The sequence below is a fragment of the Chionomys nivalis genome, chromosome 10 (assembly GCF_950005125.1).
Source record: "Chionomys nivalis chromosome 10, mChiNiv1.1, whole genome shotgun sequence".
Classification (NCBI taxonomy): Eukaryota; Metazoa; Chordata; class Mammalia; order Rodentia; family Cricetidae; genus Chionomys; species Chionomys nivalis.
Window position 1 is genome coordinate 54625401 of NC_080095.1, and position 142949 is coordinate 54768349.

At 42.4% G+C, this 142949-nt stretch overlaps 4 protein-coding genes across 6 annotated transcripts in view; 2 read left to right on the forward strand and 2 right to left on the reverse strand.

Moving 5' to 3' along the window:
• Nucleotides 1-6197: 6197 nt before the first annotated feature.
• Nemf (nuclear export mediator factor) lies at nucleotides 6198-59362 on the forward strand. 2 transcript variants are annotated; one of them, XM_057782111.1, is made up of 33 exons: nucleotides 6198-6320; nucleotides 6955-7023; nucleotides 7166-7268; nucleotides 9735-9860; nucleotides 12122-12270; nucleotides 14072-14139; nucleotides 17438-17524; nucleotides 20059-20132; nucleotides 21585-21655; nucleotides 21734-21809; nucleotides 22262-22324; nucleotides 26593-26670; nucleotides 26757-26965; nucleotides 27159-27344; nucleotides 28449-28512; nucleotides 30729-30817; nucleotides 35709-35812; nucleotides 36558-36620; nucleotides 41881-41993; nucleotides 44035-44092; nucleotides 44545-44603; nucleotides 44678-44798; nucleotides 46366-46636; nucleotides 48181-48223; nucleotides 48345-48394; nucleotides 51779-51932; nucleotides 53003-53080; nucleotides 53556-53753; nucleotides 56673-56705; nucleotides 58599-58699; nucleotides 58818-58861; nucleotides 58941-59020; nucleotides 59226-59362. In XM_057782111.1, the coding sequence occupies exons 1-33, from the start codon at nucleotides 6262-6264 to the stop codon at nucleotides 59301-59303; spliced, it is 3219 nt and encodes a 1072-aa protein (XP_057638094.1). In that variant the 5' UTR covers nucleotides 6198-6261; the 3' UTR covers nucleotides 59304-59362. The 2 variants fall into 2 exon arrangements, with proteins under 2 accessions (XP_057638094.1, XP_057638095.1); XM_057782112.1 differs by having other exon boundaries at nucleotides 14072-14103.
• Nucleotides 59363-59725: 363 nt separating this feature from the next.
• On the reverse strand, nucleotides 59726-73425 carry Klhdc2 (kelch domain containing 2). Its single transcript, XM_057782113.1, has 13 exons — nucleotides 73021-73425; nucleotides 70011-70090; nucleotides 67533-67650; nucleotides 65566-65681; nucleotides 65206-65287; nucleotides 64716-64799; nucleotides 63958-64038; nucleotides 63824-63882; nucleotides 62584-62693; nucleotides 62165-62237; nucleotides 61148-61235; nucleotides 60398-60450; nucleotides 59726-60286 (listed from the first exon to the last, which is right to left on the reverse strand). Exons 1-13 carry the CDS (start codon nucleotides 73171-73173, stop codon nucleotides 60163-60165), a joined length of 1221 nt encoding a protein of 406 aa, XP_057638096.1. The 5' UTR covers nucleotides 73174-73425; the 3' UTR covers nucleotides 59726-60162.
• A 9648-nt stretch (nucleotides 73426-83073) lies between these two features.
• On the reverse strand, nucleotides 83074-113740 carry Klhdc1 (kelch domain containing 1). Of its 2 annotated transcripts, XM_057782664.1 has the most exons (13): nucleotides 113617-113740; nucleotides 103124-103194; nucleotides 102499-102616; nucleotides 101945-102063; nucleotides 100082-100160; nucleotides 98696-98779; nucleotides 96831-96914; nucleotides 96302-96360; nucleotides 92516-92628; nucleotides 89888-89960; nucleotides 88354-88438; nucleotides 85760-85812; nucleotides 83074-84459 (listed from the first exon to the last, which is right to left on the reverse strand). In XM_057782664.1, exons 1-13 carry the CDS (start codon nucleotides 113710-113712, stop codon nucleotides 84273-84275), a joined length of 1221 nt encoding a protein of 406 aa, XP_057638647.1. In that variant the 5' UTR covers nucleotides 113713-113740; the 3' UTR covers nucleotides 83074-84272. The 2 variants fall into 2 exon arrangements, with proteins under 2 accessions (XP_057638647.1, XP_057638648.1); XM_057782665.1 differs by lacking the exon at nucleotides 96831-96914.
• An 8006-nt stretch (nucleotides 113741-121746) lies between these two features.
• The window catches only part of Pole2 (DNA polymerase epsilon 2, accessory subunit), a 29252-nt gene continuing 8049 nt past the window's right edge, over nucleotides 121747-142949 (forward strand). Inside the window, exons 1-16 of the mRNA XM_057782466.1 lie at nucleotides 121747-121814; nucleotides 123445-123545; nucleotides 125324-125399; nucleotides 125956-126033; nucleotides 126449-126542; nucleotides 131517-131591; nucleotides 134825-134908; nucleotides 135463-135519; nucleotides 136963-137011; nucleotides 137590-137662; nucleotides 138757-138929; nucleotides 139560-139649; nucleotides 139985-140039; nucleotides 141321-141380; nucleotides 141473-141550; nucleotides 142832-142940. Coding sequence (XP_057638449.1) covers nucleotides 121747-121814; nucleotides 123445-123545; nucleotides 125324-125399; nucleotides 125956-126033; nucleotides 126449-126542; nucleotides 131517-131591; nucleotides 134825-134908; nucleotides 135463-135519; nucleotides 136963-137011; nucleotides 137590-137662; nucleotides 138757-138929; nucleotides 139560-139649; nucleotides 139985-140039; nucleotides 141321-141380; nucleotides 141473-141550; nucleotides 142832-142940 — 1320 coding nt within the window. The remainder of the gene's footprint in view (nucleotides 121815-123444; nucleotides 123546-125323; nucleotides 125400-125955; nucleotides 126034-126448; nucleotides 126543-131516; nucleotides 131592-134824; nucleotides 134909-135462; nucleotides 135520-136962; nucleotides 137012-137589; nucleotides 137663-138756; nucleotides 138930-139559; nucleotides 139650-139984; nucleotides 140040-141320; nucleotides 141381-141472; nucleotides 141551-142831; nucleotides 142941-142949) is intronic.

The window sequence follows — 142949 nt, forward strand, 5'->3', positions numbered from 1 at the left end:
GGTCTACATTCCATTTGCGGCGAGAGTGTTATCTACAATGTTCAGCGCCCAGGATTCCCCAGGATAACAGGTTACATTTCAAAAATCCCGTCCTGCTGTTCCCGGGCAGCAACAGCAGCCGAATCTCCGTGAGTTCGTGACCTTCATAGGAAGTTCCCGGAGCATAGTGATACTCCATTTCATTAAAAAGTTAATTAATTAATTAATTAATCCGCGTGCCTCTGCCTCCCTAGTGCTAGGATTAAAGGTGTGCACCACCACTGCCCGGCTAGTTCTTCACCTTTCTAAATTCTAGTTATCTAGGGTTTTTTTCCTGTGAATGCCCCTCTATCAGTTATAGCAACAGGGGTCACATATTAGATATCCTGCATATCAGAAATTTACATTATAACAGTAGCAAAATTACAGTTATGAAATAGCAACAATATACATCGTTGGGGGCCACCAAACATGAGCAACTGTATTAAAGGGTTGCAGCATTCAGAAGGTTTAGAACCACTGAGATAGAGAATACTGTGATGATACAGAGGGCCCCAAATATAGTGATTTAAAAGCCGGAACTGGCGGAGTGCCTCAACGTTACTCATATTTAGACCCTGGTTTCTTTCTTCCTAAGGCTGTCCCATGTCCCTCTTTCTGATTTGCAGGCTAGGTTAAAGCTGGGGCATTGCATCTAGTCTTCATTGGCGCCCTCCAGCGCTGGAGCAAAGCAAATGGACAGAAGGGTTTTTTGAGACGCGCCTCAAATTCCGTGTGGCTGAAGAGGGCTTTTAACTCTTGACCTTCGAAGTCGCATACTTAGCGCAGGGATTCCAGGAGTGTGCCACCCTGGAATTTTTATTTTTAAAAATGTTACAAATCACACCACTTTTCATTCATGTGCCACTGGCGAGAACGCGAAATGTTAGGAAATTGGTTTGGGATATCAAATCAAAATGTATTAATGTAATAAATAATAGGGACAAGAGATTTTGGGTACAACCAACCTTCAGCAACACCCTCGTTTTTATTTAATTCCTTAAGAGGAGCCCTTTAGTTTACACTGGGTCTCTGTTGCTCTCAATCAAAATCACTGCACCCTCCTCCTTCAGGTCCCAGCTTTTGTTTTACGTTGGAAAGAGGCGTGAAGGGAATAATTGTTTTAAAGTGAAATCTCAGGATGGAGTGGGAGAAAGGACAGGGGGGAAGGAGATAGAAACATTTGGTGAAGGAGTTTTTACTGAGTTCAGAGACCACGAAGGGTTTATCTTCCAGGAAGGTCTAAAGCTTAGACTTAGAGGAGGCGGGGAATGGGAAAGGGTTAGAAGACTTCTTCCTTCTAAAAGGCCAAAAAGTGAAGTTATCTGCTGCAAGGACGGGGAGGGGGCGGGGGAGGGGCCTCAGGAGAAACTCAGAAGGGGTCTGCTGCAAGCCCATCTATGGTCGGAATTTTTTCTCTCCCCTTAAATGCCTTCTTAACCCAAGCTTGTTCTAAAACACTGCAAAACTCAACTCAACTGCAAGGAATCCACGCCCACCCCAGTCTACTCATTATCTTTCCTCCAACAGAGAAACCCAAAACCAGGTTTCATTCCTTCCTGCTGAGACTGGGCTAGTCTTGGCACCTTAGCACGCCCCTAACCTCTGCCACTAGGGGTCGTGCTATACAGTATTTAGGTGCCTCGCTTGTAAATAGCATCTCCCAAAAGAAGTAGCAGGCACTTCAGACCTGAGAAGCAACGCGATTCAGAGCAACAGGATTGGGGCTCTCCCTTCCCCTCTTGCGGCGTATACAGCTACGGGCAAGAAAACACAGGGCAATTTTTGAATTAAACACACGGTTTGGAACAAAACGCAAGGCTCTAGCGGAAGAAGGCGGGGTTAGGTGACATCACGCGGCCTCAGCCTCTAGACAGCCCGGCGCTGGGCGTGTCTGAACGTTGCCTCCCGTGACGTCACTGCAGGCAAACCTCTAGTATCTTCCCGGCCGCGCTGCCGATCGCCGGGCGCGGTGGCGCACGCCTGTAGTCCCAGCTACTCGGGAGGCTGAGACAGGAGGATCGCTTGAGTCCAGGAGTTCTGGGCTGTAGTGCGCTATGCCGATCGGGTGTCCGCACTAAGTTCGGCATCAATATGGTGACCTCCCGGGAGCGGGGGACCACCAGGTTGCCTAAGGAGGGGTGAACCGGCCCAGGTCGGAAACGGAGCAGGTCAAAACTCCCGTGCTGATCAGTAGTGGGATCGCGCCTGTGAATAGCCGCTGCACTCCAGCCTGGGCAACATAGCGAGACCCCGTCTCTTTTTAGTGCCTACCACTGCGTCTTTTAAACAGCGTCTCGCTAGAGAAAATTTATTTTTAAGATTTATTTCAAAGGAGTTGGCCAACACGGGGGTTAAAACGTAAGAGGTTTGCTCAAGATATTTAAGGACTGTAGTGCCTCACTACTGACTCCTACCGGAGAATAACCAAAACATACCACAAAAAAAGATGTTATTATCCAAGGAACCAGCAGGGACTGCTAGTTTCATTAAAAGCCCTTGGAGAAAAACTGCCGGCTCATAAAACGTACTTTCTCAAGTAACTTGTGCCGCTAAGTGGCAACTGATAAGTTTAGCTATGTCTGTGTTCCTAACTTCAGTCCTTAGCTGGAGATTTTTCTGTCATTTCTGTAATGTCTTTCTAGCTTTTTTTTTTTAAATACATGCCTCTGTATTCTTTTGTGTTAAGTCTTATTGCAGATGTATACAGAACACCCTTTAAAAACTTGGAAGCCACGCCAAATCCTTACCAAAAGGACAGAAGAAATTTAAGTCATACATATTTACTAGATGGAAACAGCAGATGCTAAGTATTTAAAAAACAACAAACTTACCCTCTCCCTACTACAAAAATAAAGACAAACAATTTTAGTATATCTCATTCCATTTTTTTCTCCTCTTCTAAGTAGATCCCTGAATTTGATCCACAGCAGCTTAGCTGTGCCTGTAAGCACTACATCAGAGTAGCTAGCTACCTTCTTAGTCCTGGCATTATAGAACCTATAGAACTTTTCAGCTTTATGGAACCTAACCATGAGAGATGGCATAATTCTTCTCTCCTCGAAAGATGTCAGTATTCCAACATTTGACACTGTAGGGGAAAAAGAAGACTTCAAAGATTCCGTTAACTTTGGGGTCATGAGGTAGGAAGGTTATTCAGATGGGCCAAATATAATCCAAAGGTCCTTATAAAAAGATAAGAGCGCTAGGATTATGGAAGGAGATACAGCCTGGAAGCAGAGAGCAGAACCATTCAGGATCACCGATGAAGGAATATGGCTACTTTGGGAGCTGTGAGGGACAATGCAAGACATTTTCTGGAGACAGCCCCCCCCCCCAACACAGACATATACACGTAGAGGAATGCAGCTCTGCAGATTCCTTTATGACTTCTGACCCTCAGAACGCTAAGAGAATAAACCTGTCTAATAGGAGCAGAGAAAGCCCTCACGTGAGTATGTGTTGCTGATATAGGCACGGCCATAGCAAGGACTCCAAGGATGCCCACTGAGACCCACGAAGGAATGGCAAAGCCTTCCCCCTAGGACGAGGTTCAGAGGCATGGCATCTTCCTCTGGTCCAAGTATGGATGTTGATAATGTGTACAGAAATGTCCACCATGTCTTTCTCCCCCGCTGGATGTTTACAGCCTAAAGACAGCTCCCAGACAAAAACTGCTCCTACTGAGATGAGCTAAACCTGTCTCCTTGATCCAGCTCTATACCATAAACTCAGCCTCCCTGTTCAACTGGATGTAGTAACCCTACCTCTCTGTTCAACTCTGAATAAAAATAAATAAATAGGTAAACATGCTGAGCTCAAGGCAGGGGCTTCAGTTTCTCCATCTGATGCCAGCTTTCTGTCTTCATGTCTGTCTTCTCAACCCCTACTGCCCTAGTCAGATCCATCCCTGGATGCTGTGCATGCTCACGGCATTACATTCTTTACATCTCTACACTTGTGGCTGGTGTAGCTGCAACAGAAGCCATTTACAGAGGAAGTAAAACTTCATGGGTGATGCAGAAAAACTGAGAGCTGAGCAGATTCGTGTCTGTTCGTCTTCTTCCACATGCCTGTATTTTATTTTAAATATTCTGTGTTGGTCACTTTTTATGTCAGTTCTTTCCCCTGCGTCTATACCTCTACATGTGTTTTGGCTATACACTTAACCTTCTAATTGTATTTAGGACAGAAATTATTTTTGTTGTTTTTTCGAGACGGTGGTTTCTCTGTGTAGATTTGGAGCCTGTCCTGGAACTCGCTCTGTAGACCAGGCTGCCCTTGACCTCACAGAGATTCACCTGCCTCTGTCCCCTGAGTGCTGGGATTAAAGGCGTACACCACCACTGTCAAGCTCAGAAAAAAAAATTGATGCTCACTACAGAACGCTGTGATATGGATACAGTTTGAGCACTGGAAAATTGATGCCCCATGGAGTCGTGTGGAGGTGACAGAATCTTTAACAGTTGAGGCTTAGATGTTACCAGGTAGGAGGTTAGAAAACTGGGAATTCTGTGTCTCAGAATCAGTACTATTCTTGGGAGAAAACAGTTTCACTCCCATGAGAGAAAACTGTTAAAAGATGCCTGGCCAGACAGTGGTACACAGGCCTTTAATCTCAGCACTCAAGAGGCAGAGAGGCAGATCTCTGAGTATGAGGCCAGCCTGGTCTACAGAGTGAGTTCCAGGACAGCCAGGAGTACAGAGAAACCCTGTTTTTTGTTTTTTGTTTTTTTTAAAAAAAAATAAAAAAAAGAGGAGGAGGAGGAGAGAGAAGCAGCAGCAGCAGCAGCCTGGCCTCTGGTCCCTGCAGCTCCCTTCTCACCTGCCCCTGTCCTCGCCCTGTCACGGTGATGTCGCTTGTGACAGCCCTCCTTAAATTTGAAACAGGCAAGACCACTTAGTCTCAGGTTTCCAGCACTCAAAACTGTGGAGTAAGTGAGCTTTATCATGTAACCTTTGGCATTTTGTTCCAGCAACAGAAAACAGATGAAGACATTTGCCAGTGTTAAGGTTTATGATCTGGGCATGGCAGTTTGTACCTTTGATACCGAGGAGACTGGGACAGAGGGAGGCAGAGGCCACTCTGGGTTATATGGTCTAGAGCAGTCTTGATTATACAACATACTCTGTCTCAAAAAACCCAAAACAGCAATTACAAAAATCCTTATGTCTTTATAGATTCCTTAATCCTTTCCTGATTTTGGTGTTTTGTTCAGATGGGTTTCATTTGAATGCTTATGACTTTTAACTTCTAAGTACATATATCACTAGTGTAAAATTTGTTCACTTTGTTAAGTGTGTTGGTAATTTCAGTTGAGGCAAAAGAAGAGAGAATTCTAAGGCAGCCTGGGCTACATAGCAAGAGCCCATCTCAAAAACAACCACACACACCCTTCCACTGTCCAAAACTAATAATTTTTATAGATTTTTGTTCTTAGTTTTAACTTTATTACTAATACTAGAACTTTTAAAAAAAGAAAAAAATAGACTAGCTTATATTTGAACCCGGAATAATTCATGAATCGCAGAATCAAAAGTTCAGAGAAGGCTGGGATGTGGGCAAGGAGTAATTATTCTCGTTCTCCCACGGGAACTCTCGCTTTATTTTTATCTGACATCTTAGCGAAATTCTTGAATATCTGAGGTGCCAGGAATTTATGAAACCCAGGCTGTATGGCACCCACCACATTCAAAGTGAATGAGACTCTAACAGTACGCTTCAGAAGCCTACTTCGGATCCAGCCAACCAAATAGGAGCCCCTCTCTAGGGCTCTTCTGGATGCGGACACGCCAACCGTTCGGTTTTCTCTGGGCTCAAATTCGCGTTCGGAAAGCGCCCTTGCTCTTCCACCGGGAGCGCCAGCGTCCTCCTGGGGAAATTCTCGTCAACTCGCTTCAAAATGTCACTGATCACCAGGGCCGCTGTGGTGGCCGACATGTATCCAGCCCCAAACGCAAGGAGACAAGGAGGCGGTACTAATCCTATTGGTGTCCAAGGAAGGGACGCAGATTCGAGAAGGTAGTTGGCCCTATTTCGAGTTGTTTTGATATAGTGAGAAAAAACCGGAGGGGACCCTGATTTCACAAAATGTTTCAGTTACAGGACGCGCTCTCGCTTCAAGAAATATTGGGTCGTCCGGGATGCCGTAGCGACGAGCTGAGCGCGCGTGCGCAGGAGCCAAGCGGCCGGGCGTCGGGTCAGCAGCTGAGACGACTGCAGTAGCGACGCGTCCACTAGCCATGAAGAGCCGCTTCAGCACCGTTGATCTCCGCGCGGTGCTCGCCGAGCTGAATGCGAGGTATGGTGGTGCGGGTGAGCAGGCTCTCGCCAGGAGGCCGAGCAGCGGGCGGCCGCGAACCGGGCCCGGGATCCCCACGCTCGTCCCGGTGCCCCGGGGATTGGTGGGGCCTGGAGGCCGACCTCGGAGCCGGTGCCCTCGGGGTGCCCCCGGGGACGCGTGCCCGCGTGCGGTCGTTCCCGGGCGCTGGTCCGTCGGCTTCCTGCCGGGGCGGCCTGAGTCCCCAAGCGAAGGTTTGGCTTCTCCGGAGCTCCCATCCTTCAATCCCAAGGAGAGGGAGCAGTGCCATTCGGTTGTGGTTTGCAGACCGGGACCTGGATTCTGAACTTGGCTCTTCCTCAGCTGTGGGAGCTCTGGCGTATTTTCGTGGGGCCCGGCCATTCCCGCCCCTCGTAATAAATCAGTTAGATTCAGTTTTACTGTGTTTCCTCCAAAGCCCTGGGCCGGTTCAATTGAAGGAAGCTGTCTGGTGTTTCTGTTGCTTAAATGGCTATGTTAATTGGGGGAGGGGGTAACCTTAATGGGCGGTCCTGATACCCAGTTGAAGAGTTCCCGGTCCTCGACCTTAAGTGATGGAAAGTTTTGATTCAAACAAGAGCATGATTTTGTTACATGTTTCTTTTTATCTTTACAGCTTGCTAGGAATGAGAGTAAACAACGTTTATGATGTGGATAACAAGACATATCTTATTCGGCTTCAAAAGTAAGAATGTTTTATAGGCTTATTTTTGGTAAATAGATATGACATTGTTGTTGTTTTTTAACCTGCGTTTTAGGTTTTTTTTTTCCCCAGAAAGTGAACTTTGGCAAATCTCTAAAGAAAAATTTGGTTTTCTCTTGAACAGACCTGATTTTAAAGCTACATTGTTACTTGAATCTGGTATACGTATTCACACAACAGAATTCGAGTGGCCTAAGAACATGATGCCATCTAGTTTTGCCATGAAGGTAAATTTTAAGTTTGAAGCTAATTTTTAAAACTACGTCATTCATTCATTCATTTCATTACATTAATGTGGGAGTGTGTGTGTGTAGGTGGAACCAACAGACAGGCACAAGTTGGGGCTCTCAAGTGAATGTCAGGACAACCTGTGGGGAGTCAGTTCTCCCGCTATAAGATGAGGGGTAGGGGCAACGATCCAACTCAGATCCTCAGACTTGGTGTATGTACCTTAACGTGCTGGTATAGTTACTCTTTCTCTGTCCTGCCTACCAAATAACTGCACAGAGACTTCGTACTATGAAAGCTTGGCCGATAGCTTAGGCTTGTTCCTAACTAGCTCTTTTTTTTTTGACAGTTTTTTTTAATTTATTTCTTTATTAAAGATTTCTGCCTCCTCCCCGCCACCACCTCCCATTTCCCTTCCCCTCCCCCAACCAAGTCCCCCTCCCTCCTCAGCAATCAGGGTTCCCTGCCCTGTGGGAAGTCCAAGGACCCACCTCCATCCAGGTCTAGTAAGGTGAGCATCCAAACTGCCTAGGCTCCCACAAAGCCAGTACGTGCAGTAGGATCAAAAACCCATTGCCATTGTTCTTGAGTTCTCAGTAGTCCTCTGTCGACCACCTTGGCGAGTTACTCTGTCTAGGGTCTGTAATCCACCTGGCTGGTCAGTTATTCCAGGGTCACGGAGAGGTACCACCTGAAAGACATGGGCTGATGAGAGGAAGGAGGCTAGGCAGATTTGTCAAAGCCTCCGTTTATTAGAGTCATGGTTGCAGCTTATACAGCCCCTGGATGAGGAGCTTGGGGGGCTGGGGCATGGGATCTTGCCACGTGGTCCACGCCGGTCACGTAGTCCAAGAGGTTACGATCGGTCAGGTCACGATTCCTCTGCCAGGAGTTCACAAGTTGACACACCTAGTTCTCTAGATAGAGTGTGAGGCGGGTTCCGCTAACAGATAGCTCTCTATTAACAGACAATTTGGGTGTGGGATAGGCTTTGTCAATAAAACAATTCTCAATACAATTGGGAAGTGGAGCCCTCTGCAAACTTCGCAGGGCAATGATCCCTATAGTAATTTTGGGGGGGACATGGCTCCTGACAGTCCTCATTGTCCTCTATGTTCAGCGAGTCCGGTTTTATCCCATGCTTTTTCAGACCCAGGCCAGCTGGCCTTGGTGAGTTCCCGATAGAACATCCCCATTGTCTCAGTGTGTGGGTGCACCCCTCGCGGTCCTGAGTTCCTTGCTCGTGCTCTCTCTCCTTCTGCTCCTGACTTGGACCTTGAGATTTCAGTCCGCCTAACTAGCTCTTATAACTTAAATTAACCCATATTTTTATTAAATCTGTGTTCTACTACATGGCTTTTACCTCTGTACCATTTTATGCGATCCAGTCATTTGACATCTGCCTGGCTTCTACATCTTCCTTCCCAGCATTCTCTCTGCCCTGAAAATCCTGCCTAGTTTTTGGCTGTTTAGTTTTTATTTAAACCAATCACAGTGACATATCTTCACACAGTGTCAAAGGAATATTCCACAACATTTTGACCTGGAACTTTACTCCTTTTTATTGTTGTTGTCCAGGCAGGGTTTCTTTGTGTAAACCAGATGGTCTCAAACTCAGAGAGCCACCTGCCTCGCCTCCCTTACCTCCCGAGTGCTGGAACCAAACGCATGTGGCTCCATTCCCAGCTTGGAATTTGTTATCTAGACCAGACTGACCTCAAATTTGGGATACTCTTTCTTCCTGTGCTAGGATTACAGGAGTTTGCCATCATGTGTCACTCTAACAGAATGCTCGGGTTTGGTAGTCTGAGCTACTGAGTGACATTTGCCTCAAAAAAGAGAAAGCAATAGCAAACTCTTAGCACTCTTATGAGTTAAGTTTATTTGTCTATTTAAATAATAAGTTGTGGTTTTTTTGTTTTTTTGTTTTTTTTTTTTTTTTTTTTTTGCAGTAGAGCAGAAGGTATTTTAAATAAATAAGGAGCTCCTGGTGTATGAAATAAGCAGGGCAGTGCCCAGTACATGGTAAATCAATGGTTTCCCTGGTTCTCATCATTATTCTAAAACATAGAATACAATACAACTGTTTCAGTTAGAAGTTATTAGAATAAAGGCTTAGGGATTTTCCCACCCACTGGGGACTGCCAGGATGACTCAGTGGACAAAAACTACAAGGCTAATGACCTGAGTTTGATTCCTGGAGTACAGAGAGAACCTATTCATGCAAGTTATTTACAGACCTTCATATGCACACTGTGGCATGCATATGTTACCACTCATACCCCAAATAAATACGTAAAAAAATTTCTTCTGATTATCATTTGTCAGCTTTTGTTTTATGACCATACTGTTTTATTTACCACTTAAATATTCTTGATGACATAGCAATTTTCATAAACTAGTACCAAGTGGTTAAGAATTTACTTTTATTGCATAAGTGCTTTTTTTCTTCTGTTTCTTGCTAGTGTCGAAAACATTTGAAGAGTCGGAGATTAGTCAGTGCAAAACAACTTGGTGTGGATAGAATCGTGGATTTCCAATTTGGAAGTGACGAAGCCGCTTATCATTTAATCATTGAGCTCTATGATAGGGTAAGTTAAATTGAGAGGAGCAAAGGAATAGAATAATACGCCCTATTTGTTTTTCACTTTCATTCGGTGGTATGTTTAAGGTGCTCATCCTGTTCAACACTATTGTTTTAATTTGATGATGTTAAGCGTTATTTTAATTCTACATTTTTGCTAATACTTTTCTATCTCTTTTTTTTAGTTTTTTTCAAGACTGGGTTTCTTTGTGTAGCTCTGACTGTCTTAGAACTCACTCTGTAGACCTGACTGGCTTCAAACTCAAAGAAAACCCAGTTAGTGATGACTTTGGGGTGAATACTAAGAATTTATATATGAGAGTGTGCATTTGGACTTTTGTTTAGTCATTGTGGTATCTGTAAGAGGTAGTTGTTGATAATTAAGAATATATTTAAATAAATATATTTAAATATTTGAATCTATTTAAATAAATTTAAAAATGCTCTTTCCTTCTGTGTACCAGAATTTGACCTTCTAGCTTTCCTGTCTGAAATTTTGAGGATTGATGCATTTAGGGTTGATTAGACTGTCTGTAAAGAGGATTACTGTAATTCAAGATCAACTTAAGAAACTGAAAAATACAAATTTACAATAAATTTGGACCAGTGAGATGGCTCAGCAGCTAAAAGTGCTTGCCATGAAGCCTGAAGACCTGAGTTCATTCCCTGGAACCCATATAAAAGTGGAAGGAGAGAACCAACTCCACAAACCTTTACACATACACTGTGACACATTCATATGCTACTTCCACCACTACGCACACAATACACACACACATACATACATGCATACGTACATATATATGTGTATATGCGTACATACACACAGAATAATAAAATTTAAAACCTTTTTTTTTTTCCTAGTTTAGTAGGAACAGCTCTGAGAAAAGTAACGTAAGATCAGAAAACAGCATAGCAGGGGAGGGATTATTTAACTAGTGCTTTAAATTTTGTAAAAAAAAAAAAAAAAAAGGATTTTCATTAGCAGGGCAGTGATGGCACACGCCTTTAATCCCAGCACTCAAGAGGCAGAGGCAGGAGAATCTCTGTGAGTTGGAGGCCAGCCTGCTCTACAGAGTGAGTTTCAGAACAGTGAGGGCTATAAAGAGAAACCATGTCTTTAAAAAAAAAAAAAAAAAAAAAAAGACCCTTTGCCTAGTTGCTGCAGAGGTCAAAAGAAGGCACCAAATTTCTTGGAGCTGGAGTTACAAATGGTTGTTAGCCACCATGTGGGTATTGGGAATTGAACCCTAGTCCTCTGAAAGACTAACAAGTTCTCTTAAACTGCTGAGCCATTTCTCTAGCCCCCTAATTTTTTTAAATGGATCTTCTAAAAAGATATTTTTTTCATTTTTAATTGTGTGTATTTGGACATGTGCAAATACATGCATGCATTTGAATGTAAATGCTCACAGAGGGAAAAAATCCTCAGATTCCCTTGGAACTGAAGTAAGAGGCCGTGGTAAGTTGCCTGCCATGGGTTCTGGAAACTGAACTCAGGTCCTATGCAATAGCAGTGTGTACTCTTAAGCACTGAGCAATTTCCCCAGCTTGCTTTCAATTTATTTGTTTATTTATTTTCAAAAAGAGTGCTCCCTATGTATCCTAGGCTGGCCTGGAATCTGGAATCTTCCTCAACCTTCTGAGTGTTGAGATTATAGTTTTGCCCCACCACTGCTGGCTACACTGTTGTCATTTTTCAGACATACTACACTATTTCATAATTCCATGCATTTGCATTTCATGTTTTCTTCACCGGAATATTTTGAAACTTGGAACTTTTGTTGTTGATTTGTGAGACAGACTCACATACTTGAGTCTGAACTCAAATTGCTCTATAGGCAGGAGTTACTTTGCATTCATTGATCTACCAATTTCTAAGTGCTGGGATTATAGGCGTGTGCCATCATGCCTAGCTTTGGCACACTTATTAAAGGCACTCAACTGTTAGGTTTTCATAATGAAAACTTCAGTTAACTTGTGCAGTACCCAGACAAAGAACATAAAGTTGCTCTAGGTTGTGCAGTACCCAGACAAAGAACATAAAGTTGCTCTAGGTTAGCTCTAGGTTGCTTCCATCTTGGCGCTCTTAGAATTTATTTCACAACCTATTGGATCAGTGCAAGGAGCCCTTCTTAGATGTGCCTACTGCTTTCTGTTTTGCGGCTTCATTTCTGTAACTATACATGGGTCTTCTGAGACATCTGTTTTTAAGATGTTTCAAGACTGTTTTGGAAAAACATTAAATCATATTTTACTCTATTGCAGGGGAACATTGTTCTCACAGATTATGAGTACCTAATTTTAAATATTCTAAGGTTTCGAACTGACGAAGCAGATGATGTTAAGTTTGCTGTTCGTGAACGCTATCCCATTGATCATGCTAGAGCTGCTGAACCTTTGTTGACTTTAGAAAGGTAAGCGTTTATATAATCATATATTGTACTAAAAAGTAAGCTAGATGATGTTTCAGAATTAGAAAAATTCAATTAGCCGGGCGGTGGTGGCGCACGCCTTTAATCCCAGCACTTGGGAGGCAGAGGCAGGCGGATCTCTGTGAGTTTGAGACCAGCCTGGTCTACAAGAGCTAGTTCCAGGACAGGCTCCAAAACCACAGAGAAACCCTGTCTCGAAAAACCAAAAAAAAAAAAAACTTACAAAAGAAAAATTCAATTAAAAATGTTTAGTTGTATAACTAACACTGGACTGTATAAACATTTATATAAGCAATTAATTTTATTTGTGGATAGCAAATATCTCCCTCTACCCATTCTCTTCCCTCCCTCTCGCTCTTTCTTTTTAAGGCAAGGTCTTATTGTGCAGCTCTGGCTGGCTTAGAGCTCTGTATGTAAACCAGGCTGGCCTTGAACTCACAAAGATCCCCCTGCTTTGCCTCCAGATGGCTGGGATTAAGGCATACGCCCCCATGCCCAGCCCTCAAGTGTATGTCTTTTTATACTACAGTTTGAGTTACTTAATGCTTCTGATTTCTTGGCAAAGTGAGCTGCTGACTTCACTGCTCTGTGAAAAGACAGATACACTAGGCAGACAGAATACAGCATGGGGTAGACATTCTGGTTTATTTAGGAAAAAACGAAAGGACAAGGTAATGATTAATTAATTATATAACATCTCTAACTATCAGACTTTGCTACCTAGTAGTCTACTTGGTGGTCTTCGAAGCTCAACATTCCTCAGAATTCAGGGTTTGCTGAACTGTATGTAAGCTGCTCCACCTTTATCGTTTCAGTAGAGTCAAGAGGGTGCATTTATTTATAACAGGTTCTCTAGTTTGGGGGCTGCATCAAAACAAACAGAATCCTTAAGAGTTCTTAGTAAATCTTTTTTTGTTGTTGTTTTTGTTTTGTTTGTTTATTTTTGGTTTTTCAAGACAGGGTTTCTCTGTAGCTTGGAGCCTGTATTGGAACTTGCTCTGTAGGCCAGGCTGGCATTGAACTCACAGAGATCCACCTGTCTCTGCCCGAGTGCTGGGAGTGTGCACCACCACAGCCCGGCTAGAGTTCTTAGCAAATCTTTAATTAGGTCTTACTATTGCAGATGTTCAGATATGGTATGTAGATTTACAAACAACATGTAACTTTTACATAGAAATGCATTTTTCATGTTACAGTGATGGTAGACAATTCATGACTTTGTTGAAAAGTACTGATTTCTTATAGGAAACCTGGATTTAAGTCTCATGTTACCATTCAAGAACCTTCTAATTGTTGATAAATTATGAGCATGTGGTGTATGTGTGTGTTGATACTGGGTCTGTGTAGCCTAGTCTGGCCTTGAACTCAGGGTGTTCCATCTATCTCCGACTCAAATTTGTAAGCATATATATCACCACACCCAGCTCTAGCTTTAAAAAAAAATTCTTTCAAAATGTGTGTGTCTATGTGTATCTGTGCCACAGAGCCTAGAAGAGGGCATTAGATCCCCTGGAGCTGGAATTAAGATGGTTGTGGTCTACCAGTTGTCTGGGTACTGAACTCTGGTCCTCTGCAAGAGCAAGTGTTCTTAACCTCTGAGCCATCTCTAGTCCCATGGATAAATTACTTTCTGAACGAGTTTTTCGTATTTACAAGAACAATTTCTGTTACATTTCAGACTCTTGTAAAGATTAAATAAGTTGATATAAAGGTAATATGAATGTGAATGATGCTATAAGGTTTATTAAATATAAGATAAAAAGTCTGCCGATTTTGTCCACAGATTAACTGAAGTAATAACTGGTGCTCCTAAAGGTGAGCTGCTGAAGAGAGTTCTTAATCCATTACTTCGTGAGTACACTCCTGCATTTTATGTAAGATGTTTGTGTATAACACTTTCATGAATATATTTAAAAAAATTTTCCCCTTTCAAAAAATTGAAGAGGGAGAGGAGAGGGAGAGGAAGTGGGGGATGGGGGAGTGGGAGGAGGTGGAAAATTTTAATAATAATAATAATAAAAATAAAAATAAAAAATTGAAGAGGGACTGGAAAGATACTTAAGTTGAGGTCACAGCACCATTCCCAATGGTTCACAGCCCTTATGACTCCAGCTCCAGGATCTGACGCCCTCTGCTGGCTCTCATGGGTATCATGAGGCATACATTTACACACGTGAACATATAAATAAAAAGAAAGCATTATGATTATTTTTTGAGCAAGAAGTTAAAAGGGATCTTCTAGTCATTTAGTCTAGAAGATTGAGTGTGTGTGTGCGCGCGCTTGTGTGTGTTTTTAGGAATTTGTCCCATATAGGGTCTTATCTCCTCTGAGAATAAAGCTACTTTTTCTGTTTTAATCTGAATGCTTTTGAATAATTAGATCTTTTAAAAAATAATTTATGTGTATGGGTATTTCAACTGCATGTGTGTCTGCTAAGATTTTTTTATATACTTTATGTATATGGGTGCTTTGTCCACAAACAAGAAAAAGGCATCAGATTCCCACTATAAATGGTTGTGAGCCACCATGTACGTGCTGGGAATTGAACTTAAGCTCTCTGAAAGTGTGCTCTTGACCACTGAGCCATCTCTCCAGCCCCAGTTAATTCTATTTTGTTACACTAGCTGTGATCTCTAGTACAATGCTGAATAGCTATGGTAAAAACGAATAAATAGCCTTATCTTTTACCTCATCTGAGAGAGAATATATTTAGTGTTTTATTAGTAAGTATGGTATACTATAGGTTTTTTTTTAATTGATATTCATTGACAGATGGAAATGGTTCCTTTGTTGAGTGTTTTTGTTTGTCTATTTTTTATTTTATTTTATTTTATTTTTTTTAAGACAGGATATCACTGTAGCTTTGGAGCCTGTCCTGGAACTCCCGCTGTAGACCAGGCTGGCCTCAAACTCACAGAGATCCATGTGTGTCTGCCTCCTGAGTGCTGGGATTAAAGGTGTGCACCACCACCGCCTGGCTTATCGAGTGTTTTTTTAAATAGGAATTGGTGGTGGGCTTTTCTGCATCTCCATAATATATGGTTCTGTGAATATGACTGTGTTCTGGGAATATGCTTTATCTTATTGGCCAATTGTTTGTTTTAATTTACCCCCCCCCAAGTTGTTTGATATTGATCAAAACTTCCATCTTACACCAAGCTATATCCTGGGCTCTCTCTTTTTTTAATTTTATGCCTCAGTGTTTTGCGTGTGTGTGAATGTGTGTGCGTGATGCTTATGGAGTCAGAAAAGAGCACCGAATCCCTTGGAAGTGGACTTACAGATGGTTGTAAACTACCCTGTGGGTTCTGGGAGCTGTACCTAGGTTCTCCTCAAGAGCAGTAAGGGCTGTCTTAACCACTGAGCCATCTCTGTTTAGCCTCCCACACATCCGCTTTTAAATTTTTGACGTGTCTCTACTGTGTAGCACAGGCTGATTCTAACTTGGGATCTTGCTGTTTCAGCCTTTTGGGATAGCAAGCATGTTTCAACATGCCCAACATTTTTTAAAATCTAGTATCTAATAAAAATTGTATGTATTATTAGAGTAATAAGATTTTAGTATACATGTACAACATTTTTACTTACCTTTAAATATTTGTCATTTCTCTGGAGTAAAAACTTTCTAAATACTTTCTTTTTTTTTTTTTTTCTTTTTCCTTTTTTTCGAGACAGGGTTTCTCTGTGGTTTTGGAGCCTGTCCTGGAACTAGCTCTTGTAGACCAGGCTGGTCTCGAACTCACAGAGATCCGCCTGCCTCTGCCTCCCGAGTGCTGGGATTAAAGGCGTGCGCCACCACCGCCCGGCCTTTTTTTTGTTTTGTTTTGTTTTGTTTTGTTTGTTTTTCGAGACAGGGTTTCTCTGTGGTTTTTTGGAGCCTGTCCTGGAACTAGTTCTGTAGACCAGGCTGGTCTCGAACTCACAGAGATCCGCCTGCCTCTGCCTCCCGAGTGCTGGGATTAAAGGCGTGCGCCACCACCGCCCAGCTCTAAATACTTTCTGCTAGCTTTTTCAAATGTACAATACATTAGTGTTATATTTAGTCACCCTACTGTGCGGTAATATACCAGAACTTTATATTCTAACGCAGTACCCACTGATCAACTTTTCTCTAACCTGTGATGCCTAGTCCCTTGATAACCACTCTAGGTTTCTGAGGTTTACTTTTTTAGATTTTATATACTGTGAAATCATGTAGTTCTTGTGTTTCTATGCCTAGCTTATTTCACTTAACATAATAATGTACAGTTTCATTCTTACTGCAAATGACAACTTGACAGGATTTCATTCTTTTTAATAGACAAATAGCATTCCATTCAATGTGTGTTTATAAGTACACACACACACACACATATATATATATTTGTATTTGAGACAGTCTCTCTAGTGCTGGTTGTCTTATGTAACTCATTTTATAGGGTGATACTTCATTATTGTTTTGGTGTGCATTTTGTGGAAAATCAGTGATCTTGTACAACTTTATTTTATTTTATGTGTGGGTATGTGAATATATGTGCCATTGCCTGTAGAGCTCAGAGGCGTCAGATCCTCCTGGAACAGTTAAGTTCAGTTGTGAGTTGCCTGATGTGGGTGCTGGGAATCATACTTGGGCCTTAACTGCTGAACTATTTCTCCAACCTGTGTAGAACATGTTTTTCATAACTTTTGGACATTTGTGTATCTTTTGAAAAGTGTCTAAGTATTGCACACTTGCTAATTGGAACACTTTAGTCAATTTTTAGAAACAATTCAACCTTGAATTGCAGTGATAAATCTCTCCTGGTCATAGTTTATAATTTTCCTTATGATTTCTTTGTGGTATTCAGGATCAAGCCTAGGGTTTTTTTGTTTGTTTTGTGTGCTCAGCAAGTACTTTGCCGCTGAACTACATTTCTAGTTAATCTTATATATGTGTTTCTTAATGCTGTTAAATACCTGTAACATGCACCAATTCTCTGCTTATTGTAATTTCAGACTCCTTTTTATTACTTCAGGTCTTTCTTAATTCTCAAACCATTTGAAAAGAACTAAAATTACTTTCACTGGCTGTTTATATTGAGTAGGTTATTCATACTGAGCTATAAATTTATAGTGTTTTAAATGTGAAGTTTTATAGGAAAGTAGTAACAATACTCTTTGCTTTTATAGCCTATGGACCAGCTCTCATTGAACACTGTCTTATAGAAAATGGGTTCGCTGGTAATATCAAAGTGGATGAAAAATTTGAAAGCAAAGGTATGTCTGTATGGTTCAGATTTTGTTCAGATTTAATTTGTTTCCTTTTTCCTTTGGTCCTTTTTCTTTGAAGTTTCATTGTGCTGGAAACTGAACCTAAAACCCCATAAGTGCTAGAAAAATGTACTGATAAACACTTTGTTTATTTTCTTTATTTGATTTGATTTTTTTGGAAATGTTTCTCTTACCTTGTAGCGCAGGGTCATCTTGCATTCTGAGTCTTCCTGCCCCAGCCTCTTGGATGCTGAGGTTACATGTGTGTGCTAACATACCTAGTCATCCTTCCCTCTTCTATTCTTTCCTTTTGAACATGTATGAGTGTTTTGCTTCCTTGTGTATCTGTTTGTTGCATGCTTGCCTGGTGCCCTGGAAGGCCAGAAGAAGGTGTTAGATCTCCTGGGACTGGCGTTACAACCCATGTGAGCCAACATGTTGGGTGCTGGGGATTGAACTTGTGTCCTCTGGAAGAATAGCCAGTGCTCTTAACTGCTGAGCCATCTCTCTAGCCTTTGGCCCTTGGTTTTTTGGGGTTTTGTTTTTTTCTAGAAATAATTTAACAGTCTGGACTACATAGTGAGTCCGTCTTAAAAAAACAGCAACAAAACAAAAAACAAACAGTGAACAAAAATTTGACCAGAGTATCCTGCACATACGGGTTTTCCTCCATTCTTCCTTCATTGTGAACATTTATCCCTGTTAATAAGCACTTTGGTCTTTATACCTTTGGACTTTCTAACACTTTTCTTTTCATACCCCTAGTTTTTACTAGCTTGGGATAATAGGCGTCTTGATTAGCTGGATTACTAGCCTTCTGACTTACAGTACCGGGTGCATCTAGAAATAACATCCATCACACATTTGAATTTCTACAGTTCTGTAGAGTGGCTGCATGATGAAATTAGGTTCTTCTAACTACTTATAGAAGCTCACTTTTCAGAATAAGATGAGTAAGGAAGGGTCGGTGAGATGGCCCAGTGGAAGGGTACCTGCTCCCAAACCTGATGACCTGAGTTTGATCCCAGGATCCCAAGATCACACTGACTCCTGCAAGCTGTCCACTAATCTCCACATGCACAAACACAATAAATCAATAAAAATAATAAATTCTTTAAAGCTGTTATTTAAAAAGTAAAGGAAATGTAAGGAAGATTTGTTCTTGGAAAAACTTTAACTTGTCTAACCTTGTGTGATGTTTGAAACATCAGTAGTGTTTGTGTTTGAGGGTTATTGATCATTTCCTAAGGTATTGCAGTAATTTTCATTTTAGAAATAAAATGTTATTTGTTTAAAAATACAAAGCAATGCCAGGCAGTGAAGGTGTATGTCTTAATCCCAACACTCAGGAAGCAGAGGTAGCTGGGTTTCTGTGAGTTCATGGTCAACCTGGTCTACAAAACAAGTTCTAGGACAGCCAGAAATGTTATTCAGAGAAACCCTGTCTCAAAAAACAAACAAAATACAAATCAAATATTTTCTGAAATAAACTAATGCCATGTATTCTCTTTGTCTTTAGTGACAACATATGGTAGTGTTTTTTTGTTTTTTTAAATGAACAAGATACTCATGGAACAGAAGCATGGGGAAATGCTTGGGACAACTCTGGTTACTTAATGTTAGATATATAACCTTTCCACAAGTTACAGTATATTATGAGACTGTAGTAATTAAATAGTAACTTTTTAGATAAATTTACAAAGAACCCAGGAACAAGTATATATGGAAATTAGGTTTATGTATAAAGAATCCTTTTGTAAGAAAGGTGGATAATTTAGAATATGCTAACCAAAATATAATCATAAATATATATAATACACACATATATATATGCCCAATCATACAAATGAAACAATGATCTCATTTTATTAAGCATTTACATTATCTCATAAATACTTTTCCTTTTTCTTTTCAATTTTTAAAAATTTGTGTGTATCTGTGTGCCTGATATGTGGGGAGGCAAGACATATGCCATAGCTTATGTGTGGAGATTTCAGACCAACTTTGTGGAATCTATTCTCTTTCCACATTTATTTTGGGTTCTTGAGATTGAATTCATGTCTCTAGGCTTGTGTAGCAAGCACTTTTACTGAACTATCTCATTGGCCTGTTTTTTTGTGTTTTTTTTTTAATTATTACTACATTTAGTGAGTGTGTGTGTGTGTGTGTGTGTGTGTGTGTTCAGAGGACAACTTGTTAGGAGTTGGTCTTCTTTCCACTTCCTGGAGACTTGACAGCATCCCAGTTTTTTGTCTTTTTGAGATTGGGTCTTACTGTACATACAGCCCAAGCTGGCCTTGAACTCATGATGATTGTCCTGCCTCAGCCTCCCTAGTACTAGCATTAGAGGCCTGTACTACCATACTCAGCTACCTTTCTGCTATTTTTTTTTTAATAAATATATTGAGCCAGGTGTGGTGGCGCTGCATAGTGAGACCCTCCTCAATAAAACAAAAATAAATAAATAATGTATAATTACTTAATAGTGGTTAATCAACTTGATTGGCATTCCTTTTCCCCTTGTTTTATTTCTCTATTAGATATTGAAAAAGTACTGGTTTGTGTTCAGAAGGCAGAAGACTATATGAAAAAAACATCCAGCTTCAGTGGAAAGGTAGCAGCAGCATATGAATACTTACTGTGTTGTTGTTTACAATGTATCTGTTTACTGCGGAAGGTACCATAGCATTCAGAAGGTTAGACAACCTGTAGGAGGTGACTATTTCTCTTTCCTTTTATTGTGTGGGTCCTAGATCAAACTAAGGCTTGTCAGGCATGGTGACAGACATCTTTACTCATTGATCAGTCTCACCAGCCTTGTATTATTTTGATCTTATTTGGATTTCCAGAAATAAAATATCTTTTATCTGTTTATTGTTCTAACTTATAGTTTTGTTTTGTTTTATGTGAGTCTTGAGCCATACACATTCATACTGTACTATTGGACTATACACCTAGTTCTGGGGTAGTCTCTTTGCTTTTGTATTGCTTCTTGTAAATTTTTTTCTATACTTTATCTTTTATAGGAAATACTGTGTGTGACTCAAAAAACTCAGTTGATAAAAGTCTTGACTAGAGTTCACGTGGCCCAAGGTTTGGTCCCCAGAACTGCATAAATTAGGCACTATTAGGGAGTGCCTATAATCTCAGCATTTGAGAGGTAGAGGCAGGAAGATCAGAAGTTCAAGGTCATTCTTGTCTGCGTGGCAAGTTCAAAGCCAACCAGAGCTAAACAAGACTCCACCTACAAAACAAAGAAACAAAACCCACAAAAGACAATAAAAGTTGAGGAATTTTTGTAAAAGGAAAAAAAGTGACTTTAAAGAAGATTTTTAAATTATGTTTATGTGCATATGTGAGTGCATGCCACAGTGTGTGGGTACTGTTGGAGACCAAAAGAAGGTGCCAATCTCTTGAAACTAGAGTTACAGGCAATCGTGAGCCTCCTATTGTGGGTGCTGGGAACCAGACCCGGGTCCTCTCGAAAAGCAGCAGTCAGTCTTAACTGCTAAACTCTTACTCCAGCCAGTGTTTCTTTCTTTGATACAAGGTCTTGCTATGGAGTCCAGGATGGCCTTAGTACTTAAGATTTTCTACATCAGCCTCCCGAGTGCTGGGTTTATAGGCAGTATCACTATATCTAGCTAAAACGTTCCATCTTCAATTGATTTTAGAGAAGCATTCTTTTATTTATTTATTATGTGTACAACATTCTGCCTCCATGTATGCCTGCACACTAGATCTCATTACAGGTAGTTGTGAGACACCATGTGGTTGCTGGGAGTTGAACTCAGGACCTCTGGAAGAGCAGCCAGTGCTCTTAACCTCTGAGCCATCCCTCCAGCCCCTAGAGAAGCATTCTTTAATTTACCAGTACTTAGAAGAAGAAGAAAAAAAAAAAACACGGTGGCTTATCATCTTCTCATAGTTTAACAGTTGGAAAATTACCTCATTTTAATGTTTATCTTATGTATCTTTAATTAGGAAAAGCAACAGTCAATATGTCAATCTCTTGTTAATTATAAATATAGATGAGTCTAATATTAGTTGCTTTTTGTTTTTGTAGGGCTATATAATTCAGAAAAGAGAGGTAAAACCAAGCCTGGATGCAGATAAACCAGCTGAAGACATACTTACGTGAGTCTGTAGCCATGGGTCAGTTTGCTTTGTATGCTAATTAATATTCTTAATTGTGATATAATAAATGTTTTACAGGTATGAAGAATTTCATCCTTTCTTGTTTTCTCAACATTTACAATGTCCATATATAGAATTTGAATCATTTGACAAGGTTGGTTTTCTGGTTCTGTTGTTTCACAAGTTAACATGACATGAGCTGTAAGAATTGTTTATGCTGTCTTGGGGTTGGGAGTGTAGCCCAGTGTGAGCGCATGCACAAAACCCTGGATTTAATCCTCACTGCAGACAAAAATAAGAAAGAAAAGAAACTCAGAACATATTCTTGTCTTGTAGTCAGTGTGAATCTGGGGATTGATTAAAAATCAATACAGTTACACATACAACTATTAGAAACAGTTGTTGCCATTTTTATTTCTAAACAAGACTAAATACCTGACCTTAGTTTTATTCCTGACATTGTTAGCTGTATCATTGGAAATGTGGTCAGGTCCGATGAGGACACTATGGTATAAAATGGGCTAACATTGTGTGTGCACAAGGTGAAGTAGAGACCATGCTTTTTTTTTCCTTACAGCCAATTGTGTTTTGTTTTGTTTTAATAAGGCCGTGGATGAATTTTATTCCAAGATAGAAGGTCAGAAAATTGATTTAAAAGCTTTACAACAGGTATAGTATAATTTAAAGCATTTATATTAGACTAGCTAGTCAGAGTGATTTGGAAGTAAATGTGCTTTCATTTAAGAATAAGTTGCTTTCTAGAAGAATGGGATGTCGTATGGGAGTTCTCAGCTCAGCCCACTGGAACTGGAGTTAAAGATAGTTATAAACCATTATGTGGATGCTGAGAAAGGAATAGTCCTGGAAGAGCACTGAGCGTCTCTAGCCCAAGTGTTATGTTTTTGAGATAGGAACTCATTGCAATTCTGGCTACTCTTGACACTTGATATTTAGACCAAGTTGGCCTCAAACTTTGAAATCTGGGATTGAAGGCATGTGCTACCATGACTTGCCCTTCTCTTAGTTTATGATAAAAGCCCAGAGGAGTCTTATTGAGAAGTATGACCTCATTCCATCCTCCCACTTTTATTCCATATTCAGATCTTTCTAAAGGGAGTGAGATCTAGTGGGAACATTCGCCTGTTATATATCCCAGTATGACTTAGTGTATTTAAAGCAAACTTGAACATTATGAGACTACATTATAAGGAACATGTTACTTGGGCCAGAGGATAAACTGCATTTTCTTTACTGTGTCTTTATTGTAAACGTTGTGTTGTTTTTTGTAAGCGGTTTTAAAACTAGGTCCTTGTCTGTTCTGTGTGATGATTCTGCAATGAGAATTTTACATGCACTATTTTTGCTGCATTTGACCATATTTTTAGAGCATTGCTGTACATCTGTTTCTTTTTCCTTTTTAATTTTTATCTATTCTCTCATACAATATATCCCAAAGTCACTTTTAATTTGGAAGAGATTTGATTTTTTTAAAAAAATATTAGCCGCCGGGCGGTGGTGGCGCACGCCTTTAATGCCAGCACTCGGGAGGCAGAGGCAGGCGGATCTCTGTGAGTTCGAGACCAGCCTGGTCTACAAGAGCTAGTTCCAGGACAGGCTCCACAACCACAGAGAAACCCTGTCTCGAAAAACCAAAAAAAAAAAAAAAAAATACTAGCCATAGGGCCTCAACCCCAGACAAAGAATTAATTATGGCAGCTATGGAATGCTGAGAATGCTCCCAGGTCTTCCCCAGGAACGGTCCCTGAATTGGTTGTCCAATACCAGGTGGGCACACTGAAATCGTAAACATACTGGTAGTGTTATGTGGACTGAGCAGGTTGTGTTTTGTATTTGGCATGGTGGTGTAGGGGGAGTGTGTGTAACAATGGTTGAAGAAAGGCTGTGAGTTTGGGAAAGAGTCAAGGTACATGGGAGGGGTTGAAAGGAAAGGGGAAATGATGTAGTTTCAAAAAATAAAAAGTCGAGATAGCTCAGAGGTCTTCCAGAGTTCCTAAGTTCAAATTCCAGCAACTACTTGGTGGCTCACAACCATTTATAATGAGATCGGCGCCCTCTTCTGGCCTGCAGGCATACACACAGGCAGAACACTGTATACATAATTAACTAACTAACTAAATAAATCTTTAAAAAGAGTTAAGCATAATAAAAGCAGTGGAAAATTTCAAGTTATATGAATGCTATACGCTCTTCCCTTTTATTTTAAAATGGTACAATTTCCAAGCATGTAGTTAAATAAATTGCACTATGATTTTCACATGATAGCAGCACTTTGGTGAACAGATGTTTAGCAAGAATACTCATTATTAATATATTTTTATTTTTTTTTTGAGACATGACTGTCCTGAAACTCACAGAAATTGCTCTGTCTCTGCCCCCTAAGTACTGGGATTAAAGGCATGCACAATGTTACTCATTTTCTTTATTTAATAATTTTTTAAATTTAGATTATTTTACAGGTATGAATATTTTGCCTGTGTATATATACATATGTATGCCTAATCCCACTCCATAGGTCACCAGTGCAATTTTATATGCAGTTATATCAACACAGTGATACTGAAGGGTTTCAGGTACTTATATTAATATACTATAGTGTGTATGCCAGTATTCCAAAATCTAAAACAACTCCAGCATATGAAATACTTCTTGTACCAAACACCTGTTTAAGGATACTCGAACTACACCAATAACTTTTTGTGGTAATCACTTTTAATAGTCACCATTCTTATAAATTAAATCTTTTAGCTATTTTGTCCAACATTTAAATAATAATTAATTTGGCAATGTTATAAAGCATGAAAAAATATTCCTAAAATCAGTAATTTTGAAATGTAAGTCAAGCATGGTGGTGTATGTATGCCTGTAATCCCTGCTGATAAGTGGAGGCAAGAAGATCAGGAGTTAAGCTAGTGAGTTTGAGACCAGACTTGTCTGCTACCTATCCCAAAAAACAAATTCTGAAGCATGAATTATGTCTGATAAAATGTTATATAGGAGGTCAGATTATTATGTGAGTGAAAGATGTGGAAAATACTGGAATATAATTCTGAGGGAACTAAATGTAAATAAGACAATAATGTGTGCCTTTCAAAAGTTGATTTTAGAGGGGTAAGGGGGTTCTTGCGCACGCCTTTAATCCTAGCACTGAGGAAGCAGAGGCAGGCAGATCTCTGTGAGTTCAAGGCCAGCCTGGTCTAGAGAGTGAGTTTCAGGACAGCCAAGGGCTACGTAGTAAGACCCTGGCTTGAAGAAAGAAAAAAAAGTTGATTTTAGATGTATTTATTTTATGTGTATAAGTGTTTTGCCTACATGTATGTATACTACATGTGTCCCCACTGTCCATGAAAGTTAAAAAGAGAGTGTCAAATTCCATGGAACTGGAGTTACAGATGGTTGTGAGTCACCATGTAGATTCAGGGAACCAGACCTGGGTCCTCTGCAAGAATAGCATGTATTCTTAATCACTAAGCCATCTCTCCAGCTCCTAGCTTGTACTTTTAAAGAACTTACTGGGAGGCTAGAGAGATGGCTCAATGAGTAAGAATACATAATGTGCTTCCAGAAGACCCAGGTTCAGTTCCTCGCACCCATGCCAAGAGGCTCACAACTGCCTGTAACTTCAGCACTAGGGAATTTGAGCCCTTTTCTGAACTTCATAGGATCTGCGCTCACATACAGAAATCCACACATATACACACATAAATGAAAATGAAATCTTTTTTATTTAATTTATTTATTTTTATGTGCATTGGTGTTTTGCCTGCATGTATGTTTGTGTGAAGGTGTCAGATCTTGGAGTTACAGGCAGTTGTGGGCTGCCATGAAGGTACTGGGTCTCCTGGATCCTCTGGAAGAGCAGCCAGTACTCTTAACCACTGAGCCATCTCTCCAGCCCTGAAAATGGAATCCTTTTTTTTTTTTTTTTTTTTTTTTTTTTTTTTTTTTTTTTTTTTTTTTTTTTTTGGTTTTTTCGAGACAGGGTTTCTCTGTGGCTTTGGAGCCTGTCCTGGAATTAGCTCTGTAGACCAGGCTGATCTCGAACTCACAGAGATCCGCCTGCCTCTGCCTCCCGAGTGCTGGGATTAAAGGCGTGCGCCACCATCGCCCGGCCTGAAAATGGAATCTTTAAGTATGTATTTTACACAAGAATTTATGGAGGTGTGGAGAGAGCTCAGCTGCAAAAAGCACATACTATACTTGGAGAAGACACAAATTTAGTTCCTAGGACCCACATTGGGCTGTTCAGAATCACCTCTGACCTCACGACCAGGGGATCCAGTGTCCTCTCTGGTCTCCATGGGCACCCGTAAGCAAGTACTCATTCATACACACGTAACTAAAACAAATTTAAAAAAAATTTTATTTGGAGCTACTGATGTAATTCAGTGGTAGAGTGCTTTCTTTGTATGTGTGAGACCCTGGGTTTGATCTCTAATGCTGCCTGAGAAAGAAAAACTTATATGCATAAGAAATCTTTGTTTGTTTCAGTAATGTTGAGAGATTGGGGCCACACTTCATATATAATTTACTTGTAACCAAAACACACAGTCTACACAGGGACTGGGGAGGTAGAGGTAATATTTCAGCATGACATTTTTAAGAGGGTAAGACTTGAGGGAGTGAACTCTGGGGAGACTTTTTGTCTTTTTGGTTTTTCAAGACACAGTTTATCTGTGTAGTGTTGGCTGTCCTGGAACTCAGAGATCTGCTGCCTCTGCTTCCAAGTGTTGGGATTCAAGCAGATGATGTTGTGTGCCACCATCACCTGACTTGTGGGCAAACTTTTTAAGCTGCCTAAGTGACACCATTGACAAGCAGAGGAAGCATTAGGACAATAAGCTTTAGGAATTGAGAGGTAGAAGTGCTGTGTATTGAAAGAAGCCTAACTTTTGAAAAATCTGTTTTGTTACTGAAAGGAAAAACAAGCACTGAAGAAACTAGATAATGTTCGAAAGGATCATGAAACCAGATTAGAAGCTCTTCAGCAGGCTCAGGTATTATCCCTAGCTTTTCCAATTCTTTTCAGAATATGATTATCTCAACTGGCATTATAGTAAATATATTTGGTTTGCTTCTTAAGGAAATAGACAAACTGAAAGGAGAGCTCATAGAGATGAACCTGCAGATAGTTGACAGAGCCATTCAGGTAGTCCGAAGTGCATTAGCCAACCAGATAGACTGGACGGAAATTGGCCTGATTGTGAAAGAAGCACAAGCTCAAGGAGACCCTGTTGCAAGTGCAATCAAAGAACTAAAACTCCAAACAAACCATGTTACAATGCTGCTGCGGTGAGTGCCCCTTATCACTTAGTGCTTGCTTTTATTTTGTTAATTGTTTATTGTATTCTTGTAAATTGTTTTCTTTGGGAATTCTCAGAAATAGAAAATATATAATTAAATAATTTCTAATTTTATTGAGAAAATTTGAAATGCAAAGTGATGTCATTGACATTAGTGAAATACTATTGAATATTTTTAATAGAAATCCATACTTGTTATCAGAGGAGGAAGATGATGATTGTGATGCCAGTGTTGAGAACAATGATGCTGAACCACCAAAAGGGAAAAAGAAAAAGCAAAAGAACAAGCAGCTGCAGAAGCCTCAGAAAAACAAGCCGCTGCTTGTCGATGTGGATCTCAGCCTATCAGCCTATGCCAATGCCAAAAAGTAAGCCATTTAACCATTGATTCTTTGAGCTTTCACTTCATAGGTATTTTACTTGCATGTAATAAATATATGCACCAGTGTGCCTGGTGCCCGAGTAAGCCAGAAAAGGGCATCAGGTCCCCTGGAACTGGAGTTACAGATGGTTGTGAGCAGCAGTATGGGTAGCAGGAACCAAACCAAGGGTCTCTAGAAGAATAGCCAGTACTCCTAACTGATGAGTTATATCTTCACTCAAATTATAAATTCTTGGTAAAATATCACCTATGTTAAATCAGTAGGATGTTAGTAACAGGTGTCATTTTGCCTGTTGAATGATAGAATGTTTCATCTGGGAAGATGAAACATCACACACACATGTACTCATATATGTCTGTTCACCCTAGAAAGGGAATCCACGACAGATCAAAGTCTAAGTTGGCAAACCACTGAGTTGTTACTGGAGTTACTAACTGAAGTGTGAGTGAGGGCTGACTTATAGGAGCAAGGATAACGCAGAAACAGCTGCATCTCTGAAAAAGACCACTTCAGCATGGGTGATGCCTCAGGAAATCTGTTTATCTAGAGCCCTGTGCTCAAGTTAGAAACACCTCAACAAATCCAAGGGATCTCTTGCAGTCCAGCTGGCCATCTCCTCAAGCAGTTGTTTTTTTTTTTTTTTTTTTTTTTTTTTGGTTTTTCGAGACAGGGTTTCTCTGTTGTTTTGGAGCCTGTCCTGGAACTAGCTCTTGTAGACCAGGCTGGTCTCGAACTCACAGAGATCCGCCTGCCTCTGCCTCCCAAGTGCTGGGATTAAAGGCGTGCGCCGCCACCACCCGGCCGTCAAGCAGTTGTTTACTGCATCTCTAACCCAAAGGGACCCTGATGAAACTTAGTGCAGGCTACAGCTTTCTCAGACATGGGAGGTGTGCTCACTTCCTGGGTCTCCTAGCACCCCCTCCTCGGAGGGAGTATTTCAATTTGTAGGAAAAGTTTATATACTTCTTTTGGTAAAAATTAATTTTGTGCTCTATACAACTTGGTACAATATGATCTAGGATTGTAAAATTGAAAATAAAAACTAAGGAAAGATTTTACTTAATATTTAAAATAGATTTATTTTTCTAGATATTATGATCATAAGAGGTATGCTGCTAAAAAAACACAGAGGACTGTTGAAGCTGCTGAGAAGGTAACTTGATAAAATGATGTACATTGTTTCTGCAGCTTACTGTTGTTTTCTGTTTAAGTGAGGTTTTCTAGTTTAGAAATCTTTCATTTTTAATTTTGCTTTAAATATGCATATTTCTTGTGTTTACTTTCTTTCCTAAACTTTCTCCTTTTTTCATCATCTCAGCAAATAGCATTTTCATTGTTATCTACTTAAATGTCAGAGATGCCCAGAATTCTTTTCTCGTATCCAAATCTGTCATTTACTGTTGCTAGTATGTATGTACATATATATGTGCACATACCAGAGGAAGCGTGTAGACTGGAGGACAGTTTTGTAGAAATTGCTTCTCTCCTACTTTTATGTGGGCTCCAGAGATCAAGCTCAAGTTATCAGACTTTGGATCAAGTGTTTGACTCCATGAGCCATCTTGCCAGTCCCACATTCTTTTTTTTCTCAATTTAATGTATAACCAGAACCTGCTGGATACTGTGTCACTTGGCTGTAATTTTAGGACTTGGGACGTGGACACAGAATGATGATGAGTTCGAGGTCATCCTAAACTGTATAGTGAATTTTTTTTTTTTTTTTTTGGTTTTTTTGAGACAGGGTTTCTCTGTGGTTTTGGATCCTGTCCTGGAACTAGCTCTTGTAGACCAGGCTGGTCTCGAACTCACAGAGATCCGCCTGCCTCTGCCTCCCGTGTGCTGGGATTAAAGGCATGCGCCACCACTGCCCGGCTGTATAGTGAATTTGAGAGCAGCCTTTGTCACATCACATCACACCACACACACACTATATATATATATATATAATATATATATATAATTTTTTTTGACCATGTTTTGTTATTCATTTGGTTTAGGCCTTGGTTATCTATATTCACATAAGTAGACATTTTCTCCTACTGCAGACTGTTTTCAATTTAGCAGCCATAGTGATACTTTTAAACCACAAGCAAACTCCATCATTCTTTCCTTCACTCAAAAGCATCCAGTTTCGTTCCATCTTAGTACAATTCAGAGCTGCTTTCCTGGCCTCTAGAGCCCTGTATGATGTTTCCTCTTTTCCTCATCGCCTGCCTTTTCCTTCTACATACTCTTTCTGGCTGCACTGGAATCCCACCTGTTGCTGAAACCATAGTGCACTATGGATCTTTGCACTTGCTAGTCTTCCTACCTGAAATGATCTGCCCTCGGATTTTCAAGGTTTTTTCTCTCCATTTGTTAATTTACATATCTGCCCAAGTGAGACATCAGAGACGTCTTTGTTGACCATTTCTACTAAAAATAATGCTACCCTTAATCTACTCTGCTTTGCTTTTTTTCTTAATTCCTCAATTGATATAAAACTATTTGAATATTTGTCTGTTTATCCTTTAGAATGTAAGTCCATAAAAGTATCATTGTTGACAGGTGTAGTGGCACACACTTTTAATTCTAGCAATTAGGAGGCAGAGGCAGGTGGATCTCTGTGAGTTCAAAGCCACCCTGGTCTACATAGTGAGTTGTACATAAGGAGTTCCAGACTAGTCAGAGCTACATACTAAAAATAACACAAAACAAAAATACCACCACCAACAAAAATTATCATGGCTGATTTGTTCATTGTTGCATTCTGGTCTCTAAAGATTGTCTAGAACAAAGTAAAGGCTTTAATTTCTATTAATGAATAACCTTCTTGATCTAGGCTCTATAATCAAGACTGGCCTCATTCTTGTATATCAGGCCAGCCTCAAATTCAAGATCATTTTGCCTCTGTTTCTCATGTACTGGGGTTATAGGAGTACACTACCATTCCCAGCAACAAGAAAGTTCTTAATTTGTAGGTCTTAAAATTTTGCATGCAGTAAATATTTAATTCATTTTACTTCTTAAGGTAAATATCTTTTATTTTTGTTATATATGTACTTGTGTGTATAAATCAAGACACTTATGACAAAATCTTTTTTCTGTTTTATCTTTTGCACATAGTACATATGTGTAGATTAGAGGACAATTTTTGAGCACAGGGATCAAACTCAGTCAGCAGGCTCATGAGTCACAACAACTGTTTATTAACCTGGGTGTGATGGCGTGTTCCTATAGTCCATGAGGCTGAGGCAGAAGGATCTTTGTGAGTTAGAGGCCAGCTGGGCAATATAGTGAAAGCTGTCTAAAGCAGTTTGTTATGCCATTGTGTACATTGATGTTATGTAACTACATTCTAAAATAACAAAGACAAATTTTTATAAATAGGCATTTAAATCAGCAGAAAAGAAAACAAAGCAAACCTTAAAAGAAGTACAAACAGTTACTTCTATCCAGAAGGCAAGAAAAGTATATTGGTAAGTATTCTGTTCTTTTTTATGTTTAGTTTTTCTTTGTATTGGAATACAGCGCTAGCTCTAAAACCAGTAGTCCTATTATTCTTCTCCTTATCTCATTGCATACTCTCCCAAGGAAACTACTCTTTAGTTTTAGCTCTTTGTATTTATTTACTTATTCAATTATTTATTGTGTTGTATGTGGGTGTATGAATGGGGAAACGTGCCATAGAGCACATGAGGAGGTCAGAGGACGGCTTTCATCATATAGGTACTGGGAATTGAACTCAAGTTTGACGACAAGTACATTTACCCACTGAGCCATCTCTTCAGTTGCTACTTTTAGCTCTTCTAGGTCAGACTTTTTTTTTTTTTTTTTTTTTTTTGGTTTTTCGAGACAGGGTTTCTCTGTGGCTTTGGAGCCTGTCCTGGAACTAGCTCTTGTAGACCAGGCTGGTCTCGAACTCACAGAGATCCGCCTGCCTCTGCCTCCCGAGTGCTGGGATTAAAGGTGTGCGCCACCATCGCCCAGCCTAGGTCAGACTTTTATATACTCTTGCTCTTCTCTGTAATTGCTTGTATTACTACTTCATGGGGGTTTCTTAGGGAGCAGGATTGTGAGGGGAAAGTTGGTAGGTTTTTTTGTTTCTGTTGTTTTATTTTTTTGAGACAGGGTCTCTCTGTACTTTTGGCTGTCCTAGAACTTGCTCTGTATGTAGACCAGGCTGATCTTGAACTCATAGAGATCCCCTGCCTCTGCCTCCCAAGTGCTGGGATTAAAGGTGGGTGCCACCACTGCCTGGCTCTACTTTATGGTTTTTGTTCTATAACTTTTCATTGACCTCATTTTACCTTATGGAAAATGAGAATTTCAGTTTCTTTCCATTTGTGTTATGTTAGATACAGACATAATTTTGTCAAGATTAATAATCAGCTTTAACTTTTTGTTATTGTTGTTTGTGTCTTTTCGAGACAGGATTTTTCTATGTAACAGTCCTAGCTGTCCTAGAACTAGCTCTGTAGACCGGACTGGCCTCGAACTCACAGAGATCTGCCTGCCTCTGCCTCCCGAGTGCTGGGATTAAAGATGTGCACCACTATACCTGGCCTCTCTGACATACTTTTTGAGACAGGGTCACTCACTGAATCTGGACTTCCGCATTTTGACTAGACCAGCTGCCCATCAAGCCTCCAGATCTCTCTTCCTTTACCCTCTCTCCACATTGGTGTTACAGATGTGTGCTGCTTCTCCCAGCTGTTTACGTGGGTACTGGGATCCAAACTAAGGGTCTTTACAGTACTTTACTGGCCGAGCAGTCTCCTTAACCTCCTGTCATGTTTTCAAGAGCTAATTAGTTGGTAGGTTTCTCCAAGTACTTGCTGTAGAAGCTTTGATTTAGTTATTACTGTTTGCATAAGCTTTTGCTTACAGAGGTTACTGTCCCTCCTGGTCCCATAGCCATTCAGTCCCAAAGAAACACAAAGAGGTCTACATTATTTATAAACTGGTTGGCCTATTATCTTGGGCTTCTTATTTACTAACTCTTACATCTTACATTAACCCATAGGTTCTTGTCTGTGTTAGCCATGTGGCTTGGTGCCTTTTTTCAGTGAGCATTCTCATCTTGCTTCCTCTGTGTCTGAGTGATGACTGCAGACTGAGTCTTTCCTATTCCCAAAATTCTCCTGTTCTGGTTGCCCCGCCTATACTTCCTGCCTGACTTCTGGCCAATCAGTGTTTTATTAAACTAATACAAGTGACAAATCTTTACAATGTACAAGGCAATTGTCCCACAGTAAGCTTTCTAAAACTCATTAGCTAGACCAGGCTGTACTGTAACTTAGAGACTCTTCCTACCTCCGGTGGGAGTCAATCCCTAACTCTCTATTACTTTTTTCCCCCATCAATTATATCTTCTCCAAGTTGTTATATTTTATTTTAGTACTTTAAAGTATACAACATGAAGTTTTCATATATTATAGGCACAGTGAAATGATTATCACACTCAAGCATATTGTAGGCTGGGTGGTGCATGCTTGTAATCCCAGCAGTTGGGAAACTGAGGCTGGAGATTTGTCATGAGTTCATGAACCAAACTGGGCTAAAGAACAAGTACTAGGCCAGCCAAGACTTCAAAGCAAGATCCTGGCTCAAAACACAGGGACTGGTGAGATGGCTGGGTGGGTGTAAGGGTGCTTGCTGCCAAGCCTGATAGTCTGAGCTTAAGCTCCAGGAGCCCTTATACATGGTCCAAGAGGAGAGCTCTTACAAGTTGTCCTCTGACCGTCACTTGTGACCACATATACACACAGAAACAGAGACCAGTTATATTCATGTAATTTTAGAAAAGGTTTAAAAAGCAAATTTCTACCTATCATGTTCCCATGAATACCCATTTTGTCGTTGATTGGTCACCAGTGTATGATAAGTTAATTTTTTCTTCTCCTTTTTCTATTCTCTGTCTCTCTGTCTTGATAGGGTCTCTGTACAGCCATGCTATCCTAGAACTCCCTGAGGTCCATCTACCTCTGCCTCCCAGGTGCTAGGATTAAGGATGTGCACCACCACACCTGGCTTTACAATTACAGTTCTCATGTTGTACTGTTGGTCTACAGATTTGTTCAGCCATCATAACTCTGTAACCTTAGAATAATATTTGCCTTATGACCTTGTTTACCTACCTCTATTTTTCTGGACTCTCCAGCTTTCGTAGTAGAGACAGTCATTAGTATCTGATGCCCTTTGTTTGCCGCTCATATTTCAGAGTAGGATATTAAAGTGCTAATGAGATGTTCTCTCGATGGCTGGACTTGTGACATGATCTGTGTTACCTCTTTGTGTAGAACTCTTTAGTTTTTTTTTTTTCTTTTTATCTAGTCTCATCTTGCAAAACTTTTTTTTCCCTGTCCTACTTGTAAAGTGAAGGCTTAGCTGTCACAATCTCAGGTCCCAGTGGGAACCATACATGGTAGAGGGTGGTAGCATCCATTATGTTAGACCTCTATTGTTTCTGTTTTATTTCTGTTTAATGTGTGCTATGTGTTACCTCACCTTCTGTTGGCATGAGAAAAGGGGACTACAAACATATTTAGAACTGGAAAGAAGATAGAAAACTATTTGAGCGGCTTTTAGCCAGTCCTGTTTTTAACCCCATCTTAAAACTAGTTCTTTAAACTGCCATCTTTTGTTTGTTTTGAGGCAGGGTTTCTCTGTGTAACCCAGACTAGCCCTGAACTTGTGATCCTTTTGACTCAGCTTTCAAAAATTTGTGCTACCACATCTTACTTATGTTGACATTTTGAGTTTTATATTGTAAAAGAAGTTGTTTTCCTGGGTTCTGGTGTCATTTCAGCTTCCTGAGTCTAATATGATTGATTGTTTCCCATTTATCAAGTTTTTGTTGAATTTTTTGGTTTCCTTTTCTTTCGACTTAATTTGGTTACATTTGACATCTCTATTGATCAGCTTGACTATAATTTTTATTTTTATATATTGTAGTGATTTTTTTTTCTTGTAGTGTTTTTATCAGGTAGTCATATCAAGGTTGTAGTGCCCCCATAAAACAAGCTAGAGATGTTCTTTTTTGAGTTGTCTTTAAATGTGGATCAAATTTACCTATAAAATGGAGTGAATAGTCCTAAAATTTTTCTTATAGGAAAGTGTTTCAAAAGCCTGGTATGGTGGTACACACCTTTAATCCCAGCACTCAGGTGGATCTGTGAGTTCGAGCCAGGCCAACATAGAGAAACCTTGGAAGGGAAGTGAGGAAGTGCTTACAAATTTGAGTCAATCTTTCTTTTCTTTTCTTTCTTTCTTTCTTTCTTTCTTTCTTTCTTTCTTTCTTTCTTTCTTTCTTTCTTTCTTCCTTCCTTCCTTCCTTCCTTCCTTCCTTCCTTCCTTCCTTCTTTCCTTCCTTCCTTCCTTCCTTCCTTCTTTTTTTTTTTTTCTTTTTTAAGACAAGGACAGTCTTGTGTGTCTTTGGTTGATCTAGAACTCACTGTGTAGGGCAGGCTGGTTGAACTTGCAAATTTCCTGCTGCAACCTCCAAAATACCTTAGATTATAGGCCTACATCACCCCACTATACTTGGCTTGTTTTATGGACAGCCAGGGAGGTTACACAAAGCAAGCCTGTCTCGAAAAACAAAAAAGAAAAAGCAAAGAAAGAAACCCTGTCTTAAAAACCAAAAGAAGAATTAAATGGAAATAGCTTGGGTTTGTGGGTTGTTGTTTGTTCTGATAGCCTAAGCTAGCCTTAAATCCAACTCATAGCTGTGGCTAGCCTTGAAAAACTCTTTGGTTTTTTGAGACAGGGTTTCTCTGTGGTTTTTTGGATCTTGTCCTGGAACTAGCTCTTGTAGACCAGGCTGGTCTCGAACTCACAGAGATCCGCCTGCCTCTGCCTCCCAAGTTCTGGGATTAAAGGCGTGCGCCACCACCGCCCGGCTTGGAAAAACTCTTGATTCTCTCCTGAGTGCTAGGAGCATAGGTGTGTCTCACCCACCACACCTAGTGAGATAACTTTGCCGTGAAATTTAGTTCCTCTTCCTCTTCCCCAGCGTGTCCTCATCCACCCCGACCCCAGAGACTGTATCACCTTTACCTCTGCCTTCCCAGTACTGGCATGTGCCACTGTGTCCTGACAGAATTTAGTTTCTTCTAAAACTGCTGTAAAAATTACATTACAGGTTTTTGTTTGTTTGTTTTTTAATTTTTAAAAATTTTTTGCTTGGTTCTTGAAGAGTAATTGTATCATTGATTGTTTATATCTTATTCTATACAGGCATGACAGCTTCCTGCTTTTTTTTTTTTTGAGACAGAGTTTCTCTGTTATTTTTTGTTTTAAAAAGGGTATGAATTCAGGCAGCTATAAATAAGAAAATGTTAACTTTATTTTCTTTCAATTTGATAGGTTTGAGAAATTCCTGTGGTTCATTAGCTCAGAGAACTATCTAATTATAGGTGGTCGAGATCAGCAACAGAATGAGATCATTGTGAAAAGATACTTGACACCAGGTAAGACTAAAATCTATGAAATTTTCTCTTAAATGATTTATTATTTCACCAATAGGCACTGGTTTTCATCTTATACTCTTGTTTGACAGAATTCAGTAGAAATTCAATGCTCTACGTCTTACAGTTTGTTAGGAAAGTCTTTACCCCTTGTTGCTGAGTGGGTATTGCAAAAGGAGTATTGATGAGCTGTTCTGTGCTGTTGGACTTTTGATCTGCTGTATTTACAAAATAGCTTCCAGTTCTCCAAGTAACAAAAGATCCAAGTTTTTAAAGCTTAGTGTTTAAGTGCTAAAGTCTGAACATTTGTCCAGTTTACAGGCGGGTGTGTAGTGCACGCCTGTAGTTGTAGTTGCTGGAGAGGCTAAATCAAGAGGGCCACTTTAACCCAGAAGTTCCAGATAAACTAAGTAACCTTAAGAGATCCTGTTTCAAAAACAGGAAAGAAGCAGGCTGGAGAGATTGCTCAGCACTTAAGAGCATTTGCATCCCTTGCAGCTAACCTGAGTTCAGTTCCCAGCAATCACATGGTGGCTCAAAACCACCTGTAACTACAGTTCCAGAGGATCTGATGCCCTTTTCTCCCTTCTGTGGACACCACATGCAGGTAGTTCACTTACATACATGCAGTAGAACAATCGTGAACATAAAATTTTTAAGTAAAGTAAAATTTTAGGAGAAAACAAAACAAAAACAGGTAACAAAAAACAGGATCTAAAGTATCACTTCACATTTGTCTTTCTTTAAGGAGATATTTATGTACATGCTGATCTTCATGGAGCTACCAGCTGTGTGATTAAGAATCCAACAGGTAATATAATTCCATTATCTGGAGTTTTCTTAACATTTTTAAAAAATGTTTCAGTTATGTATGTGTGTGGATCCATGCATGTGAATGTGCACATGTGATCTATGCAGGTGCCCATTGTGTCCAGAAGAGAGTATTTAATACCTTGGGGTTCACAGTCATAGAGACATAAGCCAGTTGGGCTCTCGGGGCTGGCTTCAGGTCCTCTGCCAGAGCAGTCTTAACTGCTAAGCCATCTCTTTGGCCTCCTGAAAACATTTTTAATGTTACTGATATACAAGAATTAATATTCAGCTCCCAGTATTGCCAACAACAACAAAAAGATAAAGGAAGATTATAATGATGTGAGAACGTTGCATGAACGTAAGAGTCATACATGTCTGTCAATTGTGTTCTATAATGCAAGAAGGAATATAGTAATGGGGTGGGTAGACACAGGTACATTCAGTAATATTTAGAAATGTCAATATCGAAGATGAATAGAATAATGAAGCAGTAGATGAACAAGGAAGTAGAAGACTTGAGCAGATTGATGACTAAACCTAACAGTATCTCCAGAACACTGTCTAACAAGCAAGTATACTGGGAACATTCTCTACATAGATCAGATGATAGAAATAGAAAATTGAAAGAAATTCATAACAAGTAAAGAGATTGAAACACTTCATAAAGAAAATTCCAGCTAGTGCCCACCTTTAATTCTGTCAATTAGGAGGCAGGGGCAGGCAGATTTCTATGAGTTCAAGGCCAGCCTGGTCTACAAAGCAAGTTCCACGATGATCAAGGCTACACAGAGAAACCTGTGTTGAAAAAACAAATGGGCTGGAGAGATGGCTCAGGTTACACTGTCTGCTCCTCCAGAGGTCCTAAGTTCATTTCCCAGCAACTGTCCGGTGTCTCACAACCATCTGTAATGAGATTCGTGCCCTCTTCTGGGCAGGTAAACATGCAGACAGAACATTGTATACATAATAAATAAAATCTTTAAAAAAAAAGAAAAAAAAATAAAACACAGCCAAACAATAAAACAGAAGAAAATCCTAAACTCAAATATCTTCGATGAATTATAGTAATCTTTTATTTAAAAAAACAAAAACAAAAAGACTAGTGCTTCAAAAATTCTTCTTCCCAAATAAGAGGGTGGGGATAGCCCTGGGCTGGTAGCCCTTGTTGCTGTAAGAAAGCAGGCTGAGCAAGCCAATAAACAGAACTCCGTGGCCTCTGCATCATCTCCTGCCTTCAGGTTCCTACCGTGTTTGAGTTCCTGCTTTGGCTTCTTTCAGTGGACTATGACACTGGATATATAAGCCAAATAAACCCTTTGCTCCCCAAGTTGCTTTTTTTTTTTTTTTTTTTTTTGGTCATGGTGTTTTATTATAGTAGTAAAAGTAGAAACCCAAACTAGTGCAGCAATAAAATGAAATTTAAAATACTCAAATTGACAAGAAGTTAAAAATAAAAACTCTTGTACCCAGACTATCTTTATAAATATTGTTTGTTTGGTGTGTGTGTGTTTGGTTTTGGTTTTTGGAGACAGGGTCTCTATATATGGAGACTTACTATGTAGACCAGGCTAGCCACAAACTGTCAGATATCCACCTGCCTGTGCCTCCTGAGTGCTTAGAATAAAGGTGTTTGCCTCCAAGCCCATCCTTGTCTTTATATTTAAAAAACAGAGCAAAACAACAACAAAAAACCTCAGGAAGTCCCCAGAATGTTTAGAGCTATAATAAACAAAGAGCAGTGTTCACACAGCCCGAGATGAGTACAAAACAAGTTGTAGCTAAGCATGGCGGCACAGGACTGTGACTCTAGCAGCTGTGAAGAAGAGGCAGGAGAACCAGCCTGGGCTATGTGAAACTCTATCAGAAAAGAAAAGAAAAGAAGAAAAGATGCTGTATTTATGTATACTAGTGTCTTAGTTACTTCTCTATATTGTGATTAAAACAGCATGGCCAAAGCAACTTACTAAGGAGTTTAATGCAGACTTACATTTCCAGCCACAACCTGAGAGTCAAGTATTCAAATGCCTGAGATTTGTGGGAGAGGAGGCATCTCATTGAAACCACCACAACTAGCAGAGAATAAACTGATAATACAGGCATAGTAAAATAAAAAAGAATAAAAAGGTATGGGGATGTAGTCAATTAGTAGGGTGTTATCCTAACATCTATTAATCGCCAGTACCACATAGACAGGCATGATGGTGCAAGCCTATAATCCCAGCATTCAAGAAGCAGAGGTGAAAGGGTCAGAAATTCAAAGCAATCCTCAGCTACAAAGCAAGTTTGAGGCCTGTCTGGGCTCTATAGTACCTTATCTTTGAAAAGAGAAAAAAATAGGAGTTATGGCTCAGTGGTACAGTATTTTTCTCACATGCATGAAGCCCTGGCTTTTAATCCATAATACCATAAAACTGGTAATAACCTTGCAAGATAGAGAAGACTTTAGGGAAAATCTGTAAAATATTGAAAGAAAGGCAGGTGTGGCAGATCATACCTATAATCCCAGGAGCCGAGGCAGGAGGACCACTTTAAATTCTAGGCTAAACACAAAAGACTACATATAATTTCATTTCTGAACTTTGCAAAATATGGACAGAAAGTAACAGTGATTGCAGGTAGCTGAGTACGAAGGTTGCTTTGGGGTGGGGGTTGGGGGGTTGAGAGTATTGAGGCCTACTGCATACCAGCCTCAGCACTCTCTCAGGGTTCAGAGTAGAACTTCTGTGACAAGCAAAGACTGGCTTGGGAACAGTATGGGGGGGGGTAGAACAAACTGACTTCGGCATGTTTTTCCTGCATGTATCTTTATTTCTTGGGGGAAGATGTAAGAAGGAAAAAGAGGGAGAAAGCATAGGGGCATAAGGTATAAGGGCAAAGCATCAGACATAGGGTAAGGTGTGATCTCCACAAAGCTTTCAGTTTCTATAGGCATACAGACAAGCTAACAATCCCATAGGCAGTTACAGTGGTATTGAAAGACTCTAAATGCATTTGTAAGCCCCCTCAACCCTAAGACATTTTTCTAAAACCTTACACTCACTCTCTCTTGGAAACGGGATAGTCGCCCCCCCCCCAACACATGCTGGACTGTTTATCCTCCTGTGTCCTTGTGAATAATCTTCAAACATAACTCCATTTTGGGAATTGAGGCAAAGACAACCCACAGATGTTGACTCAGTTCCTGATGTATTGATTTAGTTACTAGAACAGGGTCAGGATGGACCATAGATGCTCCCCTTATCACCCGATCACGCAGCTATTCTTCTGCCCTGAAATAGACCAATCACTGCTAGTAACCCTTTGAATAAGCCAATCCAATAAGTTGGAAAACAGCCTACAAGGTCACCCCCCTTGTGTCTGTGACTTTTAAAAGCTTTAAAAGATGGACTGCAATAGCTGTCGGTTGTCCTTCATATCCCGAACCTGAAGGGCCTTGTCATGACAGAATAAAAATCCTCTTGCTTTTGCATCAATTGCTGCTGTGTGAGTGGTGTCTGGAGCAACTCCTCCCTGATGTTTGGACATCTAGTCCAACAGTATCAAGCATGCACCTTATGTCGCTGAGGGGGTGGGGCTGTTCACTTGCTACTGGGAACACTGCTGGCTTGATTGGCATTAGCATCTAACTGATTGAGTTAAAAGGAATCTCTTCTGGGGACTCTGCTTTTGACTCCAGCAGGGTGCCCAGGTGAGAACTTTTCTCTCTGAAGCTGGTTTTAAAGACTCAAGCCTTAGCCGGGCGATGGTGGCTCACGCCTTTAATCCCAGCACTTGGGAGGCAGAAGCAGGCAGATCTCTGTGAGTTCGAGACCAGCCTGGTCTACAGAGCTAGTTCCAGGACAGGCTCCAAAAAACCACAGAGAAACCCTGTCTTGAAAAACCAAAAAAAAAAAAAAAAAAAAAAAAAAAAAGCCTTTTTCCTGTATAAACAGTTAATTTCCTGGGTTATGATCCTATGTTAGTTGAAACCAGAGTAAAGGGTAAATACAGAATATTAGTAGCCTGTTAAGCCAGAGCAGAAGACCATAGATTACATCATCCAGAGTCTGCTGTTAGAGCAGGCGTTACCTCCTGTGTGAGGCTCCTTTCTTATCAGTGACTGCTGTCAATGAAGAAGGTTTGTGGGGAACTATTTTTATGTAAATTTTGCCTATAAGAACAAGGACTTGACTGAATCCTTTTTACACCCTGGCTAAATGGTGTAGGGGGAGGTATCTTATTATTTATAAAGAGGTGGTAGGGGACCAGTCTCAGGAGGGCACCTAGGTCGGGTGGCCCAAGTCCTTGGTGGGAGACAGATAGATAGATATGCCATGCAGAGAGAGTTTGGATATAGAGTTTATTTAGTGGGTTATGGAAGAGGAAGGGAAGGGGATAGGGAGAAGAGGGGGAGAAGAGAGAGAGGCAGAAGCTGCCTCTCCAGAAGAAGGGCAGACAGAGAGCTTGGGAGAAGGAGAGAGGGAGAGGAGGTTGGAAGTGGATAGGACTTGTGTCTTAAAGGGACAGGGTACCCAGGTGACAGACAAGGCCAACAGATTACAACAGTATCCAGTTGCCCTACAGGAAAAATCAGGTTTAAGCCGGGCAATGGTGGCGCACGCCTTTAATCCCAGCACTAGGGAGGCAGAGGCAGCGGATCTCTGTGAGTTCGAGACCAGCCTGGTCTACAGAGCTAGTTCCAGGACAGGCTCCAAAGCCACAGAAAAACCCTGTCTCGAAAAACAAAACAAAAACAACAACAAAAAGTCAGGTTTATACACTGCTGGGGATACTACAGAAGGAAGAAATGCCAGGATTTCACAGGATTTTTGCAGAATTGACAGTGTCTTATCCAAAGGACAGCTATTTTCACAGCTCTGCAAGAAAGGGTTCTCCAGGTAGAGTGTATGCATACACTTATCATGGACTGTCTAATAGATCTGTCAGCTGTATATTTGCTGTATAATACTTGTGGGCTCACCACAGGATGTGATAAAATGTTTTGGAATTATATAGTGGCCGTAGTTACACTGCATTATCATGCACTCAGAAGCACACATACATATACATGCACACACGTATGACAAATAAGTATAAAAAATAAAATACAAACTTTTAGTCCCTAACACTAAACAACAGGTAGAAGTAGGTAGAATCTTGACATAAATGTGTAAATATTTACGATAGAAGATGGTTGACTGTGTACTAAGTATAACTTTGACATCTTGCTCTATAGAAGCCCTGTACTTTGGTATTGAAACATAGCATTACTGTTGTAGGAGAACCCATCCCTCCACGGACTCTGACTGAGGCGGGCACAATGGCACTTTGCTATAGTGCTGCTTGGGATGCTCGAGTTATCACTAGTGCTTGGTGGGTGTACCATCATCAGGTAATAAGGGCTGTGTGGTCCATTTTCATAATCTCTTAAGGGCTATACCTCATTACAGAAGGGTAGGGTGTAGAAGGAAGAAAAGTACTTACCTTGATAAAGTTTATGTTTAAGCAGTAGAGAAAAATATATGCAAACCAGGTGGTAGGTGCTGTAAAGGAAAAAAACAAAATTTCTCCTTTGGGTTTTTGAGACAGGGTCTTCCTGTGTAGCCTTGGCTGGCCTGGAACTTGCTATGTAGACCAGGCTGGTCACAAAGATGATCCGCCTGCCTCTGCCTCCCAAGTGCTGGGGTTAAAGGTATGCAACACCACATTCGGCTCAATTAGATTTTCTGAATTCTGCCTCTCCAGAAACTAGGTGTCAGTTGTGTTTTGTGTATTCACTTGGTTTTAGTAAGTGCCCCTCTATGTTTTCGGTGCTCTTTTGTTTGTTTTTGGATGCCTTTTTGATTTGTTTTTGTCATACTGGAGATTGCACTTAAAGACTAATGCATTCTAAGCAGTGCCCTTAGCCTTCTTTATTACTTTATTTTGTGATGAGATCTAAGTTCCTCCAGCTGGCATTGAACTCACTTTATATCTCACACAGGACTTGAACTCTCTCAGCCCTTTTACCTCAACCATTTAGGTAGCTGGGACTACAGGCCTGTGCCACTAAGCTCAGCTGTTAGTGCTATTTGATATTATCATTTCATAAGATATATTTGATTTCCCATTGCAAATAGATCCACATTTTCAAGAATTATATTTGACAATGATACATGAATTATACAAGAATCAGAAATTATGTGGTAGGATTAAAAAATACCATCCTTGAGAGTTATTTTATATTTATGTTGTTTGCTATTCTGTGATGTGGTTTTAGGAAATTAATGTACTTGAGGGGTAATACTTTATACATCTACTATTAAATCACTATTGAAGTGGTTTTCCAACTGTTTATAACTAATAAAAATACCATCAAATCAGAGAATTTACAAGTCTGTAAAATCTTTGGAATGAACTCTCTCACTTTGTGTTATCAAACTACATTTTGAAAATTCTATTAATTTTTATTTTCTTGTAGAAAAAGCTGTTTTAGCAGCCGGGGAGGTGGCTCAGTCAGTAAATACCCTTATCATCAAGCCTGATGACCTGAGTTCAATCTCTGGGACCCACATGGTGGGAGGGGAGAATTAATTCCTTGCAACCTGTCCTCTGATCTCTGCAGTATGTGTGTGTGCCCTCTTCTTGTGTCTGTAGACATTATAAATAAAGAAATCTTAAAAAAAAAAAAATCTTTCAAAGCGAGACATGGTGCATGCCTTTAATTCCAGCAGTCTTGAGTTAGAGGCTAGCAGCCTAGTCTATAGGACAACCAGGGCTACACAGAGAAATTCTGTCTTGAAAAATTAAAAACAAAACAAAACAAAAAAACCTTTCAGACTATTTTTTTAAGGAAAAGAAAAGCTGTTTTACTATCAAAGAATCCCAGAAAAGGATTTTAGTGACTATAACTTTATCTTCTAGTAAAGTTTTGTGCTAAGCTTATTAAACTTATTCTCTACTCATTATATCCTATGCTAGAAGGAAAAGCTAGGTCCAGTCTAGTCCATGTCATTCTATTGAAGTGGTGGGTCTTTTGTTCTTCATTTATACCATCAAGTATATCTGTTGTTGGAAGGATATATGTGTCTGCAATGTTGAGGATTTTTACTAAATTATAAAGTTTTCAGCACTTAGAGTTGCTCACTTGAATATGATTATTTCCTCCTCTTGGGTAGAAAACTTTTTAAAAGAAGATCTGAAGAGACTAAAGATGTAACTCAGTTGGGTCGATTTCCTTTCTAGCATGCACAAAGCCCAATGTTTAATCCCAGGGCTGAGTAAAGGAGGCAGGGCAGGCCCAGTGGTAATCCTAGCACTTAGGCGGTGGAGGGACTGGAAATTCAAGGTCATCCTCAGTTACAGAGCAAATTCAAGGCCGACCTATAATAACTGAGAACCTGTCTCATTTTTTTTCTTTAGATAAGAATATAATGCATTATTGTGTTCTTCAGGTGTCTAAAACAGCACCAACAGGAGAATATTTGACAACAGGAAGCTTCATGATAAGAGGTAACAATTTAACATGAAAAATATCCCTAAGTTGAACTATGAAGGCAGGAGCCATTTTACAGATATTCTTTGAGTAGAAATGGGTTGCTATAATTGCACATACAAATTTTGTTGAGAAACAAGGAAATTTTTGCCTTGGCATGGCAAATTGAGCATTTGTTGTGATACAGTTATTGATGAGAATGTATTTCACATAGTTGGATTATAAGAATAAGGATTATAGTCTGACCTTTTTAAATAAAAAAGATTATTATGGTTCTGGCAAACCCAAAAGGTGGGAACAAGCATTCATACTTTTTCTTGATAACTATTCCTATATATAATACTAAGTGTTTTGAATGCTTATGTTCTAGTACAAGGTGAAAGTGGATATAATCATTGGTATGTATTATTTTCAGACAAAAAAGTAGAAAAATGATTTTCATAATATTAATGTGTATTATCTTTTATAGGAAAAAAGAATTTCCTTCCTCCGTCGTATCTAATGATGGGGTTTAGCTTCCTTTTTAAGGTACTCTTCACTTTCTTTGGGCTTACTTTATACTCTCACTGAAGCTCAACAGTGAGGAAAAACTCTTTCTCCAGGTAGATGAGTCTTGCGTCTGGAGACATCGAGGTGAACGAAAAGTCAGAACACAGGATGAAGACATGGAAACACTGACAAGCTGCGCAAGTGAACTTGTGTCAGAAGAGATGGAGCAACTAGGTAGTTGACATGTTATAATACATTGGCTTGTGATTTGTTTGTGCTTGTTTATGTGCACATGTGTGTGGGAAGCCAGAGGACACATTGGGTATTTCCCAGGCACTGCTGACTTTCTCTGAAGATTGGGTTTCTTTCTGGTCTGGAGCTTGCTCATTAACAAGACTAACTGGGCAGTGAGCTTACCCCTTACCATGGTTGTTGGGATTACAGGTGTGTGCCACTACGCCTGATTTGCTGTTGGTCCCCTTCCCTGATGTGGTTTCTGCAAATCTAGCTCATGTCCATGTCCTGAAAGGCAAGCACTTTACCAATGAAAATCTTCATCTTCCCAACCAACCAGGCTTGAGACTTTGTTTTCCTCTTGACAAAAGACTGTTGTGGAGCCCTGGCTTGCCTAGAACTTGTCATATGGATCAGGCTGGCACTGAACTTCTATCAGTCCTTCTCTCTTTGTCTCCTTGGTGCTAGCATTAAAGGAATTCACTGTCATACCCAGCCAAGCCCTGTGATATTTCATTCTTTAGTTTTATTCCTAAATCTTGAGAAATTGTGCCTCTTATGTGATGACCAGAATTTTAAAAATAGCCCAAAGTACTATTAATTTTCTTGAATTTTATTTCTGTAAATGCTAAATGTGCTTTTTTTTTTGTGCTAAGGATTGAAAAAAAATATTCTAATGATAAAAATAGTTAACTAAATACATAATCAAAATACATTTGGCAAAATTTGCCCTCCTACTGGACATCTTGTAAATATATCTAACAGCTAAACTTGGATATATATGAATTAACATTTCCATTTGGGTTTAGGAGTTAGAAATGATAAGATGAATTTATATCCAGTATAATTCCTAACATGAGAATTTTGGTTTGAGCCAGTCTTTTGACTATCATTTTGACTCAGTTTTCAAATGCCAATATTATGGGTACAAGCCAGTATGCCTAGCTTTGGTTGATTTTCATAACTGCTTCAAGTAGAGAGACCTACCAACCTAAGGAACGTAGAGAAAGGGTACCCTGAACTACTTCTATAGTTATTCTCTCTCCTAGGGTCATTTTTTTGAAGTCATATTGCATTGCTTAATTTAAAACTACTATGTTGTTAGGTAGATTGATACCTACCATGTCCCTGTCATAAAGTGCTATATAAATAACAATAATATTTATTATTTAATTTCATGATAATCCTTGCAAGATAGCAATTGGGTCCAGTTATTAATATTTGTATTCTTTCAATTAAGTGTGAAGTTAATTATATTATGTTTGTTGGTTGTCGTTTACAAATTAATAAAACTATAATTTATACAGCTACTTTTATTATCTTGCCTTCTGGAGGTAGCTGTGACAGACAACTTAGGTTTGTTACAGAAATATCAGCACTGTCCATCTGTGATAGAGTGATCTTGGAGGTCATGTAAGGACTATCCTTTTGTCAGAATAGGGCATAATACATTGTGGAGATGATCAGGAATTTTTTTGTTGACCACTTGGGCAACCTAGGAATTATTGGAATCAATCACATAGCATCAATGGAAGCTGCATACTGACTTTCCTTATGGAATTTACAGAAGGGGGTGACAGCAGTGAAGACGATAAAGAGGAATTACATGAAACTCCTATAGAAGTAGAACTTGTGACTCAGGTCGATCAAGAGGTTGCTGTTCAGAGTGGCAGAGATGAATTAAGTGAGGAATTAATACAGGAGGAAAGTTCTGAAGATGGGGAATCCAAAGAAGTCATGAAAGGTGAAGAGCCCATTGGTGAGATGAAGGGTGAGGAGGAAGACATCCTCGATTATCCTGACACCACCATTGACTTGTCCCACCTTCAGTCCCAGAGGTAACGGTGAAAAGAATTGAAGTTTCCTTTATAGACTGGAAATGATGTTGAAGGAACCTTATGAAACAATAACACTAAGATTAACTTCACACTGTTTCCACCCACTCTTCATGTTGTATTTATTACTCAGGGTTATTCTAGTCCTTTCACCCTCCTTTGTGTCTTTATTTTTTCAGCATTTGATTGATCTTCTGCTAGAAAGTCCCAGGATCAAAGGAGAAAAGTATATAAAGTAGCCAAAATAGGTCAGACTAGAAATAACCAGCCTCAGGACATGTTTGTTGAGTGATAGTGTTTGTTTTGCATGCTTAGAAACCTGGGGTTCAACCAGCATTGCAAAAGCAAATTATGACATTTTCAGGAAAATGGATGATCTGAATAATAAGATATTAAAGTGATCTAAACTCAGAAAGAAAAAAGCTACAATCTCTGCCATATGCAGATCTTAGCCTCTAACATGTATAGCGATGGGTCTGGTGTGAAGCCTAAAACCCTGGGGAGGAGACAAGAAGGACAAATAGAGGATGAAGAAACATGGACGTGAGGGAGACTGCAGTGAGGGGGCTAGGGGGACTCAGGAGATGGTGGGGTGAAGACTCCACTAAAGCATTTATTTGAAAATACTGCTATGAAGGAAGGGCTGGGGAGACGACTCAAAAGAAAGTGTATTGCTTTTGTAGGGTACATGAGCACCCCTGTTGAGCCACTCACAACTGCCTGTAACTCCAGCTCCAGGGAATCCAAGCTGTCTTCTGGCTTTCCTCCACTCATTTGCACATGCCCAAATACAGACACATATACATAATGAAATACAGATATTAAAGCAGAGCATAGTGGCGTGCACTTTTAATCTCAGCAGAGGGAGGCAGTCTGCTCTACAGAATGAGTTCCAGAACACTCAAAGAAACCTTGTCTCACAAATCAGTCACTCACTCCTTTTCTCTTTTTTTCTCTTTCCCTCCCCTCCCCTCCCCTCCCCTCCCCTCTTTTCTCTTCTTTTCTTAAGACAGGGTTCCTCTGTGTAGCCCTGCCTGTCCTGGAACTCACCCTGTAGACCAGGCTGGTGTTGAACTCACAGTGATCCTCCTGCCTCTGCTTCCCTCCACAGTGCTGGGACTAAAGGCATGCACTACCACAGAGGATGATGTTTTTTTTTTGTTGCTGTTGTTGTTGTTGGTTTGTTTTTGTTTAAGAATTGTTATTAGAGTTTTAAAGCATGGCTTAGAAGTCAGACAGACCGAAATTAAGTCTTAGGGTGTCTCTTTGGGCAAGCTACATCGTGTTAAAGCATGAGTTTCAATCTTAGAAAACAGAGTATTCCCTTCACAGGGTTTTGGTGGAGATTTTAGTGCAGAGCTTCTAGCAGCAGCTGACACAGAAAAAGATTTAACTCGTGTCACATGAGGAATGTATATAAAAGCATGGGAATATGATTTGGATGTATTTTGTTGTATTTGAAGGTTTGTAGGACTGTAAGAAGATGGGGGAATTTTAAGACCCACTAAATGGCATTAGTAGACTAATAAATTCTTTTGTTTTCAAAGGCCTCTGCAGAAACTGGCTACAAAAGGAGAATCTTCTAATGCAGTAAGCTATTTTTGAAGTTATTTTTTAAAAATTCTGATTTTTCTGAATAAGTTCTTTTGTAATTTACTATTTGAAAAAAATAATAGTAATAGTTTTATAATTCTTTGTTCTTGTTTAATAGAGTGACAGTAAATCACAGAGCCGAAGACATTTGTCAGCCAAAGAAAGAAGGTAAAAAGGGGTTTAAACATTGACAGCCGAATAATGACTGGAAGGGTAAAACTGCCTGCTGTACAGCATGACAGAGTCATCCCCAGGCCCCACTGTAGGAGAGAATTGACTCCTGGGCCTATCCTCTGACCTCCACATGGATAGAGCACGCTTGTGTCTGCATTCACACATCATATATACAGAAGAATAAATAATAAATTTAAACTTTAAAATAACTTTTAGCTAACATGTATTTGACTATTTTGAAGATTCCTAATCACCAAAATTCTTTTGTTTCTGTTTTTTTTGTTGTTGTTGTTGTTGTTTTTCTGTACAACCCTGACTATCCTGAAATTGCTCCTATAGACCAGGCTGGCCTGGATCTCAGAGAGCCACCTACCTCTGCCTCCCGAGTGCTGGGATTAAAGGTGTGCACCACCACCTTTGGGGGCTGGGGAGATGATGGCTCTGTTCTTCCCAACAACCACATGGTGGCTTACAACCACCTATAGAAACTGGTGCCCTTTCTGGCATAAAGGTGTACATGAAGATAGAGCACTCATAAACATAAAATAAGTAAATTTTTAAAAAGAAAAGGCATGCACCACCTCCACCTGACCATCACCAAGATCCTTTATGTCCAATTTTAATGTTTTTTTGTATTTAAGGCTCATTTATGATAGGTGAGATAGATAAGTAGTAAAACAAACCATTTACTATTATGTAAACATGTACAGTGAATGTAGGACATTATGGATATAAAGCACTTGATTTTTTATTTAATTTCTAATTTATTCATTTTTATTTTATGTGCCTTTATGTCTGTGTGAGGGCATCAAATCACTTGGAGCTGGATAACAGACAGTTGGGAGCTGCCATATGGGTGCTGGGAATTGAACCTGGGTCCTCTGGAAGAACAACCAGTGCTCTTAACTGCTGAAGCATCTCTCCAGCCCCAGCACTTGCTTTTTTAAAATTCATTTATAGTATACAAATTAATGAATTCTACCATGATATTTCCATACATTTCTATACCATCCTTTGGTCTTCTTTTAAAAATTATTTATTTATTTGTTTGTTTGTTTGTTATGTATACAATATTCTGTCTGTGTGTATGTCTGCAGGCCAGAAGAGGGCACCAGACCTCATTACAGATGGTTGTGAGCCACCATGTGGTTGCTGGGAACTGAACTCAGGACCTTTGGAAGAGCAGGCAATGCTCTTAACCACTGAGCCATCTCTCCAGCCCCCCTTTGATCTTTTTTAATAACTTATTTTTTAAACACTGCATTGGTGTTTTGCCTGCATGTGTGTCTGTGTAAGGGTGTTAGGTCCCCTGGAGCTGGAGTTACAGACAGTTGTAAGCTGCCATGTGGGTGCTGGGAATTGAACCTTGGTCCTCTGGAGAAGCAGTCAGTGCTCTTAACCATCTCTTCAGCTCCCATGCTTTGATCTTATCTCCATTTTCTCTTCTACCCTCTCTTGTTCTTCCCTTTTTTCTCTTTAATTCTAGGATATTAATAAAGATAAATAGAAAATTTTTTAATTAATTAGGAAAAATTTGTATATGTCAAAAGCCTAGGGACTGGGGAGATGCTCAAGTAAGTAAAGTATTTGTCAGGTACACATAGGACCTGAGTTCCAGTTCCTAGGCCTTGTGTAGAAAGCTGAGTGCACCAGTGAGCACCTGTTGTCTCAGCACTAGGACAAAGAAACAGGAGGTTTCTTGGGGCTTGGTCAGAAACCAAAAGAACAGGAAAGCTCCCAGTTTAGTGGGAGATCCTACCTCAAAGGGATAAGGCAGAGTTTTTTTTTTTAATATTTATTTATTATTTATTATGTATACAATATTCTGTCTGTATGTCTGCAGGCCAGAAGAGGGCACCAGACCTCATTACAGATGGTTGTGAGTCACCATGTGGTTGCCAGGTATTGAACTCAGGACCTTTAGAAGAGCAGGCAATGCTCTTAACCGCTGAGCCATCTCTCCAGTCCCAAGGCAGAGTTTGATGAAGCAAAACACACATCATCCTCTGGGCTCTACATGCACATATACACAAGAAATATACCTTAGGCCAGGCAGTGGTGACGCACCCCTTTAATCCCAGTACTCGTGAGGCAGAGGCAGGCGGATTTCTGTGAGTTCGAGGCCAGCCAGGACAGGCTCCAAAGCTACAGAGAAACCCTGTCTCGGGGGGGGGGGGGGGGAGAAAGAAAGAAAAATATATCTTAGATATTTTAACAGATACATGAAGGTGAAAAGAGACTTTAAGGACAATTAGCATTAAAACAAGGAAAGACAGATTGGGAAGTAAAATGTATGTGTGATATTTTGGAAAAATGATAAATAGACTTGAGAGGAAAGAAAGAGAAAGGTTTTTTTTTTTTTTTTTTTTTTTAATTTTTCGAGACAGGGTTTCTCCGTAGTTTTTGGTTCCTGTCCTGGAACTAGCTCTTGTAGACCAGGCTGGCCTCGAACTCACAGAGATCCACCTGCCTCTGCCTCCCGAGTGCTGGGATTAAAGGCGTGCGCCACCACCGCCCGGCGAGAAAGGTTTTGTATATGTTTTAAAGTCATAGATAGTTAGAGTAGAAGGTAAATTTAGATTAAATATAAGAGAACCTGGAATGACTAAGGAAGGACTTGGAGATTTATTTTGCAAGTGATAATTAGAATATTTTGAAAACTTTTGAGTGGAACTGTGACAAAGGTGAGGAAACAGGGAAGGTTATAAAGACTCAAAGGAGTCTAAGAGGCAGTGAGGACCTGGGCTAAGACAGTAGCACTGGGAATAGAAAGATGCCAAAGCAACAGAATGTACCCTTCTTCCTTAATGTGTTTATGTTTGGATACATTATTGATTCTACCAGCCAATCAAGAAATGTCTTAATGTCCAAGATATGCTAAAGCCATGCTGATAGAATACTAGCAGTCCTGATGTCTGCACATGAGGGGTTGTTAGTTCAATGAGTGAATGTGTAGTTGAGGAGGGATAAGCAAAAGTAATACTTTCGAGTCTTGATGACAGAATAAGAAGTCTTTGAAAGATTTTTTGGGCCAGGCGGTGGTGGCGCACGCCTTTAATCCCAGCACTCGGGAGGCAGAGGCGGGTGGATCTCTGTGAGTTCGAGACCAGCCTGGTCTACAGAGCTAGTTCCAGGACAGGCTCCAAACCACAGAGAAACCCTGTCTCGAAAAACCAAAAAAAAAAAAAAGAAAAGAAAAGAAAAAAGATTTTTCGGGTCTTTTTTACCTGATAATTTGAGCCTCTTTATATACAGTGGTCTAGTAGTTATTAAGTTAAAAAGAGCAAACATTGTATATGTTCCCCTTTCCATCTAGACCTTTTTAGGACACATCTGACATTTTTAAAATGTGATACTACTTGGTTTGCTTTCATTTAGAGAAATGAAAAAGAAAAAGCTTCCAAGTGACTCAGGGGGTTTAGAAGTGATGGAAGGAAAGGAGAAAGAAAGAGAAAATGCTGTGCACACTGAAGCTAACCAGAACACAGGCAGAAATGTTGCAGCTGGACAGCCAATGAAAAGAGGACAAAAGGTAATAAATATGCTTCTGAGTGGCCCCTTAGTTCAGTATGGCTCGCAAGTGAAGCCGGCCAATGAAAAGAGGACAAAAGGTAATAAATATGCTTCTGAGTGGCCCCTTAGTTCAATATGGCTCGCAAGTGAAGCCGGGGCATTCTTCTTGGTCTTGTTTAAACGTCTAAAAATGAAATAAAAGGGGCTGGTTGCTCTTCCAAAAGACCAGATTCAATTCCAGCATATACATGGCACTTAACAACTATCTGTCACTCCAGTTCTGGGATATCCAGCACCCTTTTCTGGCCTCTTGCAAGTGGTGCACAGATATACATGCAGGCAAAATGCCCATATACATAGAATAATTTTTAAGTAAAATAGAATATGTACATAAGTTTTTAATTCAGAGGCTGAAAGTTAGCTGGAAAAGTAAGACTGTACCTGATAAAGGTTGTACCGGGAAAGGGCTTCTACCAACACATACAAGCTTCCTGATGTTAAACATTGCTGAGAGATCATGAGGACTAGCATGGAGGCTGAGAATGGTGGGGACACCTTCCTTCAGTGTTGTTGCATTGGGATTTGAAAGTTGGACAAGGCAGCCATTGTGATGTAGATATCATGTTCTCACTGTGGCAGACCATCTGAGGGGCATCATTTGCTTTAGACAGTGGGAAGCAGGAAACAGGAGATCTGTATCCTGACAAGAGGGTTGCCAGTGTGTGTGACTTAGAGCCTGCTCAGTCCTGGCCCTCCACTACTCAGGCATCCACCGTACCTGCTGCACTCTTACTGCACAGGGGCCCAAGAAGGAAGGCCCAAGACGGCGGGAGAGGGGCAGAGAGCCAGACTTTTAAAGCCACTTTTAATTCAAAATAAGTTGTGTTGATTTACCCTTACTTGTGTATATGTCTTCTGTCCCACTGTGGCAGATTCCCTGAGGGATGAGGACTATGGCATACTCATCTCCCTGTCCTCCGTATTGATCTTTATATTGGTTGGTGCCTTGTTCAAAAGCATATTTGGTAGAATGAAAGAGGCATTTAAAAATTACTGTTTATTGCTTTTTTTCAAATTTTTTGATTTCAGAGTAAAATGAAAAAAATGAAGGAAAAATACAAAGACCAGGATGAAGAAGATCGTGAACTTATTATGAAATTGCTAGCGGTGAGTAACATCTTAAATTATTTCTCTTGCTTTTCAGTGGGCATCTAGGCTATGATAAACATTAAGAACCTTAACATTGTTCAAGGCCAGCCTGGTCTACAAGAGCTTGTTCCAGGATAGGCTCCAAAGCTACAGAGAAACTCTATCTCAAAAAAAAGAAAAAAAGAGAAAATAAAATTTTTACATTATTTGGGCCAGTGAGGCAGCTCAGTGTGTAAAGGCACTTCACTTTCCACCAAGCCTGGCAACCTGAATTCAGTTCCTAGAACCCACATGTTCAAAAGAGAAAACTTTCCTACCTGTCATCCTCTGAATTCCAAATGTATATTATGGCATGGGCACCCTACACTCATAAGAGTACACACAATTGTAAGGAAAAACAAAAGCTTAGATTCAAAACATTAAAGTAAAATTATTTAAAAACCTTTGTATTAATAATAATTACATTGATTCTTTCCCCCTTATGAATTGAAAGTCTGCAGGTTCAAACAAAGAAGAAAAGGGGAAGAAAGGGAAGAAAGGAAAAGCGAAAGACGAGCCTGTGATGAAGCAGCCACAGAAGCCCAGGGGGGGGCAGCGGGCTCTCGATGTTGTTAAGAAGGAGCCACCGTCCCTTCAGGTTCTGACTCAGGACATACACGACTTGGCTGTAGATGATCCACATGATGACAAGGTGAGTGCCCAAGTGGGGTGACCAGAGCCTGGGTGACCAGAGCCAGGGTTAGTCCAAGATAAGTCGGTCTTCATCATAGAAACAAAGCCTCAAAGATAAAATTAGTTTCACAAAAAAATGTGCTGCTGATAAATTGACTTGATGCCTTTGGAAAATTAGTTTGGGTCTAGAAAGATGGCCTTTTGTAAAATGCTTGCCATGGAACCTGAGTTCTAGCCCCAGAACTGGTTGTAATTTATATACTTACTTCTGATCCCCGCACTGGGGTGGCTGTTGGCTGGGGAGCAGAGCCCACTCAGCAAGGTCCAGGGCCATGAAAAATCTTGTCTTAAAGTAGGTGGTATTTCTGATGATATCCAAGATTGCCCTCTGACCTGCACAGGCATATGCACACAGGTACACATGCACACAGCACACACAAAGTAACAGTTTTATGGGAGAGGTTTCACATGATTCCAATGGAACTCAGTTAAAATAAGGAGCGGGGCGGTGGTGGCGCACGCCTTTAATCCCAGCACTCGGGAGGCAGAGGCAGGCGGATCTCTGGGAGTTCAAGGCCAGCCTGGTCTACAAAAGCTAGTTCTGGGACAGGAACCAAAGCTACAGAGAAACCCTGTCTCGAAAAATCCAAAAAAAAAGAAAATGAAATATTGGGCTTATCTTAAGTAGAAAATAAAGTTTTACTTGTGTAAACTTTTCTATAGTACTATAAGCTTTCTTGTATTATATAATATTAAAAATAACTATGTTGTGAGAGGTTAGGTCTCAGTTGTAGAAGCAGGAAGAAATATTTTTTCCAGCTAAGGTACTTACTTAATGGTGTTATTAAATAAATCATTTAAAAGTCACAGTAAGTATATCTTTGTACAGGAGTAGGTAAAATTCTTGAAATACTGAGCTTTTAGAAATGAATCTGTATAAAGTACAGGCTGAAAGTTGACAGGTGTGGTAATCACTGTAATCCTGACTTGGCTGTTCTTACTTGGGCCATACTGTTTTAGTGAAGTGTGAGTTACTCGTTTAGTTTAGTGAAATGCTTGTAGGAATTTGTCACTATTCTTTTTCCCTCTACTGAGCAGTGCTTTTAATGTTTCTAAATTTCACTTTTGTTCATGAGTTTTTCTATTATTGCCATATGTGTAGTTATCTGTAAACTTTAGGCCCAGAAATATCCATACGAGATATGATGGCATATAGCTAGAATTCCAGCACTTCAGAAGCCAAAGCAGAAGGAAGGAGCTAAAGTATGATGGAGTGATATTTCATATGTATTTTAATAAATGAAGTTTTCCTGAAGACCAGAATGCAAAGCAGCCATACTAGTCGGCCATAGAGGCCAGGTGGTGTGGCCTTTCATCCCAGGACTAGAGAGGAGGATAAAGCAGGATGAGACAGGAACTCGCTCTCTTTCTGTCTGAAGATTTCATAGAGGTAAGAGCTCTCTAGTGACTGGCTGCTTTGCCTTTCTGAACTTCAGGTTGAACACCAATATTTGTCTCTGGGTTTTTATTTATCATGCTACAGTATGAGGTCAGCTTAAGATGTAGCAAGTCAGGACAAGGGAAAAATTCCTAAGAGGTATTATTAATCTTTCATGGATATGAATTCTGGTCTAAATGCCAGTGTAGTAATATTAAGAGGTTGGGCTTTTAGGAAGTGAAGTTATGCCCTTCTGAGATTAAAGGGACCTCTCAAATGAAAACCTGGCAATCAGATGCCAGTTTTTGTTGTTACTGTTTTAAGAGTCTCATGTACTGGGCGGTGGTGGTGCAAGCCTTTCATCACAGCACTTGGGAGGCAGAGAGGAGAATCTCAGAGTTCAAGGCCAGCCTGGTCTACAGTGTGAGTTCTGGGACAGCTAGGACTACACAGCTGTCTCAGGTAGCACAGACTGGTCTTAATCTGTTGCTGAGTCAGCTCCTCCTGCCTCAACACCTCGGGTGCTGGGATTACAAGTGTGTGCTCCTGCACTCTACTCAGGGACCATTTCAAGACAAGTCTTCACAAAACCTGCTGTTGTCCTGATCTTGAACTTTTAGCCTCCAGAACCATTAAGTGTAAATTTATTATTTAAAAAATTGTGGGCCGGGCGGTGGTGGCGCACGCCTTTAATCCCAGCACTTGGGAGGCAGAGGCAGGCGGATCTCTGTGAGTTCGAGACCAGCCTGGTCTACAAGAGCTAGTTCCAGGACAGGCTCCAAAACCACAGAGAAACCCTGTCTCGAAAAAACCAAAAAAAAAAAAAAAATGTGGACTCTGAAGCCTCTTGTTACAACAGCCTAGTTTGTCTCTGAATAGGTATTGTCCATGTAACTTAAATACACAAAATTAAGTTTATCTCAATATTTAAAGTTTATCTTAACACTGTTGACAAACTGGGCTGGAGAGATGGCTCAGAGGTTAAGAGCATTGCCTGCTCTTCCAGAGGTCCTGAGTTCAATTTCCAGCAACCACATGGTGGCTCACAACCATCTGTAATGAGGTCTGGTGCCCTCTTCTGGCCTGCAGGCATACACACAGACAGAATATTGTATATATAATAAATAAATAAAATATTTTTAAAAAATTGTTGGCAAACTTTTTTTGAGGTTCTTTTTGTAGGATTACTTTTCTCTACAAATATTAAACTTGTCATTTCAGGTGTCTCTACAACTTAACATGACTTCATCATATACTTTAAGTAAAAGGTTTTGTCACACTGATTAAAAAAAAAACCTTATTTTTTCTTTCAGTGGCAGTGCTTTCTAAAGTATTAAATATGTACACACTAATCCACTTTAGAGTTTTAGGGGATCCAAGTTGTATTCTTCAGTTTTCTATTTTGTGAGTTATAAAACAGCCTTATATCAATTATGTCAAATTCTTTCTGCTTAATGCATATTGGTACAAAAGCTGAATTTAATCTTTGTTTGGACCTAGGAAGAACACGATCTGGATCAGCAGGGAAATGAGGTATGATTTGAGTGGGGTTGCTATTCCATTTCACTGTAATCTTTGCCAGAGCATCAGCTACCACTCCAAACTAAGCTAGATGATTGTGCATATCTCAAATTATTCTACTCAGAATGTAGCCCTGCCTGGCCTGGAACTTGCTATGCATTATTGAAAGGTCTTGAATTCAAGAGATCTGTCTGCCTCTGCCTCCTCAGAGCTGGGATTAAAGGTGTACCACCATACCTAGCCTGAAAATATTCTTTATCCCTCCCCTTCCTTTTGCCTCAAAATTATTACTATAGGGGATAATAATTTATAGTATTCTGTAAATTAATTTAAAACTTCAGCACCAAGCATTTTGCCCTTGTAGATAGTCCACAAATGAGAACTAGTTTAAGGAGATCTGAAATTTCTCCTTAAGAACAGAGATGGCTCAACAGTTAAGAGCACTTGCTGCCCTCCCAGAGGACCCGAGTTCACTTCCCAGTTCTACACGGGGCCACTCAGAACCAGCAGTAGCTTTAGCTTTAGGAGATTTGATGTCCTCTTCTAGTCTCCATGGACACACATGCATGCACGCACGCACGCACACACACACACACACAACTTTTTTCTCTGACACATAAATACACACATATTTTAGAAAAGGAAAGTAGCCTAGACTTGCTCAACTTTGGCACTGTTAGCATTTTGGAGAGCATGATCCTTTGTTGCCAGGCCTATATAACATAAGTTAACAATACACATGGCCTAAACCATTAGATGCCACTCCTTTTATTCTGAAAGCCAAAACTATGTCTAGATATTGATGAATCTCCTGTAGCGGGAGCAAAGTCCCTGATTCAAAATCACTGATCTAGCTGAAGTGTGGTAGCACACACCTGTACTCGAAGACAGGTGGGTAGATCTCTGAGTTTTGTCAGCCTGGTCTACAATAATGAGTTCAGGGACAGCAAGAGCTACACAATGAGACTATTTTGTCTAATGGAATAGCTCAGTCTGTCAAGTGCTGCTATGCATGCATGAGGACCTGAACTCAATCCCCAGCACCCACATGAAAAACCAGGCAAAGCAGCATAGCATGTACCTTTGTATAATCTTGGCACTAAGGAAGTGGAAACAAAAGGCAATCTGGACATCACTGACCAATTAGCCTTGCTCAGTTTGTGAGCTCTGAGTTGAGTAAGAGACTTAAATAAGTTCAAGAATAAAGGCTTCTACACACGAAAATCACTGGTCTAGCCCACATTTTAAGTCCTGTTTCCTTGCAACAGACTTAAATTCCTTGCAGTTATTCATGCACATCTTTTGAATCCCCAATAGCTTCCCTGCAGCTTAGTTACAGAGTCCAACTTGTCTTCCTCACCTCTCTGTCATTAAATGGTGCTTTAAAAACTGTTCCTATTGGCCAGGCAGTGGTGGCACACGCCTTTAATCCCAGCACTTGGGAGGCAGAGGCAGGTGGATCTCTGTGAGTTCGAGGCCAGCCTGGTGTAGAAGAGCTAGTTCCAAGACAGGAACCAAAGACACAGAGAAACCCTGTCTCGAAAAAAAAGAAAAAAAAAAAACTGTTCCTATTGTTGAATATTCTAGGCCAAAACTGTAAGTTGTAAAGGAAATATGTTGAAACACTATTTTTAAGTTCTTTGGAACTATAAGGCAGAGTTGAGGCACTGTTGTCAGCTTCTGTTTTTTTTTTTTTTTTTTTTTTTCAGAAAAGGCTAAATATGTATTATGTATTCAGATGTTAATTTTTAGATCTTGCCTTTATGATGGTGTGATTTGAACAGAGGGTCTGCATGTTAAGCAAGGGCTCTACTATTCAACACCCCACCTCCTCCAACACCTAATGTTCTTTTTTAAAGTTTGGCATAATTTCTTTTTCTAATTGTTTTTATTTTCCTCTTTTAGGAAAATCTATTTGATTCTTTGACAGGGCAGCCACATCCTGAAGATGTACTAATGTTTGCTATTCCAATCTGTGCCCCTTACACCACCATGACAAATTATAAGTAAGCCAGTATTATTTCATTTATAACACAATGCCTTTATGAATCTCTTTGCAATCTCCATGTAGTAACTCACGTAATGTTTTTTGGGTTTTTTTTTGTTTGTTTGTTTGTTTTAAAGATACAAAGTGAAACTTACTCCTGGAGTTCAGAAAAAGGGAAAAGGTAATTTAGAGTTTTAATTGATTTTAAAATAGTTTAAGTGACTGAACCAAAAGTACATTCTTCAGCTCTCTATTTACAGCTGCAAAGACGGCCTTGAATAGTTTCATGCATTCCAAAGAAGCAACAGCAAGAGAAAAAGACTTATTCCGCAGTGTGAAGGTAAAGTTTTCCTTCAGAACTCTGGGGACTGGTGGTGTGGTCCAGATATTTTGTTGTCTTGATTCAGTGCTGTTTTACTAGGAGCCATAAATAAGTATAATCAGCTCAGCAAAGGTTACAATGCCTTTCTTCTGACAGTAGAATATAGAGGATCATCCTAAACATCATTTACTGCATGGGATATTAAGCACTTTTCTTTTTTTAGGACACAGATTTATCAAGAAACATTCCTGGCAAAGTGAAAGTGTCTGCACCTAATCTTCTTCATGTAAAGAGAAAATAGCCGAAATGAGTCCTGAGACACGGGAAGAGCCAGTTTTATAGCCTTTGGAAGTCACAGACGCAGACGTGTTAATAGGACTTCCACATTTACAAACGAACACATTGCCTTGCTGTACCACCAAATGGACTTAAGATTTTTTTCAAGTTTTATATATATATATATATAAACTGTTAAATAGTATTTCCTAAAATATTTGTGAGAAGTTAAATGATACACATCTGTAATTGTTCTACATTTTATTGAAATTCTTGAGGTTTCATTTAATGATGTAAAGACCCTGAAGTGGCTCAACTGCATTAACTACTGACCCGGAGGTTTACTGTAGATGACTTCTAATACACATATATTATGGCCAATCATGAGGGGCTTTGTTTGGTTTTGTGTGGGCAATTAAACACTTAGGGTTTGTGGCTTGAAAGTTTTGTCAAATTTTACATCATATGCAAAAAAAAAAAAACAGGAAGGTGACATTATTTCTATGCATCACCCTAATTTCTTCCTTGTAATGTCACTCAGTTGTGTGCCATTTTCTTTTCCATTTCTAGCAGCTATCAAATAGTATCTTAATCTCTACTATCAAAAGTACATTTTATAAAAAATGTTATACCCATTCTTGATACAAAAAGCCAATGCAATGATTTTTTTCTTTTCTTTTTTAACTTTAACAATAGGTACATGTTAAATACATTTATTGTAAACTTTAGACACAAAAATAGGTTCTCTAGGCCATCCACATGCACATAAAACCCAGAAAGCTGCAAACTACAACAATGTATATAATTATACAAAGGATGCCACTCTCTGACAAATACAGGGTTGTCTTCCATGCAAGTAGATCAGAATTATTATCTCTGAAGCCTTATGATCCAGAAGTGTTGTTACTACCGAACCTCTGATTAACACTGTGGAGTAGGTGTTTGGGAAGGCAGTTCCATGAGTTGGCTAGCATTTCTTTAAAGCAAATGACTGCTTCTAAGCTTAGCCTAAAAGTGGATAAGGAAAGAGAAAAACAATTTTACATTAATTTGAATAAAGATTCATTATTACCTTTAAATAACCATATACCTGGTACCAAGTACCTGGCAAGAACTTACCGAACAAGAGATTTTGGTTGAACTGAGAATATAAGCACTTCATTACTGTGTGCCTAGAAGAAAAGAAGCCCAGGTTAAAAGGTGCTCTCTTGTAACCCTGGCTCTAGGATGCAAGGCAGGAGGACTGCAGCAAGTCTGAGGCCAGCGAGGGCAGGAGCTGGACCCTGAGCTGGGAATATATAGCTCAGTGGGGAAATGCTACCTAGTATTCACAGGCCTTAAAAGCAATGAATAAAATGAGGGTCTGGAGAGACAGAGATGGCTCAGCTGTCTGCTCTTCCAAAGGACCTGTGTTCAGTTTCCAGTAGCAACTTGGGGCTGTTCACAACCAACTGCAACCCCAGCTCTAGGGGGGTCTGATAGCCTTCTTTTGGTTTCCATGAGAACTACATGCACATGGAGCACAGACATACATGAAGGCAAAACACCTTTTATCCCAGCACTGAGGAGGCAGAAGCAGGTGGATCTCGAGGTCAAGGCTAACCTGGTCTACAGAAAAGAGTTCCAGAACAGGGCTACACAGAGAAACACTATCTTGAAAAATCAAAATTAAATCAAAAAGCCCAGCAAGGTCACCTAATAAAGGCTCTTGTCACCACGAGTTAGATCTAACAACCTAGATAGATTCCCAAGACCCACACGAATTAACTGCAAGTATTGTCCTCATCCCATGGCGCACATGCACGTGTGCCTGCACACAAAAATATTATTTTCCAAAAATATGTTCAACAGCAGTAAAGGTATACTTACAGCTCTATGATGGACCAGCAAATTGTTTGCACAACCACCAAAAACAATGACTTCTCCTTCATCGCTTGCACAAGCTGTATGCCATAATCTGCATGTAAAACAAAACTGAGTTCAGTAACTCAAAAGTCCAAACTGATCATTTGAACTACGCTGTAGAGCTAGTGATAGAAAGACAGATGTTTCATGGTAGTTCATACCAAATATAGTAAAAATCCATTCTCAAGGAAAAGCAGCTTTTTATAAGGCCTGCCTTGGTGTGGAACACAATGGAAGTGGAGGCAGGTGGATCTCCAAATCTGAGGCCAGTCAGAGCTACATAATAAAGAGATTTTTAACCAAACAATCCAGGTCTTTGTTAGCTAAAAGTCTTATGGGAGCTAAGCAGTGGCAGGGTGAGTTGGCCTCACACACAGTATCTCAGACTAAAGCTCTCCAAACTGGATTAATTCCATGGAAAGGTCATTTCTGCCAAATGTCTTAGCAGATGAGGCTTAAATGAAAAATGGAGGCTGGCATATTTAAATACCAATGCTAAGTATGTAATTGCCTATCGCAATTCCTTTGGAGACTAAAAAGAATTTTCATCAGTGTTTAAAAATGAAAAAAAGAACAACTTTAAAATTTAGAGTGTCTCATGTAGCCCAGAGCCCCTATCTCCTGACCCTCCTACTTCTGGCTCTTATGGGCTGGGATTGTGGGTGTGTGTCTCCTCACCTGGCATTTCTCCGCCTTTGAAAACAGTCTTACTTAAATCTTTAATGAATAATGCTACTGCAAACCAATGAACAATTCTTGGTTTGATTTTTTTCCATGTATATTCTTAAAAGTGTAAAACCATCACCACTGTTCTTCATCTAGATTGGGGAAGTATGATGTTAAACTTTAATATGAGTACCAGCTTTTCCTAAGAATGTCGGATAAAATTCAGCCAAAACATCCTCAGTTCTTACCAGTCCTGTATACTCATGGGATTTAGTAATGAATTATAAGAAATTATACCTTTCAGGTAGTTCATACCTTGGCTTCTCAGTATAAGGATGATTGAACTGAATCCACTCATTTTTACTGATGCAGTAAGTCCAGGCATCACCTAATTAAAGAAAGAAAAGGCTATGAAGCATGTTCATCCTATCAGTGTTAAACTTAGAGGGCACAGCTTTACGAAGAAACTTAGTAAGTCATATCCTGTTCCCTGTTCTCCTTAGTTACAGAAATAACTTGCACAACCTTTCAGCAGGGATTTTAAGTGCTCCAAGTCATTTTTTTTTTAACAAGGCAGAATGGATTTAGGTCATAATATGTATAATTAAAAGGTGTTACAGGGTCAACATGAAGTCAACCTGAAAGGATACAGTTAGGACAGAATTTCGTGAGTAGTATACTACAAATTCATAATTATGATATGTGATGATAATATATCTATTTAAAGGACTCACTTAGTGGCTGCTTTTCAGTGGTAAATCCTCCAAAGAGAAAAAGATGATCTGAAGAGACTGGTGTCAGTGAGTGCCAGGATCTGCCAACGGGGCATATGCCTTGTGGAATTCTAAAAATAACAGCTGAGTTATAATATCTGTGGCTAGTCTGGGAGGTCACTCAGTCAAAATAGTGTTTGAGAACCCCAGTTCTATCCACAGAATCCACACATTATTTAAAGGGGGGGTGGGTGGGACAGGCTTGATGCATGCTTGCAATTCTATTGCTGGGGAGGTGAACCCCTAGAGTATGCTGGCCTATCCTATTAGGAAAATCCAACCAAGCTAGGGAGAGACCTCAATAGGAAAAAGAGATTCACACTCAGAATCCCAGCACTTGGGAGGCTGAGGTAGAAGACTTGCACAAGTTTGAAGAGAGCCTAGGCTATGTACTAAGTTCCATGCTAACCTGTACTACAGTGTAATACCTCTTCAAAAGAACAAAAAACCACCCCAAAATAGAAAAGGTGGACAGCACTGAGTATACCAAACACTATACTTAATCTCCACAGGCACACATCATCAACCTTATACACAAAATTCTGTTTAAAGCAGATACCACAGAGGAATGCTAAAAGGATTTCTTTTAAAATTTACATGGATTATTAGAAAAAGAAAACTTGAAAAAGGCTTCCTGAAGTCTCAGGAGATGGCTCAGCAGGGAAACTGTCATAAAGCATGGGGACCATTCAGATCCCCAGCACCTGGTAACAAGAGGACATGGCAGCCCACCTCTAAGTGCATGTAGTGGCACTGAGTGGCATTTAGAAGGCCTCAAGGAGATCCTCTAAGCAGGCAGGCTGGCCAGCTCTATTGGCGATCTCTGGGTTTAACTGAGAGACCCCTTCCTCAATGAATATAGTAGACAATGTTTGAAGACGCCTTATGTCAGCTTTGGACCTATACACATCACAACATGCAGCCACACAAACATACATCATGTATGCACATCTTAAATCCAGACACATGCTTAAAAAGAAACCTCTCAGTATATTAACTGCATACTTTATACTGAACTATGTTCTTTGAAGGCAGATCAACTTTAGACTTTCTCTTTTCAGCAAACATGCTGTACCAGGCACATAGTTAAGATAAGAAATGAAAATGAAATTCTTTCCTGAAGGACCCCAGTAAGAAACTGAAAGCACATTCACTACATCCTAGTAGGGAGTGGGCACAGGGTCTCTAAAGTAATACCTACAATTCATTCCACTCCCATGTATCCAGATTAAGGCAGTGAAGATCATTCATTCTGGCATCCTAAAAAAGAATAAGTAAGTAGTTACCATTTGAAGCATCCAAAAGCACACCATTAAAAACTGTTTGTATACTCACTCGGTATCTGCCACCAAACACAAAGCCCTTGTTTCCAACAGTTGCGCAAGCATGGGCAGCACGAGGTGAAGGAGCTTTACCCTGTTAAAAAGGTGTAAAAACAGCTTCATAAATATGTGGACTTTATAAACAGAGGGAAAATACCATTTTTTTCTGAATATCACAAAACAAGAATATGCCAGATACTCATATATGCCAAAATTTTGTTGTTGACAACAACAATATTAAAAGCAATATTAAACTGGGCGGTGGTGGCGCACGCCTTTAATCCCAGCACTCGGGAGGCAGAGGCAGGCGGATCTCTGTGAGTTCGAGGCCAGCCTGGTCTACAAGAGCTAGTACCAGGACAGGAACCAAAAAAAAGCTTGTCTCGAAAATCAAAAAAAAAAAAAAAAAAAAAATTAAAAACAGTATTAAATACCACAACTAAACATTTTAATATTTCTGAGACTGTTACTGAGTTATGTCAGTATGGCTGCTGTAATAAAAAAAAAAAAAAAGACTAGCACATTGCATAGTATCTTTAAAAGGAAAGAAATCTAATCTTTAACTTCCAGTGTAAAGCTCAATTTAGTTACTAGTAAATGAAGGTACAACACAGCCTCTATATATTTGTTAAACTTCTGAGGTTATACTCCTTGAAGAGCAAGAAAGCTACAGACTGCACCCTCCAGAAAACAGGAATGAACTGTCAGTTTCAGGCCCTCCCAACTCTGGTACCCTGTTCTCTAAGCACACTTCCTTCTTCAGTAACTCACGGTGGTGATGGGCTGGCTCCAGACAAACGTTTCAGTGTCTAAAATATGTACATGATCGTTCCATCCTCTTGGATGACTTGAATTCTATGGGAAAGCATCTACATTATTTTACAAATACTGTTTATAAAATTATACAACCCTTCTCGAAAAACCAAAAAAAAAAATTATACAACCCTTGCTTGCCTGATTTATTAACAAGTAAAACAAACAAAACTCTGGTCAAGGACTTCTGGGCTGGTAAGATGACTCAGCTGGTAAAGGCACTTGCTGTCAAGCCTATGTTGACTGCCCAGAACCCACATGGTGGAGGGAGAGAACCAATTCCCCCAAATTGTCCTTATTTGGAAACACACTTCACAAAGTCATGCACTAACACACACAAAAATTTTCAAAATGTAATAAAAAGTTCACAAAGTAAGTAAAAAAACAAAACAAAACAGATATTTTCAATATACTAAGTAGACCATAGGCAATATGAAACTTCACTTACCCAAAAAGATGTTTCATCAAATTCAAAAGTTCCCAGTACTTTATCTTCAGGTAAATATCCATATCCTCCAAAAAATATTAACCTGTTTGATATAAAACAAACCATAAAAGACTGAAGTATCTGTAAGCTAGGTCATAGTGATTTTTTAAATGTTAATATATGGAGTGAGTTGGGTATAACAGAATATATGAAAATACTCAATAATACTTAACATGACAACTAGCTTTTAGGAGCTAGGTTAAATGAACTCATGTATTTGCTATATGAAGTGCTCCATGCTTATTTATAATGCTGACTAGGGTACTTACAGGGTAACGACATTCTGTACAAAAGGCCAAACCTACAGTGCTTCTAACGTACTTGTTTTTATACACCCAGACACCAAGTTTGTCCTTCGACGATGGAGGAATTCCTTGGCAATCAATTCTTTCCCACTGTAACACTCTGTCTGCAGACCTTGAATCCAGCATGTAGAACTGTCAGAAGCAATGATTTCAGTTAGTTTTGGGTACATAGAAAACTTTGTTTTGAACTGTATTTTATAATAAAGGTGTCATGTAATTCAGTGCTAAGTCTGACTGCAGACTGGCTGCTATACTGGTCTGGATCAAGATTCTGAATTTACAACAGAATATAAAGGTTTTTTTTTTTTTCAATTTTATTTATTTATATTTTATGTATGAACACTCTGCATGTATATCTGCATATGCCAGAAGAGGGCATCAGATCCTATAACGATGTTGTGAGCTATCATATGGTTGCTGGGAAGTGAACGAACTCGGGACCTCTGGAAGAGCAACCAGTGCTCTTAACCGCTGAGCCCCACTGAATGTAAATTTCTTAAATCACTAACACTTTAAAAATGTTCAGCTACTTTTGTTTTCATTAGCTACACTTCTATGACAAAGGAAGTGGCTATGTGGTCATTTGTATCTTGGCACAAACTCCACATGTTACCCTAATTTTGGATAAGCAGCTTGAATTTTTCTGATTTTGTGTGTTTGTTTATAGCAGGACCATTTTACAAACACACACAAAAAAACAAAACCCTAGGCTCTTCAGACACCAGGCACACACATGGTACAAAGATATACACATAGGCAAGACACTCGTGCACATGAAAATAAATCCTGAAAAAAAAGGAAGGTTAAATACTGGTCTAAGGACTCGAGTTCAGGTAACAGAACATACATCCCTCACCTTTCTGAGACACTGGGAAGTTTCCTTCTGGTCAAAGGTGACCTCTGAACTCTAGCCATGTTAGTAACTATTAGTCATCCTGTTACCCACTCCCCAGAAACCAGCTTCACTCCCTCCTAAGCCTTTTCAGGTGGTATCCACTTATTTTCCTGCCATATCTGCATTTGTTTATGTAAGGAAAGAAGGGATGGACTGGAGCCTAAGTGACACCACAGTGTTCCTTCCAGATCTCAAAATCACAAAGCCACCTGACATTTCCTTGAATAAAACAGACCTGAAAGTCTCCACGTTGCGACTTCTCACTGTTCAACTGAAGCACTGCCTGCTGAGTAAGCACTTGTTCCATTCCACCCTACAAACCCAGCAGAGCTGTTACTGTGCACCAGGCTCTGCATAGCACTACCGAATGGCTACACGGCAGTCATTTAGTCACTCCTTTAGGTGTCTCTTCCAGAATGTGAGCTGACCAATGTTGTACTCTGAGTATAAATGAGTAATAGGAGTCTGCCTATAAACCATGTGCCTTTCTGGAACTTCATCTGTCTTTAACTGGCCTGAAAACAACTGAATTCTTTTTGCCTACTTGGAAAAAAATCCAACCAGCATGTGTCCTAGGGCATCATTAGGTTATTGGTTTTTCAAGACACGTCCTGGCTGTCCTGGAACTCTATCTGTAGACCAGATAGACGTTCACAGAGATCCACCTGCTTCTGCCTCCCGAGTAAGTGGAATTATAGGTGTACGCCTCCGTCACCCAGCTACTTTCTTTTTTGAGTATTAATTTATCCCTATGACATTGAGTTCACTTTTACCAGTTTTGTCTATAATTGACTTTGAAAATGCTTTCTAGCTAACATTCCTCTACCCCTCAGAGTTGTCAAGAGAATGTGTAACTGAGAGCACCAAGCAGAAGTCACTAGGAAGTGACTACACACAGGCTGGCTGCTAACACTGACTTTACACAGGCCTCATACAGACTGTAGAGAAACTCCTACCATACACAATCATACCACAATCAAGTATACGCTTAACTAGAATGCAAAAGAATAAGCTGAATTTTAGAAATCTGAGATTCAAAACGAGAAAGGAGAAAACTGTTCCAAACCATAATCTTCGAAGACACTAACCTTATTTGTATTGCCTCTGGAATGGTGTCCTCCAAACAAGTACAGCACCCTGTCCACACACACAGCACAGCTCCCAGACATGGAAGGAGGAACGTCACCTTCAGTGTTGATTTTTTTCCTAAAAGGAAGAGGGTTAGATAAGTTTCCCACTTATTAACTTATATCCCACAATAAGAGAAAAGGTGGCTGACAATATCTAGGGTCTTCTAGCTTCAAGATAACCCAAGGAATCAGCTTCCCGATTTTAAACCTGTCCCGACAGTGGAAAACGGTCTTACATGAGAATGAAAGGCTCTGAAAGCTTTGGATGTTCCATGAACCATCTCTCAAACTGTTAGTTTTTTATTTAAATGGTCTTAACCAACTGGGAGGTCTTTGTTTTACACTGATTTGTCACAGCATACATGGCAGGTCTGCACATGGCAGGTGCAGAAGCTTATCTCCCTCCTTGTAGACTCTGGGTCATCTGGCTTGACGGCAATCACCTTTCCCTGCTGAGCCATCACCATGGCGCTAGTTTGTGTTTAAGTAGGCCAAGAATCCAAAAAGAAAATGTCAATATTCCCAGTGCTGACAGATTAACAGATTTCTTTCTTTCTTATTAAGTCACCTTTTAGTGATTTAAATAAGTCCCTATGTAATACTACCAGTTGTATAGCCCTGGCTGGCCAGAAAGAAATCTGCCTCCTCCTTCCTCCCTTAAGTGCTAGAATTAAATGAATGTGCCACCATGCCCAGTTGTACAGAGTCACTAAATTAATCATTTACCTCAGGTCTCCTGATTACATCATCAGTCATTATCACTTTATCTTTGCTTAGCTTGAAGTAAGCTTATTGAAATTCTTAATCTTAAGAAATATGAATTCCAGAACTGGTGAGATGGCTCAGCAATGAAGAGCACTGGCTGCTCTTCCAAAGTACCTGGGTTCAACTCCCAACACCTACATGGTGGCTCATAACTGCCTATAACTCCAGTTTCAGGTGATCTGACACCTTCACACAGAAATATACATGCAGACAAATGGATGCACATGAAATACGATTAATTAAAAATTTTTGAATTCCTTTTGGGAATTTTCTAGTCCTGTGAAATAGCCCACATAAACTCACTGTAACTGTGAGCTGTCTCAACCGACAGGACTACCTCTCTCACTTCAAGATTGACAATAAGATAGTAAAGAACGAAAGTCTTTTAAAGCATAAAGTTTCCATGAAACAAACTACGGGGAAACGCCTTATAAAGCCCCAAAAGGCTACCCCAGTATTATGAGAAACCCATCTAGTCTACGAACACACCCTTGACTCATGCTGCTATCGACAGGCAGAAGACCCTCAGATAGACCTGGTTAATTTTCGTTTTGTTTTTTGAGACAGGATCTCCTTTTGTAGCCCTGACTGTTCTGGAGGTGTGCTCCATAAGCTAATTTTTAATTTTTACTTTTTTATTTTTTTTTTTCTTGTTTGTTTTTTCGAAACAGGGTTTCTCTGTAGCTTTGGTGCCTGTCCTGGAACTAGAGCTCTTGTAGACCAGGTTGACCTCAAACTCACAGAGATCCACCTGCCTCTGCCTCCTGAGTGCTGGGATTAAAGGTGTGCGCCACCACTGCCAGGCTTAATTTTTATTTTTAAACAGATATTTCTTCCTTTTTTTTTCCCCCAGTTGATTTCGTGCTGGATAGGCAAGCACTTGGCTACTCAACTATTAATGCAACCCAGAAAATAGTACTCTTAAGAGATTTTCTCAAAATTTTTGAGCTGATAAAATTATAAACCATGCAAAACCTAACAATTATAGCAAACTAAAAACCTTTTTTTTCAAAATACCAAATCAAACTTGTAGCATCTTCCCATTCCAGGTTCTATATCACCTTCCTCTTGGTACTTTGACCAAGGCTTGATTAGAAGCTTCTAAGCGTTGACAGTATCTGGTATGTACTAAGATCAGTAGCTAATCTAAATTAGACTAGAGAGAGCTTAGCATCCTTATTTATAATATTCTCATTGATTAGAATGGGTTTTCAGGGGGCATTGTGCTATATGCCTTTAATCCCAGGAGTCTGGCTGCAGACGCAGAAGCAAGGGGATCTCTGTTGAGTCCGAGGTCAGTCTGGACTACACAGTAAGTTCTAGGACAGTTGGAGCTATGTAGAGAAAAGAAACCTCCCCCTAGCCCAGCAGAATAGTTTTTCAACTTCGTTTGTAACCTTATTTAAAGTTTCTAAGTAGCCGGGCGGTGGTGGCGCACGCCTTTAATCCCAGCACTTAGGAGGCAGAGGCAGGCGGATCTCTGTGAGTTCGAGACCAGCCTGATCTACAAGAGCTAGTTGCAGGACAGGCTCCAAAACCACAGAGAAACCCTGTCTTGAAAAACAAACAAACAAACAAACAAAAATAAATAAATAAAAAATAAATAAATAAAAAATTAAAAAAAAATAAAGTTTCTAAGTACCCCCACCAGCCGCCCTAATACCCAGTTACCATCTTCCAGTCTCCATATTGTAGATCCAAAGTTCTTCTCTGGGCAGATAAAAGTCATATAATCCTCTCACTTGATTGCTCTGTGAAGAATAAGAAAGAATGCAGAGATAAATAACTTGCCATTTTATTTTTAACTTAAAACTAGGGTGTATGTGATATGGGTCAGCACACGTGCCTCAGTGCTGATGCGGAGCTCAGAGGACAACCGAGTCAGTTCTCCTTCCACCCTTACATGGGGTCTGGGGATTGATTCTTTTTTTTTTTTTTTTTAATATTTATTTATTTATTATGTATACAATATTCTGTCTGTGTGTATGCCTGAAGGCCAGAAGAGGGCGCCAGACCTCTTATGTGGTTGCTGGGAATTGAACTCAGGACCTTTGGAAGAGCAGGCAATGCTCTTAACCACTGAGCCATCTCTCCAGCCCCCTGGGGATTGAACTCAGATCACCAGGCTTGCGCAGTGAGTTGTTTTTTACCCACTGAGCCATCTCCCTACCCCAGTAACTCATATTTTAAAGAAGTGTTTTATGGTTTGGTTCCTCATGTTGTGGTGACCCACAAAATTACTTTTGTTGCCTCTTCATAACTGTAATTGTGCTACTGTTCTGAACTGTAATGTACATTCTCTTAGGTGAGCCAAGAGTCGTTTGACCCCCAAAGCAATAGAGGCCCACAGGTTGAGAACTGCTGCCCTAAGGTCTGCTGTATCCAAACAGATCAGATCATGCACCTGATCTCATTTGCCTGCCTGTAGGTGACTTACATGCCCTGCCCATGCTAATATGGTGTTCTAGTCAAGCTTTCCTTTTGCCCACTCATTCTGAGGGCAAAACTGCACGCAAATATTGAGTCTTCAGTGGCAACTATAATTTCCTTGTTTGTTCAGTGAAGGGTATTAACTAACAAAGATCAAGTCTATGATATGCTCTCAAATTGCTTTATTTAACCTAACAAAAAAGTTATTACAAAGTTTTAAAGTATAAATAATTTGCCTAGGGTTATTTAGCAAGCAGTGGTGAGACCAGAACCCTTCCTTTTCCATGAGGACTTTCCTCCCTGGCCACTTTCTGATCCTGACCAAACATAAGAGAAACTGCACTTCCCTGAAAATGCGTCAGGGACCAATGCACTTGAGTATTATCTTGTGATGGAGCAGTCAGCCGTGAACTCTTCTTCTCTTACTGCAGTGGGAAGAGAAGGGAAGGTCAGGACCAGAGAGCAGACAGTGGGTTGACCGGCCTGGAGTGGGGGCACTAGGAAGAGGCCAGATCATCTGTCATCATCTCTTATCGCATCATCCATCATCTTCTCAGGGTTCCAACCAAAGACATGAAGAAGTTGCCACGAGTGATGATGGCACACACCTTAAATCCCAGGACTGAAGGCAGAGGCAGATGGATTTCTGGGTGTTTGAGGCCAGCCTGGTCCACATAGCAATTTACAGGCCAGTCAGAGATACCGAGACCCTGTCTCTGTTTGAAGTGGAGGATTGCAGGTGCTGTATCACCAACTTCATGGACAGTGACTGCTCCCTCTCCTAACGTCAAGGCACTGAGGACCTTAGAAACCATCAGGAAGTTTCCACTCTGGCAATTTCCCAACACTATAGAAGAGTCTCATTTCCATGTCCACAAGGCTCAAATTATGAATAACATAATTTAGACTGAAGTGTGATTGATCAATAGGTCTACCCTTCCTCAAAGAGAATTTACATTTTTAAAAAGAGTTTTGCCTGCATGACTGTCTGTACACTCCCTGGGTGCAGTTCCCAAAAAGGCCATAGGAGGGTGTCAGATCCCCAGGATTGAAGTCACAGACAGTTGTGAGCTGCTTTATGGGTGGTAAGACTCCAACTCAGAAATATGGCCAGTGCTCTTGACCACTGAGCTACCTTTCCACCCCCAGAATTTACATTTTAATAATGGTCACCACACATCTGCTTCTTACTCTGAAGTTCCGATCACCAATCTCTAAAAACTTAGTCCCTGGAAGTGAGGAACAACATGATACATTCATTAGGACTAGCAAAATAACTAGTGGTTGAACCAAATCAGGAAAGTTCTCTCAAAAAATGGCCAATTATGATCAGGTCGCCAGTACCATAAGCTAAACTGTTACCAGAACTAGAGTCCCTAAACAAACACTCCCAGTATGGGAGCAAGAGTGGATTTCAAGCCAGTACCAAGGGGGAGATCCTTTTAATATTAAAACAGTATGCATAGTTTTGTGGTTCAAATGGATCAAACAAGTGTGAACCAAATGAAATCCACGAATTGAAGCGCATCGTGGAGTCCTAAAACCAGTACTATAGAACCAGTTAGCACCGTTTGAAATAGGGAACAGCAGTATGCCCAGTTCGGGGTAGAACGCGCCGTGCAAACGACTCCAAACAGACACTTGGTCACAAAGGCCAAAGAACTGCACTCCAATTACATATGCTGCCGGGGATCCACTGCTGACTGGTGGAATCGTTTTCCTTTAATTTTCGTAGTCGGGCCTTCTGAGGAGCAAACCCTCCTCAGCTGAAACCAGTTAGGGAAAATGGCCCTGCGTTCATACAATAGGTAGGTGAGCATCAGCACACGCTGACGGCACGGCTACACCCTCGGAAGGTTGAGTGCGCGATTCCTATGGCCCTGGTCCATATAGTGGGCAAATACTATCTGTCGGCTAACTGGCCCAACTCGGGATGGGAAGGCCTTCGTGGGTGACCTGGGCCAAAGGTGTGGATGGATGACTGTCGCACAACCTCGCCTCCACCCTTCTCCATAACCTAGGCCATAGTCACCCGCTACTCAACCCACATAACAGAGCCTGGCTCCGAGCGCTCCAAAGACAACAACGCGTCGGGCGGGGGGTGGGGGCAGGGTGACTCAAAAGTCCAAGAGCCGTGACAGCAGCCCAGGAGCCTGGAGTCCACCGAGGCGGGAAGGAAGATGCTCTCCTGCACGGACAGGAGCCTCGGGGGTCGCCCACCGCCCACGGAGCCCGCCCCGCCCCTGCTGACCTTGTAGCCGCCCCAGACGAACATGTGGCGCCCATCGCTGACGGCGACGTGGCCGCTGCGCTCGGCCGGACAGGCCAGCTCCATGGCCTCGTAGCCCTCGAAGGCCGGACCCGGCAGGTCGTCCGCTCGAGCATCCTCGTTGCCATCAGCCATCTTGAGGCTGCAGGACTGTGCACCAGGACCGCTCCGGCCCCGCAGGCAAGAGACAAAGGAAAGCGGAGCGGTGGACAGCGGCGCGCGGCCAGCCCGGGCGACCCGCCTCTCCCGCGCTGCGCCTCCGCCTCCCGGCCGAGCGCTGAGGCGCGCGCGGGCAGCGCCTGCGGGGCTGGCGGGGACCGCGGGGCCACCCGACCCTGGCTCTGAGCGGGAGAGCGGCCGACGCGGCTCGCACTCGCAGCCCGCCCCGCCTCCAGGCGCTAGGGCCTTGTTTACGCCTCCGCCGGAAGTCGCCACAGCCGACCCTGCCCGCGCGCTCCGGAAGCGCGATCGTGCCCCCTCCCACCTCGCCCGTTGGTCTTCCAGTGTCGGTCCCGCCCGCCTCCCGACGCTCCAGGCCTAGAAGGTTCCTAGCCACAGACAGACCACCCTTGGGGAAGAGGGCGAATCCCAGACTCACAATTGGGGCTTCTAAAGAGACCAAATGAAAATAACGAGTTATTTAAACCCAATTCCTCGCCTATAAAATAAGGTTGGATTGGAAAACACTTCAGGTCCCTCATCTAAATGGTGTCTTTCAGTGCTCTCAGTCTTTCCTTTCTTCATTTTGGGACTGCCACGAAGAGCAATATACGCCGGAAAAAAGCCAACAAAAAAGCTTTTTTCATTGATGTTCTTCCAGGCGCCGCGGAATGTGCTTGCTGAAATTCAGTTAAGGGCCTGGAGTTGGTTCCTGAGTGACTGTTATTCCCGCTCTTGGGAAACAGGCAGGAAGAGCCAGAGTTCAAGATCTTTCTCACAAAGTTTGAGAGACAGCTTGAGCTACATGAGACCCTATCTAAAACAAAACACCAGCAGCTGGAAGGGATGGCGCAGGCCCTTTAATCCCAGCACTCGAGCCGAGGCTGACCTCTTTGAGATCAAGGCCAGCCAGATCTACGTGTTTGACTGGCTCTCACTTGAGGGACCCTCATTTTGTTTCATTCAAAATGACTGTCACATATAAAGCTCATTTATCATGTACCCAATGCCCTTATCAGTGTTCGTCAGTTTTTTTTGTTTTCTGAGACACTGTATCGCTGCCTTTATCTTCAAAGCTTGGGATTTCCAACATGTCCTATCATACCCGGCTTAAATGTCCATCCTTAGAGGCTTATATCCTTACAACACAGCAAACACTTTTTGTTGCTTAACAACAGCCATTATTTCTACCCTCTCCAACGAAAACCCAGACCAGGTGTGTGAGACTTGCTTCTGAAAATGTGGAAAGCTTACATCTAGCTGGTGAACCCCCAAGGGTCTCTTGCTTTAGGGGTCCTTTCAGAGATGGCCCTTTCTATAGTCAGGATGTTTTTAGACCGTGAGAACTATAGCTTTTTCTCTTTATCCCTCTCTCCCTCCCTTCCTCCCTCCCTCCTTCCTTCCTCCCTCTTTGTTTTTGAGACAGGGTTTCTCTACATAGCCCTGGCTATCCTGGAACTCACTATGTAGACCATATTGGCTGGCCTCCAATTCGCAGAGATCCACCCAACTTTGCCATCCAAGTGCTGGTGGATTGCGACTCCAAGATCAGCTACGGTCTGCTTTTCTTGACTATCACCAGTGTGACCAACATGAACCAGGTCTCCCTGTGGCTGTGGCCATGGAAGAGAATGTGAACCTAATGCACACTGTGCTGTGCTGAAGGGGCCTCCCTCACCCACCATTACGAGAGGACAGCCAGACAGTGAAATAACCTCTGTGCTGCCGCCCAGGACACACGTTGCCAGCTTTCTGGCAACGTGTTTCTGCTGGCTCTACTGACCACATTGTGTTGGATGACACTGGAGATGACAACCCAGCCTCAGTTTCCAGTCTGGTAGAAGACACCAGACTGTTGGCCACAACCTCTCATTCTGCAAGTCTGCCTGTAATTTGAATGACGAGTCCGCACTGAAGCTGAGGTCTGTGATGAACCAACTGGTCTCCCAACGGTGGAGATCACCTTGCCCTAGGGGTTGGGAGCATGCATGCGGTTATTCCCTACAATATCAGCTTTGTCCCAGAGGAGCTACCCTTAGACACATTTTACTGCCCCAAGATTGTTGTCTGCAAGAACAATTCATTGATGTTGTAGTGGTGACCACCCCACCGGAGAAGACTGCTCAGACATTGGTGTGGGAGAATGGTCTGTATTCTGTCAATTATATTTTAAATAAACGCTGATTGGTCAGTAGCCAGGCAGGAAGTATAGGTGGGACAACCAGACAGGAAGTAGAGATGGGTCAATAAGAACAGAAGGATTTGGGAAGAAAGAAACTGATCTCTTTGCAGTCCTGATCCATCCACAGAAGAAGCAAGATGTGACTGCCTCGCTGAAAAAAGATACTGAGCCATGTTGCTAACATAGACAAGAATAATGGGCTAATATAAATTATAAGAGTTAATAAGAAGCCTGGGCTAATGGGCCAATCAGTTTATAATTAATGTAGAACTCTGTGTGATTTCTTTGGTACTTAACGACTGCGGGAACCGGGCAGGACAGAAACCCCAACAACAAGACATGAATTTAAGTCAATAGAAAGTTCTTATTGGTTGACCCTGGGTGTTTGAGATTGCAGCGTAGCACCAAGCCTTTCTCAGGGTGAGCTTTTAAGCACAAAAACCATATCCTGGGTTGACATACTTCCGTTAACAAGGTTAGCCAGAAGCAGAACTACAGAAGCCGAAAGGCAAGGTTAGTACATGAGACTTTCCCCAGAACTGTGGACTTTGATGGGTTAGGTCTTTGTTTTCATGTTGACAGATGGTACTGCCTCTGCGCTAAGTTTTATGGCCTGAGTGGTACTTCCATCATGGAGTTAGTTCTGCGGAGGTCTGGGCCCTGTTTCAGTGAGGAGCTGAGGATGTGGATCAGCAGGTGGAGTGTTTGTACAGCATGCAGGGAGTTCTGGGCTTAATCTGTAGCAGCATATAAACTGGATATGCAGTGGTGTGATCCCAGCATTTAGGAAGTAAAAATGAGAGGGTCATAAATTCAAGGTTATTGTTGATGTGCAGTCAGCTGAAAGGCAGCCTGAGCTCAAGGAGACTCTACCTCAAATACACACACACACAACAGAACCAAAACAACAACAACAGCAAAGCCTGCTGTCCTGGTGCACACCTGTAATCCCAGAATTTGGGAGGAAGGTCTGCCTCAGCAACGTGAGACCTGCCCCAAAGGATAAACAGGATTGGGGAGATGGCTCAGTGGGTAAAGTGCTTTCTATGCAAATGTAAAAACCTGAGTTCAGAGCTGGGCTGTGGTGGCGCATGCCTTTAATCCCAGCACTCAGGAGGCAGAGGCAGGCAGATCTCTGTGAGTTCAAGGGCAGTCTGGTCTTCAGAGTGAGTTCCAAGACACCCAGGACTACACAGAGAAACCCTGTCTTAAAAAAAACAAAAATAAACAAACAACAACAAAAACAAATGAGCAAACAAACCCAGAATTCAGATTCCAGCATTCATGTAAAAACTTACACATTTGTCATCCACACACTGAGTTGTAGAAACTAAATGATCCTAAGGCCTTGTTGGCCAGCCTGTCCCAGCCAGTCAATGAGCTCCAGATTCAATGTAAGACCTGAGGCTGAAGCTGGGCGGTGGTGGTGCATGCCTATAATTCCAGCCCTCGGGATTAAAGGCAGATGGGTCTCTCTGAGCTGGAGGGCAGCCTGGTATACAGAACTAGTTCTGGGACAGGCAAGGCTATGCAGAGAAATCCTGTCTCGGAGAAAAAAAAAATGAGGTTGAGGGCTGGAAAGATGGTTCAGTGGATAAAACTGATGAACAAGCTTGATGACCTGAACCCTAGAACCCATGTGTGTTAGAGTGATTTAGAGGAACAGCTGATAGGATGGATGGATGGATGGATGGATGGATGGATGGATGGATGGATGGATAGACAGACAGATAGACAGATAGATATTCCCACCTCAAATGTTCCAATGAGAAAATCCTCACAGAAAGGCTCAGCTGCTTGAGTTTTAGTTGATTCCAGTTGCGACCAGGTTGACAACCAAGATTAGCTATCACCACGTAACGTGGAAGGAGGGGACAGGCTCAACAAAACTGTCCCCTGACCTCCGTTGTGGCACAAGCACACCCACTCATCTCCAATCTAAATTTAAAGGTTTAATAATTATTTTATACTAATAAGGCAGAGAGTCATTGAGAAAGACACCCAACCTCTTTCCTACACGTCCACATAACTGGGCACCTCCACCCACATACACACTTGGACACACAATAGTTAATGGAAATTTTTTTTTAAATAAAAAATGTACTAATATTGAAAGAGAAGAGTCTGGCTGAGCAGCACATTTGGGGCCTCAGCAAGGTGTTATTCATGCCATTGGGGTGGCTACACACCACATCCTGTCCTTCATGGTCTGCCTGGACTTTGGTATCCCAGAGGATCCTGCTACAGAAGCCAGGATGAAGGTGGCCGACGTCACAGAGCCACTTTGGACCCTGGTCCCCAAGAGGCTAGATTTCTACTGTCCCCTGGTCCCCAAGAGGCTAGATTTCTACTGTCACGTCGGTGAGACTACCAATAGATGTTCCCAAGGGTCCTGGGCCATCTCCACTCTTGAGAGCCTGGAAACAGAGCGCAAGGCTGTGTAACCAGAGAGACTGTGGGCAAAAGACTGAAAGTGAAGGACTTAACCCACGCAGGTCAAGAACTGGTGCTTAAGTCAGTGGGAAGAGGCTGGTGGCCAGCAAGCTCAGGCAGGCCATGTATACAAAGAATGAGAACCTCATCTACGGCGAGTAAAAAAGCTGGTCACAAAGATAGACCACGTCCTGACGGCTCTGCCGCCTTGTCTGCCCTCTCCAGAGCAGTCGTAGGGGGCTCCACGCTCAGATAGCAGTGGGTGGAGTAGGGGAAAGTTGGACCAGGCCTACACAGGCTGGCCCATAAATATGATTTACAAAAAAAAAAAAAAAAAAAAAAAGACTTCAAGATAAATAAGCCCAGGCTGGCTTCAAACTCACCACAGAACTGGAGGTGACCTTGAGCTTCTAATCCTCCTGCCTCTACCTCCCACATAAGTGCTACCATGTCTGTTTTATCCAGTGCCAGGGATCAAACTCAGGACCTTGTACATGCCACACGTGCTACCAACTGAGCTACCTCCCCAGCACCCTTCTAACAAGTTTTATGGTTTTTTAAAATTATTTTTATTTTGAACGCATTGGTATTTTGCCTGAATGTCTGACTTAGGGATTTGGGTCTCCCAGAACTGGAGTTACAGATAGTTGTGAGCTGCCATGTAAGTACTGGGAACTGAACTCGGGGCCACTGTAAGAACAGCCAGGGTTCCTAAGTGCTGAGCCACCCCTCCGGCTCCTCTAACCAGCTTTCTTACATGAGACTGATTACAACCCAAAAAGTAACATTAAGGAATGGGTGCTGGGAGGATGGCTCAGGGATTAAGAGTACAGCTGCTCTTCTAGAGAACCCTAATTTAATACCCAGTGCCTCCATAGTAGCCCACAGCTGTGGTAACTCTAGTTCTGCATGGACCAGGACCCTTTTCTAGGCTTTGTAGCTGTTGTAAAGGATTACAACAAAGGGTCAAGCCGTTAGTCAACAAATAGAACAAATGAGCTGGAATAGACAGTTGAAAAAAACCACACACACACACACACACACACGGCCTGGTTGTCATGTTTGCCATTCGGTCTGTTTTTAGCTATTTTAAAAAGTGTTCAGTCAATCTACCCATCAGGGAAATGCAAATTAAAACTACTTTGAGACGCTGCCTCGCCCCGACAGAATGGCCATCGTCAACAAATGTGGAAACAAACGTTAGCGAGGACGCGGAGAGAAAGGAGCCCTTGTTACTGTTGGTGGAGATGCAAATTAATACAGCCATTGTGGACGTCAGTTTGGAGACGTCTCAAAACATTAAAAATAGAACTACCATATGACCCACCTATTTCCCTCCTGGGCACACACCCGGACAACTCCATAGCCTCCAGCACCCCGTGCTTATTTATTGGAATCAGCCTAGTTGTCTATCGACAGATGAATGAGTAATGAAAATCTGGTATTTGCAACAGGTGGAATGCAACTTGTTGGGTAACAGCTTCAGGTCGGGAGGAATTGCGTCAGACTGACTGGGCAATAGCCCCAAGCCATAAAGAATTGCACCACCCTGACTGTTCCACTTCGCCTGCAGAAATAATAAGTCTGGATGACAAAAGTAACTTACCCTGCTTCCAATCAAATCCCATATAAATAAAAAAATAAGGCCGGGCGGTGGTGGCGCACGCCTTTAATCCCAGCACTTGGGAGGCAGAGGCAGGCGGATCTCTGTGAGTTCGAGGCCAGCCTGGTCTACAAGAGGTAGTTCCAGGACAGAAACCAAAAAGCTACAGAGAAATCCTGTCTCGAAAATTAAAAAAAAAAAAAATAATAATAGCTATCACTTCTTGGTGTGTGTGTCCCAGCCCCTCTAAGAGCTCTCAGCCTTCATCCTGAAGAAAGATTGGGGCCCTCACTGTCGCATAAAGCAGTGTCAGCCTGTGGAGACTGAGTGTGTCAGCCTCTCTCCGTGGCCTGTGGAGACTGAGTGTGTCTGCCTCTCTCCGTGGCCTGTGGAGACCGAGTGTGTCAGCCTCTCTCCGTGGCCTGTGGAGACCGAGTGTGTCTGCCTCTCTCCGTGGCCTGTGGAGACCGAGTGTGTCTGCCTCTCTCCGTGGCCTGTGGAGACCGAGTGTGTCAGCCTCTCTCCGTGGCCTGTGGAGACCGAGTGTGTCTGCCTCTCTCCGTGGCCTGTGGAGACCGAGTGTGTCAGCCTCTCTCTGTGGCCTGTGGAGACAAAGTGTGTCTGCCTCTCTCCTTGGCTTGTGGAGACTGAGTGGATCTTCCTCTCTCCGTGGCCTGTGGAGACCGAGTGTGTCTGCCTCTCTCCGTGGCCTGTGGAGATGGAGTCTGCCTCTCTGTCTCATTTTTTTTACAATGCTCAGCTCTAAAGAAAAATGAAGTTAATTTTTTTGTCAGGGAAATGGGTGGACTTAGAATGTGTAATGTCAGACAAGGTCACCCAGTGTCAGACGGAAAAGAGTCACATGTTCTCTCACGTGTGGAATCTAGCCAGTGTGTATAAATGTGAAGAAATGTACACAAGGGTTCTAGAGAACACAAGAAGAAGAGCTGAATGCAGGCAAAGGACACGAGCTGTGAAAGAGAAGTAAAGCCAATTATCTTGTATTTCCATAATCCTGTCACGGATTTCTTGGCTTGGGTGGTAAGTGTATAAAATGTATTCAGTAATGAAAACAGGAAATTCACTGTGAGGTCTCCCAGCTTTCACCTTGAGTGACAGTTCCAGCTACAAATCCATTAAGTGGTAGAGACTTTGGGTCTGGTTAATTTTCATGTATGATGTATTTAGTTGCAAGATTTTTTATAATAAAGTTTATTTAAAAATAAAATTTATAAGATCTTTAGCATATGCTTTTATAACAACGTACTTTCGGAAGAAGTGTAGACATTATTATAACCAAATCACTGAAATTTTATTTAAAAAGCAATCAGATTTCCAAATGAAGGAATAGTGATTTCAGCCCCAGCAATCCAAAGGCTGAGACGGGAGGATTGTCATGACTTGGAAGCCAGCCTGGGCTGCAGAGAGACCTTGTCAACAAAACAAACAAACGCCTGAGGGGGTGGCTCAGTTGGCAAAGTGCTGATTCAACTGTGAGGACGTGAGTTCAGATCCCCAGAAGCTGTAAGAACGGAGCAGGAGCAAGGATGTGTGCTCCCATTACTGAGGAGGCGGAGGCAGGTCCTTACCTGTGTTGGCGAACATGCAATGAGAGACCCAGTCCAAAAACATAAGGAGGGAACACCTGAGGAAGACGCCCAGGTCATCGTCTGGCCTACACATGCACATGCATGAGCACATATACACCCTCATGTGTATGGATACTGCACACGCGCATGCACACACACACTTTTATTATATGTAATTTAGGTGTATATAACACAATAACTTCATTGAACTATACATACATGCAGACACCCACTTATTATATGTAATTTTAGGTGTATATAAAATAATAACTTTTCCATTTTAGTTTAATTTCATCAAACTACACATACACGCAGATGACAAACACATATTTACTATGTGTAATTGTAGGTTTATATAAAATGATTCTCTACGACATGTTAAAAATCCTTAGCATAATTTACCCGTCCTCCCCTTTATTGTCTTTTACCACCTAGACCTCCCCTCTCCCCGTTTCTCCCTTGTATCACCCACACTCTGCTAGTCTGCTAGGCTCAGGTGCTGCCCACCCCACCCTCCCATGGCCCTTTTTGCTTTTCTGCTTTCGAGGGTCACACCAGGTCATGTACTCATATCTGAGGATTTGTGGCTAGGAACCACAGATGGGAAAGAACATGTGTCGTTTGTCTTTCTGGGTCTGGGTTCCCTCATTCAGTATAATATTTTCTAGTTCCTTCCACTTCCCTACCAAGTTCCCGATCTCACTGTGTGTTAAGGCTAAACATATGTACCACGGTGTGTAGCGCCTTTTCATTATCCACCAGCTGCAGCTGAAGGACATTTAGGTTGTTTCCGTTTCCTGGCTGTGGTGAGTGAACAGCAGCGAAGCTGGCTGAACAAGCATCTGTGGAGAAGGATGTCAAGTCCCTTGGGCGTGCGCCAAGAGGACCACAGTGGAGTCATACAGTAGATTCATTTTTAACTTCTCAAGAATTCTCTGTGATTTGCATAGTGGCTCCGCCAATTTGCAATCCCACCAACAGTGACCGGGGTTCCCCTTCCCCTACATGCTCGCCAACTTTCGTATTTTTTAATTTTAAAAATTGTATTTATAATGTTTGTGTGTACAACTGTGCCAAAGGCCGTGAACTTCAGGGCCTCTTCATTCCTGTAGTGCACTGTGCATCCTACTTCATGAGTGTTGGTGTTCATGTATGATGATGTTGATGTGTGTTCATGTATGATGTTGATGTGTGTTCATGTTATGATGATGTGTGTTCATGTATGTGATGTTGATGTTTACATCCTATGCAAATCTTCCCAAACAGAAAAACTCCATCTTCAGCCACTGCTTCTGCACAACTCCATCTCATCAAGTCCAAAGAAGGTTCAAGTTGGTCTAAGACAGGGTTCTTGGAGCAGAAGTGGTTCAGTGGGTAAAGGCACCTGCAGCACTGGATGACTTGAGTTGGGTCCCAGGAACCTACATGGTACAGGTTCTTCTCTGATCTCATGTGCCACCCTAATCCCTGCCTCAACAAATAAATAAGAGTAAAAAAAAAAAAAAAAAGATTTTCCTCATTGTCTTAGGATTTCTATTGCTGTGAAGGGACACCATGACCGCAGCAACTCTTATAAAGGAAAACATTTAGCTGGGACTGGCTTACTGGTTTAGTCCAGTGTCATCGTGGTGGGAAGCATAGTGGCGTGCAGGTCGCCATGGTGCCGAAGAGGTGGCTGAGAGTTCTACATCCAAACCAGTAGAAGGAGAGTGACACTGGGCCTGGCTTGAGCTTCTGAAGCCTCAAAGCTCAACCTCAGTGACACACTTCCTCCAATGAGCCACACCTGATAGTGCCCACCATATATATATGTGTGTGTGTGTGTGTCTTGATTATTATGACATTATTAATGATGTTATTTAAGTTCATAAAAATAATTTCCCCAATAAGTATATTATTTATGAAAATCAGTTTTCAAGTCTGTTAATCAGACTAAAAATGGTAAGAAAAAAATAAAAATTCACACTAAAATTTATTATTTTTATTTGCTATTGTTGTGTGTGCATTATATGTTTGAGCACATGTGCCACAGCACACGTGGAGGGCAGAGGGCAACCATTATGGTTCTTTCCTCCCACCTTATGTTGGTACCAGCGATGAACTCAGGCCAGACTTGTGCAGCAAGCCCTTTTACATCCAGGGCCATGTTGCCAGTCCCACACTGGAATAAACTCTGACTGGTCCACACTGAGAAAACTGTGAGGTGATAATTCTGTATACTGCGTTCACTAAATAAAATGTAAACACAAACTATCCCAATACATAAATAGAAGCTTTACACATCCAAAACATAGCATTATAAAACATATCTACAGTTTAATGAAACACTACAATTGTCACTATAAATTATCTACAATACAGAAATATACTTTCACAGCATTTTAAAGTCCAGCGATGACTTACATGGTGATAGTGATGAGATTATATCACACACTGAACCCTTTAGCAATCAATTATAACGAGGATCCCAATGGAAGGACGAGACTGGGCGCATGAAGAAAAATGTCTCAAAATGGCCAAAGTACCAACCCCTTGCTCTCCCGTTTCTGAGTAAATGATGCCGAGAGCAAGGGGTTGTCGTCATCAGGACAAGCGGTGTCTAGAGAAAGCCTCAACTCTGTGGGGCAGCAGAGCACAAACGCGGATCGGAGAGTCAAGCCACCAGATGGTCACTCCACATTGCTGGCAAATAGCACTTTAGAGACACTTTCCCAAGGCAATGTGGGTTTTCCATGTCTCAGAAGCTGCTCATTATCACACACCCCAATATTTCAAAGCCTGTGAGACAAACCAACCTCCAGCCACGCGGTCCTGGGCGGTGCAGACAGAACTATCTAGACAAGCTCCCATGCTCGGCAGGTGGATGAAAAGCTCTGGTGATATTTAAGGAGACACTTGGGTACTCTTAAAGTAATGGTAATTTATCAGTATTTTTATATCTACATCCACAGTTGTGATAGAGGGTTTCTGGAGATTTTGGGGTAATTTGTTTTTCAAATGGACATATTTCCAGAAAAGTACGCACTGAGTTAAGAACTGTCACTACTGTACTTATTTCCAGAAAGAACACGTAATCTTTTACAAGTAAATCGGTTTACAAATACACCGATAAATCTTCAATTACATCTTATTTCCATATATCCCATATCATGTAATCACAGTAGCAAAACATTTGTTGCAAATTTTATCCTTTAAGTAAAACCTGCGACTGGAGGGGAGGGTCAAATGCAGTCTGACTGGAACGCGCTGACACACGGGACTCAGAGCATCAGTGGCCACTGACCCAGTGGGGCTTATTTTCCGTTTCTTCTTTTAGGACTCTTTGCTCTTTTCGGTAATTGGCTGCAGTCCAAAATGTTATTTTTTTGAGAACTTGCTGTAGAAGTTTAGGAGGTAATAAAGATATTTGACTTTTTAAAATGATAGCATTTTTCCCAATGCAGTCAAGACATGACCTGTCGACAAAGCATGAGAGAACGGTTAGCTTCTGAACCCAGGATTCACTGTGCATCTGTGTGAATATATGTCATGAGGGCACATATCTCCTGGAGCTGGAGCTGCAGAGAGCTGTGAGCCACCTGCCATGGATGCTGGGAACAAATCTGGGTCCTCTGGGAGAGCAACAAGTCCTCCTGACCTGTGAGCCACATCAAGCCTTGTTTGCTGAGTTTTGAACATTTTTGTATATCATCAGTGCTTGCCAGCATCCACGAAGCCCGAAAGTAAACAAAAAAATATCTATGGGCCCACTCTGTAGCCCAGGCTGGCCTCAAACTTGAGGTGATTATCCCATGTCAACTTCTCCAGGTACTGGGGTTACAGGAGTGTACCTATCATGCCTGACAAGCTAAATAGTCCTCTTTCCTTCTCACAAAATTGATGTAAAAACTCTAGATGGCAATGTGTGTGTGTGCGTGTGTACATGTATATTCTTTGTATTCTTTGTAATATGAGTTTTTTATTTTTTTTAATTTATATTTATTTATTTGTTTGTTTGTTTGTTTGTTTGTTTTTCGAGACAGGGTTTCTCTGTAGCTTTGGTGCCTGTCCGGAACTAGCTCTTGTAGACCAGTCTGGCCTCGAACTCAGAGATCCGCCTGCCTCTGCCTCCCAAGTGCTGGGATTAAAGGCGTGTGCCACCACCGCCCGGCAACGAGAGAGTTTTTTAGATCACTACAATAATCATGTAGGTTTTTTTTGTTTTTTTTTTTTGTTGTTGTTGTTGTTGTTTTTTGGTTTTTTTTTTGGTTTTTTGAGACAGGGTTTCTTTGTAGCTTTGGAGCCTGTCCTGGAACTAGCTCTTGTAGACCAGTCTGGCCTCGAACTCACAGAGATTCACCTGCCTCTGCCTCCTGAGTGCTGGGATTAAAGGCGTGTGCCACCACTGCCCGGCTTTTTTATTATTTAAAACATTTTTAAGTTTAAATATATTTCGATTATATTCTTCCTTATCCCAAATCCTTCTAGATCCTCTCCCCTTCCCTACCCACCCAGCTTTAGGGTTTCTCTAAAAAGAAGAAAAGAAAAGAAAAACAAAGACCCAATACAACAATAATCCCCTAAAACCAAACTCATTCCATAGTGGAGGAGACTGAACTCCTCAGCCCGTTTCCTCCTCCGAGTACTGGGATTACAGACACCAGATGCCATGTCCTGTATATACAGAGCTGCAGATGTACCCAGGGCCTTGTTAATGCTGATAAACACACTTTTACACATGACGTTATATATATGGAAAATACTGTATTTACTTACCTGAGCAGTGAATAGGGCTGTGTTTGAAAGATCAATAAATCATTACAGTGACCCTATTCAAAAAAAAAAAAAGGTATTATTAAGGATCTAAAGAAAATAACAGCTTTAACTATAGATGATTTCTATTGTATAAGTATAAAATAGTCAATAAATTTCTCTTTAGCTAGTAACACACATGTACACAGGGATACAAGTGCACATAACCACAGACATACATCTGCATACATATTTTTCCTATTTGGAAGCATGAGGTTTACAAATACAAATTTCAGTAACCAAAATTTTACCTAATCAATACCCAATATAATTACAAATTTAAAAATAGGAGACAGCTCTCTGAGAACAGTAACAGAACTAGTTAATATTTGTTTCATTAAACAGGTTTCTGCCAAATTACTCTTCCCCTGAAAGGTCCTGTGTGCTGTCTCCATCTTCCAGGTTCTCCTGTGGCACTGATGCCTTCCTCTGCTAGGTAGGCAGGTCCCCCGGTGAGTGCCACCTCCTCCCGTGTTTGTTTTATTCTTTTCAGATAAGACTTTTTTATACAAATCTACAAATGCCTATGACTTTTGACTTCTATTTTGAGTTCATTATGGCATTTGCCTAATTTACTTATTAATGAGTTAAATAAAATCTTTGATATGTGTTCTTTCAAAAAAAATTTTTTTCTATACAATGCAGGCTAGCCTGGAACTTAGGCTACTCTTGAATTTATGGTGATTCTCCTGCCTCAGCCTCCCTAGTACTGTGAATTAGCAATCAAACCACACCCGGCATCCCCATGATAGCTTCCTCTGTATTGAAAATGTTATTATTAATTATTTTAATATTTGATTTTTGAGATAGGGCTTCTCTGTTAGCCCTGGCTGTCCCAGAACTCACCCTAAAGAGTAGGGTGGCTTTAAACTCAGAGATCTGTCTGCTTCTGCCTCCCGAGTGCTGGAATTAAAGGTGTGTGCCACCACCAACTGGCAAAGATTTTTAAGTTTTTCGAGACAAAGCTTCTCTCTGTAACAGTCCTTGCTGTCTTGGAACTTGCTTTGGAGATCAGGCTGGCCTTGAATTCATGGAGATTCACCTGCCTCTGCCTCCTGAGAACTGGGATTAAAGACTTGTACCACCATTACCGGGTAAGTTTTATATTCTAAGAAGAGGGTTTTTATTTTTGTTGTTTTTGTTCATTGCTCATTTTAAAAATATTTTTAGACAGGGTCTCTTTGTATAGCACAGGCTGGCCTTGAACCCTCAATTCTTCATCCTGAACTTCCTGAGCAAGTGCTGGGTATAGGAATATACCACCATGCCTACCTTCTAAACAAGGGATTCCAGTGTCAAGAAAAATAAGACAAACCACTAATGTTCCCCTGGGGGAGGGGCAGTGACGGGACTTGAACCCAGGGCCTTTTCTATTTAGCTAAGCCAGCTAACTATTTAACTGGTGCTAGAGCTTTAGTTAAGAGCACCGCGTCCTGGCTGGAAACAGTCTAGAGTTCACTGTACGCGTCTGAGCTGGTGGCCACACACTACAAGGTCAACCCAAGTCTCTGCAGAGAAGCCACCTTTTTTCAAGGTTTGTCACTCTGCAGAAGCCGTCTGTGCCTCGGGACAAGCAAGGGAGCTAGTGCCTTGTTGGCGGCTCTGGCTCGCTGTGGCCAGCCCTCATACTCAATCCTGAAATTCTTCAGCAGCCTATGCAAGCTGGAGCACTCAGTGCCTGTCCATCCAGTGCAGCAGGGGGAGTGGCCAGCTCTCTGCATTTCCCATGGCCCACGAGGGAAGGAACAAGGCTCTCCAAATGGGACCTGTGTAGTCCTTTGACTTTAGAGCATGCCAAAGCCAAAACGCTTAAAACTCAAATGTAAAACAGATGGGTAGCAGTGGTAAAACCCCAGAAAATACCAAGAAACTAACAGTTTCTTCTTGGGAGATGCTAACCCATGAGATTTAGAAGGATTGCCACGTCTTGTTTCTTCCATTAATAAATTCTATGGGTGCCAGGTGTGGTGGCACACATCTTTCAATCCCAACACTAAGGAGGAAGAGGTGGCTGGATCTCTGTGAGTTCGAGGCCAGCCTGGTCTATATAGTGAGTTATATAGACAACCAGGTCAACATAGTGAAACACTGCCTAAAAAACAAAAACAAAAACAAAACAATAAAACAATAAAAAATTACAAAATTAATTCTCTGGGTGATCATTACTGTGATTATGTATTCTTTTTCTATACAAACATTTCAATATATTTAAACTATAAGTGCTCATTGTGGCAAAGCTCAGAGAGAAACAGAAAAGGCAACCAGGGTGTGGTGTGGGGGTTGAGTGCTGGCCCACTGTACGTGAGAGCAAGGCCCTAGGTTCAAGCCCAGCACTGGAGGGAGAAAGTCCTTTTTAGTAACTTAACTAGTGAAATTAGTAGACTGATCTTAGTCTGTAAACCTGCAGTATCCTGACATACATCACGAAGCCTCTGACTTGGGAGGCTGGTCCTCCAGGCAAGACTTGTGGTCCTGCAGTTACCATAGCAACAATACTGCTGAGTAGCTGTTGGAATATCATTACTCAGAGAACATGTTTAAATATAAGATTTGCTTACTGTATCCAAGAAAAGTAAGTTATCTTTGCTCCCACCAAAAACCATTATTTCATTTTCTTTTCCCAAGCAGGCCGTGTGCCATAACCTGTGATGGAAAAGTACAGAGTGAGACACTGTCAGGGAAGAGAGTGCACATCACACAGCTGATTCCAAAGCTCACACTCTGAAGTGATCTATCCCACAGGTTCATCATATTTCAGAGAGATGACTCCTGGTAACTCTGTCTCAGCTCCCAGATTTGCTAGGTCTCTTATCTTATACATATTATCCCTGAAATGAATTTAAAGGCTCAATTCCTCAAGGGCAACAAGCACCTTTTCTAGCACCTTTGGTGGCCTCCATGTCAATTCCTGTCATCTTTGTCCTTCCTCCGTGCTCTGTGCCCCATCAGTTGACAAATGCACACGGAACCCCCTTCCCACGTCTACTTCAAAGCCATCACTCTGGGTCCAGAATACCATAATGAGTTCCACATTCTCCCTTGGTCATCTCCTCCAACTACAGACAGTATTAAGTAATACTTTTTAAATAAGTTTTGCTGTCTCAACCACTTCAAGAAGTTTTCACTGGTACCCAATACCTGCATACACATGCGGGGTACAGTGCTGTGATCTGAGTCAAGGGGGCAATGGTGAAATCTGGGCAACCAGCTCTTTGTCCCTCAAACATCTGTGTCGGGAATCTTCAGAGTTTTCTCCTCTAAATAGTTTGGAATATACTGCAGGTGTGTGTGTGTGTGTGTGTGTGTGTGTGTGTGTACTGGGGGTGGAACCCAAGGCCCGTGAGTGTGGCAATCCTTCTGCCATAGATCTACACCCCAGTCTTAAGGCAATAGTTATAACCCAGCCTTGTCTCAGGGACTTCCTGCCTGGAGGTCTCTGCTACAAGATGGGTTTCCTAGCCTAATATTTATGATCAACTACTATTCCCACACACACAAAGCTTAACTTTTGCCTTTCCCCAGATGAGTCCTCTATTTCTTCCAACTCCACCTACCCTAAAGTATAAACTCCAGGCTTTTGTTGCCCTTTTTCTTATGCTTAGATTAAGTTGCCCTCTCCTTCACAGCCTTAAGCTCCTGGTCCTCCCGCCCATACTTCACAATTCTAGGATCAGAGGGGTGGACCATCATTCCCTGCTCAAATGATTAACAAGAAAAAGACATCTGACTCTACAGTAACTTGAAAGCAAATATGTCTAATAAATTACTTCAAATATCTCCTAAAAACAACTATGATTAAAGCTAACCCTATTCCAATCTATTTATTAAAAATAGTAACATTAAAAATTGATCAGTTTTTAAATTACTTCATTAGCCAAGATTATATATTTAGCTAAAAGTAACATTTTCAATTTTGCAACTATGTATGAAAAGTATATAAATCATCTCCAATGAACATAACCAAAATGATAATTAATTTATTCAGTTAACATGAAGCTTATTTGAGAAGTAACTATTTTGCTTATGGTTTCCTTATAGACACTGCATTCTGTCCTAAATCTTTAAACTCTCACCGGTTTCCTTTGGACTTACCTGGGTCTGGTGTAAGGTAAATGTTTCAGTTGTTTCCAACAGTTTGTTGTGATATTGTGAATCCAGCAATCACCTGTAATATTAGGGCAGAAATGATGATTAGGGCATTGGGTTATAATTTTAATGTTGTTTACAGGTTTGTCGTGTTATATTTGCATCATTATCTTGGATGAGTCTGCATATTTTTCATAAATATTTTAAGCATCTGCAAAGCAAGAGTGCCCCACACCCTAGAGGCAATAACCATCAAGGTTTGGGCTTATACTCAAGTCTACTTCGCACAAGTGAGCCCTGGGCTCAATGTCAGCCAAAGAGAAGAAAAAGGAAAGACAAGAGGGGAAGAAGGAGCAGGAAGGAGGAAGAGAGAGAGAAGAGAAGAACTCGGGCACATGTGCTCTGTTTGTCTGTGTTGTCCTTCCTGTGACTTCTTAGATCTTGCATGATTCTAGGTCTTGCGTGATTCTCCCCATAAACATGTCAGTACACATCACCAAGATGCATGGACACAAAACTAAATGTTCTGGTACCCATGCAACCAAATCTCCATCTTACTCTATAAGGAAAGGTTAGATCATTCAACTTCCCATATGCTAATGATCAAAAATAGCAAGCCTCGGTATGGAGAGATGGCTCATGGGTTAAGAGCAGTGTAGTGACATTTGTTTATGTTTTAACAAATAAAACTTGCCTGAAGATCAGAGCACAGAGTTAAGCCACCAGAGGCCAGGCATTGGTGGCTCATACCTTTAATCCCAGGATTCGGGAGAAAGAGGCAGATGGATCTCTGTTAGTTCAAGGACACCCTAGTCTACATGAGACTGATCCAGACTCAAAAAGAAAGAGAATTTAGACAAATCCCATGCCTTTAACTCCAGCACTAGGGGTGGAGACAGGAGTGATATACAGGAGTTCACTGCCGTCTGAGGTTTGGGGGAGACAGCTGCAGTCTGAGGATCACCCCTGCACCTGTAGTCTGAGGTGCAGTCTGAAGCGACAGTCCAAGCACAGGACCTCGCTTTGGTCTGAGCATCGGTAGAGGTAAAAGGTCTCTCTAGTGGCTGGCTTCTCTGCTTCTCTTCAGCTTTCACCCCCTAATATCTGACTCTGGGTTTTATTTATTAAGACTAATTAGAATTCATGCTATAGAACACTGACTGCTCTTCCAGAGGACGCAGGTTCAATTCCTGCACCCACGTGGCAGCTCAGAACTGTCTATAACTCCAGTTCCAGGGGATGTGGCATTCTCACACAGACATGCATGTAAGCAAAGCACCAGTACATATAAAACAAATAAATTTCAAAAAAAGAGCCCACAAGATGGCTTAACAGATAAATGCATCTGTTATCAAGACTTGAGAGTGGTTCCCAGAATCCACCTAGAAGACGAGAACTGACTCTGTAAAGTTGTCCTCTGATTTCCACACCCATGTCATGGCACATGTGTACATACACACAAATAATAAAATGGAAAAAAATTAGTTAAGAAAATAATCTAACATGTAAAACCCAGCCATGCATACCCTTGGTCGGTTGTGTGTCCTGATGCCGCAACTTACTGATACGAAAAGAACTTCACTGGAAAACTCACAGCTACTAGAATCAGCAGTAAGAGGAGCTCCAGACTTCTGAGCCAGAGAGACAGCTCAGTGGATCGCAGTGCTTGCTGCCCAGACCTGACGACCTGGGCTCCGTCCCTGAAGCCCACAGAATGGCAGGAGATAACCAACGCCCACAAGCTGTTCTCTGACCTCCACATGCCAGTGTGGGACACACACACACACACAAATACATACACAAATGAATAAATAAATGTAAAACAAACAAACAAAGTACCAATGAGAGGAGTTACAGGATTCCACTGAGCATTCTGTAGTTCTAGAACAAAAAGAAGACATTGGCTTCACCTTGCGCTTCCAGCCTCAGGGAAGACCGCCACCCATCTTCTAGCTTACAGTACAACAGCATCTGGACAGACAGTCCCGACGCAGGATCATGGGATGTGGGGAGGGAAGGAAGCTTTAAGGTTTCTCTCTCTGTCCTCTCTCTTAGGGCCTTGACCAGGTACATGTCAGGTAAACATTCTACCAGTGAGTTATAATCCCAACCCTGCAGATATATGATGGTTGGGAATACTGGGAGAAAAGAAAGACTTCAGTATAAGTATGAAATATAATTAATCAAAAAAAAAAAAAAAAACCAATCCGAGTCACGGCACCAAAAAAAAAAAAAAAAAAAAAAAAAAAAAAAACCAAACAGAGAGAGAGAGAGCAATGACTCAGAAGGTAAAGGTACCAGCTGCAAAGCCCAGTGACCTGAGTTTGACCCCTGGAGCCCACATGGTATTAGGAGAGACCCAACTCTCATATGTTGTCCTGTCTTCCACACATGCGCGGAGGCACATCTCACATATACATTCATGCGCTCTCACACACAGAACAGGAAGAAATGTAAAACAGTTTCTAACCATCCACACTCCCAGGACAGAGGCCCCCTCAGGCTCCCACACACCTCAGGCAGGGACTGGGATACAGATACGCCCTTCCCCGGATGCCTGCCACCTGGGTACTGCACACCACAGGACTTGGGGTAAGGGAGGAAATGACGGTATGCTAGGCTGTATGGACTTACTCAGAGGAACATTGTCTGCACTTAGTCCACCAAATAGGAAAAGCTTATCATCAGCGATTGCCGTCAGCGTGTGCCATGACCGATGTTTGGGGCTCTCTCCATTAACAGAAATCCTGTAGCAAGGGAAAAAATTAAACTCAAACTTTGAATTAAATAAAATGAAGATTTTTTTTATCATCTCAGGTCTTATTTTTCCCCAGCACAGTCTCATCACGCAGCCAGGCTGGCTTCTGGCTCACAGTGCTTCTGCCTTGACCATTGGTGCTATGAACTGAGCACCATGCTCATCTCAAATCTTCTTTTTGTTTGTTTTTTGTTTTTGTTTTTTTGAGATAGGGTTTCTCTGTAGCTTTGGGGTCTGTTCAGGAACTAGCTCTTGTGACCAAGCTGGCCCCGAACTCACAGAGATCCCCCAGCCTCTGCCTCCCCAGTTCTGGGATTAAAGGTGTGCGCCACCACCACCCCAGGCTCATCTCAGATCTTAAAGGAAAACTGTGTTGGGGAGTGGAGGTGCACACCTGCAATCCCAGCACCCTAAGATCGTGCATTTGAGGCTATCCTGGGCTACACAGTAACTTCAAGGTCAGCTTGAGCTATATACAGAGATCTTGCTGGGAAAGAAAGAGACAGGAAAGGAGGAGGGGGAGGTAAATAAAGAGGGAGGGAAGGAAGGAGAAACAAAGGAAAATAAATACTTTGCTTATAAATCATTTAACAAGTACGAAAATATGTTTTAAAAGGAGACTATGGGCCGGGCAATGGTGGCGCACGCCTTTAATCCCAGCACTCGAGAGGCAGAGGCAGGCGGATCTCTGTGAGTTCGAAGCCAGCCTGGTCTACAAGAGCTAGTTCCAGGACAGGCTCCAAAACCACAGAGAAACCCTGTCTTGAAAAACCAAAAAAAAAAAAAAAAAAAAAAGGAGACTATGGGAACGAATATTAATTTGGACCAATCTTTGAGGACTTCTGTGTGCTTGTTAATTGTGCTTCCTAAGAACACAGACTGGGCCGGGCGGTGGTGGCGCACGCCTTTAATCCCAGCACTTGGGAGGCAGAGGCAGGTGGATCTCTGTGAGTTCGAGACCAGCCTGGTCTACAAGAGCTAGTTCCAGGACAGGCTCCAAAGCCACAGAGAAACCCTGCCTCGAAAAACTAAAAAAAAAAAAAAAAAAAAAAAAAAAAAAAAGGAAAACAAACAGCAACAACAACCAAAACAATGAAACCCAACTAAAAATAAAAACAAAGCCTGGACAAAACTTGATCTCAGTCCTTCTGTCTGCTGTAGGATTGCTGGGATTAAAGGCGTGCGCCACCACCACCCGGCTTTTGCTTTGTTTTTTGGAAAGTTTCTCTACATAGCCCTGGCTGTCCTGGAATTCACTTTGTAGACCAGGCTGGCTCAAACTCCAGAGCTGCCTCTGCCTCCTGAGAGCTGGGATTAAAGGTGTGCATCACCACTGCCCAGTACTTTTATCTTTTGTTTATTTTTTATTTTATGTGCATTGGTGTTGTGTGTTTGTGTGAGGGTACCCTGGATCTGGAGTTACAGGCAGTTGTAAGCCACCACGTGGATGCTGGGAACCAAATGCGGTTCCTCTGGAAGAGCAGCCAGTGCTCCTAACCGCTGAGCCACCATCTCTTGTTAAAAGTTGCAATAAGCATTTTTTTTAGATTCATATACACACATTTATATCCATAAATATACTTGCATTGTCTTCAGAGAAATCCTGAGTCAAAATTAAAGTTAAACTTTCTTTCCTTTTTGTTTCTTTGTGACAGAGTCTCACTCTGTAGACCAGGCTGGCCTGGAACTCACTCTGTAGACCAGGCTGGCCTCAAACTCCAGAGCTCTACCTGTCTCTGCCTCCCGAGAGTTGGGAGAAAAGGCCTGCACCACCGCCGCCCGCTCCAGTGTCTAGCTGAAGCACACTGTAGGCTACCTTTCAGGAAGAAACTGTGCCAGCCATACTTCTACCAAGTGTGCTGCCACAGCTCAGCAGGGTGGCCTTGGGTGGCCTTGGGTGGCCTCTGGGCACCCGTTCCTTCTGGGAGCTGCTCCTCTGTGTCCTTCCCACTTTCCTACTAGATTGTCGGGTTTTTCCCCTCTAAGAGTTCTTGGGGACTTTTGACTTCAACTTTCTCTCTAAAAGAAAAAAAAAAGCTATAAATAAATATTGCTTTCAGTTTACTTCTGGTTTCCATTTTCCTATATGCCTTTTAGTATTTTGTGCACTTTTTTTTTAAAGAAATCTTTAATCTTTAGCTGGTTTTATGGATCAGTCTTTCTCACTTACCGAGTTCAGGGTTAAATAATCTTTAATGCCAAAATTTTAAGAATAACTAGATATTTTCTTCTCACACTTTTAGTTTGTTTGTTTTAAGACAGAGTTTCTCTTTGTAGCTTTGGGGCCCATTCTAGCACTAGCCCTGTAGACCAGGCTGGCCTAGACAGAGATCTGCCTGCCTCTGACTCCCAAGTGCGACACCACCACGAGCTCTTCTCACACTTTTATGGTTTTATTTTTATTTTTTTTTTTGGAGCCTGTCCTGGAACTAGCTCTTGTAGACCAGGCTGGTCTCGAACTCACAGAGATCCGCCTGCCTCTGCCTCCCAAGTGCTGGGATTAAAGGCATGCGCCACCACCGCCCAGCTGGTTTGTGTTGTTTTAAAGACAGGGTCTTGCTATATACCCCAGTCAGGTCTCAAATTTGCCATGTAGCCAAGGCTAACCCCAAACTCACTGTCTTCCTGCCTCAGCCTCCTGAGTAAACAAGTGAGATCACATGGTGTAGCGCTGTGTCTGGCTAGTCACGGTTTTATTTGTGTATGTGTGGAGGCCAAAGGCCAGCCACAGGACTGTGACTCAGGAGCTGTCTACTTTAGCTTTGTTTGTTTGTTTATATATGACAGGGTTTTTCACCCACCTGGAACTTGCTGGCTCAGGTAGGCTGATTTAGCCCTAAGAATCCACCTCTCTCTGCTTCCCCAGAGTGCTGAAGCTCACACACCATACCTGGCTTTTTATATGGGTTCTGGGAACCTGAGCTGGGTCCTCATGTCTGCTAGGCAAGCAGTTCCTGGCTGAGCTATTTCCCTAGTCCTCGTGGGTTTTTTTTATTTATTTTGTTTTTTTTTTTCTAGACAGGGTTTCTCTGTATAGCCCTGGCTGTTCTGGAACTCACTCTATAGACCAGGCTGGCCTCAAACTCAGAAATCTGCCTGCCTCTGCCTTCCAAGTGCTGGGATGAAAGGTTCATAGCACCATCAACTGGCCTAGGTTTTATCTTTAATAGTATTTATACTTTATAATAATATATAGCCCTGATTACACTGCATTACAGGAATATCCAAGTTAATATGTGATTTGACTTTCACCCATTTCATTGTCTAGGTGAAGGTGTGTAGAATTCCACCAGCCACCCCATCTCCACTAGAGACCAGTCCCCGAAGAATACTTACTCTAAAGCCGATATTTTCACATGATTCTTTTCAACTCTTACTATTTTTATGCTTTGTATAATTTGCATAAACCCCATTTAGCTGACTGTGATACCTGGAATCCTTTCACTTGGGAGGCTGAGGCAGGACAACCTGAATTCAAGGCCAGCCTGGGCTACTTGATGAGATTCTGTCTCAAAAGGGAGGGAGCAAGGGAAAAAAATTTAAATTTCATGTTTTTTGTTTAGATACATAATCTAAAAAAATATCAGCTCAATTTCAGAAACCCAAGTTTGGATTCTGCCCACACCCATCCCTCCAGAGTAGACCGCAGTCTTCAGACTCACCTGCCAGACCAAGTCCAGGTGTCCAAGTTTAGATAGTGTAGGTCATTCATCCTAGTTTGCTGAAATAAAAAGCATAATGATTGGACAGCGTTTTAACTCCTTTATGAAATAAAATGTTAGTTTGCAAACAAGTTCAGATTAAGCACAAATTGCCCTAGTCTACTGAGCACTGGAAGCTTAAATACTGGAAATCAATTCTAAGGATTAAAAAAGTTAACATGAAGCTCCCAGAATAATGTACCAGAGAAGCAAATGGAAGAGATGGTTTAAAGTAACAGCTTAGATGATAAGAAACTAAACATTCTGACCCTGCACGCAAGTGGAGGGGTCTCCTCACTAAAATACGATTAAAAAACATCTATGACAGTGTGTGGAGGGTCTCTTTGGGAAACAGAAGACAAATACAAATTAGCACTAGGTGCAGCTTAATCTCTTAGGTTATTTGAATGTTCAGATGCTCCACAGAGTCAGAGGACAAGTTTTGATAAACATCACCCATGAAAATATCATTTCCATTGAAAACACTGACCAAAACGCGTCCGCCAAAGATACACCCTTTATTTCCCAGAACTGCACATGAATGCGCGGCTCGTGGCTGTGGCGGAGCTCCACCCTGCAAGCAGAGATCAGAACAGAGGCAGACTTGAGGCAGCTGTACCGCCACATCCTGTGCTCAGTCAGAACTACAAATAGCTTCTTCAAGAAGAAAATGCAGCCCTCTGCCCTTAAATGCCCACCACCCCAACAAAATGAAAGTTCATATAAATTTAGCTTGAAATATAAAGATTTTAAAAATCAGATTTAAAAAAATCTCTCTTTTCTTCCCTTTCTCCACACCAAAGATCTAATATTACATCACAGAGACTAAGAATTTCCTCATGGCCCCCAAAGTCCTCAAATTCACAAAACAACTTCACTGATGTTTAAATCAGGCTTAAGCCCTTCTCATTTCCTAGGCAATATTGGATTTTAGAAGTTGGGTTTGTTTGTTGTTGTTGTTGTTCTCTTCCTAAAACTCTGAGAATATAAAAAAATACTTCTCTATCCTTTATCTTGAATGAAGCTCAGCTGATGTTTCAGGCTCACTTGAATAACCGTATTGAGATCCAGAATTAGCATTTACCTCTGTAACTGTTAAATTAAGAAAAAAAATCATTTTAAAAAGTTGGTCCCCAGGGCTGGAGGGATGCTCACCGGCCAGGAGCACTGGGTGCTCCTTCAGAGGACCTGCTTTAGTTCCCAGCACCACACGGCAGCTCACAACCCTCTGTAACTCCAGTTCCAGGGGATCCAGCACCTCCTCCAGGTTCCTCAGGCAGTACACACGTTTCCCACATATCCACGCAGTCAAAACACCCATTCACATAAAATAAAAATAAACCTTTAAAAGATGTTGATCTGTTTGATTTCTATATACTGTTTAAATGAATCTGAATTTATGTTTGGTTCAGAATAAAATAATAGTGGTAATATGTTTTCTCTTGGTAGAATCGCATGTAGCTCATGGGTTTGTAAAAACACAGGTGTTGAGCTAAGGGTACAGTTCCATGGTAGAGAACAAGCCTAGTACATATGAGGCTGTTCACTTGATCTAGCATTGGGGAAAAAGAAAGAAAAAACTCTTGGACTCTGTTTTAAAAGGGCTTTGTAAGAGAGCTGCTAATTCCACAGACACTTGGGGTGGAGAGTGTCTGCAGAGAGCCACGCCTGGAATAGCTGCACGGGAGGCAGAGGCGGGAGCTCCACGCCAGTCTCAACCACACAGCAAGCTTGAGGTGCGCCGAGATAGGTGAGGCTCTTTCTTAAAAATGAAAAGCTGGTTGGGTGGTGTTGGGGTAGATACACACGGGAGGCAGAGGAAGTCGGATCTCTGTGAGTTCAGGGCCAGCCTGGTCTATATAGCGAGTTCCAGGACAAATAGGGCTTCACAGAAAAACCCTGTCTCAAAAAAAAAAAAAAAAAAAAAAAAAAAAAAGGAATTGTTAGTAGTTTTTAAGGGTTTTAAGGGCACTTCACTTCTTTGGCTGGGTGCAGTGGCCACACCTTTAATCCTAGCACGAAGGATGTAAAGGTCAGGGAGGATTGCAAGTTCTAGGTCAGTGTAGTCCACATCAGTATAGTCCACATAAGGAGACCCTCGCAAAACTCCAAAGACAGAAAAGGGAGGGAGAGGGAGAATTATTTTTCATGCAATTACAAACCCAATTACTAAAATCAAGTAACTTAGGAAGAAGGCATTTTAAAAATATCAATGAATATAAAAATAGCACTCCCACACAGAAACAAACACACAAAAAGAGTTTAACAAGAAAGGAAAAGCTGGTAAGAATGAGAGTGGGCTGGGCTCAGAGGAAGGGCTTCGGCTCGGGAGGCTCCAGGTAACTTAGTGCTTACTTTAATTTCGGGTTGAGACCAAGTCCTTGTCTTTGTGTCAAACACATGGACATCATTGTGCCAGCCCCAAAAGATCTGCTCTTCCTAAAACAGAAACCATCAGTTAGGAGCTCTGTGGCTGAAACACCAGCACAGCACAGTTCCACTACATATGTACTGGTGAAGAAGTGACAGGCAGCATCGCCACCGTGGCAAAACCCGGCCCACACCACACCCCACAGCTGCCCTCAAGCCCATGCCGCGCTGCTGCCCGCCTCGACTCCCTCACTCAGCGGGTTTTCAGTTCCTCAGTTGTATGAGACAGAATGAACATATATATTTTGAGACCTATTTCAAAACTTATCTTTGCTATAATAAACTTTAGTTGGCTGTTGTTTGCTGCATTTAAAAAGTACTAATTGGAGCCGGGCGGTGGTGGCGCACGCCTTTAATCGCAGCACTTGGGAGGCAGAGGCAGGTGGATCTCTGTGAGTTCGAGACCAGCCTGGTCTACAGGAGCTAGTTCCAGGACAGGCTCCAAAACCACAGAGAAACCCTGTCTCGAAAAAAAAAAAAGTACTAATTGGGGGGTGGGGGAGGGGAGTGGGATGGAAAGACCGCTCAACATTTAAGAGCACTGACTGCTCTCCTGGAGGACCCAGGTTCAACCCCCAGCACCCACAGGGCAGCTCACAACTGTTTGTAACTCTAGTCCCGTGGGATCCAACACCCTCTTCTGGCCTCTACACACACATGGTGTACAGACATACATGCAGGCAGAACATCTATACACATAATATACAAATAAAGGTAAAAAAAATGTTAAATTCACCAGGCATGATGGTGCATGCCTTTAATCCCAACACTCAGGAGGCAGAGGCGGGGGATCTCTGAGTTTAAGGTCAACCTGGTCTACAGAGTGAGTTCTAGAACAGCCAGGGCTACACAGAAAAACCCTGTCTCAAAAACAAAACAAAACAAAAAACAAACAACAACAACAACAAAAAAATCCCAGTAAGTAAGTAAGCAAATTTAAAGTTAAACTCTAATTGATCCCTTCTACTTTACCAAGAAATTTGGTTCCCCTTTCTAAAAAATGTTTTTTCATAGCTGGGCATGATTAATCCCAGTACTTGGGAGGCAGAGGCAGGTGGATCTCTGTGAGTTTGAGCCGAGCCTGGTCCACAGAGTGAGTTCCAGGACAGGCTCCAAAGCTACACAGAGAAACCCTGTCTTGAAAAACCAAAGGGGGAGAGAGAGAGACAGAGAGAAAGAAAGAGAGAGAGACAGACAGACAGAGACAGAGACAGACAGAGAGAGAGGAGTGTGGGGTGGGCAACTCATTATTCCTAGGGCTTACAGTGATGCTGAATTAAAGAAAAAATTAAAGAGTGATTACTTCCTTACCCAAGATGCATCATGTACATCAAAACAGTCCTGAAGTTCACTGTGCCTCCTGTACCCATAACCACCAAAATATATTAATCTGAAAAACAAATGCAGAGGAAAAACTTTAGGAGTCTTGTTTCTAGTTTGCTCAGATAGTTAAAATAGCTGGGCACCGTTGCTCAGGTCTGCAATTCTATCACTCAGGAAGCTGAGACAGGAGGATTCTCATTGTGTTCCCAAGTCAGCCTGGGCTACTCAATGAATTCTAGACCAACTCCAGAATGAGACCCTGCAGCAAAAGTCACATAAACAAAAGGAATTTGAGGGGCTGGAGAGATGGTTCAGAGCACTGGCTGCTCTTCCAGAGGATCAGGGTTCAATACCCACAGGCAGCTCACAACTCCAGGGAATTCAATACTCTCATACATGCAAGCAAAACACCAATGCACATGATATAAAAATAAGTAATAAATCATTTTTATTTTATTTACTTTGGTGTTTTGAGACAGGGTTTCTCTGAGTAACAGCCTTAGCTGTCCTGGAACTCGCTTTGCAGACCAGCCTGACTTCGAATTCACAGAAATTTGTCTGCCTCTGCCTCCCCACTGCTGGGATTAAAGTGCACCACCCCCCTCAGCTCCATAAATCATTTCTTAAAAAAACGAATTTGAAATCGATTTCTTCTCTTACCTTACCCATCTAAACAAGCCAAATAAACTACACAATTAAGGTTTAAAAAACCAAAGAACTCAGGGAATGAGACATGAAGGAAATAGCCTCAGCGGGTGAGGAACCTACAGAGGGAGGGAAGAGAGCCACAGGCTTCCTCATGCCTCCGGCAAGGGCAGGAGAAAGAGGACACTAGGTACGTGGGGACTCGCAAAGAAAAACCACCAAGCTGCCAGCGGCCATGCCTGGGCTGGGATGGCAAAGGAGTCAGAGGAAAGTCAGCCTCAGGAGATTGAACAGGTGTCCCGACTCTTGTAAGTCTTTAGGGAAGCTCAGTGTGGCCATCAAAACCTGGACCAGGACTTGCAGGATAATTAGTAGCAGGGTGCTTGCCTAGCTGTGTGAAACCCTGGGTTCACTGAAGAACTGAAGGGGAAAAAGCTGAAATTCAAGAGGACAGGTTAGCAAATCCCCTGGAGATAATTTAAACTTTCAACCCCTGGAAGCACCTGGATCAGAGCAAAGTTGTACCCAGGAATCATCTGAGGAATCTGAAAAAGTCAGACCACCAGGGACTGTGCTTGAATAGGGTTTGGAGCTTTAGAAGTTTCCAGTAGCAGATGTGTGGAAGCCACACCCAAGAAGAAAAGAAACACAGACTTAGGGGCTCTTTGTGGTGGGGGCAAAGGGGCCATCATGGTGGACAGGGTAGACAGAGGAAGCTGGCCTTCCATGTGCACTTTTCAATACGGCTTCAGATTTTACCAGGTCAGTGTGCTAATGATCTAGAAACATAAATAAATTATTCAAAATGAAAAATCCAAACATCGTTTCTTCCATGTTTTTGTTTGTTTATTTGGTTGGTTGATTTTTGGTTTTGGGTTTTTTTGGGTTCCTTTGTTTGTTTGTTTTTTGGGTTTTTGACACGGTTTCTCTGCAGCTTTGGATCTTGTCCTGGAACTAGCTCTAGTAGACCAAACTGGCCTTGAAGTCACAGAGATCTGCCTGCCTCTGCCTGCCAAGTGCTGGGATTAAAGGCGTGCGCCACCACCGCCCAGCTCCCATGTTCACTTTTATGACATGGTTCTTACCAGTTTTAGGGCGCTGTTGCCACTGACATCAAAACAAATTATAATTACTGGAAAACATGGTGATTCCTCAAGCTTGGCTATATCCTAACCTAAGGATATTAAAGTTCAGGTGCCGCTTTACCTGTCTTTGAACACCCAGCAGGAAAGTTTGTCACGTGGTGTGGGTGGTTGTCCATCAAATTTGGTGACTTTTTCCCAGATATAAGTTCCATCTCTTGTTCGTAAGTTGACAAAGTAGAGCTTTGAAAAGATGACAGTAACATTAGGAGCCGACACATCTGGAAATGAACTCTGTATGCGGGAGGGGAGGGGTCTGCCATCCAAAAACTAACCCAACTTTTATTTCCAATAAATACCCATTAGAAAATTTAAATTATAGAATTGATGAAAACAAGACAAGATTACAGAAGCAATGGTGTGGAGAACATACTGCAACAGTCCCTTCCCCCTCTGCTCTTGCCTGTGGACAACAATCAAGAATGCAGCTAACTAAAGGAGGGAGACACAGAGGAAGAACATGGCTGCTGCACCCTCGATCTATTATTAAAGTCTAATGACTCAAAACTTAGGATGCCCTCCAGCTGTCTTCTCTTTAAAGGATTTGCAGATGTGTGGCATGAGATGGCATATTAGGGGCTCATGTAGCCGCGCTCTTGAGGTAGGAGAAAGGATTACTCGGTTGCTGTAGCCTTTGTCATCATAGCCTCCAAAAACGTACAGCCTGCCGTTGATGCAAGCCCCACAGCTTCCCGACATGGAGGTGGGGAGCTCTCCTTCCATCAGGTGCATTTTCCTACAACAAGGACCACAGAGAATCTCTTACTTTTCTAGCAGACAGAAGCTCCCTTTAAATTCCCTGAGTACTCTTCCCATAGCCAACTGGAAGCAAAATGTAATGGTAGCCAGGTGCCATCACACACACCTGTAATCCCAGCACTGGGGCAGCTGAGACAGGAAGATGAGAGTTGGGGACCTGTCTGGGTTACAAAGTGAGACCCTATCCCCAAATAAAAGAAAACGATGAATAAATAAAGAAGTGTGAAGAGACCCACAATAAAGACTTTCATCCTGCTGGGGAGGGGAGAGTCAAGGAAGTTCTCATGCTGAGTCACACTGAGTAAAACCCTCTTCAGAGACAGTGAAGGCTTTAAGGGATGGGGAGGGACAGAGGGAGAGAAAGAACTGTAGAGAGAGGAGGGGACGTTGTGAACGCAGGGTGTGCGAAGCCTGCTCTTGTCCCCTACAGTCTACGAGGGCTCTGAGTTAGAAGATGCACGTTTTGTGCTATGACAGTACTCACCACAGCCCGCTGTCAATGTCATAGGTCCAAAGTTCATCGCTCGGCAAGTACACCTCATTGTCTTCAATAGACTAAAAATGAAGAACGCACAAAATTAACACTTTTATTATGTTTTTCACGTATAAAGTTCAAATAGTTCCTTGGGGTGAGAAAAACTGAAATCAATGTTTAGAATAAAACGAGAAATATATGAGTCTCAAGAAAAAGGCTCAGTGTAGGTAAACTTTCACCTAGAAAAACAACTAAAGACACAACAGAGCATTGTAGGTCACACATTACAGAAGACAGCTTGGGATAAAGAGAGTCAGGGAAAGAAGGGCTTTTCTGAAGATATAACCAGGCACACTGTACCGAACACCTTCACACACTGAACACATTTGGAGTGTGCTGTAGCCTATTTGTACACTGTGTAAAGATGGATTGCTGTGATTGGTGTAATAAAGGTCTGAACGGCCAATAGCTAGGAAGGAAGAGGTTAGGTGGGACTTCTGGGGAACAGAGAGGACTCTGGGAAGAAGAAAGGCAGAGTTACCACCCAGATGCTGAGGAAGCAGGATGTGTGGGGATGTGGGGATGTGGGGATGTGTGGATGTGTGGGGCTGTGGGGATGTGTGGATGTGTGGATGTGTGGGGATGTGGGGATGTGGGGATGTGGGGATGTGTGGGGATGTGGGGATGTGTGGATGTGTGGATGTGTGGATGTGTGGGGATGTGGGGATGTGTGGATGTGTGGGGATGTGTGGATGTGTGGGGATGTGTGGATGTGTGGATGTGTGGGGATGTGGGGATGTGTGGATGTGTGGATGTGTGGGGATGTGGGGATGTGTGGATGTGTGGGGATGTGGGGATGTGGGGATGTGTGGGGATGTGGGGATGTGGGGATGTGGGGATGTGGGGATGTGTGGGGATGTGGGGATGTGTGTGGATGTGGGGATGTGGGGATGTGGGGATGTGGGGATGTGTGTGGATGTGTGGATGTGTGGATGTGGGGATGTGGGGATGTGGGGATGTGTGTGGATGTGGGGATGTGGGGATGTGGGGATGTGGGGATGTGTGGGGATGTGGGGATGTGTGTGGATGTGGGGATGTGGGGATGTGTGGGGATGTGTGGGGATGTCAAGGAGACACTGGAGAGGTTGGACATAGGGTACAAAGCAGAGGTAGCCGGGCCACATGAAGAAGGTAGATTACTAAAGCAGGTTAAGTTATAAGAGCTAATGGGACAGTGGCTAAGCTGATGGCCAAGCTGTCTTAATTAATGAAGGTCTCCATGCGGTAGCTTGCAGGCTGGCAGTTCCAACATCAGAGTACTGCTCAATAGGATCTGCTGTGTCCTCGGCATCGCTGTCTCTGAAGGCTGTTTCATGCATGATTCCCCATCCTGGACACTATTTCCCAAGAAGGCTGGAAAGCTGTTATCTCAGACCTCATTACACCTTAAAAAATTATTTGGTTTTTCTTTCTTTGTTTGAGAAAGGGCTTCACTTTGTTCAGACATGCCTGCAGCTTACCACTAACACCACAGGGGCAGAGGTCACCTCTACTTGTTAATTTCTCAGAGCTTTGGACAGTGTCCTCATAGAGACAGGTGGACCTCTGCGAGTTCAAGACCAGCCTGCTCTACAGAGCTAGTGCCAGAACACCTCATATGTAAAAAGGCAAATGAAATTTTTTGTTTGTTTGTGAGACAGGGTTTCTCTGTGTAGCCCTGACTGTCCTGGAACTCACTCTGTAGACCAGGCTGGTCTCAGACTCACTGAGATCACCCTGCCTCTGCCTCTCAAGTGCCAGGATTAAAGTGTGCGCCATCACTGGCTGGCTAGGGCAAATGAAATTTATACTGGAGAGCCAAGCAGGTTAATTCCTGAAGAATTGACTGCAGCTTCGTTTTAGCCCAGGAATTTAAAAGCTCTGTTTGAGGGCTGGAGAGATGGCTCAGTGGTTAAGAACATTGTCTGCTCTTCCAAAGGTCCTGAGTTCAATTCCCAGCAACCACATGGTGGTTCACAACCATCTGTAATGAGGTCTGGTGCCCTCTTCTGGCCTTCAGGCATACACAGAGAGAATATTGTATACATAATAAATAAATAAATAAATAAATAAATATTTTTTAAAAAGTTCTGTTTGACTAACATTTCATGGGGGATACAGAAACATAAGTGAAGCCCGAGTCAGAGAAGTTGGCGCTAGTTGCTCAGGGCCTTCATTCCCGCATTACACCTTCTTAAATGGAGCTTAAAAAAATTTATGTGTGTGTGTGTGTATGTATATGTATGTGCAGGCGCACATGGAGACCAGAGGCATGGAATCCCTTGGGGCTGGAGTTACAGGTGTTTGTGTGCCATCCGACATGGCTGCTGGGAACCGAATCAGGGGCTTGTTGAAAGCACTCTTAGCCACTGGGATGCCTCTCCAAACCAATCTCCTCTCTTCTAAGCCAAGTTTCCTTTTCCATTGGATCGTCCCTATGAATCGTCCCAAATACGATCTGACCCATCTTTCAAAACCCGAACCATTCTTGACTTCCTCTCTTTCCACTCCTCTGCTCCCATCACAGAAAAACCAAAGAAGCAACCAACCATCCGCACTGAGTTATCTGTAGTAGACGTTGTTGTCACAGCCTGCACCCATGGCATCTGTGCAGGCTGTGCAGGTGCTCTAGTGGCCAGCTGTGCTGCACCCCTGACTTGGCACTTGACCTTTGAACTTTGAGAGTCAACACAAAGGTTTAGCGAGGAAAGGAATCCATTTCCTGAATGACATCTCTGGGGACTGTCATGTGGAATAAGAGAATTAATTCCTGCAAACTGTCCTCGGATCACACACCGCACCCGGCAACACTGGCACATATAAATAAACAAGCACAGACCTTCACCTTGAACTTTATGAAGCGTTCGTATGAATGTAAGTAGGGAGCAATGAAATGACTAAAAATAAGTTGTGTGATTTCTGTGTGAACAAAAAGAAACGGAAGAAGAACAAACCCTTCTGAAGCAATCCTCAAATTGCAAAAGTTAAGGAAGGAGAATGAGGAACAGCCGAGAGGAGAATACATAAGACATGTTCGGTGACAAGTGCACCAGGCTGGTGTGGAGGCACAAGCCTCTCACCGCAGCTCAGGAGGCAGAAAATCTCTAGGAGCTCTGAGAGTATGAGGCCAGCCTGGTCTACAGAGAGAGTTCCAGGAAAGCCAGAGCTACAAACTAGTCAGAGAAACCCAGTCTTGAAAACAATTTAAAAAAATTTAGAATTGTAAAAAGACAAAATATTGCTTACCCAAATTTGTAGCTAAAGGGGCATTTGTAAGAAAATGCACAGCCTCAAGTGTATTAGCCAATTTAAAGGAGCAACCTAAGAACCCAACTTCAGCAGTTCAAGAAGGAGATGAGCCTGGTGGGGCAGTCTGCAACTGTTACTCAAGGAGCTGAGCCAGGAATAGTTCAATGCCTGCCTGGGCCTTGGAGTGAGTGCAGTTCAAGGGCACCTGACCAGTGTGACACATGGACCCAAAGTAAAAAGGGCTTGAGACATAGATCAGCAACAGAGCTTGCTAGCAAGATCCTAGGTTCAATTCTCAGTCCTGGAAAAAAAAAAAACAAGAAATTCAAGAACTAAAGCAGAATAAGATGGTGGGGAGGAGCCTGGTAGCCCACACTTGGGAGTGAGAGGCAGGAGGATGACTACCAGTTCAAAGCCAGCCTGATCTGTGTCAAGTTTCAGGACAGCTGGGCCAACAGAGTAAGACTCTGTCCCACAAACAAAAACCACTATATAAATAACAGAATACTAGAAGTAATAAAAATAGATACTAATAACAGAAAAATAAAGTACAGAGGATCCAGTAAATTGAGCTTATTATTCAAAAGGCTGATAAACTTCTAACGAGATTATCTAAGGGAGAAAGAAGTCACCAACAACAATTTTTAGAGTGGAAAAGGGGACATATGTATGTAGTGATATTTTATTTGTATTTTAATAAATAAAGCTTGCCTGAAGATCAGAATGCAAAGCTAAGTCACTAGAGGTCAGGGGGTGGTGGCACACACCTTTAATCCCAGGACTCAGGAGACAGAGGCAGAAGGATCTCTGTGAGTTCGAGGCTTCTTTGGGCTACACAAGATCCAGGTGTTGGGGGCTCACCCTTTTAATGCCATCACTAGGGAGGAGGAGACAGGAGTGATGTGGCTGAGTGGAGAGAGGAATATAAAGAAGAAGAGACAGGAACTCACGGGAGTATGGAGTCTAAGGATTTGTGGAGACAGCATCTCACCCTTTTGGTCTGAGGTAAAAGGTCTCTCTAGTTGTTGGTTGCTTTGCTTTTCTGATCTTCAGCTTTGAACCCCAATATCTGTCTCTGGGTTTTTTATTACTTGTGCTACATCGAATAGTTTAGATAGGTAGGTAGATAAGATAGATAGATAGATAGATAGATAGATAGATAGATAGATAGATACAAAATCCCTTACACTAAACCAGACCAACAGCAAAAATCAACTAAAGAAAGATTTGAACATGAAAGGCAAACTAAAATGTTTAGAAAATAATAATGGGCACAAGATATAGAAAACACAGAACACTGAGAAAAGGGCTGGAATTAAAATTATATTAGAATGTATTATGTAAAACTTTTGGCCAAAGAAAAAACTATTGAGAAAGTGCAAAAACAAACTCCAAACTGACATTTTCTTTTCAATTTGTATTTATTTTTAAATGTGTAAGTGCTTTTGTGTGTGTGTGTGTGTGTGTGTGTGTGTGTATGTCTGCACACCACATAGCTGAGGAGGTCTGAAGAGGGTGTTGGATCCCTTGGGCCTGGAATTACAGAAGATTGTGAGCGACCTTGCAGGCACTGAATCCCAGTCCTCCAGAGCAGTCAGTGTTTTTAAGCACTGAGTCACGTCTCCAGTGTGAGAGGACTTTTCCTTTTCTTTTACGTTTAGTGTGTGTGTGCCATAGTACCCCTGTGGAGATCAGAAGACACATGTGGGTGTTGGTTCTCTCTTTCCACAGCGTGGGTCCCAGGGATCCATCTGAGATCATCAGATTTGACACTTACTGCCCTTACCTACTGAACCATCTCACTGGCCCATCATTTTCAATTCATATAACTATACACTAAAAGAATTCATGTAAATCTTTAAAAAAACACAACCCAACAGAAAAATGCATAGACCAGTATTTTCACAAAAGAGAAAACACAAATAGATCACAAAGTTATGAAAACAAACTGATACTTATCAGTAACCTTGACCACCAAGCTGGTTCTGTGGTTAAAAGCACTTACTACACAAGCCTGGAAACCTCTCTTCAGCACCCCAGACATGGGGCGGAGACAGGAGAATTGCCCAGAAACGAGCACCAGCTCGCCTGGAATCTGCAGCAGCAGCAGGCAGCATGGTGAAACAAAGGGAACGAGAGAACCAATTCCACAAAGTTGTCCTTTGACCTCCACATATGCACCACAGTATATGTCCCTGCACTTCTACACACACACACACACACACACACACACACACACACACACACACACGACAAATGTCATTAATCTGAGCAATGAAAACCAAAACTACAATGAAATACCATGTCACCCTCACTGTGTTGGCAGAAAAATTAAGGGCAGATGGTAGCAAATGTTGTTTAGGATGTGAAAGAATGAGGAGGCTGGTGGAGATGCAAATTAATACAAATATTTTGTCAACAGTCTGAAATCTCCAATTCAGTTTGCCTGACAAGTGGCCCAGCACTCTATTCTTTGGTACAGGCACTAGAGAATGAACACGCCCTGTGCGTGTGTAATAGACAACGTAAGGATGCCCGCTGCAGCACTGCTCATGACAGCAGTGAAGAACAACAGTCACCAAAAGTGGACTAGCTGAGTAACCGCGAGCTTACACAGTGCTACACTTCAGTACCGGATGGTGCCTTGCAGTGTACTTGAGAACTATTTGGTGATATTTAGTGAAGTTATAGCACAGGTCCTGAAGAAATGGAATAGGTAATAAATAAGAGGACTAAGAGGGGGTGAGGTGGGGTGGTGCTAGTGGTGATGGCAGTAAACAGCTAAATCTCTAGGTTTAATCCCAGCACTCGGAGGTAGAGGCAGGCGGATCTTTGGGTTTGAGGTCAACCTGGTCTACAGAGAGAGTTCCAGGACAGCCAGGACCTCAGAGAAACCCTGTCTCTAAATTCCTACATTCGTACATACATACATACATACATACATACATACATACATACATACATACATACATACATACACAGTACTTGCTGCTCTTCCAGAGGATGACCGTTCAGATCCCAGCATGCAAGTCAGGCACTTAGGTGGCTCACAACTTGCTATTCCTACTTCAGGGGATCTGGCGCCCTCTTCTGGCCTCTGTAGGAACTCCCATACACAGCAGCCATATACATACATACATACACATAGCAATTTTTAAAAAGAACAATTAAAACTGATTTTTAAAAAACATGTGTCTCGAGGTGGTGGCACAAGCCTTTGATTCCAACACTCAGGATACAGAGGCAGGTGGATCTCTGTGAGTTCAAGGCTTGTCTGGTCTACAAAGTGAGTTCTAGGACAGCCAGGGCTACACAGAGAAAAGCAAAGCATAAACCAAAAAAAAAAAAAAAAAAAAAAGCATCAACCTAAAAGGGAAAATATGCTATAATTAAATTCTCAGATCAAATACTATACTGTTTATAGATGTATGTGTGATAGTGTCAAAGAAGAAATTCAAGATATTGATCATATCTACTCTACAGGTAGGTAATGGATTTTTATGTTTTTACTCCTATTTTATTTCTACTTTTTCAAATCTTCTTCTTTGACAGAGTCTGGCCCAGACTGGTTATTAGCTCCCTATGTGGCCAGGGGTGAGTTGCACATCTGCTCCCTCTGCCTCACCTCTGCAGCGCTGGGATTGCAGCAGGGACCACACGGCCATCTTCCCAACCCAACCCAGGACTTCATATGCACAGGCAAGGACTCTACCTCCTGCGTCCTCCGCTTCTTTGAAACTCGCTTACCAACTGCTCTTGGTTTTTGTAGGACTTGAATCTACCATACACATTACACATATTTCCTCATTTGGGATTAGGGTTCTCATTTCGCGGTGCTTTTATAAAAGCTATTTTAAAAACTTTGAACTGCCAATTTTTTCTTTATATATTTTTCTAACTCAGATTTTATTTTCTCGACCCAGAATTTTAAAATAGTCCTCTTTCTTCCCCCACAGCGAAGTTCTGTTTTCCTGTTTAATTGTCAGTCCTAAGGCTCTGATGGAATTTTCCTCTATCTTAGAAGAAGCATTTATTGTATAATTAGTTATCCAGATTCAAAATGTTGCTTTTACAAACAAAAACAGTTACATAGCCTGACTGTCCGAGTGATTTCTCTCCCAGCCTGTGGCACTGATTACTTTAGAGCACCGACACACTTTAGTCTCTGGCGCCAAAGTCCTCTTCCCTTCACCCCTCTCAAACATTTTCTAAACTGATCTTCCATACATAACAGGCAAGATTATCATATTTATAGATTAAATTTTCTAGCAGTTCAGAGAAAGATTCATCCTTATCAGTCCTGTTAAGAAACTTAAGTGCCGGGCGGTGGTGGCGAACGCCTTTAATCCCAGCACTTGGCAGGCAGAGGCAGGCGGATCTCTGGGAGTTCGAGGCCAGCCTGGTCTACAAGAGCTAGTTCCAGGACAGGCTCCAAAGCTACAGAGAAACTCTGTCTCAAACAAACAAACAAACAAACAAAAAAACCAAAAAAACAAGAAACATAAGTGCCTGATTGAGGTCCCGAGAGGAAGATCCACCATCTAAGGACAGGCAATGACTCTTCCTTCACGATCTCAGGAACTGCCCACATTTCACGGCCCTGCCAGCTGCACTGACAGCCTGTGTGGACGCCATCAAACTGGGAAAGGCACAGGGGAGCAGAGAACAAGAGTATCCTAGCAAGACCTGCACTGGCCTCTTGAGACCAGCTTCAGTTCCATTGCTCTTCATTACTCAAGCAAGAAGCATCTCGGACAGCTGTTTTCAGGACGCGCGCCTGTCAGCTTCCACACAGGCACCGCTTGCATTAACAAGGAAAACTGGAATATAAAACAGACGACGCCAACCATATTCCTAACCACCGACTGCTGGAATCCCTCCAGCTGCCTGGACCTTTCAGCCGCCTCCTGCTCCAAAGGCCCTTCTAGGACAGTTGTTGGAAGAATCCTGCATTTTCTGGAGATAAGGCATGTTCTTTTTGGCTTCCTACTTTTATTCCCCTTCCACTTATACTTGAGATGTTACCGCATTGATGATGACTCCCTTACACCTGAAACCTTACCACACTGCTGATACCCCCCCACTTATACCTGAGGCGTTACTGTACTGCTGATCCCTCCCACTTACACCTGAGACGTTACCTCACTGCTGATTCCCCCACTTACACCTGAGGTGTTACCACACTGCTGCTGACTCCTGGGTTTTAGAAAGGAATAGACCCAGTATTTAATCTGTGTTGTATTTTTCAGGGTTGTGTGTGTAGTGCCTCTGCTCTTTAAAATATTCTGGAGAACTGGACTCTTACTGATTACAATTTTCAAGAGTAAAATAAAAATTTAAAACATTCCAACATTTCCTTTATAACGCCAAAGAATTTTGCACTGGTCTATTTCATTTATGGAGTTAAGGTGAATCCATACAGACGAGATATTTGAAGATTGCTATTATTTTTGAGGCAAGGTCTTGTAGTCCAGGCTACCCTTGAACTCACAATCTAGCAGAGAAGGCCCTTCAGCTCCTGCTTTTCCTGCTTCTGCCTCCCAACTTCAGGCCTTACAGGTATGCTGCTACACAACCTGGCTGGCAAGATTATTATTTTAATTTTTTCCATTTACCTTATACCATTATCAAGACAACCTGATAATAACACAGCATATAAAATTTAGTAAGTCTATAACTCCAAGTGGTAGATCTTTAAAAACATCATTTAAAAACTTCATGTGCACATGGCCATCATTTGTATATGTAATATGTGCATACAGCTATTATTATGTATTAGGAAGCCAGGTCAGGAAAGGACCGCTAGTAATCCCAACCCTCAGGAGGTGGAAGGGGAAGGGTCAGGAGCTCCAGGGTGGTACCTGAGACCAGTTTCAAAACAAAACAAACAAAAACAGATAAAGCCAAAAACAATGGGAGAGGTAGTTGTGGTCACTCCTGCCTGTAAGTTTGAACACTGGGAGGCAAAAACAGGAAGCTAGCCCTAACTCTGGAGCCAACCTGGGCTACAAGGGGAGTTCTAGGCCAGCCTGTGTGAGCTGCAGTGTTGAGATGTCTGTTATTTAAATTAATAAAACAAGGCTCCAGAAAGTATTCCCTGGTGTCATATGACCATCAAAGGGTCAATGCCTTTCTTTATAAAATGGAGACTTGGGGCTGGGGAGATGGCTCAGTGGTTAAGAGCACTGGCTGCTCTTGCAGAGACCTTGAATTCAATTCCCAGCACCTACATGGTGGCTCACAACTGTCTGTAATGCCAATTCCGGGTATCCAGCACCCTCTTCTGACCTACACGGGCAGCAAGCATACACAAGACGCAAAGACATACATACAGGCAAAACATTCATGTACATAAATCTAAAAATATTAAAATAAAATAAAATGGAGACTTGTCGGCTATACAGATTAGACTGTAATCTATGATCCTATTGGTTAAGATTGAGAGTTCCTAGGGACTCTCAAAAACTAATTCTGATTTTTTTTTTCTGATACTGCACTACATTAGGAATAAACACACAAAACAACAACAAAAACCCACTTGGACCTGAGAATTCTTAACACACACATTATACACTTTATTTCATTGTGAGTCACTCGGGTTACAGGTCTGTCATATAAAGGTATAGAGAAGTCAGAAGATGTAGCTTCTATTTCCAGTAGGGCTTCCGTGGGGCTTATTTTCTAATCCGTAAACGGACGGGGTTGGCGTGTATAACCTGAATTATTTTTCCAATTCGATAATCCTTACTATCATCCTCCGATCACAGAATCAAAACAAACTCACATTCCAACCGCCATGGCAATACGAATTTTCAACCACAGAACTCCGTGGTGCGGTGTTGCGAATACGAATCTATTTTTGAGACTACATAAGTACTTAATTAGCAAAGAAATGCCACTAAAAATAGCTGATACATTTAACTGCTTGGTGACTTGGGTATTTTGAGTCGCACCGTGGCAATAAAGACAGTATAACACAGCACAGCGTCCTGGGGGCTTCTCCAGTCCTGAGCCACGGAGGCTGGAGGAGGCACGCACCCCGGGACCCCGGTTGGGTGATTTGGGGAGCCGGGGCGACCACGGGCGGCCCGCGGCGAATGGGGTGCGCTGCGCAGGCGAGCCTCCTGGAAGCCGCTGGGGGTGCCGCGGTGCCGGCAGTCATCCCCCAGCCGCCGCTCCCGCGCCACCCCGGCGCGCCCGCCCCTTCCCCTTACCACGTAGCCCCCCCACACGTAGAGGAAGTGTCCGTCCACCACGGCGCAGTGGCCGCTGCGCTCCTCGGCCACGCAGAAGGCCTGCGAGTCCGCCATCCGCACTCCACGGCCCAGCCAGCTCGGCGCTGGCTCGCACGCACGAACGGAACGCGAGGAGGGTCCAGATTGGCGGAGGCGGAACCGGGAAAGCTGCGCGGCTGCGCGGCCTCCGGGTGCGGTGGGGAGAGGGGCTGGAGGGGCGGGGTGCTCCCAGGAAAGCTCCTTAGACACTTCCCGCTCCTCTACCTGAGCCTCTCTGCAGCCACTGTCTGGACTTCTTAGGTCTTTAGTCATCTGGAACCGTTTCTTCACTTCCTTCTCGTGACGTTCATTTATTTTTAAAAATTATTTCATGTGTATGTCTGTGGATCATGTACATTGTGGGCCTAGAGTTATGGGTGTGAACCTCCATGTGGATGCTGGGAATCCAACTTGGGTCCCCTCAGCCCTGGCTCTCCAGCTCCATGATGTTCATTTGTGAAGTGAGCTTGCTTATTTTCCTGAACTTGGGCCACGTGCTGGGCTTATGAACCTCACCTGGGCCAGTTTATTGACATGCATCCTCTTTTTTTTTTTTGTAGTTCTGACAGTGCTCTGCCAATTCTTCTGCCTCAGCCTCCAGCGTGCTCACATTACCACATCCGGCTATACTTTTAGGTTGGAAATCACGTCTGAGGTTTTTGCTTTTGTAGTGTCTGAGTGCTTATGTTTTTTTTTTTTTTTTCTTTTTTTTCCTTTACGTGTACTTACTCTAGTGCTAATCACAGTAGAAGGCTTTGGCGCCTGAGGCACTGAGTGATACTTTCTAGTGTTTCTTTGTGGTAATGGTAATGTGTGTGAACACAGGCACAATTCCCCTTAACCCAGAAGAGAGCATTATTGTCTGCCCGGCTCTGTATCTTTTTTTTTTTTTTTTTTTTTGGTTTTTCAAGACAGGGTTTCTCTGTGGTTTTGGAGCCTGTCCTGGAACTAGCTCTTGTAGACCAGGCTGGTCTCGAACTCACAAAGATCCGCCTGCCTCTGCCTCCCGAGTGCTGGGATTAAAGGCATGCGCCACCACCGCCCGGCCTCCAGCTCTGTATCTTGCTTTCCCCACTTGCATAAACTTTTTCTGGTGAGAGGAACAACCTTCCATTCAATAGACCGAGGAAATAATTCCGTCCAAGTCTCGGTTGATGAACTAATGAGTTTAATTACAGTTACAAGAGCATGGCCTATACCACTGAATAAAAAAATGTCTCTGACAGGCAACTGTTAACTGAGTACAAAAGCTGGAGGATGGGAGCTCGTGAACCTTACTTCCCTCGCTACTGTCAACTGTCTACAAATCCACTGGTGGCGGGGAGCCCCTCCCCTACCCCATAATCAGTGCTGATCGCTTTCTTCAATGGTCCACCTCTAACCATCCTTCCGCCTCCCTCTTCCAGGTTGTCCCCTGAGATTTGGTTTTTTTTTTTTAATTTTTTTATATTTATTTATTTATTATGTATACAATATTCTGTCTGTGTGTATGCCTGAAGGCCAGAAGAGGGCACCAGACCTCATTACAGATGGTTGTGAGCCACCATGTGGTTGCTGGGAATTGAACTCAGGACCTTTGGAAGAGCAGGCAATGCTCTTAACCTCTGAGCCATCTCTCCAGCCCCTCCCCTGAGATTTGGATAGGATGTATAGATGTACCATTCGGGCTGGGCATTAGAAACACTTCTACAGGTTGAGTCTCTGCAGTAACAGGAACTTCGTTGACCAACGATGACAGCTGTACTAATGGTTGGGCAGAAACACAAATATTTAGGAGGCAATTAGACAGATACATATCACTTAGCAGCCTTCCGGAAAGTCTATGGTTTCCCCAGCCATGGGCTTTTGACCGGGTTTACAAAACCAGCCACCAATTCTCTCTTTCTCTCTCTCTTTTTTTTTTAAAAGATTCTATTTATTTATTATGCATACAACATTCTGCCTCGATGTATGCCCACACGCCAGAGGAGGGTGCCAGATCTCAGTACAGATGGTTGTGAGCCACCATGTGGTTGCTGGGAATCCAATTCTCTCTTATGAGGTCCATGAATCCAATCAGAAAATAATTGGTTGTACCGGTAACAGTTTCACCAAAGGGCACATCAGGCCTGACGTGTTAATACTGTAGCCCCCAGAATCCCCAGCCAAGTGGGACCATTGGTTACAATTTTTCCCTAAGCAGCCCGATTAGTGCCTTCCAGAGCTATGAAAGTTAGCCTGGAGGGAGGAGGACCAGTTCAGTCCGATATGGATTTCTCTGTGTCTTTTCACCAAAGCATGTGGTATGTGATGTCTTTGGCATCTATCTGTATTAGGGCTCTCTAGAGTAACAGAAATTATAGAATGAGTCTCTATATAGGTAGGAGATGTATTAAAATGATTTAACACTCATCCAACAGTGGCTGACTGTGAACCGGAAGTCCAAGAACCCAGCAGGTGCTCAGTCCACAAGGTTGGCTGTCTCAGCTGGTCTTCTAAGTGCTGGGATCCTAAAGAAGTAGAAGTAGGCTCTCATGCCAGTGCCAGTGAAGGAATGGATTTGCTGGCAAGAAAAGGGCAAGCAGGCAAAAAGCAAAAGCTTCCTTCTTCCATGTTCATTTATGGAAGGCTTCCAGCAGAAGGCGTGGCCCACTTGCCTTGGATATGGGACTGACTGAACTGGCCCTTCCTCCCGGCTAGCTTTCCTACTTCTGGAAGGCACTAATCAGTGTGTCTTCCCACCTCAAGATCCGGATTAAAGGTGAATGTCTTCCTGACTCAAAATCCATCTGAGAAATGGATCTACCAAGCCCGGCTATGGTGGCACGTACCTTTAATCCCGACACTCAGGAGTCAGAGGCAGGCAGATCTGAGTACAAGGCAATTCTGGTCTACACAGTGAGTTCCTGGACAGTTAGGGCTACACAGAGAAACCCTGTATTAGAAGAAAAAGAAAGTGGATCTACCCATGTCACATTAAGCAAAAATCCCTCACAGGTGTGCCCTCCACTTTTGGATTTTTAGTTAATTCCAGATGCAGTCCAGTAGACAACCAAGAATAGCTGTCACAGCCCACCCCTTGCCAACCTGACACACAATCACCTTCTTATATCATAATTAATTTCCAAATGAAAACAACAACCAGCCCATAACACCTAAATGTAACTATCCCACATACAATCACAAACACATCATCTATTTAACCAGGTCATAATTACACCTAACATATATAGTTATCCCTTAGACAACCACAAATGCATGATAAATTTAGAATAGGTGGCAATGTCCCTTGAGAGACATTCTTTTAATATCTCAAACTTAAGTATCATAACCATTGATAGTCTCTTAATTTACATTATATCACATGATAAAGAAACTGAAGAAAGAAAACACAAATATCTGTACAAATGCATTCTCACCAAAATACAACAGAAACATTCATGTTAAGTAATCTTTGTTTCTGTAGCTGGTCATGTGGCCTTAGCTGGTATTTAGAACTGCCTTCCTCTACTACCCATTCTGTATTTCCTTGGCAAGAACCTCAGCAGGTCTCGGCTCTTTTCCTGGAGGAGTGACCCACACCTTCATTCCAGACACGTCTGTGCCCTTCGTCACCCTGCCTGGAGGAGGCTGTTTTAGTTTCCCATTAATCACAGGACACAGTAGCACCAAGAGACGCCTTAAAGGATCTTCTGCACTCCAGACGTAATCTTTCTTACCTGCGTTGTGGAGAATGTCCCCATGGCAATCTGGATCAATCGCTCCTCCTGACAAACACTGTTATTCCCTCCTTAGACAGCTGGTTTAAGAGCATTGGGAGCCCAAAGTGGCCAGAGAGAAGTCTGAGCTTCCAGTTCGATGGAATGTTTGCCGTGGCTACTGGCAGGAGCGCTTCCTCCTCTGAAACCAAAACTCCTAAGTCAATAAAACTTAAGGTTGCAGAAACAGGAAGCAAAAGTTTTTCTAGGGGTTCACTGGAAGTGTCAGTAAGTGGAACTATTCCCTTTTCCACCCCTTGATTTCTGAACCCATGGATCCTGGCTATGGGAGAAACTCTACCATATACTGGACTCTGATTCAAAGCCTGTGCTGCCTTCTGGAGAATCCCACCCCAGTCTTCCATGCTGCTGCCACCTAACTGGTTCCATAACTGTGTCTTCAAAAGGCCATCCCATCTTTCTTTCAGGTCAGCTGCTTTAGGATGGTAGGGGACATGGTAAGACCAGTGAATTCCATGACTGTGGGCCCACTGTTACATTTCTATGGCTGTGAAGAGACTTCCTTGGTCAGAAGCAGTGCTGTGTGGAATACTGACTGTGGATAAGGCATACTGAAGGTCCAAGGATGGTGGTTTTGACAGAAGCATTATGTGCAGGAAAGGCAAATCCATAACCAGAATAAATGTCTACTCCAGTAAGGAAAAAGCATTGCTTTTTCCATAGAGAAAGTGGCTGTTGACTGGGTCACCCTGAGGAATGGCCCTGTATCTAAGGCTTAGTGTTGGTCTCTGCTATTGACAGATCTGGCACCCAGAAGGAGCTGTAGCCAGGTCAGCCTTGGTGAGTGGAAGTCCATGTTTCTGAGCCTATCTCTGCCAAGATGGCCCCTTTGTTCCTGGGCCCAATGGGCAGTGACAGGAACTGCTGGGGAAAGAGACTGACTGTCCACAGAAAGGGCCATCCACTATTGGCTTCTCTACTGCAGTCACCTTTTGATGAGCGTTTATACTGCACGCAAGCATCTTCACATCCTCCACCCATCTGGAGAGATCTATCCACATATTTCTTCCCCAGATGTCTTTCTCACCAATTTTCCAATTATGATCTCTCCAAGTCCCTGACTATCCAGCTAATCCATTGGTTACAGCCCATGAATCAGTGAACAATTGCACATATGGTCACTTCTCCTTCTGAACAAACTGTAATATCGTGTGTACTGCCTGGAGTTCTGTTCATCGTGAAGATTTTCCTACACTGGTGTCTTCAGGGTTGTCCCAGGAAAGGGCTGTAATATTGCAGCTGTCCACCGCTGGGTGGTGCCTGCATAATGTGTAGAATCATCAGTAAACCAGGCCTTAGACTTCCTCAATCAGTTGATCCTAGGGAATAGCCCGTGACCAGGCAGCAGAAGGCACTGTAATGGGAGACACTGGGGCAACTTTTTCATGTAACCTCTTGTGCCTCCAGGACCTGCTCAGGTATAGAACCGTCGGATCCGCACGATTTCATATGTACCACTTGCATCTGATAACAGACAGCTGCTGTGCATGTCCTACTTTACGACTTGGTGGACTGATAACACAGAGCTCATGATGGGCTCAGTGCACGCGGCAGCTTGGTGCCCTAATGTCAAATTTCAGTTTCCACTGAAGCCCAATAGCAGGCCAAGAGCTGTCTTTCAAAGGGAGAATAGTTGTCTGCAGATGATGAAAGAGCCTTGCTCTGAATCCCAAGGGTCTCCTCTGTGACTTGCCTATGGGGGGGGGGGCTGTCAAAGACTCCAAATGACAAAGAGCAAAAGCCTCCTTCCTTGTCCTCATATAGGCTTCCAGCAGGTGTGGCCAGATTAAAGATGTGTCAGCTTGCCTCAAAATCCAGTCTAGAAGTGAATCTTCCTACTTCAAACTGAGATTTTTTTTTTTTTAAATCCCTCACAGGTGCCCTCCATTTTTGGATTTTAGTTAATCTCAGACGTGGTCACATTGACAACCAAGTATAGTCATCACACTATCTAATTATGGTGAGCAACCAATAGCAGTGGCAACAGTCTGTACTGTTTGGGGGACCTCAGGTACCTCCTTGGCAAACAACTCATAAGGTGGTAAGCCAGGACTAACACTGCTATTTTCATTTGTTTATTATCTATGACTTGTGAGAGTATCTTCAATCAATTTTTTTTTTTTTGGTTTTTCGAGACAGGGTTTCTCTGTGACTACCTAGTTTTTATATCTTTGGTTAACCCATTTCTATTATTTTATATTTTACCATGAGGCTCGTGGCCTACCGGCAAGGTTCCACCTGACAGCATGTCTTTCTCCTCTGGTTGCTCCATGGCTTTTCCTTGACTTCGCCTTCTTTTTCCCAGCATTCAGTTTAGTTTTCCCCACCTAGCTCTACTCTGCCCTATCACAAGCCAAGGAAGCTTCTTTATTCATTAACCAATAAAGCAACACATATACAGAAGGACCTCCCACACCATTTCCCCTTTTCTGTTTAAATAAAAAAGGAAAGTTTTTATGGCTGGAGAGATAGCTCAGAGGTTAAGAGCACTGGCTGCTCTTTCAGAGGTCCTGAGTTCAAATCCCAGCAACCACATGTTGGCTCACAAACATCTGGGACTCACAACCATCTGTAATGAGATCTGATACCCTAGACAACAATGAGGACTCTAAGAGAGACATACATGGATCTAACCTACATGGGAAGTAGAAAAAGACAAAGTCTCCTGAGTAAATTGGGAGCATGGGGACCATGGGAGAGAGGGTTGAAGGGGAGGGGAGAGGCAGGGACGGGAACAGAGAAAAATGTAGAGCTCAATAAAAACCAATAAAAATCATTTTCAGCTGAGTGGTGGTGGCACATGCCTTTAATTCCAGCACTCAAGAGGCAGAGGCAGGCACTTCTCTGTGAGTTCAAGGCCAGAGTGATCTACAAGAGTTAGTTGCAAGACAGACTCCAAAGCTACAGAGAAACCCTGTCTCAAAAAACCAAAAAAGACAGACTGGAGAGATGGCTCAGAGGTTAAGAGCATTGCCTGCTCTTCCAAAGGTCCTGAGTTCAATTCCCAGCAACCATATGGTGGCTCACAACCATCTGTAATGAGGTCTGGTGCCCTCTTCTGGCCTGCAGGCACACATGGAAGGAATGCTCTGTATACATAATAAATAAGTATTTAAAAAAAAAAAAAGAAAGAAAGAAATCATTTTCATGTTTTGTTTTTCAAAACAGGCTTTCTCTGTGTAGCTTTGGAGCTTGTCCTAGAATTTACTATGTAGACCAAGCTGGCCTCAAACTCACAGAGAACTGCCCGCCTCTGCCTCCTGAGGTCTGGGATTAATGGTGTGCACCACCACCACCCACCTCATTTTCATGTTTTTTGTTTATTTGTCTCCCTCCCACTAAGTCTCATGTATCCCAGGCTTGCCTTGAACTTGCTATGACATCGAAGTTGGCATCTCCCCCTTCTCAGTGCTGGGATTACAGACCTGTGATATCATGCCCAGCGCTTCCTTGTGTCCCATAAAGTTGCAGGCTCACTTGTAAGCACTCCATGTTTTTTTCAGCTCACCGGAAAAAGCATTTTATTATTTATGTTTTTATTTTTATTTAAGGTCTCACTATGCACCATTGACTGGTCTGGAACTCACTATGTAGAACAAGTTGCTCCAGAACTCACAAGAGATTTGCCTGCTTCTGCCCTCTGAGTCCTGGCATTAAAGGCACGTGCCGCCACACTCAGCAAGAGCAAACATTTTAAAATGTGGCCTACCGAATGTACCTTCCTTCATCGCAAGTAAGTAATTTGTAATTGTTTGTTTCTCCATATATAAAAAAAGGCTGCAGTGGAAGAAGTGGGACATTGTTAATTAATGTGTGAAAGACGTCAATTAATACATTTAAATTGCTAATGACAGCACATTGTGAAGAGGCCCTCAGCTAAAATGCTAGTTGGACGGGAGTGATGGAGAGAGCACCTGCTGGAGGAAACAGTGAAGACACAACATTTCCCAGGGCTTGTGTAGAACCTGTAAACAGGGCAGTCCTGCACCTTTCATAGCCTTGGAAGGAAAGATCCTGGGACGGGAAGCTTGGCTAGAGTCAGAGAGAAGCCCGAGTGTGAGAGCGCCGTGTGTTCAGAAATGCACTTGGGATAAAGGAAGCTTGTTCCCACTTAGATCACTCTTGCTTCACTCCCCAGGCAAGGCAGGCGCGCCGGTGGGTTTCTGCTTCAGGATTAGGATCTGAGATTCTCCAGCCTTTGCAAAGTGAAGGGACAAACGTCCAACTCACCAGTTCAAGAATTTGGGGGCGGGGCAGGGGCGTGTCTAGTCGAGGAGGGGCGGGGCCCCGGCGGTGGCGCCAAATCGCGAACATGGCGCCGGAGCGGCTGCGGAGCCGCGCGGTCTCAGCTTTTAAGTTGCGCGGCTTGCTGCTGAGAGGGTGAGTCGTAAGGCAACCTGTCCCTCCGCAGTGCCCCGGGCGCCCAGAGACCCTTAGAATATTCTGTTATAAAAGGAGAGGTCGGTCTTGTGCATTTGAGGGTGCAGATCCTCCCCGGGCTTCCGCGACTCTCGCGCCCGGTGCAAATGTTACTTCCAGGCTGGGCGGAGCTTGCGCTGTCGGGGGCTCAAGAGAACCCGGTAAATGAGGCTTGAGGGCCTCAGATCAGCGGAGGTCCCGGTCTCTGCTGGGTGCAAATGTTTCAGTGTTACTTCTGCAAGTTACAGGGAGACAGGTCAAAGGAGCGGCCTGGGTAACTCCGTCTGCATGTCTGTTGGCTATTTATGCTGCAGACTGTGAGCCTCCCACCCATCTCGGTTTGGGATTTGCTTTATTGCCTGGACGATTAAAAACTGGATAAAATTTAAAGGTGTTTTACATATCTTTTTATTTTTATTTTGTAGATTTTCCAGTTTACATCTTGCCCAAAAGGCAGTTTGCCCAAATGCATTGTCTTTGCATTTTATAATACAGTAAACGTTTTAAGTACCTGCTGAGCACAGTATACTTTTTTGAGTCAGTTTGAATGATCTTTTACCTTTACCTTTTGCCTATTAGTGTCCAAGGGTCAACCTGGGTATATCCTGGGAGAAAATGATGGATTTCGTTGTTAATCTCTGATATTTGAAAAGAAAAATAATTGATCAATTAACTCCTTTCACTATAAACGAACTTTTATTAAGCTGTTGGAAGCTCATTGATTCAGGGAGACGTATATCACATCTCTTAGTTTCAGGGCACCATGCGTAGAATTAAACATCATAGAACTTTACTATAGGAAGATGGTGTTAGTTACCTGTTGCCATGGAACAGATTGCCCTGAGATTTAGAGACTAAAACTGCACTCTTTTTTTTTTTAATATTTATTTATTATGTATACAATATTTTGTCTGCGTGTATGCCTGAAGGCCAGAAGAGGGCACCAGACCTCATTACAGATGGTTGTAAGCCACCATGTGGTTGCTGGGAATTGATCTCAGGACCTTTGGAAGAGTAGGCAAGGCTCTTAACCACTGAGCCATCTCTCCAGCCCTAAAACTGCACTCTTGTTTTAGCTAACGTTTTCTGTGGGCCAGGAATCCAGAAAAGACTTGAGTTGGGGTTTCGGCTTTGGTCTCAAACATTCTAGTCAAGATGGGGTCATCCTCGATGTCCAGGGTGTTTTAGCATGATCTGCTTGCAAGGATATGTTGTTACATTGGCTTTTTATAAAGCTTGAATTTTATAAGATTTAAATAAAAGTTTGCTGGTACTACTACCAACAAACAAAACAGTTCTATTAGCCAGTTGTGGTGGCACATGCCTTTAATCCTAACACTTGAGAGGCAGAGGTGGGTGGATTTCTGTGGGTTCAAGGCCACCTCTGGTCTACAGAGCAAGTTCCAGGACACCCATTGCTACATAGAGAATCCCTGTCTCAAAAACAGCAACAATAGAAACAGTTTTCTTAGCCAGGAATCAAAGGATATAGTTTTGTTCAGAAACTGTAGGCAAAATGAGGACCGCTTGATGGGAGGAATGAATGGGCACTTTGTGAAATTCTTGGCCTCTGTTTTTCCTTCTTTCTCAGGGAAGCCACTAAGTATCTCACTGAAGCCCTTCAGTCTGTCACCGAGTTAGAGCTTGAAGAGACCCTAGAAAAGATCATCGATGCGGTTGAAAAGCAGCCCTGTAAGTCACATTTTCTGATGATGCTTAAATTGCCGTAGCTTCGTGTCCTCAGATCTAGATTTAAATGGAAATTGAGGCTCTGTTTATTAAGCTGTTCCAGAGTTCTGCAATACACACATCGCACTATCTTTTCCCAAAGGCTTAGTTCAGTTGTGACCTCGGGGTATTCTTTTCTTTAAGGGCCCTTTTGTACCTTCTAATCTCTGGGGAGGTGGGATTACCATGCTCTCTTTTCTATATTTAACTCATAAATCTGATCTTGTCCTTTAAAGGATTATATTATTACTATTACTGTGTGTGTGTGTGTGTGTGTGTGTGTACCTGTGCCACAGTATGTATGTGGAGGTCAGAGGACAACTTTGGAGTGGGTTCTCTCCTTCTACCATGTGGATCTGAGGATCAAACTCATGGCATCAGAGTTCTGTGCCAAGTACCTTTATCTACTGAATCATGTCGCTGACCCAGATCTGACCCTTAATGGTCACTTATTTCTCTCTGCACACCTGTGACTGTCTTATTAAGTCAGGTACTCCTAAATGCGGGGCTGACGGGGAAACAAAAGTGAAAAGGCTTGACTTGCCTGGTGTGCTGGTCAAACACTTCATCTGCTATTGCAGGCAGCAGCCAGAGAAGAAGGAATGCTCCCGTGTTCTGCTGCCCACAGGACAGGAATTGTAGCCCTCTCTCACCTCTCTGCATCCCATCTTCAAAGGCGGGATTTATGCACATTCTGTGTCTTAGTTAAGGTTTCTATTGCTATGAAAAGACACTGTGTCCGCAGCAACTCTTATGAGGAAAACATCTAATTGAGCGGGCTGGCTTACAGTTTCAGAGGTTCAGTCCATTATCATGGCGGGGAGCATGGCAGCGTGCAGGCAGACGTGGTGCTGGAGGTAAAGCTGAGAGTCCTACCTCTTGCTGACGACAGGAAGACAGCTGACTCACTGGGCGGTATCCTGAGCACAGGGAACCTCAAAGCCCGCCCCCACAGTGACGCACTTCCTCCAGCAAAGCTGCTATTCTCCTAATAGTGCCACTCCCTATGCGATTATGGGGGCCAATTACATTCAAAATACCACACTCTTCCTTTAGAAAACTCCTTTACACTAAAAAGTTTAGGAAATCGTGATTATTAATCATTATATGTTAGTTTCTAATGGCATATGGTATTTTGGCTGAAAACAGAGTGATTAAGGGTGCCCGCTTTCTTTCTTTTCTTTCTTTCTTTCTTTTTTTTTTTTTTTTTTTGTGGTTTTCGAGACAGGGTTTCTCTGTGGTTTTGGAGCCTGTCCTGGAACTAGCTCTTGTAGACCAGGCTGGTGTCGAACTCATAGAGATCCGCCTGCCTCTGCCTCCCGAGTGCTGGGATTAAAGGTGTATGCCACCACCGCCCGGCAGGGTGCCCGCTTTCTGATCAGGCCTAAGTTTGTGCTGCTTTCTAAACTGTTTTAGCTGTGTTCTTGGGCTGATACTCAAGGTTGCTCTACCATCAATAAGAAATGGGTACAATGAGGGGTTTTGTGTGTGTGTGAGCCTCAAAGGTGTTGTGATTACTGCTGTGTACTTCTATATCCAGGATCTCATGTAGCCCAGGCTGGCCTCAAGATTCTCTATGTAGCCCAGGATGGCCTTGAACTCATGTTGGTCTTGCTACCAGTACCCAAGTGCTAAACTGTATGTTTTGTGAGTTACGCCTTTACTAACCTTAGAAGGTGGGTGCTGTGACACTGGAGTTTTCAGCCCTGTTCTAAACTGTGACTTTGAACTTGCCTTTTCAGTGTCATCAGACATGATCGAGCGGTCCGTGGTGGAAGCAGCCGTCCAGGAGTGCCGGCAGTCGGTTGATGAGACTATGTATGTGGGTCACATCAGCTCCTTCCTGCGGGAGCCTTACCAAGGGAAAACAATGGGTGGTCAATAGTTCTACATTAGAAGCCATTGTTATTTGTTTCATTTTAAGTGAGCCCACATTATAAATTTGATTGCTAAATGAGTTATCTTTACTATTTTTTTCTAGTGGGATTATAGTATTTGTTTATTACTGACATGGTATGTTCCCAGTCTATTTCATAGTCTGTGTGTTATGAATGAATTAAATTGAACATCAAAAGTATGATTTACTGTTTGGTTTGTTTGAGACAGGTCTCATTCTATGGCCTAGATTTTGCCTTCCTAGTGCAAGGATTATGGAGGGCACCATCACACCTTTGACCGTCATATCTCTCGAAAGTAGTGGAATATACAAGCTAAAAACGTTATCCTCTTATTTGTAACACTATAAAAAAAATTGGTCATGGCTTGAAGAAAATGTGCAGAGTATTATATGCAAAAAATTATGATGTGAATTACTACTATTTATAATTCTTGTGTTTTAATAAGTTCGATCTGTGTTTTATGGGTTGCTTTTCAGAGAGCATATTTTCAATATTATTGGAGCTTTTGATATTCCGCATTTTGTGTACAGTTCAGAAAGAAAAAAATTTCTCCCGTAAGTATACCACATATCATTTGTAGATTTAATTTTTTTAAAGATTTATGTATTTTACATGCATGGGTATTTTGTCATGAGTATATGAGTGTGACCACATGTATGCCTGGTGTCCATGAATCTCAAAAGGGGGCACTGGATCTCCTGGAGCTGGAGTTACAGTTTTTAGCTTCTATACGGGTGCTGGGAATTGAACTTAGGACCTCTGCAAGAGCAACAAGTGCTCTTGTCCACTGGCTAGCTTTCTACTTGTTGATTAAGTGAATTTCAATTGTATAATTTTTCACAAAGTTTTATGTTTCACTTTTGATTGACCTTTGTGTTAATTTTTTATAACTATCATATATGTAAATATAGTATATATGTGTACATCCACACACACATACATACTTAAATGGTATTCCTTTTCTTCTAGTCTATCAATGACTAATCACGCTGCACCAACCTTATTTGGAACAGCACGAGATAAAGCTGAGCTGTATCGTGAACGGTATACTATCTTACACCAGGTAAGTTGGGAGTGGGGGAACACTAGTAAATTGGGGAGAAAAAAGAGCTTTGGGAAATCCCAGGGATGTTTAAAGGATGCAATTTTGTAGATTAAAGTTGGTCATTCAAATCTGGGTTCCATAATTCCAATATTTAAGATTGCAGAGGCAGGAGGATTGCTGCAAGTTTGAAGCCAGCCTGGTGTACACAGTGATTTCCAGACCACTGGGACTTTATAGTAGGACCCCGTCCCAGAACAACAGAGAAGGCCACTCTGTAGAGTGTTCATGGGCTCTGTGGTTGACACCCCATGAGAACACAGGGTTATAAGTGCATTTCCCTTTAGATGTTAGGGAGTGGCCAGCACTCAGTACCTGATACTGAGATGTCAGGCATTGTTAACTGCTCTGCATGCATTTCCCCTCATTTAGTTTACTAATGTGAATAGATTCATGAATCCTAACCTTAGTCCTGTTTTACAAATGAGGAAGCTGAAGGCTAGAGAGGGTTCATGACTTCGTCAAAGGGCACATGTGGAGAGCTGGGACAGGACTCAGACCCAGCCTGTCTAATTTGTCCAAAGCCCTCTATATTCCCTTCAAAAAAAGTAGAACTTTATTATATTCTATAAGATATATATAGGGTATTCAGTAGAGGAACCAGGGAGGGCTTCACGGACACTGTGGCATTTCATATGATCCTTGTGGACATGCGTGGTGGTGCTATGAACAAGGACATAGCAGGGAAAATGGACTTTGTGTAGGAAATGGTCAGCAAGCGAAGGTAGTGTGGAAGTGTGGTTTGCCTGCGGTCCCAGCGACATGGCGGGCTGAAGCAGGAGGATTACAAGTTCAAAGTCTCCTTAAATGGCAGAGTGAGCTCAGGAGTAGCCTGGGCAGCTTGATGAGACGCTGTGTCAAAATACAAAGCAAGAAAGCCTGTGGTTTGGGGCTCGCCTCGTATGTATGACAGCTCTTAGTGGTGCAGGGCTCGCCTCGCATATATGACAGCTCTCAGTGGTGCAGGGCTCGCCTAGCATGTATAAGACCCTAAGTTCAAACCCAAGCACCACAAAAAGGATGAGCAAGGTTTCAAACCTCAGAGTGAAACAGGATACTGCTAATCCATTAACACAAGAAAGAGGTTGTCTGGGAATTATGGTGAATTCAAGCGTTGAGTGTGGAGTTAAGGTTGTCAGGAGCAGATACATAAATGCAGATCAGGGGCGTGGGCAAGGGCCGAATTGCTGAGAAGGCTCAGGAGGCATCTCCAATGAGTGAAGCACTGGGTGTGAGGAATATATTCCTGTTATTAATCCCTTGTCAAATAAATAGCAACTATTTTCTCCCATTCTGTGGACTGTCTCTTCATTCTGGTCATTACTTCCTTTGCTGTCTCAACGTTTCTGTGTGTGTGTGTGTGTGTGTGTGTGTGTGATATGTATACATGCGTGGGCATGCATAGGGTGTGTACCCATGCTCTTAAGTACAGAACGCAGAGGAGAACACTCAGTGTCCTCTGTCACTCTGTCTTCTCTGTTCGCTGTCTCTCCCTGAACCTGGAGCTTGCTGCTTTTCAGCTGGGGTGGTGACTAGCGCGTTCCAGTGGTGGCCAGCGCGTTCCAGTGGTGGCCTGGCTCCATTCTCCTCAGTTCCCCAGCATTGGGCTCAGAAGTGTGCACAGCCACACCGAGATTTTCAGGTGGGAACCAGGGATCTGAATTCAGGTCTCTTTGCGTCTGTAGCTGCTTCCTTACTGAGCCATCTCCCAAGCCCCCACCAAAACCTTTTATTTTGATGCAGTCCCATTTCTTAGATCTGGTTATTATAACCTGAGCTATTGGTGTCTATTCAGGAAGTTGTTCCCTCTGTCTATGTCTAGAAGTATTTTTTCTGTTTCCCCGTAGTAGTTTCAAAGGTTCGGTTCTTAGTTTAAGGTCTGCGATCCGTTGTGGGCTGACTTTTGCACAGGATGAGAGAGACGAATTGGTTTCATTCTCTGTGTGGATACCCAGTTCCCCAGCTCCATTTGTCAGAGGGGCTTCATTTCTGCAAGGTTTATTTCTAGTACCTTTTGACAATTAGGTGTTTGTAACTGCATGGGTTTATTTCCAGGTCCCGGATTCTGTTGCGTTGATTGGCGTATCTGTTTTGTCCCAGTGCCATGCAGGTTTTGTTACTATAGCTCTGTAGCATAGCTGGAACTTGGTTATTGTGATACCTTCAGTATTGTTCTCGCTCAGGATTGTATTTACTAGTCAGAGATTTTTGTGCTTTCATAAAAATTGTAGATTATATTGTTTTTCTGTCTCTATGCAGATTACTATTGGAATTTTGATGGAGATTATATTGAATCTAGTGGTTGTTTTGGTAATATAGCCATTTGCACAGTATTAATTCTGCCAACCCTTGTGCATGAAACATCTGGCCATTTGAAGCCTTTCTTCATCTCCAGGTGGATGCGGTCTCTTCCTTATTCAAGCCCACTGAGTGATATGTCTTCTGTGCAACCTACTCGAGTTGGCCTTGCCTTGCATTCATTCTGCCTCATCCCTCTTTCCATATCCTAACAGGTTCCTTGTTTTTTTTTTTGACTTTGCAGCATTTGCTATTTACTGGAATGTTAGCAACTGTCGGTCTTTCTCTCTTGTTCGTGTGTCTGAGATACGCTTTTGCTTTGTAAGGTTGGCCTCAAGTTCACTGTGTAGCCTCGGTTGACCTCAAACTGACTTTTCCCCCCCCAACTCAAGATCTTGCTGCCTCAGTCTCCTGAGTATTGACATCAGAGGCATGCACGGCCATTCCCGGGTCCTCCTCATGTATTCATCTACAGTGTGTCTCTTGGCTCTTCCTTTTGAGATCCTCGATTATGAAATAGAGGGATGAACTGAAGCCCATTCACCTTTTCATTCTATTTATTTCCCTGGAAATAAATTTGATTTTGTCATAATTCTGTTTTAGAATATTTTTCAGAGAGGGTCTCATGTTTCTCATACTAGCCTCAAACTCACCCATGTAGGGTGACCTTGAACTTTTGATTTTCCTGCTTCTGCCCAAGTCCCACTGTGGCCAACTTTCTGCTGTGCTAGGGATGAACCCAGAGCTGGGTGCGTGCAAAGTGAGCCCTGTACTGCCTGAGCCACACCCCCGACTCTTCCGTAAACTGTCATTTAAGACTGTGAAAAACTCAGTGACTAAAACCAAAGAAGGACCATATTAGTTTGGCCTGTACTACCAGGAAGACTAGAGGTCCGTGGTTGCGCCTGGCTGGATCTGAGTTTTCATCTCACAGCACGAGGCAGCTGTCTTTTTGGTATCTCTTTTTTTTTTTTTTTTTTAAATTTTCCTTTTGTTAGACTTTGTCACCACCTGTGCTGGGGACAAAAGGTGGGTGCCATGTTGAGCCTGTTGTGTTGCCAGGTTTAGGTCCTAGTACATCCTTTTTTCAAAAAAGATTATCCTTTCAAATAAGATCTCCTTATTTAATAACAGAAATGGCCACAAGTAGCGATAGCAGCCATCAGGAAGAGCCCTCTTTCCTGTAGTCCTGGCAGAAGTCTTGACTATGTCTCTTGCCAGCCCAGCTCACTGCGCTTGCTCTTCCTGTCCTCAGTCCCTGTCTCTGCTTCCATATTTATGCCTGGGCTGTCTCAGGTGGGGAAAGGGGCAGCAGCCTGCTCAGAGTGCGGGAATGGATGGCGTGGAGGGACAGTTCCCTAAACAGTTCTCATCTAACAGCCGACCTATGCACACTCACACTGCCGTGCCTCCTCTAACGGCCGACTCGTGCACACCCACACTGCTGTGCCTCATCTAAGAGTTCACCTGTGCACACTCACACTGCTGTGCCCCATCTAACAGCCCACCTTGTGCACACTCACATTGCTGTGCCCCATCTAACAATCCACCTGTGCACACCTACACTAAGCTCTGTCTAGGGTGGTAGTTAATTCCGACAAGATTCTCTGCTTCCATGGTGGCTTGGCTGTCACCAGTGGTTAATTTTGTTTGTAAGCCTGACTGGATCATTAAATGCTTAAGAATACAGCCGGATATGTTTGTGAGGGTGGCTCCAGGGAGGACAAGGGAATTATCCTCCCATCCACTCCAGTGTGAGCTGTGCCATCCACTGACCTAAAAACAAAGGAAAACAAGCCAGCCAAGCAGCTGAGCCCGCTATTTCCCTGCACCTCTCCATGGTTAGTATGGACTGTGGTTCTCAACCGTGAGCCAAGTAAAGCCCTTCCCCCTAAGCTTCTTTCTATTGGACATTGGGTTGCAGCAGTGGATGAGAGAATTCTTCCTTTGGATACTCCAATTTCTTAGCCTGAAGCGTCTTGGCTCACCCTCTTTTTATCCCTTCCGTATTCTCTCAGTTGGGTCTTGGGTCTCTTTGGCCTGATATACAGCCAGCCCTTACAGTACTGTGTTGTATGGTGGTGTCGTAGTCAAGGTTTCCGTTGCTGTGAAGAGACACCGTGACCACTGAAAACATTTCATTGTGGTGGCTTGCTTACAGTTGAGAGGTTCAGTCCATAATTGTCATGACGGGAAGCAAGGCAGCACGCAGGCAGACGCGGTGCTAGAGAGGTAGTTGAGATCTTGACTCATAGGCAACAGGAAGTGGTCCGAGACACTGGGCATGACTTGAGCATCTATAAGACCTTCAAGCCCGTCTCCACATACCTATTCTAACAAAGCCACGCCTCCTAATAGTGACATTCTCTTTGGGGGCCGTTTTCTTTCAACCACAGGTAACTTTTCTCTTTCTCACTAGCTTCCAAGTTCAGCTTTTAAATACTTTTTGTTTTAGAAACTGCCGTAGGGGTTGGGGATTTAGCTCGGTGGTAGAGTTGCCTCGTGGGTACAAGGCCCTGGGTTCGCAGTGGGGGAATTGCTAGGTATTTGCATTAGGGGCAGTGTTTTGTTTTCAGAGTTTTAATGACTCTTAAATGTTTATTTCAGTAATTCATAAGGATCTCTCTTTTTTTACAGAGGACACACAGACATGAATTATTTACTCCTCCGGTGATAGGCTCACACCCCGAGGAAAGCGGAAGCAAATTCCAGGTTTGAGCATTGTCTTAATTATTTAGGGGCTGTATGTATTAATACGAGTGCAATATTTATTGCTATGTTTTTTGTACACTTCTTTCTGTGTGTGCTCGTGTGCTGTGGCACATGTGGAAGTCAGAGCAACTTGCAGGAGAGGTTCTTTATTCCACCACGTGTAACCTAAGCATGGAACCCGGGTCATTAGACCTAGAGCCAGGTGCTTTTCCCTAGTCAGCTATCTTTTTAAATTTTTGCTTTAGACAGGATCTCACTATGTACCCTGACTGGCCTGGCACTTGCTGTGTAGACTGGCTGGCCCCAGACCCACCTATCTCTGCCGCCCAATGCACCCAAAGACATGCACCACCATGCCTGGTTAATTCCTTGAATTTTAAATGAAAATAAAGCCCTGTACCTGTTAAACTGGCTGTAGGCCTGGCCCATGACTGTTGCTGGTAAGCTCCATGCCCAGTGCTGGGGGTTCCGTAGCTCTTCAGGAGAAGTTACTTCATCTTTGGAGCAGGCCTGGTACCAGGGAAACATGCACGTAGTCTCCAGCCCCCAGACCAGTGCCAGTCCTGCCGAGCCCTGCGCTGGCTTCCTGACCAGCTTTTTCTTACCTTTTGTGTTCTCACCCAAAACACTGATTGTTGCACATCCTTCTCTTGATCACCAGACTTGTGACACTAAGATGTGTCATATCAGTTGTAAGGTATCAAAGGACATTGGTTTCGGTACCTGCCCCCCAGGTCTCCTGAAGAAGCCGTGAAGAATGAGCGAGAACACAGATGGCCCTATAGGGGTAACTTGAGTGGAGGAGAGCTGACTTGTGTGCACCTTCCGCTGTTGTAGTTTGGAAGATGATTCCAAATGGGCTCAATCATTTTCGTTTAGCAGTAGGCGTGGCCTGGCCACTGTTTGTCTGTGGCTGTCTCTTCCTCTCCAGAGCTCGGAACCCTGCTTAGAAGTCCTTGCTTCTTCTGTCTGGGCCTTGCCAGCGTCCTGAGGGTCAGATGGATTTTGAAGAAGTCCAGCCTCTCCAGTGTTCCTTAGGTTCTCTGCCTTGGTAGATCAGTTCTCATGCTGAGGACTGTGTTAGAAGCTGAAATAGTAGCCCTGGAACAATGTTAAATCATGTTTGAGAGTGTGGTCATCAGGCCTGTGATCCTCGCACTTGGAGGCAGGAGAGTGAGAAATTCAAGCCCATCCTCAACTTGGTTGTGAGTTCGAAGCCGACTTGGGCTGCATGAGACTCTGTTTCAAAAAACCAAAAGTAACGTTCAGTGATGGCACACAAAGAGAAACCACTAACAGTATTTGACAATTTCTGCACTTAACTGCATCACAGCGTAATTTGTGTCGTTTCCGAAATCGATGCGACTCACATTTCCCTAACAAAGTCTGTGTCACGTGTGTTAGATTTCTGACGTCAGCTTGCGTGTCCACAGCCCAGAAGCAATGCCTTCTCTCCTCTTTGTCAGAACACTTGACGCTTGTGACTCCATAATGTATTGCTCTTTTCAGTCTTCCTGTTTAGTTCTGTGTTTGTGACGGTTTGTTTCCTTTTTAAGCAACACTTAAGAACAAGCAGAACCCCAAGTAGGCTATTTATAGACTGAGCGGAAAATTCCTTTTATCAACTACAAAAATAGCGTGTTTCATGCATATTTGGAGGGCTGGGGGTGGAGCTGAGTGATCGGACACTTGCCTAGTGTATCTAAAGCCCTGGGTTTGATTCTAAAAACAACAGTGTTTGTCATGCCTTTGTCCCGTGTTGCGTCATGTTGATGTTTTGAATTGGCATTCCAAACATCTACCATCAACCAAACCAAGGTCCTCTGCAAAACCAGTAACTATTCCTAATTGCTGAGCAATCTCGCTAGTTCCCTAGTTCCCCAGACTCATTAAGTTTTAAGCCATCTTCCTCACATAGTGAAAGTGGGCCAGGCACGATGGTGCCTGCCATCCTGCCTCTCAAAGAGCTGAGGTGCAAGAGTTCAGAGTTTTAGCCTAGCTTTAGCAACATAGCCTTGAAAAGTAAAAACTGGGCTGGTGAGATGGCTCGGTGGGTAGAGGAGTTTGTCACCACCTTGCCCACCACAGTTCGACCCATAGGACCTCCATGGCAGAAGGACAGACTCCCTTATAGTATCCTCTGACTTCCACAAGCACACCACGCCCCATTTCCTCTCTCCAGTATACAAATGTATATAAGTGTAAAAAAATAATTGAAAACCATATAAATAAGACTGTCAGTACGACTGAGCAGGTAAAGTCCTTACTGTCAAGCCTGATGACCTGAACTTGATGCCTTGTGGTGAAGGAGAGAATGGACTCCCTCAAGTTGTTCTCTGACCTCCACAGACTCCATGTGGATGTGTGCCCCTTGCCCCAGTATGAAAATAATATGGTGCATGCTTATGATTCCTGCCCTTGGGAGGCTATGCTATACAAGGAGTATCGGGCCAGCTACGCCTATACAACAACAAAACAAGCCAGGAGGCGGTGGCACACACCTTTAATACTAGCACTCAGGAGGCAGAGGCAGCCTGGTCTCCAGAATGAGTTCCAGGACAGCCAGGACTACACAGAGAAACCCTTTCTTGAAAAACCAAACCAGACCAAAACAAACAACAAAAACATAATAAAAAAATATTTACTGTCCACAGTGGTACATCATGAAGCTTTAGTCATTGATAACCATCTGAATAAATTATATTTCTCTTCTTTAGTGTGTGTTGTTTTGTTTTAAGATTGTGTATTTGGGACTGGAGAGATGGCTCAGAGGTTAAGAGTAGGGGCTGCTCTTCCAGAGGTCCTGAGTTCAATTTGCATTAGCCACATGGTGGCTCATAACCACATGCGATGAGATCTGGTGCCCTCTTCTGGACTGCAGGGACACATGCAGTCACAACACTGTACACATAATAAACAAACAAAACGAGATTTATAAAAATAAATCAAAGATTGTGTGTTTGTAGCTGGACTGGTGCCGGAACTCACTGTGGTCCAGGCTGGCCTCAGACACATCTTTCCTCCTTAGGTATGGATCCCCGTGCTTGACTTCTTTGGTTACATTTTTGGTCATTACACATCTGATGTTTTAGCTTTTTGTAGGACGAAACTTGCAGATTACTCTTCCTACTGTAAAGCAACTGTATGTAGTAACCTTTACTCAGCATTTGCTTGTCTATAAGAAAATGAGACCGTGCTTTTCATCGTTCAGGATTTATTCTCTTTTCTTTTAGCTTAAAACAGTAGAAACTTTACTGGGCAGTACAAGCAAAGTCGGTGACGTGATTGTCCTTGGAATGATAACCCAGCTGAAAGAGGTAAGTTAAGACTGATGTGCTCCTTTTTACTTTTGGACTTGAGTTGGCCGTGCATTTTCATAAAAACCTAGCAACACAGTCTCTACAGAAAGCACAGAAGTGTACCTTCTCACCTGTGTCCGCTCCTGCGACATTGGTGGGACACACTGACCAGGTGTCAATTTGCATAGCCTCCGGGTAGACCCCAAGTGACCCCTGCTTGAACTGGCTCTGGGTTTCTGAATGAGCCAGCTGCTGACCACATCCTGGTGCCCTGGAGGTGCTGGTCATTCTCTTAGCTGAAGTCATCTGGGGAGGCCGAATGGCAACCACCCAGGTTGTCCTTGTCAGCCTGTGGTTTGCTGCAGCTGTGTGTCTCCTGTAAGCGACTAGTGAGTCTGAGGTTGCCAAGAAACGAATGCAGGGGTGTGGGCTCGGTTTTATGCCTACAGGATCTCCCTCTCTCTCTCTCTCTCTCTCTCTCTCTCTCTCTCTCTCTCTCTCTCTCTCTCTCTCGTATGCTCTCATATTCATTTTTACACAATGTGAGTCTGTTTCGTTTCATTCTGTTTCAGGGGAAGTTTTTCCTGGAAGATCCTACTGGGACAGTACAGCTGGATCTTAGTAAAGCGATATCCTTGAAGAAAAAAAAAAATTCTGACCATTTTTGGTGATGCACGCCTTTAACCCCATCACTTGGGAGACGGAGGCAGGTGGATCTCTGTGAGATTGAGGCCAGCCAGATCTACAGAGTGAGTTCCAGGACAGCCAGAGCTGCACAGAGAAACCCTGTCTTAAAAAACCAAAACAGAAATTCTGAGTCGGATGAGGTGGCATGTGCCTTGGATCCCAGCTCTCTGGAGATAGAGGCAGGCCAATCTCTGTGAGCTTAAGGTCTATATAGTGAGCTCCAGGCCAGCCAGGGCTACATAGGGAGACCCTGTTTCGGGGCTAATGAGATGGTTCAGTGGTTAAGAGCCTCTGGATTAAGTAACCAGCACCCACATGGCAGTGCACAACCATCTGCAACTCCAGTTCCAGGGGATCTGCCGCCCTCTTCTGGTCTCCTCAGGCAACTGCATGCATATGATGTAGAGCCATGCATGCAGGCAAAACACCCAAGTATATAACACAGAATAAAGTAATACATTTTTGACTCTGCTACAGACCTGGGAGTTTACCTCCTTGGGAGAGCACCTGCATATCACCACAAACATATTAAATACATAAGTAAATGCAATTATTAAGTTACATGAACTGGGGAAATTGCTTTTATATTGTTCTTCAACTTGTCTCTTTGGGTTTCCACTGTGACTTCTATGTGCTGGAAACATGGGAATGTAGACAGACTCTTAGAGATTAAAATCCCTTAAGAAAATTTTTTTAAAATTTATTATGTATACAATATTCTGTCTGTGTGTATGCCTGCAGGCCAGAAGAGGGCACCAGACCTCATTACAGATGGTTGTGAGCCACCATGTGGTTGCTGGGAATTGAACTCAGGACCTTTCGAAGAGCATACAGTGCTCTTAACCGCTGAGCCATCTCTCCAGCCCCGCCCTTAAGAAATTAATAGCATGCCGAGAATGACCTATACATCCGTGTGCAGATTTTAGTTTGTTATTATTATTTAATTGAAAATTACATTTGGGTGTGTGTATAATGTGTATACGTGTATATCATGGTGTGTATGTGGACATCACAGGATAGCTTGCAGGGATTTGTTCTCTCCTACCACGCGGGTGCTGAGTGCTGAACTCAGTCTTGCCAGTGCGTGTCTTTACCTTTAAAACTCCTTTCAGTGCCTGGCATGGGTGCTCACTTGAAATCCTAGCACTCGGAAAGCTGAATTTTAGGGGGTCTGAGGCCAGTCCTGGCTACATGTCTCAACTTTCCCTAGCAACAGAAAAACAAGACCTCCCCCGCCCACACACCCTCCACCCGGTAACACCAGAACAACCCCTAAGAGAAATTTAAAACAACCCAGCAAAGCTAACTGAGCCTTGGGGCTCAGGCTGTATGTTGGTGTCCTACTGTTCCCAGCACAGTCTTGAACTTCCTCAGCTGCTCTGCACCAGTTCCACAGCGGCTTATACACGGAGGCGTGCTTTGTCCTGGCTGAAGGTAAGCGCATGCGTCCTTTCCATGCCCTCGCTGGACAGTAAAACTTCTGCTTGAGGATGACCCCTCATGATAGAATTCCAGCCGGCAGCCACAGTGAGCTTGTGACCTCGGCATGATGAGCAGGTGACTTTTAAACAGGCCATTAGGAAGCTTTCTGGGCTGTGGAAAAGGCCTTGAGGTTAGTGGAGGAACTGCACGACCCTGTGTACTGGAAACCACCCTTGTGCAGGCTGTGTGATGTGTGAGTCACAGCTTGTAAAACCGAAAAGCCTTTGAACTTCATACAGAGTCACACAATAGTGTTTCGCCGAGGGGCTGCTCTCTCTGCATTCCAGTGTGTGCTCTGAATCCCCCCCACCCCCCGCACCCCTCTCCACCCTTGTTGAGATGGGGTATGCTTGTTAAATGTAGCTTCCCTTATAAAATTTGGACTGTCTATGGCTCTAGAGTTGGATATCTCAGTAAGATCGGTGACTTCTGTAGTCTAATTCATTGTTTTATGCGGGATGGATTTGTCTTTTCAGAAAAAGGTAACTGAACAGATAAAAGTGAGCTCGTTTATTTTCTTGTTTCTTTAGGTTGGTTTGAAGATCAAGTGTTTCATGTCAATGCCTTTGGATTTCCACCCACCGAGCCCTCTAGCACCACAAGGTATTAAATACTTGATTTCTGTGCTGCAGGAGTGTATATACTGGCAATGGTGGACGTAGCTAGCATATCTCAGCCACTACAAGGCGTCAGGCAAGAGAAGCTGACCTGTCTTAGTCTAGGAGATCCCATGCCTTCTTTAGGTCTCCACAGGTACACTCTCATGTGGCATACATTCTGTCTGTGTGTCTGTCTGTCTGTCTCTCTCACACACACATACACACACAAACACACACATAAATACTCAAATAAAATTTTTTAAAATGAATAAAGGAAAAAATAGAATATAAAGGCATAAAAAGAAAAATGAATTTAATGAACCTATTCTTTGTGTTATTATTTATATAGCTACATAAGTTACCTATATAAATTACCTACATAAATAATTCTCCTTATTGATGGAGTCTAGTCCACATCTCTGTGCAGTGTGTGGCCCCATGGTGCACAGAAGAATGAAACAAAATGAGTTGGCAGGCATTGGTGAAGCCCAGGTAGACAGTAACACTGCCCTCTTGTTTTAGACAGAAGGGGCAGGGCAAGGACCTCAGCCCGGGGCCAGCTAGGGGAGCAGCTGAGGGCAGTGGCAGGCCAGAGTAACAGCTGTGCTCACAGGATCATGGGTCACCCAGCCTGGACGATGACTTCCCCATAAGGCTTCCCCATAATTGCACAGGTAGAGTCCGTTCTCCCCAGTTAACTTTACACCTCCTGTGTGTGCTGGCACCTCCCGAGACTGTAACCGGGGCAGGATTACATACAGCAGTGAGCAGTGTCTGGAAGCTCCAGGGAGGGTCTGTTTCCTGGCCCCACCCCCTCCTGTGAAGACCGCCAGTAGACCCGACCTTGTTGATGGTCTCTTGACAGTTTTGTGGATAATCTGATTAAAATGGAGGTGGCTGCTGTGCTCTGAGGACAGCTTTTGAAGCGTTCATACTGAATATTCCTATTATAGCCTGTTTTCATGTGTATGTTTTAAACAATTTGCAGGCAAAATGCTTCTTCTCTGGAATACTGTGTTGGGTGATTGTGTGTCTGGCACAGTTTTACTTTCAGTGAACAGACATGGTATAGGTGATAATTGTGTTATAATTATATAGGGCGTACTATGGAAATATTAATTTTTTTGGAGGGCCTTCTAATGCGTCAGTGAAGACTTCTGCCAAGCTGAGACAGCTGGAGGAGGGGAACAAGGATGCCATGTTTGTGTTTGTGTCTGACGTTTGGTTGGACCAAGTGCAGGTGTTGGAGAAGCTTCACGTCATGTTTTCCGGTACGTGTTATTTCTGTATTCCCTCCTGAACTGTGCTGAGGGATTGTATCCTAAAGCTAAATGTTTGCTATTCTGTGGTGGTAGAGTGCATCTGTGGGCCCTGAGGCGTGGGAGCCTGAGGTGGGGGTGTGAGCCAGGATTAGAGATCAGTCTGGGCAGCATAGGCAAACTTCTAAAAAGAAAACAGAACCAAAGCTTTCACAGTTACAGCCAGCCAGACGTGGTGATGCACGCCCTTAATACCATTGCTTGGAAGGCGGAGGCAGGCGGATCTCTGTGAATTGCAGCCTAGCTATATAGTGAGATTCTGTCTCAAAAATAATTAAATTAGGGAGGGAAATGGGAGGCAGTAATCTATAATAAATAAATAAATAAATAAATAAATAAATAAATAAATAAATAAAATAATTAAATTAATAAAGCAAAATGTTCTGCCATGAAAAACTATGTTCTTGCTGGGCGGTGGTGGCGCACGCCTTTAATCCCAGCACTCGGTAGGCAGAGGCAGGCGGATCTCTGGGAGTTCGAGGCCAGCCTGGTCTACAAGAGCTAGTTCCGGGACGGGCACCAAAGCTACAGAGAAACCCTGTCTCGAAAAAACCAAAAAAACTATGTTCTTTTATCCGCTAGGTTATTCACCGGCACCTCCAACCTGCTTCATTCTGTGCGGTAACTTCTCATCTGCACCCTATGGAAAAAATCAAGTTCAGGCATTGAAAGGTATTGAGGATTTCATTTGTTTATAAGTGTTTCTAAGATGGTGGTGTAAACCTTTAATACCAGCACTCAGGAGTAGAGGCAGACTCATCTCTGTGAGTTCAAGGCCAGCCTGGTCTACAGCTGTGAGCTCCAGGACAGCCAGGGCTTCACAGAGAAACCTGTCTCAAAAACAAAACAAAACCCAATAATTATTGAGTTTTCTATATTTATATAAAGTATATTGATAAATTATATATAATATTTTAATTTTGTACAGGAGATATATGGTTGTATTTAATTAACTATAACAAGTTAAATATCTTTAAAATTTTTTTTTTATCTTTAAAATTTTTTAGACTCCCTAAAGTCTTTGGCAGACATAATATGTGAATACCCAAGTATCCACCAAAGGTAAAGATCTCTGGCTACCTTTTTTGTTTTTAACCCAAAATAGTTTTGATATTTTTTTAAAAAAATTTGAATAATGAAGTTTATATCAATGATATAATTGCCTGTAGAAAGAGTAAAAGTTGAGAGTATTAAAAGACCCTGGGATAAAATTCTCACATCATCATGTTTGTTACACTGCTCTCTGGATTTATGGTGAAATAAACTTAGACGGGAGAGCGGCAAGTGCATTGTAGGTCGTGGTGATGCTGCTTGTGCGGAGCTGGACCTTAGTGTGACGTCAGCGCTCTCATGTGCCTCTCACGTGCGGCGATAATGTTCGTTTTCCAACAAATAAAGCTTGCCTGAAGATCAGAGTGCAGAAGTAAGCCACTAGAGGCCAGGGAGTAGTGGCACACACCTTTAATCCCAGGACTCCAGACAGAGGCAGGCGGAGCTCTGTGAGTTCAAGGCTACACTAGACTGATCCAGTCTCAAAGAGAAACAAAGCCAGGCAGTGTTGGCTCACACCTTTAATTTCAACACTAGGGAGGTGGAGACAGATATATACATATATAGACAGTGATAAGGCGGGAGGAGCCTGGAGCTCAGGCACAGTCTGAGGATGCAGTCTGAGGACAGGATCGCCTTTTTGGTCTGAGGATTCAGTAGAGATAAAAAGTCTCTCTAGTGCCTGGCTGCTCTGCTTCTCTCTCAGCTTTCACCCCCTGATATCTGACTCTGGGTTTTTACTAAGAACAGTGAGAATTTGTGCTATACTCATGTGCCTCTATAAAGATAACTACTGGGCTAGCAAGATGGGTAGAGGTGCTTGCCAAACCTAGTAACTGTTCAATTCCTGAGACCCATAACGGAGAAAACCAACTCTCACAAGATGTGCTCTGAATTCCACATGTATGCCATAGCAGCCATTGGCCCGTATATGCATACATATACATGTAAAATATACACACACATGTAAAATTAAATGAGATGCAGTCCATCAGCCACAGTAAGAGCATACTCAGCGACTGGACTGTGCAAATGCAGAACACTTGGTCACCACAATAGTATTACATAGTTTGGATTGGAAACTTTTAGCAGTTTATTGAAATGTATGAAATAAAAAATAATTGTAGGTAGGCATAATGGCATCTCAGTACTAGGAAGACTGAGGCAAGAGGATTGTAGATTCAAGGCTAGCCAGGACTATATAGCAAGGCGTCTGTGATCCAGCTGAAGGCAATGACTTGGGGCAGTGTTGCATGCATTATTTCTAATGGCTGATGTTGGATTTCCCTGCAGTAGCCGCTTTGTGTTTGTTCCTGGTCCTGAGGACCCTGGATTTGGTTCCATCTTACCAAGGTAATCTTTGTTCACATTTTTCCCCCTTTTTTGACAGTCAAGAGAATTGTATAAACTTTGTAAACACATCCTCTGTCACGTTGCCTTCCCAGGCCTCCGCTTGCCGAGAGTATCACGAAGGAGTTCAGAGAAAGGGTGCCGTTTTCAGTGTTCACTACCAACCCGTGCAGGTAGGTAGCAGCGTTTTGCATTGAACTTCTTTCATTCCATTTAACAAATATTCTAATTTATTTCCGAAATCTGAGTAAATCTAAAAAGAAATTTTGATTTTGGCGTTCTCAAGGTTTGATAAGTATTTTAACTTTGTTCAAATCCTTAACTGATAGTGAATTTATGGTCTCTGGGTTGGCCAACATTATTTCTAGCTGTCTCACGAACCCCATGCATGTGGGCCCAGATGTCCACCGAAATCTCTCTCTGGATGTCCAGCCCCGATCCTGCCCCAAGCTGCTGTCTCTCAACTATTCTGGGGCCATAACCATAGAAGTTTCCCTTACATACTGTTTTTGAGGTAGCCCTATCTACTTCACGGCTCACCTTTGACCTCTATGACCCACCGTCTTCTGTAATCTGGATCAGTAACCTCTACACTGGTCTCTGGCTTCTACTCTTCCCCCTGTATGGTCTGTTTTTTAACACAAGAAACCCTATCATGCCGCCCCTGTGTTGAAAGATGGGGTCTCTGCTGCCATTGGCAACAGTCCACATCCATGCAGTGTTCTCCCTGAATGATGTGCTGTTCCCACTTAAATTTCCTCTCCCAGTTACTTACTTCCCTCCAGCCTCTGCTCCCCAGCCTGTGAGCACACCCTGGTCTTAGGTGCTGGGTTATGCCTCTTCCTCTGCCCACAGTGCCCCTAGCCTGCGAGCACACCCCAGTCTTAGGTGCTGGGTGATGCCTCTCCCCTGCCCGCAGTGCCTCTCTTCCAGAGGTCTTAGGTCACTGCCTGATGAGCCTTCCTCGCTTTAACTCTGTCTTAATCCCCAGCCTTCTAAATTTCTCCCCAAGTATGATTCCACTTGGCCTTTCTCTCCTTTCAACATACATCAGTGTTGCGTCTTTAATTTCTCTGCCCTCTTCCCCCGTGAGAATGTCAAGTATAGAAGACTCATACCTTTTTCTCCTGTTCTGCTCACTTACCTTGTGCATAGCGTTGGGCACACATTAAGAGCTTAGTAAAGGGCTGGGAGCACATCTTAGTTGTAGAGTGCTTTATGGGACATGTAAGGGCTTGGCTTAAACCCTAGCACTTCATACACACACATTCAGAGAGAGAGAGAGCAAGAGAGAACTCCAAAAAATTAAATTGGAGAAGAGATGAGATGGCCTGGTTGTATTTCTGCTGTGGTGACCATTAAGAAATGCAGTGGGGAATATTGATATTAAAAGACTTTTAAAATTATTTTTTTTCCTGAGGAAGTCAAATATTCAACTACTGCTTTTATTTCAGAATTCAGTATTGTACACAAGAAATTATTATCTTCCGTGAAGACTTAGTAAATAAAATGTGTAGAAACTGTGTCCGTTTTCCTAGTAGCAATATGGATATTCCTACTCATGTAAGTAGT

Excerpts from the sequence above, each read along its gene's own strand:
- Nemf (XM_057782111.1), top strand. The coding sequence starts at position 6,262 with ATGAAGAGCCGCTTCAGCACCGTTGATCTCCGCGCGGTGCTCGCCGAG. Across the intron at positions 48,224-48,344 it reads AAGGAGAATCTTCTAATGCA|AGTGACAGTAAATCACAGAG; the intron begins GTAAGCTATTTT and ends CTTGTTTAATAG. Across the intron at positions 59,021-59,225 it reads ACTTATTCCGCAGTGTGAAG|GACACAGATTTATCAAGAAA; the intron begins GTAAAGTTTTCC and ends TTCTTTTTTTAG.
- Klhdc2 (XM_057782113.1), bottom strand. The coding sequence starts at position 73,173 with ATGGCTGATGGCAACGAGGATGCTCGAGCGGACGACCTGCCGGGTCCG. Across the intron at positions 62,238-62,583 it reads CACTGAAAAGCAGCCACTAA|GTGATGCCTGGACTTACTGC; the intron begins GTGAGTCCTTTA and ends TTCTTTAATTAG. Across the intron at positions 61,236-62,164 it reads CCTTATACTGAGAAGCCAAG|ATTATGGCATACAGCTTGTG; the intron begins GTATGAACTACC and ends TTTTACATGCAG.
- Klhdc1 (XM_057782664.1), bottom strand. The coding sequence starts at position 113,712 with ATGGCGGACTCGCAGGCCTTCTGCGTGGCCGAGGAGCGCAGCGGCCAC. Across the intron at positions 103,195-113,616 it reads ACGTGTGGGGGGGCTACGTG|TCTATTGAAGACAATGAGGT; the intron begins GTAAGGGGAAGG and ends CTTCATTTTTAG. Across the intron at positions 98,780-100,081 it reads ATGTACATGATGCATCTTGG|GAAGAGCAGATCTTTTGGGG; the intron begins GTAAGGAAGTAA and ends TTTCTGTTTTAG.